Here is a 142,958-nt window from a genome sequence, read left to right as displayed (position 1 = left end):
TGTTGATCATCATCAATTAATAATCAAGTCACTATATGACTCAATGTTTATTCATTAAGAATATTAAGTCAAATGTAAGGGAAAGTTGATTTCAGATTGATTTGTCAACTTCTATGAAAATAGGTATACTGTTCAGAATGAGAATAAGCTATTTAATAATAAATGAATGAAAATGTACAAACATCTACATGTTCTTGCATGACCAAACAACAACAAATCTTCAGTTATGTCCGCGGGTTTACAAGGAGTGGGCCCAAAAGCATGAAGGCAGACACAGGATTCAAGTACAAAAATAATCTTTACTTGAAAAGCAGTTTCAGTACAAACATATGAAGAATACCAAATTCACAGGATCAGCAGATCCAGAAAAAAACATACAATACATAATCTACACTAATGCTTACCTAACAAAATACTAGAAAAATACTACTACCTGATCTTACCTTACTATATAGAAGCGGATAATGACTAACGATAACTAGATGCAATAGGAAACCGCTGGAGAGCTCGGCATAAGAGACAAGACAATCTGGCAACAGACAAGGGGAGACAGGACAATATATACAAGAGGTAAGTGGGCACAGGTGGAAACAAGCAGGGACAGGGCAGCCACTGACGATGGGGGGAAAACAACCAAGGCAGGAAGTAAAGGAACCTGGAACGAGACAAGGTGAATACAGAATAAAACAGGAAGTGGAACATAAATAACTAAACTAACAAAAAATATTTAACACAGTTGCCGATGCACAACAAGATATCACTTGTTTTTTTCCTCAAACTTGTTTTGTGCTATTTAAAAAAAGAAGGAGGAGTCAATCAAAAATGGTGCACTAAAACCAAAATCATCCAGCAGATGAGAATTGCATGAGAATATCAGGTGTATGCTGAATAGAAGCACCCATTGTCTGTATATGTACAGAATGTCAGATATGTTTATGTATGATGTGATATGTAAATGTAAAAATATTGCGTCAAGTGTTCATCACAACTTTAATTGGCCCTATCCTTCTTTTTGGGTTTCTCCCTTTCCTGTAGTAGTGTGTTATTTGTGTGCATGTAAATGGTCTGCAAAGGCTAAACTCCAAAATGTCCCCCCAGCGGGAGTTTCTCTCCCAAACCAAAAAAATAAAGACCATCTTGAACATTAAAGCATGTAAACATGTTACAGTAAAAGCATAAAATACAAATATGAACATGAAAATTAGCATAGTTTAGTGGGAATGCTGTTTACTTTTATAATTCCAGAGATACATCCCATAATACATCAAATCTTTAACATTGAAGTCAATGGAGGAAATCTTCAGACTTCAACAAATCTTCATGCGACTTCAACTGCTAACTGTTCATTCATACTTTCACTCAGAAACCTCATTCCAACTTTAAAATGTTACAAATCTTTCTGACATTATTCGTATAAAAAACTTTTTAATTTGATTCTTACTTTTAGAGATATTAACATTTGTTCAGACCTTGTTTTAGAGGTTTTATTCACATTTTAACATTAACTAGAGTTAACATTGAAATGTGCCTTCATATATTTTTTTAAAACTGCCATAATTCCCAAACCCTACATTCCTGGGACATAATTTTTCATGATAAACGTAGGAAAACATCTCCTAGCTTGAAAAATTACAAATAATTAAGCAAAAATAATTCAACAAAATGCCTCTTGAGGGCATGAAGTGACAAAAACGTTCAACATTCCTCCATTGAAGCCCATTGTAATTTCAGGCAGATATTTCCTCACGGTAGCAGGCGCACACCTTTAGTTAAACTGCCAAAAAGGCCACATTATTAACCCGAAACTACACAAAAATTACACTTCAGATACTCAACTTCCTTGACATGCTTCTCGTTTTGAAATTTTCACAGATATCTGTTACGGTTCTTCCACAAAACGTTCACATGTAAGAGGTTCATCTCTCATTCAGAACAATGGAAACCTGTGATCTCTACAGAGCTCATTATCTCAAATAGAAACACCTGTGTAATGGAACACGATGATGTCATCGCTCCAACTGACATGCAGCAGACTTCAACAGTCCAGCTGTGAAGACATCTTCGGGACAGTTTTGAGATTTCTTTAAATGCCGTTGCCATGGTAACACAATGCTCGCCTTGAAACACGGTTTTCTCATAACTTCAGTGGACATTCTCCAAACAGCCCAGAACTTCACAGGTTTGGTAACGATGCAGCCATCAACGCATCTAAGCATATTATGGGGTGTCTTCAAATGCCGTTGCCATGGCGACAGACAACTAGCCATGAAACAGGATGTGGCTGTAAGTCCAATACAATGGACACGGTCTAATCGTCCCCCAATCTTCACTTGTATATCACCGGTCCATGCCTCAACAGCTCTATACCAAATCTGAGATCTCACCATATGCCGTTTCCCTGGAAACGCAATAAAACATGATGTCGCTATAACGCCTATGCAAATGTTCAAAAAGTGCACACACTTCACAAGTGTGCTAACAGTCCAGCCTTGAAGACATCTTCGGGACAGTTTTGAGATTTCTTCAATTGCCGTTACCATGGCAACAAAATGCTCGCCTGGAAACACGGTTTTCTCATAACTTCAGTGAAAATACTCCAAACAGCCCAAGACTTCACAGGTTTGGTAACGATGCAGCCATCAATGCATCTAAGCGTATTATGGGGTGTCATCAAATGCTGTTGCCATGGTGACAGATAATTCGCCATCAACTTAGTTCAGAAGTTTGCAGTTCAACTATTCTGCTGCTTTTCCAAGCCTTTTTACTTTCTTTCATCACACATTCAAGCCCCCAGTGTTCATGTATCATTTCAATCTAAATTCTTCACTTTCTTCTTACACATTTCATTTCAATCTAAATTCTTCACTTTCTTCTTACACATTTCATTTCAATCTAAATTCTTCACTTTCTTCTTACACATTTCATTTCAATCTAAATTCTTCACTTTCTTCTTACACATTACATTTCAGCATAGCAGTTTAGGGTCAGCTTTTCAGCATAAAGCATTCCCACTAGCAATTTCTTCAGGAATTGCATTCTCTAGTTAATCATTACTCTACATAAGTTGTACTTACTTGATTTATGTCCCCTCAAGTAAGTCGTGATTCTCATTTGAAAATGATTACAGTATGTTAAACAGATATAATACCGGAGTGGATAATGGCTTGTGATTAAATCATTATGCATAACTTAATCATGTTTATTATAAAGGGTTAATTTGTCACACAGAGAATCATCAAACATAATTATATAAATATAATTTTCTTTTAGGAATATTAACAGTAACATTTTAGAGAAATGAAAGGTACCAAATTGAATACATGTTTAAAGTTCATTAACATAATTCACTCAGTTGCCTCTGGGTTTACTTTCAGCCAGAAAGAGTGAATGAGTGCATAGTCCTCATTAAAAACAGTTTTCTTTACTGCGTCAAAAGCATCATAAATCAAACTATGTAATGTTTTAATATAAGTCATGTATGGGGCTTGAGACAGCCTGAGGTAAAAGATGCTCTTATCTGTTATTCTTTTGACGAAATATTGTTGACCTTTCCAAGTGATGTCACCTTATCAGAAGCAAAGACTTGTTTGAGTTGTGAGCGCCGCCATATAACAACGAAGAAGGATCAATATTTGTTGTCCTTTACGACATTCGGTGACGGGATTCAGGATATGAGACAAGATAGATGACACTGTTGTTTGAGGGGTCTGTAGCGACACATCCTAACAAACAGTAAAAAGACACAAGGGTTGCATGTCAGTGGGGTGATGCCTGGGTCACAGTGAGTACGTTCAATACCCACTGTGCCTGATGAGAAATGTCCTCTTACTGCTGCAGTTCAATTAAAACTGAATCATGATAAATAACCTGTACATGCCTCAGCTTTAAAACAAATTGCCTTGCTGCCATGTTCTCATGTTGTGCACGCATGTTGAAAGTGTGGTGTGGCAGGATAATTGCTCGCCGAAGCGGCGGTCATGACGAGAACAATCTCATCCTCAGCAATGACTTTCATGCTGATTAAGCTCAATCATCTCCGCTTCTGTCTCATCTGTTGAACCTTCCACAAAACAGCGTGTATATGCGCCCATGTGTATGTACAGGTGTGCTTGTTGTTCCTATGAGTTCTTTTTTGATCCACAACAGCGATTTCTATATTCAAATTGCTGTCAATGTAAATGCTTCTGTTCTCATGACCTGGGGGCTGAAAATTGTATAGTTTTCTTAATGAATTCTCAAAACCGACTCATACAAGCTTCTGTTACATTATGGCATGTTTTGAATTTCAATGGAATTAATTAAAACATTCCTCTGCTGCGAGGTGTGGTATGGAGAGATGATAGAAAAACAGCAGATGGGAAATGAAAATGTTGAACAGAGGAATGATTGACATGAGCAAATTACTTGGTTTGGTGTTATTGTGTTGATATTATTTTTACTATCGAATATTGTGTTAAGAAAGACGGCTAGTGAAGGCTTGCATTTCCCTCCTTCAAAGAGAACAGTCAGCTTTAATTCTTAGAGTAATACTTTATCCAATTAGGTTTAAATTAAATGTAGGATCTTAACATCATCAGATTCCTCCCCCACAGAGAACAGAAGCTGTGCTCAGCTTGAAGTCAGTTCATCCACAGCCTTTAGAGTTGTGATGAATCACTGGCATGCCCTTTGAAAAGGCACTTAAACCTTATTTGCGATGGAGCTCTGGCTCGCTGCATGGAGGTGTGGTCGCCACACTCTCATCCACTGAAGCATAATGCCGTCTGGGTGCTATCTCAGGTCATCATTGTGTTTCACTCTATTAAATTGGCCACTGACAAGAAATGGTGAAGAGAACGTTCAAAAGATAGATAAGATTTTCAGTCTTTGACATCAAAATCATCTAAATGGAGTTTTACGAATGATAATACTTTTTAAAATGAGGAGCAGATGAGTGTTAAAAGGAAGAAGAAGGTCACTGCTCCAAGCCGAGAAAAAGTAAATCAATTAACTCAGAGAACATGGCACCCTCAGCCCTTAGACCCTCACGTCCGTCAAGGAAAGACTCCCCACGATTAACGGGGGGAAACGGATAAACCTCGGGGAGAACAACAGAGGACGGATCCCTCTCCCAGGACGGACAGAAGTGCAATAGATGTTGAGTGTAAATTAAAATATAATGTATTTATAACATAGACAGTCAAAATGCTAGAAAAGATAATGTGACTATAAGATGAAGATGGATCCAGGTGGATGTCAACGATCCTCCAGGTGCCATCAAGGAAGAAGTAAAGTGTGCGGATTTGGGACATGAGAGTATAAAGGTATACAGTGAAAGAGAGTCACTTCCTTTAATAATCAAAACTTGCCATTTCACATCGTTTTGTTTTTTTTTAATGGTAGAACTAAAACATACTGGGTTATTTAGTGGACCTCAGGAGTGCCAGAAGGCAGATGTTTTATTAACTTTGTACTGAGCCGTGCAAGCTGCTAGAATAATAAGTCCAAACACCATCACAGCCTGACAAGAATAAATATAACGTGGGATATACTTTAGTTGTACTTTTCTACTTTTCTACATTTTAAAATATATCCTTGGCCTAAATACTCAGCAAGGCTTGAGCTTTACAACAATAATAAATGTGCCATAAAATTGGAATTAAAAAAAGAAATGTAGAAAGAAGGACATTTCATATCTTTTTTAATTTGAGTCTTTCATGAAGCAAACCTTAAAGCCACGTTTTCAAATAAATCAAATCAACACTTTATGTTAAATCATCATATCCGCCAGTAGAAATACAGGTGCAGCGACACACTTCCCTCCAACGGGCTTATTTCTTCCTCCCAGCCATATTGTTTGTGTCTGAAATGTCATGGCAAACATGATAAATGTCCTCCTGAGGAAACACGTCCCTTCAGCTGAGACGAGAATCGGAGGCTCTTTGTTGTCTTCAGCCGCCTGTGTTGACATGATATTCAAAGGGGGGGGGGGGGGGGGATTAACGCCAACAGTGTTTGTCTTGATCTAATGAATTATAATTTGGCATGCTCGTATTGAACTACTAATAGTGGAATAAGTTAACCAGACTTTTTATAAAAGCTGTAAGGAACATTTGACACACTTCATCAATGCTCATGATCTTGCCTGGGTGTAAAGAGGCCACTGAGGGTAGCGTATTGACAAAGTGTGTGCATCCATGTCTCGAGGTTCTCAGTTCAGGCTTTGTATGGTTAAATGTATCTATAACATGGCTATCTGCATTACATAAATCTTCATTATCATATACAACGTGTACTGTGACACTTGGGTCAATAAGCTGAGGTTAAACCAACATCACATATCACTGAGCAGAGGTTTGCACAGATACAATCTTACTGGGCAAACGCAACCCCCATTAAAAAAATAAATCTTTTATCAGCAGAAAACCTTGTGACACTGTCTGCAAGACCCTGGAATGAAACCACAGATAAAAGAGAGAGAGAAGGACGGCAGCCCTGAGTCCAGACCAGACCCTTCAGTTAGCACTTCAGTCCCTGCAGTGACAGATCTATTCCACGCTGGCAGTGACCTTAGGAGCCTCTCTCTCTGCAGCACTCAGTTAGTGGGACTTTTATCTGAAAGAAAAGGCTTGAAGCACTTGCCAGTTATCGATGTTGCATGTGCCAAACCCCCAAGCCAGAATAAGAACATGTTGCCAGCTCAGTTGGCGCAAAAAAACTAAAACAGACTCTGCATGTTTGATGTGAAAAATAGACGTTGATTGCATAAAATAAAAATATAATCGACAAATTCTAAAGTAAGATACTTTAAGAGAGATTATAAAAACATTCATGATTACACGAGATAATACTAATAACATCACTTCTTCTATCTCAAAGTGTTTCAAGTTAATTAACCATTGTTTAAAAATGTGAAACTTAGAGGTCTCCCTGGATTTATTGTACTGCCTTATCATGTCTCTGGCAGACGCTGAGATGAAGGGCACACCATTTTCAACTCTTAAACCACGTAGACACTTGTTATGTAAACTGACAGTATATCAGTTGACAGTATATGAGTCCTAACAATTCAGTTTGTATCTGTCACGTAGATTTATCAGCATCTAATCTGGCAGTCCAGGAATAAACTGAGTAAATCCCACAGAATCTCAGGTTTTATTATTTCAGAGGATATGGGTCTGTGTAACGTGCCCTCAGAGAAGGGTCTTAACAGGGCTTATTCACAGATATAGAAATGCCTGCCACTCAAAGAAATAAATCAGGAAGAACAGAAGCCAAATGGAAAGATAAGGTCAGAGCAATAATAATTATCCATTATTTTAAAAAAGTACTCCAGACACGAATTAATCAAAAACTCATTGGAGCTTGTTTTTCTTTTGGTATATTTTTGCTTAAGAGCGCTCCCACAATATCAAGTATTTGCACGATCCCACAGACTAGCTTGGCATGACATGCATCTCATCATGGTTTTCATTATTTTTTGGGGGGAACTATACAGGCATGCAATATCAAGAGACTGAATGGCCGCCATGGCTCACAAGCTACATTCTGCAGGAATCGTTTTGACTATGATTACAGTCCAAATGGATGTGGTTTGACAGAGTGAAAACAAATTGTCAAACTGCTATCTCTGAAATGGCTTCTGATCCAGGAGCGAGCCAATCTGCTGCAGACCTTAATGGCAGACACTACAAAGGAACATCTTGATCAGTGAAGACATATCCCGCTTGGTGATAGCCGAGTCTTGGCGTGAGACAAAGTAATAATGGTGGAGCTGCTGGGCAGGTCTTTTGTGTGGTTACCGGGAAAATCACAATTTTTCATCCAGACTCAGAGAGCTAAAATGTGCCTCATATTTAATTTCAACACTGCAACTGAACAAATATTGTAGAAAACACTTGGGTGGAGCTGTGGTGGAAACAGAAACAATGTACTTCTTGCTTTTCATCTGACTGTGGCAAGCTGTGTCTGCTGCTGGCAGAAAATAAGAATGTGAAAGTTCTAAAAATAAACATGCATTTGTTTTTTAACTAACCAATCAGATTTAATGTAACACTTTTGGGATCATTCTGTACTCTTGCTTTGGAGAGATATCAATTTGAGTTGTTCACAAAGAGTTTAGTTTGAATTAGCTGCCTCGAATGGTTTTATTTACTTTAAATAATGACACAGAAGAAAGGTTTAGTATGTAATGCAAAACTATTGATGACAACCATGTGACTGTGGGCAATAGAGAGGTGAGGTCCCTCCCTTTCCGGGGGACCTCCATGGGATCTTATTTCGGAAAAATTATGTATTGAAGTCAATGGAGAGAGAAAGATTATCTTTCGATCCCGTTTGAATTGTGCCACAAATTACACATATGATGTTTGTCAATTTAAAAGATAATTTTGCAAGTCAAAAAAAAAAAAAGTGTCGTAAAAAAGTGAAGTAACACTTTTTTTTATGTGAACCGCTCAATGAACTACATCTCCCATCTCGCACCACACACCAAGACGGCCGTCACGTTGGCACCAGGGTTTCCGTTAGCCGGTAATTACCGGTTTTTAGCTGGTAAAATTTATAAAAAACCGGTAAATTCAAAACCTGACGGTCAAAATGTCTGGTAATAATTAGGGAGGCTCCGATCGATCGGCCGCCGGTCATTATCGGCCGATATTCACTCTTAATAGTTTGATCGGTGCTCTCTATAAAGGCCGATCAGGAGAGCTGGATCTGATCGATATGGACATAAACGCGAGTGAAGTTTAACCGAACGCGAGAGAGAGATCAGATCAGCTGCTGAGTCTGACCGAGACATGCAGCTCTGCATAATCACCTGAAGCCCCGCCCTCTGTTTAGCGGGCTGCAGGAGCTGCTTGAGAAACTGACGGGCTGTCAGGAGAGAGAGGGGGAAAGAGAGGCTCCGTTTCTCCCGTCTTATTATTCAAAGTTGATGTAAACTTCTGAATAATGTACGTTATCTACTACAAGTAGTTTGTTTGAATGTAATAATTATGTTGTTTGTTGTTTGTGGAATCAAGTGAAGGAGTTCAAGTATCTCGGGGTCTTGTTCTCGAGTGAGGGATCAATGGAGCGTGAGATGGGCCGGAGAATCGGAGCAGCGGGAGCGGTATTGCAGTCGCTTTACCGCACCGTTGTGACGAAAAGGGAGCTGAGCCGGAAGGCAAAGCTCTCTGTCTACCGGGCCATTTTCGTTCCTACCCTCACCTATGGTCATGAAGGATGGGTCATGACCGAAAGAACGAGATCGTGGATACAAGCGGCCGAGATGGGTTTCCTCCGCCGGGTGGCTGGTGTCTCCCTTAGAGATAAGGTGAGAAGTTCGGTCATCAGGGAGGGACTCGGAGTTGAGCCGCTCCTCCTTCGCGTCGAAAGAAGCCAGTTGAGGTGGTTCGGGCACCTAGTTAGGATGCCACCTGGGCGCCTCCCTAGGGAGGTGTTCCAGGCACGTCCAGCTGGGAAGAGACCAAGGGGTAGACCTAGGACCAGGTGGAGGGATTATATCTCTTCGCTGGCCTGGGAGCGCCTTGGGATCCCCCAGTCAGAGCTGGTTGATGTCGCCAGGGAAAAGAAAGTTTGGGGCTCTCTGCTGGAACTGCTACCCCCGCGACCCGACCACGGATAAGCGGGAGAAGATGGATGGATGGATGGTTGTTTGTGGAATCATTTATTGAAAAATGAATCTGAATTGTTTCGATCTGTTACGATTATAAACTGAAGCAATATAAAAATGAGACCCGTGAACTGAGTTTTAAACATCAGCATATCTGCTCATAGTCCGGTAATTACATGCTAACGGAAACTCTGCTACACAACTCTTATTATTATTATTGAAATATGACCGGTAAGTTTCAAATTTGTCCGGTAAAATAAATTCTGCCCGGACATTTGACCGGCGAGAAAAAATCCTAGCGGAAACCTTGGTTGGCACATCTCACTTATTTCTTTCAGAATGAAGTGGAAATCACTACAAATCTGGGCATGTTGAGAGCTGTACATACACACAAGGGGAGTTAGTCGGTTCGTAAGAGCCAGCATGCGGGACCGGGATTCTGGGATTTGTAGTCTTTCTAGTTGCGTATTTTTCATAGTCTTATATTTCAAAAGTTTTACGACAAACTGTGACTTTTTTGACATGGAAATTATTATTTAAGATTGACAAACATCATATGTGTAATTCATGGCACAATTCAAACGGGGTCGAAAGATAATCTTTCTCTCTCCATTGACTTCAATACATGATTTTTCCGAAATAAGGTCCCATGGGGCGGAAGTAGATGGGCGGGACTTCGCCTCTCTATAAAGTATGTGTCCTATTTGATGATTGCGTGGAAATGTCCGATATTCATGTCCAGCTTGTGATCCTGGAGACATCTATTGTTTCATCATCAGGTCAAAATATTATGTTCTTCCAAGTGTTTTTTTCCACCAAAATATCATGGATGTGCTGAATTACAGCCTCAAAGAGGGGCTAGCGTGACTGCAGACATGCTATCCCATAGCTAAATCCTAGTAAAAAAGGATGAAAGGGGTTCTTCTATTCTGAGGACAATGTTGGGTGTGAATCAGTTTCCTGTGAACCGGACCTCTGGGTCATCCTGGACGGAAAGCAGAGTCTGCTTTTCCATTCACTGTGACGAGCATGGGTGCAATAAACCTCTGACCTGCATGTTTACAATGCTCTGCTCTGATTTATGTATTCGAAAGCATGTCCGTACACTAATCAGTAGTGTTTTACATTGATTAGTCTTGTGTTCACCGGCAGTAGAAAAGGGATGCCGTGATAAAGTGGTAGGTCCGGAACATTAATCGCTGAAGATGGTCAGGGACACGATGATGGGACAGTGGAAAATGCAGCGAGGTCAATAAGGGAAAGTTCCTGTGACACTCGTAGAAAAACATCAAATTGGGGGAAAGAAAATAGGTTAACAGTTAATCTGGTGATTTACAAACACTCTAACAAAGTCACCAAAGGTCCACTGAATGACTTGTCACACATGTTAAACAGATGTACAAAGAAACCCACTTCCTCTCTGGGTGTTTTTATGTTTGCCTTAAAAGGGAAACACCAAGGACTCTGGTAAAACATAAACACTTTCTTGGTCAACAACACACTGCAGTACGGTGGTCGACAGGTGCAAACACATTACAACTGCACACAACGTTTACATTAGGAGAAGCTGCAGTTTCAAAAACGGTGCAAATAAAAAAGCACAAATGTGCCAAAACACATGCAAATGAAGAACCCTCTTTACCAACTTGACAACACATGTGCATTGCTTACTGAAAGCGTTGCATAAACGAAACACTGCCAACACAAATCACTGCAAGAAGCTCAAAGCAGTGATGCGCACAGCTGGGATCTGTGGGCTTGTTGACGTTGGGAATAATAAAATTGGTCAACTGTCACTGGAAACTTACCTTAAGTGTAAGATTTATTGGCTTATTTGAACAATGTGATCACATGTCCAAACTGTGTCCTGTTTGTTCCCCTGTGTGTGGAGAGGGTGTGGTTTCCCTTGCAGGCAGCAGCCTGATTGCTCTCACCTGGCCGTCCGACTCAGCTGTCCCTCATCATCTAATCAGGACACATTATCTACTCCAGTCTCCCAGCAACTCACCGCCAGATTGTTTTCTACATCAGTGGTAGTACATCCTCCTGGCTGCCCATTCAGTTATCCTGTCTGCCCATTCAGTTATCCTGTCTGCGTGTAATTGCGTACCTTTTGTAACTAGTTTCTCTTGTGTTTCCAGTGCAATCCCTCGGCCATCGTCCACCAGAGCTTCCAGCCTACCTGCCTGCTTCTTCCTGCATCATACCTGCCTGCTTTGTAATCAGTCCAGCCTCTCACTGCCTACCTCCACTCCGGACCTCCATATCACCAAACCTGCCTGAGTCTCCGAAGCAATAAACTATTTAAACATCTTCAGTCCTTGCCTGCGCCTGGGTCCTGTTTAAAACATAATCCTAACAACATGATTCCTTTCGACATTATTGCAGATCTGCTGTAATCTAGCTAGTAGCTAACCCATTAATTTAAAATATACTGACAAAACACAATTATTACGGGCTAACTGTATATCAACAGCGACAGTTGGCCAACCTTATAATCCCCAAACGTCAACAAGCTCTTCGGTCCCAGCTGTGTGGATCACTTTTTATTGTCTCCGTTTCCGGTGTTTGGAGCTTCTTGCAGCGTTTTGTGTTTCCTTTACGCAGTGCTTTTTGTAAATGATGAGCATGTTTTGTCAAGTTGGTGAATGTTTTCTAAATGCTGCGCATGTGTTGGCATGTCTTTTTTTATATTAGCATTGTTTGTGGAGCTGCAGCGCGTTTCTCCTCATGGAAGTGTTTTGTGTGTTTGCATCCGTCGGCCACCGTTCGGCAGGATTCAAAAAGTGAAGACTGTTTCAAAGTGAGACTTTGAAACAGTTTGCAAACAACTTTGTTAAATTGAAGTAATCACGATATAAAAATTCAACTTTAGACATATGGAGAGACACCTGCATATAGTGGAGGTACTTTGAAGGGTACACATTAAAACTGGTTGAAGGGAGGGAGCCTTTCAACAGTGTGAGACCTTTTCAGCTCATCCTGAATCTGTACCTCACAATTTATTTCCATCACCAACCATCCGGGAGGCAAAGTGTTCTATATAAAGTGTATTATATGATGGTGTTGTATGAGGAGGTTGATGTGTAGTCCATCTGGCTTTCATATGGAAACTGAAGTCATGCTCACATGTACATCCACTCCTATAGCAAATCATTTCCACTGACTTAACAAAGTTTTTGATGAAGCCAAAAATATAATCGGTTTGATTCAACTACAATCACTCCTTGACCTCAATTACCATATTTGACATACATTATTGATTGTGCTGCATTTGTATTTTATTTATTTATTCATGTCTTATATAGTATACAGTATTTTGGGTTCGTAAATGACCCTGGGACCGAAGAATTTCACTGGCGAGAATTACGCAGTAGCTATTGTGCATATGGCAATAATACAGTGGCTGACAGGTGCAAACGCACTGTAACCGCCCACAACATTTTCAATAGGGTTGTAACTTCAGAAACAGTGAAAATAAAATACACAAATGTGTCAAAAGACAACAATTCAAAAGACAAAACATCTTGACCAACTTGATAACATACTTCAGCACACAGCAATCTTGCACTAATGTACATTTCCCTGTGACTGTTATTTTGTATATATTGATTGTTGCGCTTTTATTTATGTCTTAATATGTGCATATGTATAAAAGTGTCTGTTGATTGTGATATACATATTTTATACATATTTTTACTTTTGTATTCTAGATTGTGGGTATTCCGATCTCTCTGTACACACAAACTGAAAGATTGACAATGAAGTTGACACTTACAAAAAAAGCCACCAATTTGACCAAGTTTGTGAATTTATAAAATATTTGCATGGGACATCAAAAAGCATTTATATTATTAAGGGGTTTTGCGAACTCATTCAATATGTATGTTCTCATTTGATGTCTTCTCTGTGATTACCTCTCTGACCACAATGACACAATCATGCCTGAAGACATGACTGGTACAACAGTCCAGTAAACATTTCTAAATGTCTCCATATAGATCTCGAGCTTCTGACAACATCCTTCACTGTATCCCAATCTGGCTCGTTTCCATATGAGCTGAACCTCATTTATATAAATACTCACATATGTACGTTGGGAATAAACACTGAGACTTTCTGTTGGTACGCCGAGCAGGTCCAATATTTACTTCAGCTAGCGTTGATGGCTTGTAGTAGGAGACAACAAAGTGAGTCAATCCCACAGAATAAGAGCAGATGGAAAGAGAAGGAGGACTGTAATTGGGTAAAAGGCCAAGTCGGAGTGCTCTGGTGTGCCATTATCAGCAAGGTGGCCCCAAACTCAGACACATCTATTTCTGTTTGCCCTTCAACTATCTTGACAAGCAAGGAAACCAACCAATGAAAATGTAGGCAGGAATTTAAAGTATGAACATTATGTAAGTACATTTTTCAATTATCATTAACCTATTCATTGTCACTTACTCATTGTAGACACACAAACAGCCTTTGTTTTAGATTTACAGGTAACATTCAAGTTTGTTGCTTTATTCAGGTATGTTCCTTTTTACCATTTTCTAAAATAAAGGTGTATTTGCTCATTTAAATACCCAAATGTATAAAGTAACATTACCTTAAAAATTATTATATAGAACCAAATTAATTCAACTTCTTTGTTTCATCCTTACCTTTGCCAGTGTTATTGTTCATGGTTCATGACAAGAAGCTACTTTATTTCTCCACAGAGAGATGGGACACAATATCTGGTTTACCTATCAGCTGAAAATGTAAATTTAAGCTGAAATTCACTTGATGACAACATCTGTTGTTCGTGTGGATGCTGGCCAAAATAAAGACAGGATAACAGGAACTTGCATTCCTACTTAATTTACATTTTCCCATGTCACAGGAAGTCCCTTCTGGCATCCATCTGTTTGATTAAAAATGGAATTGGAAATTGGAATCATGATTGATCTATGCACATGATAGAGTGTGTGTGTGTGTGTGTGTGTGTGTGTGTGTGTGTGTGTGTGTGTGTGTGTGTGTGTGTGTGTGTGTGTGTGTGTGTGTGTGTGTGTGTGTGTGTGTGTGTGTGTGTGTGTGTGTGTGTGTGTGTGTGTGTGTGTGTGTGTGTGTGTGTGTGTGTGTGTGTGTGTGTGTGTGTGTGTGTGTGTGTGTGTGTGTGTGTGTGTGTGTGTGTGTGTGTGTGTGTCTGTCTGTCTGTCTGTCTGTCTGTCTGTCTGTCTGTCTGTCTGTCTGTCTGTCTGTCTGTCTGTGTTCATTTACCGTTGTGTCTTCTCTTTGCAATGCTTAATCGATTTGAAACCAAGTCTAACGTAGCTTAAATGTAACGTTAGCTTTCTAGCTAACACAACACATGCACGTAACCTACCTTTCTCTGTGGGTTTTTTTGTAGTGACGAATGAAGTTGGATGTTGTGGTGGTCCTGTCACTGATCTTTATGCTGCAGACCCTGCATACCGCTGTTCTCTTCTTATTACCGTCATCGACAAAATAATCCTTGAATCCAAACCTCACTATTTGTGGAGTAGCAAATGCTAACCGCTGCCATGTTAACTGACACTCCTGCCTAGTGCCTCCTAGTGGGTTGCCAGGTTTGCGCGCATAGCTCTATAATCACATTTCGAAAAACTAAACGTAATATCTCAATACAAAAACAAACGCAAATATTTAATTTTAAACAGTCAAGTCCTTTCAAGTCATCTGTCTCAAGCTTAAGTCAAGTCTCAAGTCATGAATTCAAAGTCAAGTCAAGTCTTTTATCAATGTTAGTCAAGCAAGTCTCAAGTACAAACCATATGCGACTCGAGTCAAGTCATGTGACTCGAGTCCCCACATCTGGTCTGTACCTTATTATACATCCATGGTCTGTACCCATCTGTTTCCCTTGTGATTGTGAGAATGTAAACAAAGACAGGGATGTTTAGCACTGCTCCATTTAAAATCTATTTTTGAGTATCAAACATACACCCATATATATGTGTAATATGTATGTAATGAATCAACTAGAATATTCAAGTAGTCAAACAAAGCACTTAGTTGTAAGGCCTTTTTTTTTTTTAAATACATACATCTATTCAACGGTCCAGTTGTCTCCACACCAAATGAATAGAAGAGATCAGAGTGAGGCCAAGATGCTCCCCCAGAGAGTTGATGTTATGTGGATTCAAAGAAAGAACAATACTCTCCTGACGGATGACAAGTTGTGTCGTTGCCTCTGAGTTTCCCCTCTGATTGCAGGACACACATGCACACACAGGAACCATCATGCAGTCACATCTACACGTACAAATAACCCATGGCTTTAAAATGTCCTCTCAGATAATCTATCCTCATGTAAATAACTAAATATCACTGTTTGTATTGGATGTAACTCTTCAGTGCTGCATCTATATCCTTTTCAAATGTCTCACATTGACTCTTTGATGCAGGATTTTCTAGCATGGCTTGTATTTGTGAGAAATTACAATATCAGGGGACAACATGTTGTGGAAATAGTTTTCTCTCACATTTTGCATTAAAGATCAAGGTTCGGTCTTTTCTTCTTTGGATGATGCAAGACTGGCTTTGTGCATCAAACAACCTCTCAATCTTCAAACAGCCTTGACTTCTTGACTCAAAGTGGTTTCAAAGCCCTTTCCAGGGATATAATATTGCATTTCAATTTACACAGAGAACCACTTAATCATACCTCAAAGCAGATCAATAAACTATAAAAGCACAACTAACCTGACCAGCTACAGCTACTAAGAAAAGGATATTGCTTTCTTGTCTGATGTTTAAGCTGTGGCAGTGGGTCAAGTGCAATTTATTAGACACGTGAAAGTCCAGTCAATCCATTTAGATATAATTCTTGTAACAGTAAATCAGATTAAGTATTTACTGCCAACAGCCCATCTGACATTAGATAAACCTTTCAGAGAGATGGCTGAAATATATACATTTGATATACTGTGAACACAATGTACAGTTTGGCAATATTGCGTTGTTAAATTGATCTTTGTTTCCGAAGTAATTTTAACAGGCCCTGTTATATGTGGGGGTTTACATTTCCTGCCGTGTATAATATAGGTTTTTGCGCATGTAAATGGTCTGCAAAGGCTAACATATCAAAGTTCCCAAGTTAGATGCTGGTAGACAGTTAGACATGTCTTTTCCAATGTTCTCACATATGGTGTTAATGGGAACATATCGCTCTCTCTCATTCCATGGCCTGAATGCATGTACACTATAGATGAACCAAACTATGTATTTGCTTGCATAATATATGAGCAGTACTTCCACATCTGTGTCATCTCACGATGTCTGAGGAACCTGACATTCAACATTATATTCTAGTATCTATATACTTGACCTCTCACAGTATGATTTGATGAATTGTATACAGTACTTTGAATTAAGGTTCCAGTTTCAATAACACCTGTACTATTTACACCTATGTTTTAGAGGCTTGCAATTCAGAACTAATACACTTTATTGTATTGGGTTACTCTTATTCTGACTATTTGGTGATGTAGTGCAGCCACCTGGTACTTCCCTCTCCAAATATGATGACCATCAGATTGAGCATTCTTAAGTTATAGGCTATTGTGCCACTTATCCCCCACTCGGAATTTGACTGTATCAGAGAAGAGGTAGGCCTATGTCTAAAGAAATCTCATTTGCAATATAACTGTACCAGATATTTCCATACAACTACTGGTTAGTGTTCAATAGTACCCTAGACAATTCAGTAATGGTATATGTTTTAGGGATTTCTGTTTTTCTGATAAATGAGAGAAAAGTGAGTCCTATGTTCCTATCACCAAAAAGTACAATTTCCGTCTAAACTAAAGCTAAGTTTACAGGACTATAATTCAGTATTTTCTTTGGTAAATAATTGTTTGACTATTTGGTGATATATGACAGTCACCTGGTTCATACCTCAGAAAATCTGAAGAGGAAAAGAGTGATCATTCTCAAGTTATGGGCTTTTTTGTCACCTTTCCCACATTCGGCCTGGTCTAATTTGGCTCTTTTTCAGGGATTGGCGTAGTTCTAAAGAACAATAAAAAAATATATATATGTTTTTCCCCAAAATATAAATTTGACAACAATCAATTTCATTAATGGTAGACCCTAAAGATAAGAAAAATCATTGTTGTGTTTTGTTCTACCTTGGGTAGGGGTATCTCAAAATCTGAGGGCCCTTCCTGCTAGACTAAGTCAAGACCAGGTGACTTTAGACAAATTGTATTCTTCTGTGAGATTTTGCGCCTCACATTTATTGCAGTTTACCTTGGAGGGACAAACATTTCTGCACCAACTTCAACCAAAATGCTGTGTCAGGGCGTGTTCACCATCCATTGGAGTCCTTTAAAATGTCATGACAATCTGTCGAACAGTTGTTGAGATATTTCCGTCTGAACCAAGTGGAGGACCGACAGATAGAGCGACTAACAGATTGACATTTCAGACCGAGTCACAATGCAATCATTGCTACAAATATATTTCTTAATGGAGCTCTAAGTACAGTATAATATGTGGGACACTGAAATAAGTTAAGGCATGTGTTGTAATTATAACTTATGCTCTTTGCCGTCCAATTTACTGAGGGAATTGTTCATACTTTTAAAATCACCTCGACTTACTTCACCATCAGCAGCAAGACACTATTCAACTGTACGATTCAGCACTAACATCTTATTAAATCTAAAACAACACGGTATTGTAAATTACATGTTTCACATTGTAATATAAGGTGCACAATATACTCTAACATTTTATGTTTATATAAATATTTGTATCTTATCTTTTATTGTTATGTTTCATTTTATTTGATCTACTTATCTTTTTTCTTTTAAAAAATGTGAGTTTATAAACTTTTTTATTCTATCTTTTTCATTTTTATTTCATCTTACCTCATCCTTAAATGTAACCCAATTTACAAATAGTTAAATAAACTTCTACTTTTGATTCTTTCAATGAAAAAGCGTTACTGTTAGGATACAGTATTTATAAAAGGAAAAGAAGGATACAATAATACAGTTCATACATATTGTGTATTATGCATTAAAAAAAACACTCATTGAGAAAATGTATTCATGGGAGAAACCAGAACATGATACAAGGTGAAGAGAAATCTGTAAATGTAATAATTAAAGCGGATCAGACTTCCCTTCTCTTGTAAAAGCAGAACAGCCAATCAGGACAGTCGGATCTGTCCTCTGAGGAAATAGTCTCGAACATCTCTATGACTCATCGAGAAAGTCAGACCCATTGGGTTCAGCCGGGCTGTGTTTATGAAGAAATTAAAAAACTCTCCAATGATATCATTTTCTATGGGTAAAGGAGTGATTTCATATCAAAGTAATAATATTTCCTTTCTCAATAATGTGATAACAGAGATCATTTCTGCTTTTATCGTTGTTAGAATCATATCTAAGTAGGTTTGAGGTTGGGATTGCTCAACAACGAAAGGCGCTATTCTTATCTAGTTATCATAACAGACCAGATTGTGTTAGAAAGCACACATTAAAACTCTATCAGGTGTTTTTTAAGTTCCTGCTTGACGTAAGGAAAGGCAAGTTTATTTATATAGCACTTTTCAACACAAGGCAATTCAAAATGCTTTACAAAAAATGAAAGACATTAAGCATTAAAAAAGAAAAGCTAATAAAATAAACATTAAAAGGAAAAATACATGGATAAAAGTTACAGTGCAGTCTAAGATATGAATAGTTCAATTAAAAGCAGCGACAAAAAGAAAAGTCTTCAGCCTGGATTTAAAAGTAGTCAGAGTTGCAGCGGACCTGCAGGTTTCTGGGAGTTTGTTCCAGATATTTGGAGCATAATAACTGAACGCTGCTTCTCCATGTTTAGTCTCTGAAAGGAAGTGGCGTCATAAATAACAGCTTTGTGTGCTGTTCTTTTTTAGATTGTGTAAGAGAGGAGTTTATTCCATTTTTTTCCTATCTTTGAAGGTTTGAGTTTCATAATTCTTTGTGTTTCTTTATCTCTGCTGGTGATGAATGGTGGTCGTGCTGAGCACTGGTTTCTTTTCTGACCTGCAGGTTCAGCCAAGGGGCACTCGGCTGGTTGGGTAAAGGTCTTGGTTTCGGTGAAAGGTTAATAGAGTAAACATGTGTCATGCTTCAAATCACATGGACTTTTTCATTACTCCCAAGAGAACAGTCTTTCCCTACTGTACCTTTAACCAAGTGTACTGTAAGTAAGATATTGTAGGGAACACAAATCAAATATAATGTCATTAAACATTTCGCAGATATGATTTTTGCGACTGGGAGGATATAAATTAACAACAATTCCTCATTATATTGATACAAATTGTAATCATGTTGCTATATTTGTTTTTAAGTAACTTCTAGGTGACTGTTTGGCTTTAGGCATATCATGTTTTAAGAGAAAATAACCATATTCAAAGTGTTCATTTCATTTAGTTTCAAACCTTTATTTATACAGATAAATCCCATTGAGATCATTGATCTCTTTTCCAAGGGAGACCTGCTCAAGTAGTTCCACATGAAACATAAAAACATAAACAGAACAACAAAAGGACATCATACAGCATCATTTACATAATTATCCACATAAACAGGTACCAATAGCTTCCGATTCACTAGCATCCAACCGAGCTTTAAAAACATTTAGTGGCACCAGATTGTTCAGTTTCCATTTAATTTGCAGACTATTCCAAGACAGAGGAGCTGCGCATCTAAAAGCTGTCTTCCTTAAGACAGTCCTAGCAGTTGGCACATTTAATAAAACCACAGCATTCGATCTCAGGCAGTAGCCACTTACAATTCTCCGAGAGATCAGGGAGCAGATATAAGATGGGAGTTTCCCTAACATGGCTTTGTATATAAAAATGTACCAGTGACTGAGCCTCCGTACAGTTAGTGAAAGCAAACCAGCCCTTGCATACAGGGTACAGTGATGGGTTAATGCTTTACAGTTTGTCACAAATCTCAGTGCACTGTGATACGCAGCATCTAATTGACCAGGCAATTGGCAGGTGCATTCATATAGACCAGATCCCCATAGTCCAGCACAGGTAAAAAGGTCACAGTGACTAGCCTTTTCCTGGCCTCAAGCGAGAAACAGGACTTGTTCCTGTAGAAGAAACCTAGCCTAACCCTCAGTTTTTTAAGCAGGTTATTGACATGAAGTTTAAAAGAGAGACAATCATCACCCAGATACCAAGGTATTTGTAACAGGCAACAACTTCAAGTTTTGTTCCTTGCGTAGTTACAATATCTAAAACAGGCTCTGGTGTCTTTTTTGCTTTTGAAAAGAGCATTACCTTGGTTTTATCCACATTTAAAAGAAGCTTTAGTTCAGAGAGCTGAGTCTGAATAGTGTTAAAAACAGCCTGTAATTTAACACCAGCCTCTTTAATGGAGGGACCTGCACAATACATCACAGTATCATCCGCATACAAATGTAAAGTAGCTTCATCCACATTATCACCTACGCTGTTAATATATATGGAGAATAAAAGTGGTCCTAAAACAGAACCTTGTGGTACACCATTAGAAATGTTTAACCACTCAGAAGACAGTCCATCAAAATGAACACATTGGGACCTTTCAGAGAGGTAGTTCACAAACCACCCCACTGCATGGCTGGATAGGCCAATACTGAGTAGCCTCTGCTTTAAAATGCGATGATCAACGGTGTCAAACGCTTTGGAAAGGTCAATAAACAGAGCTGCACAACTCTGCTTATTATCTAAAATAGTAGTAATGTCATTTACCACTTTCATCGTGGCAGTGATGGTGCTGTGTTTCTTTCTGAATCCTGACTGATGTTTAGACAGGATATCATTTATAGATAAAAACTCCTTTACTTGTTCACTCACAAGTCGTTCGAGCACCTTAGCCAGAACTGACAATTTAGAGATTGGCCTATAGTTATTTAAAATAGTTGCCTCCCCTCCTTTCAGTAAAGGCAAGACATAAGCAGACTTCCATACTTTTGGAATTGCATTTGTGCTGAGGGAGAGGTTAAAAAGAGAAGTAAGAGGTGGAGCAATAACATCTGCAGCTATCTTTAAAAAGAAAGGTTCTAAGTTGTCCGGGCCAGCCGGTTTCCTAGGATCTAACTTGGATAATGCTTCATGAACAATACCAATAGTTAAAGGAGTAAAACCGAAAGGGTTTTCCAGACCACATTGTTCAGAGTCACGGATTGGAGCGTTCACAGAAGCAGAAGTACAGTCAGTGACAGAATCAAACATAGAGCCACAGGACACAAAATGCTTATTAAAGCAATTTAGCATAGTAGCCCTGTCTGATATAGAGCCAGATGCTGTGGTAAGGCACGGAGGTAGCTCATTTGGGATATCACCAGTGGAAATCGATGTTATGGCTTTCCAAAATTTCCTAGGATTATTCAGGTTTTCTGTGGTAACTGACAAATAGTACTTTGATTTAGCACTTTTTATTTGAGATGTGAAGCTATTTCTTAGCTTCCTAAAGTGTTGCTATTAAAAGCACAGTGTTTTCTAGACGACATCGTGAAGTATTGAGATTCAACTTAACTGTATTTGAAAGGCCTTAATTACATCAACACTCCATAAACAGGGGGTGTCCAAATGCTTTTTAACTCCTGCTGTTGCCTTTTAAGCTGTGATTTTACATTTTACATAGCAGATGAATTACATAGCTTTTGCATTATTCACCTGCATAGCTTTTCTAAACACTGCACTCTCCTTTGTAGTGTTTCAAATTCTCTCCCAAAGAAAGATGAATGTTTACCAAAGAAACTAATACCCGCACACTATGTTTGGTTTCTAAATCCGAGCCACTGTGGTCTTTCAAATCCAAACACAGAGGCTTCAAACGTAATATAGCTTCAACATTGGCTTCAAACGTAATATAGCTGCACTGAAGTTCTCAGAATGTTATCCATGTACTGTCGGTTTAGATTGCATAATCACTCTGAACTGAGTGCAGATTTTGTAGACGTCGTATTTACTGAAACACTGACTTATCACCAGCCAGAGGCTATAGGAGAACATACATAAAGTTACATAACGTATGTATTATTGGTCTCTGCGGAGGTCCTGCTAATTGTCATCTTCATTCGTAAAGTAAACAGATAATTAAATGTTTTGTTTGACATGATCTTTGTAAAGGTCCTTACACACCTAGCCGATTTCGGCCGTCGATAGATGTCTGGCCGTCGATGAGCGTCCTGTCGCCCTACTCAGATTGGTGTGTCCCGCCCCGTCGTGTCTTTTCGGCAGTGCCTTCCGCCGGCTGTCAGTGAAAGGACTTCGGCTAAAGAAATCACTCTGATTGGCTGTTCAGCTTAGCGAATCAGTGCATGAGAAGCGAAACAGAAGTGAGGGACCCAAACAAACTATTAAGAAGGCAGATCTGAGATTTCATTTAACTCCAGCTCTCGACACAGGTTCGGGAAAGCCCCATGAGCCTCTTGCTGTAGAGTGAAAATGGAACGCACACGCTATTTGTTGTTTGTTTATATCACGCAGTCTGTTCTTCTTCTCTCGGTGTATCACGCAGTCTGTCTTCTGGTTGTTGCCTCTTTTGAATGACAAATACACACTACCGCCGCCTGCTTACCTGCCACTCACGCATGCGCAGTTCGTACGTGCTACTTGGCCGTCGGCTGAAGTCTTTGCGGTGTGTTCCAGTGCGAAACATGGCCAAGACGCAGGAGACGTGAGGAGACGTGAGGAGATGTGAGGAGACGTGAGGCGACTTGAGGCGTCGTGAGGAGACGTGAGGAGACGTGAGGAGACGTGAGGCGACTTGAGGCGACGTGAGGAGACGTGAGGCGACGTGAGGAGACGTGAGGAGACGTGAGGAGACGTGAGGCGACTTGAGGCGTCGTGAGGAGACGTGAGGAGACGTGAGGAGACGTGAGGCGACTTGAGGCGACGTGAGGAGACGTGAGGCGACGTGAGGAGACGTGAGGAGACGTGAGGAGACGTGAGGAGACGTGAGGAGACGTGAGGCGACGTGAGGAGACGTGAGGAGACGTGAGGCGACGTGAGGCGACGTGAAGCGACGTGAGGAGACGTGAGGCGACGTGAGGAGACGTGAGGAGACGTGAGGCGACGTGAGGAGACGTGAGGAGACGTGAGGCGACGTGAGGAGACGTGAGGAGACGTGAGGCGACGTGAGGCGACGTGAGGCGACGTGAGGAGACGTGAGGCGACGTGAGGAGACGTGAGGAGACGTGAGGAGACGTGAGGAGACGTGAGGAGACGTGAGGCGACGTGAGGAGACGTGAGGCGACGTGAGGAGACGTGAGGCGACGTGCGGAGACGTGAGACGACGTGAGGTGACGTGAGGAGACGTGAGGTGACGTGAGGAGACGTGAGGAGACGTGAGACGACGTGCGGAGACGTGCGGAGACGTGAGACGACGTGAGGAGACGTGAGGAGACGTGAGGCGACGTGAGGAGACGTGAGGCGACGTGAGGAGACGTGAGGAGACGTGAGACGACGTGCGGAGACGTGAGACGACGTGAGGAGACGTGAGGCGACGTTCCGTCGGGACATGTTCTTTGGTGTTCTTTGGTGTCAGTTTGGTGTGTAAGGACGCAGGAGACGTGAGGCGACACAACAGTCGTGTTCTTCGGTGTCAGATTGGTGTGTAGGGGCCTTAAGATTGAGGTCACACAGGGGACAAACAGACATGTGCTTTTATTCATAATATATAGAAAAACAGGTATAACTCTGATTCAGGAGTTTGATCCTTTGAAGCTTTTTAAAAAACGTTTTCAACAATTGTTTTCAGGAGCTCCTTCTTGATGTCAGTCTTATGTCATAGAGGGAGCAGGGTAAACTGACAGGGTATTATAGCTCATGAGGTGTTGATGATGTATGCCAGACAGAAGTAAGGGAGCATGTCTACTATGAAGTTTTTTAAGAGTCGACATTCTTCTCATGCATGAGATTACATAGGGCAGAGACATAAACAACGTATAAGCCCCCAAAGACCTAATGTTTAACTTTTAGAAACTATTTGTTTCTTAACCGAGGGCCAATTGATCCTCAATGACTGAAATGTGATAATGAACAGAAATATTGAGTCTCCCACAAAGACATTTAAAAATGGAGAGAACTGAGGAGGAGTCGACAAGGAAGAAATACAAAAAAAATGGTGAATTCCTCTGTGGATTCGGGGCTTTATTCAAGCTACATATTTCAATTAAAATGTGTAATGAAGATCTTTTGAAATTCACAAAGCTTTCTTAAGAACATGTTAGAAAGACATTCTGTTTTATGAAAGAAAAAAAAAGTTCCAGAGAGTCTGAGGAGAGCTTACAGAACCTCCTGCCCGTGAGTGAAAGGGAAACATAACGGAAATAATTCAGACTGATTGCTACAGCCACTGGAGACACAACACGCACTCCCATGATTCCCGGCCCGAGACACACCGTCCGCAGTGGAGAATGGCGAACAGGGTCTTCATGTTCGGATGAACTAATGAGACATCCAAGCCTGGAGCTAATAGCACAGGGAGTCTCCGGTGAACATCTCAAAAACAGGAGATGAGGGTAAACGTGGTTCAGTCCAGCGTGAAGGGAGACATCCCCAGGACCAAACAAGAATGTAGCAGAGAGGATGGGGGGGGGGGGGGGATAAATCAGACACATAACATGAGGTGAGGCTGGTTAACTGGTCAACAGAAGCCAGAGGCATCAGAAACTTCCCTGGCTGTGGTTGTGATGGCGAGATTAGCAGAGACTCACACAGAGATAATTGAGAAAACGTCATTAAACCACTAAGCCAGTTCAACAGGCCAGCAGGAAATGTTAAGGGAGGAGGGTCCAATCTGCACCACTTACTACAAGGGCTATCGGAAATTAAAGAGAGGAGAACTGGACAGTGACTGCAATGGGAATGCAATAAAGATAACTATCCTCACTATCAGCACATGGATCAGATGAGCTTAATAGCGGCTGGATACCACAGCCATTTGGCAATCATGTGCTTTCGCAATGGAAACTGTAATAAGCAATCCACATTGTTAAATGTCACTTGGAAACTAAGGCGGTGCTAAAGATGCAAAGGCAAAACAAGTGAAAGGATTGCAACAGTGGAAAAGGACTTTCTACCAAGGGAAGCTCTGAGAGACACAGAACATTTAGACAATGCAAAAGTAGGTGATTTTAAAGGGTCCATATTATGCTTATTTTCAAGTTCATATATAACCACTTAGAGATGTCACACCCCTTAGCTTCTGAAACGACAATGTGTTACATGGTGATGTCACTATGTTTGACACTGAATGCTCATGTTGGATAGATCTGCTGAGGTTAAACGTTTCTCTGAGTTTAAGAAATGTACATGAGCATGACATTGTGACATCACAAGTCCAATGCAAGTGTGTGTTTAAATATATGCCACATTCATACACTGAGAATGTACTAATTAGTTAATTATTTTAATTACAAAATTAAGGAGAATGAGCTGATGCGATACAATGTGCTTAAAGCAGCATTTTATGTATGCCGTTATCATTTAAAGCATGGGGACTTGTGCTTCATCGATTAATCCAAATGACATGTACAAATTAAATCTATCCTGGAGATAAATGCATTAAAATATCTACCTCCAGATTTTTGCTAAAAATGATGAAAATGAATGTAAGTGAATTTTTTTGAAGGCAGAACCGAATGTTTGATTACAACCAGAAACACACTTAACTCATTATTTGATAAATATTAATGATTATGATCAGTTTGTCGCAGCCTGAAAGGTCTGTTTTACATTCGATAGTCAAAACTGAACCTACACCTACCATCATTGCACAAGTAATTGCTTAGCATGGCGAGAGCAAACAACATTCCTGTGTGTTGGTCAATATTCCTATTGCAGTAATAGCTGCTTATTTTAACAAATGATTACCCCTCTTACTTCCTTGAAAGATATAATTTATTTATCTTGTTACTTTTAATAAAAATATGCTTTCTTAACATTTTGCCCACGAGGTGAGTGGGAGGACCTGTGGTGATATGGAGGATAATACCAGGGGAAGGGCTTGGCCACCCACTGCAAAAAATATTCAGCCATCATAATTAACATTAAAAAAAACCTCAACCCAAGAAGAAAAAGAAGGAAAGAAACAAAACTGGCATTTATTTGTTCCCTGGGGAAACGTATTTTTTCTATTTAATAAGCCTATAGTGGCTATACAATTATAAGAAAGTATATCTTCATTTGCACTGGAACCATGGAATAATCTAATTATAATTACTAATAAACATACATTATGATATTACTTTATTAAATAATAATTTGTAATGTCAGTCCTTGTCCTTGTCAATGTGTGCTTGGGGAGATATCCCTACACCAAATGATTTTTTGAGGTGTGTTATTTTTTGCAGTGTGCCCACTTTACGCACACGCTTTCTGTTATTCGATTCGAGTTTAAAAAGCCCCGGCAGCAGCCACAAGTCACAGAGCAACGGATTCCTTTCTGAGAGCATTAGGTAGCTCCATATACGGGTTGGAGAGGCACCTCGCAGCCCCTCTGGCACTGAATCTGCTAGGTCGCACAGAGGGGCAGTGCCATGCACACTCCTGACTATGCTCTGCTCCTGAGCGGAGGGAACCAGTCTCTGGTCTTCGGTCCCAGTGGTGACCTAACTATGGAGACACCTGGAAACAACACCCTCCACACGAACCGATCCGATCCGTACTCGCGAAACGAGGAGGTGGCCCAGATAGAGATCATGATCCTGAGCATCACCTTCGTGGTTGCTGTGGTTGGGAATGTGAGCGTCCTGCTGGCAATGTACAACACGAAGAAGAAGATGTCGCGGATGCACCTTTTCATCAAACACCTGAGCCTGGCTGACCTGGTGGTCGCCTTCTTCCAGGTGCTGCCGCAGCTCTGCTGGGATATCACCTTCCGCTTCTACGGTCCAGACTTTCTCTGCAGGATCGTCAAGCACCTCCAGGTGATGGGGATGTTCGCCTCCACCTATATGATGGTGATGATGACCCTGGACCGTTACATTGCTATCTGCCACCCTCTGAAAACCTTGCAGCAGCCCACGCAGCGCTCCTACATCATGATCGTCTCCACGTGGATGTGCAGCCTCCTGTTCAGCACTCCGCAGTACTTCATCTTCTCCCAAAGCGGGTTCGACAGCTCGAACGTTACCGACTGCTGGGCGCACTTTATCGAGCCGTGGGGCCCCAAGGCTTACATCACCTGGATAACAGTGAGCATCTTCCTCATCCCCGTGGTGCTTCTCATGTTGTGCTACGGGTTCATCTGCCACAGCATATGGAACAATATCAAATACAAGAAAAGGAAATCGCCGGCTGGTGCTGCGAGCAAGAACGGGCTGATTGGGAAGAATTCAGTCAGCAGCGTTACAACTATTTCAAGAGCCAAGCTGAGGACTGTTAAAATGACTTTAGTGATCGTGTTGGCGTACATTGTCTGCTGGGCGCCGTTTTTCATAGTACAGATGTGGTCCGTGTGGGATGAGAACTTCCAGTATGCTGGTGAGTAATGAATACATTACATGTAGTTATGATCACTTGATTCAAAACTGTTAACAGCTTGAGGAATGTCAAACATTACAGCCCAGATAAAGAACCATGTCACTTGAAACAACAAAAAACCTCACTGTGCGTAAAACACATATCCACAGCCTTTACGCACGGATATATTTGGCATACAAAACCCAAATACGTCTAAAAAATAGTACATAATATAACTTAGTGCAGCCTGTGAGCCTTAAGGACTAATAGTTTTACTACAGATAAAGTAATGTCTTCTTAAGATTAAGATACCTCAGCCGTAACGCAGCGCAGACGCTCCTGGTGCGTTTAGGGGACTCATACCACCACGTGTAGTCTCCTATTCTGCCTGATACATATTCTTTCTTGAAACACGTTGTTAAATGTAATTGGGTCATCAAGTTACACTAGCTTGGTGCTTTTGTTTGAGCTTTTCTGGGACTGAATCCACTTGCAGCAGACAGATTAGATCACTAATATCAAGAGAATGACACCTTATCCAAAAAGTCTTTCATAATGTGTTATTGCAACAGAAACGTCACTTTCCGGGCATGTGCAACTGGTAGATGTTCTGTTACTTGATTTAAAAAATAAGTGTTTTTAGTTTACATTTGACACCCGATAAATGATCTTTCACAGCCATTTCTTTGCAGCCAGCTTGAACCAGATGTTTTGCAGATGAATCACCTCTTGCCTCTGTCCTCTCTCTGTTCTCCAGATTCTGAGAACACAGCAGTGACTCTATCTGCGCTGCTTGCCAGTCTCAACAGCTGCTGTAACCCATGGATATACATGATCTTCAGCGGTCACCTCCTCCAAGATGTTATGCACTGCTTCTCCTGCTTCCAAAGACTGAGCACTGACTTCAAGAAGGAGGACTCAGACAGCAGTATCCGCAGAACAACATTACTGACCAGGTTGAACAACCGCAGCCCCACGGGCAGTCAGAGCAACTGGAGAGAGATGGACCTTTCTCCAAAGTCCTCCATTCAGGCGGAGTAAACATGCAGCCAGGCACATCTGTTTACTGCCGTGGGAATGAACTGATATCTGGGCGTGGCATCAAGGTAAACATGAATGAAGACTTTTTAACGTTGGGCATGACTGACAGTGACTGACATTTCCCCCAAACAACAAAACCTTGAAGCAAATCAAGCTTTTTGCATCCACATTTGGAAACAGAGTCAATAAATATGTTGTCGACTGAGAATTGTGCAACATGGACTGAAAATACAGACATGTTTGTGTGCAAATATGTTCTTTTTCACAACAAATATTGGGAAAGGAGGTGAAAGTAGAAATGTATTCCTACATGTTCACGCTTGTATGCCACCACCCTTTTTTGTAAAAGCACAACAGGCTGATAATTGGGTTTTGACCTAATTCCGTTGCATTCTGTTGAATTCCTTGATGCCCCTGTTACTGTGGTGCCATGATTTCCCTTTAGATATGTTTAGGGGAAAACACATTTCCTTACTTCCCTACTCATGCTCTTAACGATGGTCGTGTTTGCAGTGCCCGTGAACACCCCTTCCTGTTTCCAGAGATAACCGTACATGGCAGCCAGGAGGTGTGCTGTGGTGGAAGCAACTCTTCCAGACCGCCTGCTTTTAAGAAACCGAGGCAGACACCTCGTCCTCTGGGCTCAGCTTTCCATTTGTGTGTTTTTTCTCAGAACCACACATTTTAGTGGCTTGTGTAAAAATAAACCTTTTCCTTTGACCTGTGACAAAAGTCTTAGGTTGCATATATAAATCAGGCGTGCATCCAACTATTTACTAATGATTTAATGTTGCCGCTTGCAGTCCTTTGTGTGTGTCTCTAAATAATGGCTTTCATATTTCAGCGCAAACAGATGGGACCCCCCTTAAAATAGCAGGACATTGGAGGGGTCAACCTACCGCCCCACAGACCCCTCCCACTGCTTTTTCAAAGTGTTGTGGAGAAAGCTTCTACACATTCCATACTCTCGACGTCAACACACTTCCTGACTTTTTTCTGACATCCTGCCCCGTTGGGAGGTCTTTTCTTGGGTTTCATTTGCACTCCAGACAAAAACAATCTTCTGCACATTAATGCATAATAATTGTCAGACCACTATGACCACATGTATGTTATAAAGACATTTCTATCTGACTGTAAAGTATATTTGTATATAAAAGGTCTGTAAATAGGAATAATATAATGTACATCTGTTCAACATGAATTATATTAGTCTGTAATGCGTGTGTACATTGAAAATAATCTAAATATACATATATGTTGAAAATATATATTGATGCACTGATGATTACTATAGGACACTGGCGTTTCCTCCCGTTATCGCAACCCCAGCACAACTACCTGCTTTGTTTATGTTTCGTGCAGTTGCTACACAACCAAAAATCTGTGGTGTTATCTTTGCTGAAAATTGAGCAATTTTAAACATATATATCTAGCCAATCAAAGCACTAAAAACCTGCCAACGCTCTTGATTTATGCCATAATTATGAACTTTCAATTGAAAATAAAGTAAGTATTAAGTAAGGAAGCGTTGTGAATGGGTTGCTTTTGGTCAACAAGCCGTCGACCCTCATTAAATGAAAATACAATGTGTGAACTTGTAAATCCGTTGAATGTAAATCGTCTTGTGCAACTTTTAAAAAACTAAACAAAGAAAGACAGATATCTAAATCAAAAGGGAGGCGTGTGGTGCAGTGGGTTGTGCGTTGGTGTTGGGGTCAGGGGGTCACAGGTTCAAACCCCACTGCAGTCAGCATGTCGTTGTGTCCCTGGGCAAGACACTTCACCCCAAATTGCTCCTGTGGGGATACACAGTATTGAGTATGTAAGTCGCTTTGGATAAAAGCGTCTAACAAGTGACATGTAATGTAATGTAAAAAACAAGGGAAAATAAAAACCAAATCTGCACTGCACCATACCCTTTTGTGAGATTTTTTTTTTTTATAAGTAGGTTTATCTTCTGCTAGACTCCATCAAAAGTGCAACATAATTTCATGTGATTATGTGAAAATATTCTCAATTCTGTTATTCCGTTATTTACTGAAAACCCCCGAATGATAGACCTCTTTATGTAATGGTGTAATGCAGTGGTATCAATTCATCCAGCAGCTCTTGTAAGCTTGTTTGCAGCATTAAATAATTCCTACAACATTTCTCACATCATAATCTATAACCAGCTTTCCACAACACTCTATTAATGTACAACGGTCTTGAGAGCTGGTGATATTGACCCGTTTCCCTCGTAGAAACTAAACCCCCCCCCTTGATCCTATATGATTAATTGTATCTCTGACCATCTGACCTCATAACATAAAGGTCTGGCAATCGTATCGCACAGTCGTATAGGAAGTCCTACAGGAAATATTGTGAGCTATTTAAATAAGGCAGAGGAAGGTACAGTAAGACTTACCATAGAGGATAGAGGTGATTATTGTACGCAATAAAAAAGAGAATAAAACAAGCACCAGGCAATCCGATTGGTATCAACAGGGATAATTCAGCCTGGATCTCTGTGGAGGGAGTAAAGCTGGAGCTCTGACAGACATATCTCAAATTCCCAGTCTCTGCCTCTCATTAGACATGCCAATCCTTAAGTAACATGCTTCTGAAGGGCTGGTCATGGTAACATGATCTGAGGTGGTCAGTCAGAGTCTAGACAGAGCAAATACTTGACAGTGCAGACCGTGATTGAGTTTCTCCAGAGAGTTTGAAAAAAAGTTAGGGCCAAAAAACAGACAGGTCTTATTATAAAGGGTCATAAAACAAGTAGCATGTTGTTGTTTGATAGATGTACTCTATAGATATGTATCTGTTGATATGCATGTATTTACGGTTTTTGTTTATTTTCTATTTGTATTTTTAACTCAATGCCTTGTCAACATGCTGCTGTAACAAAACAATTTCCAATGTTTGGATCAATAAGGAAATCTATATCTTATCAAATTTTATAAAAAGAGCAATTTTTTCTCACTTTGAAAATAGACACAAGCCTTTTATTAAAAACATTTCTGTGTCCTAGAACTCGATGACAAAATGCTACCATAGGTTAAGCTTCATTATTGCCTTCTTTTGCCTACTGTTTTTATTTTCATTTTGCCACGACAAAGGAAAATACAAAAATAGATCAATCGGCAAATCTATCCAGTCCCGTGTTCAAACAGCTTGTCGTGAGCCGCTAGTGAGATGAATTCAGGAAGACAGATGAGTCCACCGGGAGTTCTCCAAGTATCCTTGTGTCCTGTGTGTGTTATCTATGAATTCTCAGCGAAAACACACCCTGATAGAGGAAAGTGAGAGGTAACAAAAAGCAGCAGTTGTGACATGCATGTGTACATCTCGTAATAATAACTTTTAGCATTTTAATCTATATTCTCTATCGCATGAAAGCTGACTTTAGTTTGCTTTCTCAGAAAACCTCCTCTCCTTCTAAGCAGATAATACAAATTAAAAAAATATGTTTACCCAATGTTGGATGCAACATTGCTTAATGATGCTCCTCTCCACTCTACTCTTTGGACTAGAAAAACTTGTTGATTGTGGGCATTGTGTGGGAACTAATGCCAAAAAAACAGTGCTTCCTTTCTTAGTAATAAACTGCTTTACACTAATTTCCCACAGCTGGCTTCCCTCCACCTGACATGCTGGCCTCTACTCACCCAATGCAGACACTGTGTTTCACCGGCCAGCATGAACAGGCTATAACGTGTGTACAAAGTTACAAAAAATGTTGATTTTTAACAAACGGAGAGTTGCAATACTTGAAAATGTGATTTCTGTTGGTCTGTGGCGAATGAGCGAGCTAGATTTTTTGTTTATAAGTGAGCCACCAATAAGTCCTAAACACAGGAATGCCTTAAGCACTTTGATCAGACGACTTAGGAGGACACCTGCTTACGTTGCGTGCAGCCTTCCTCTTCTGCTCCATTGTTCTCTGTCCATCGTCCTTGAAATAACACGTTTCTATTTACTATTGTGTTGTATAATCACCCCCAAGAGGTCATTCATTACATGCAAACAAGCAGGTCTTAACATGCTGGGATGCACAATCTGCGACCCCCATTAAGACTTGTCAGTTATTGACCGTGTGAACAATGCAAAAAATAATGTGAACTTTACATTCTTATCCATCATGTATTGCTTGTCTTCATTTTCTGTAACGTGTTTTCTTGGTGAAATACAATGTCATCCGACTGTTTTCTTCCCAGGATCCGGCTCAATTGTTTTACCACTCGTCTTGTCAACTTCCAGTCTCAACAGTCAGCACTATTCTTGTGACAGCTCTGTCTCCATTAGTTATTGTTTCCTATCAGCAAACGCTGTTGCGTCTGTTGCTAGGGGTCGTCAAAGGGTGACCAGAGGTATTTGACACCTAATTAAGACCACTTCCGTTACGTTGGTGACAGGGTTGTTAGGGCATACAATTGACTATTCTTCTTTGCTCACATTCAAGAAACGGGAAGCAATCAATGAATCTGAAACACCAAGTAATATTGTGCTGAAAATGTGGGTATGAAGCATCTTACTGTTAATGACGGATATTGAAATAATACACACACTAAAACTACTATTCCAAAGGCCAAGGAATAACACCCACACTGTACTTCTACACTGTAGTATGTGTAAAATACTTTTTTTTAATTAATTAATTTGGTAAAAATATAGATTAAGACTGGGACCCTGACTGATGGCAAGCAATCTATACACTTTGATGTTATATAAATAAATTAAAAAAGCGTCCTATGATCACAAATAAGGTAAATAAGCTGGTAAAATCAATATCCCTTTCAAAATGCATTCCCTGTTGAAAATCAGTAGGATATAAAAGTAATTTCCTCAATGTCATCCGTACAGAGGACATACTGGGTTTGCTCAAAATGAAATATGTTGCCACCTGCTGAAAGAGAGAGGTGCAAGATAAGATGTTTGAATACATTAACGGCGCACACTGTTGAACAATCCTTCCTCATAAGTTTCGCTTGTGATAAGGTGATAAAAAGTAGTTGTTATACATATATATACATGCTATAGAAAGAGAAGGTCAAATAGTCACATGCTGTAACGTGTGTGCGTGCGTGCGTGCGTGCGTGCGTGTGTGTGTGTGTGTGTGTGCTTCCATGTTAAATGACATTTTCTCTCTCTCTGATACCATTTATATATCCCCCTATAGTGGCTTGGAATGAAAGAGAAACTAAGATGTCAATCCATTTTCTCATCCACCTATCAAACAATTGTGGCTCCTTTACAACTTCACATAGCTGTTGGCATATTCTCTACAAGCCTCTATTCTCAAAGAAGTGGAAAGGTCACAACCGAGCCCTTAATAATGAAACGTGCTTTGATGTGCCGTCGGCTCACAGGATGACAGATGATAGGCTCGCTGTGTGTAAGAGTCCGAACCAGGTCGGAATCAAAGGCAGAGGCAGCCAGGTGAGATGAGAGGCTGCTGGACACGTCATGGAATCCTTCATCCAGCCTCTGTATGTCATTAAACCTGCGTATACAAAACATACACGATAATGGGTAGCAGCCCTCCTGAGAAAATGTAAGGATGAAACAATGTATTACGTTCTGATGCTAAAATGGTTTCAAGAACCTATACCTTGTATAAATATATCAGGCCATGTACGTACTCAAGGTATATCGATTTTATTTCAGAATCAGAATCAGAAACGGGTTTATTACCAAGTAGGTTTACACGTGCAAGGAATTTGACTAGGTGTCATACATAAAAGTAAAAAAGAACATAGGTAGCAAACTATATTATGAACACGTAATAAAAATATAGTAAGATAGCAATAAAATAAAGCAGTAATTTACATTGAAATAGAATGCAATAAAATATAGAATATCAAATGAAAAATATGTGCAGTAAGCAATATTGTCACACAAAAAGGTGAAGCCTTATTATTTAAACAGGCCGGGTTTCCCTTTTCCTGTAGTGTTTGATACAGATTTGTGTGCATGTAAATGGTCTGCAGAGGCTAAAATACCAAAGTTCCCTCCAGAGGGAGCTTCTCTCCCACACCTTCACCTCCTGCCTGGAACGCTTCCCTTGGACTCCTTTATTTACTTCCATAACATACTATTTTACACTCACGCTAACTATTGGATAGCACTACGACACATTGTACGTGATTGGCTTGGGCTCTGGTTTCAGACAGAGGGTGAGAAGAGGTGCTAGAGGCAGTATGAGAAAAATAAAGAGCTTTTTGAACCTTAAATGATGTCAACTTTTCACATAGACGAAAAATACAGTTATGGTACCTGGAAACTAGCATAATATTCCTCAGTAGAATCCAGCTACTCACAACACACAGCACCACACAACACCACACACACACACACACACACACACACACACACACACACACACCACACACACACACACACACACACCACACACACACATACACACCACACACACACACACACACACACCACTGAAATAGAACTGTATTTGATGGCTTCACAGCAGGGTCTTGCCTGGAATCCAACAACAAGGTAATTGGCAGCCTGCTGGTCGATGATGAATGAAACTGTAAATATATTCCTGCTCATGCCACAGGTTCAGTGAAAACTTGACCCTCTCTTGTTATACAGACTCAATATATTATAAAAGCACAAAAAATAAGATGTGTTTTCTCTAAATGACCTTCCTGCCTGGTTAGTGCTGGAGCATCCTGTTCCAGCGTCTGACAGAAGTAACTGTTGCTTTCTGATAAATGTGCTCTCTGGGATTTTATCCAGTGTTCTCATCCGTCTGTAGACACGTTGGCAGTGACCCTGGTGATGTGGCTGAATGTCAAGACCACAGCTACATTGGGTTGTGTCCAAGGAGAAAATTGCTTTAAAAAAGCAATCCCTCCTGTACCTGTTATGCATAGATATCTACCAGTCCTAGCGCTGTGCAGTGGATTTTCTATCTTGTATGAAAACAATTGGAATAAACCTGGTTCAAAGAATCGAAATAACTTCAAAATGAGTAGCAGTTGTACATGAGTGGATAATAGCCAATTGTGTGTTGCGTTTATACAAAAGAACAATGAAAAGCTACTTCCTAACCTAACTAGTTACTAATCAAATCCTGATTTAATGTGGTCTAACCAGCTGACATGCTTCCCTTCAAGTAGCATTTATCCTTTAATTTGTAATTGTCAGATCTAAGAGCAATGTGGGCTAAGTGGAACCCTAATAAAATGCCCACACACACCCATTACAACACACGCCTATTTGTGCGCAAACCTGGAACATAGTTTGAGTATGAGCAAGCTTTAGAAAAATAAGGAAACACTGTCTGCAATTTTAGGATTAAGATCTTCACCAGCACGCATTTGCTCCAAATGACAATATCCCTGTGGTGGTGGAGGAAAAGCAGACCTCTTCCTGTTCTGAGACACACAGCTTAATCCCTTTGCACTACAGTATGCTAAAACATCACTTTAAAGCTTGACTCATTGCCATGTGATGCCATGTATCACTTTGCTACAGGTGATCTGCTTTATGCTAATGTTAAACATTCAATCAGGTGTGATGTTATCATGATAATGACCTGCAAATAACTCTTATATAATAGCTTTTTAGGTAGTATTTGTTGCACCTAACCTCACCTTGTTGCACCCCTTTACATGATGTCTGTTAGCTGATTGTTTTTTTAATGAATGTTCCGTTGGGGCCACATTGCGAAAACTCTTTGAAATCAACAACAATTCCCGACACTGATTGTTTTTGTATCCCCTGCCTTCATGCCACTGGAATGTTGCATTGATCCCAGGAACACAGTTTGATGCTAAACAATAGTTTCCCACCATGTTGTTATAAGCTTCGGCTGCATGCAAGTAATTTCCATTTAACACTCAAACAATTCCCTGTATTTGTAATTTCTGTTCATTTGGTGCTTTGATCTTTGTTCAATCGACCAACATAATGAATGAGACAAAAACGAATTATTTAAGCCGTTGTATAAAACTTTCGGTTTTGTAGTACACAGATTTTGGATATGCAATATCTCTCTTCAGTAATACAAATGATATAGTATGCATTTTATTGGTGAAGTGCCCTCTAAAAACAACAAATAAATGTGAATAACCTCAACAAGAACATACAGTATGTATCCGGTCTTTCATAACCCTTACTTCAACTTTTGAGGAGAATGGTGCTGTTTACCACAAAGTGAAGAAGGCAATAACAGAGTCAAATGGTCAAAGCACCTTAACACCCCTTGACCTTCTGCTGGGGCAGATGGGAAAGGAATCTGGAATCATTGCCACACATACATAACACACACTCACAGTTTAACACAAACACCAGCCCTGCATTTGATACTATCGACCATGACATGCTATTGCAAAGACTAGAGCACTTAGTTGGCATAAAGGGAACTGCTTTAGGCTGGTTTAGGTCCTATCTATCTGAACGCTCTCAGTTTGTACGTGTCAACGATGAATCTTCCATGCAAACCAAAGTTAGCCATGGAGTGCCACAGGGCTCAGTGCTCGGACCTATTTTGTTCACATTATATATGCTTCCGTTAGGCAATATTATAAGGAATCATTCTGTACATTTTCATTGTTATGCGGATGATACTCAACTATATGTATCAATCAAGCCTGATGAAATTAATCATCTAAATACAATTCAAGACTGCCTCAAGGACTTAAAAAACGTGGATGACTTTAAACTTTTTGATGTTAAACACGACCAAAACTGAAGTTATTGTACTGGAATCTACGAAACAAATTATCTAAAGATATACTAACTATGGATGGCATTCATTTGACCTCCAGTGAGACTGTAAGGAATCTTGGTGTTATATTTGATCAGTTATTTATCCTTTAACGCCAACAAACATAAAATCAATTTCAAGGACCACCTTCTTTCATTTACGTAACATAGCAAAAATAAGACATATCTTGCCTCAAAACGATGCAGGGAAACTAGTCCATGCATTTGTTACTTCAAGGCTGGATTATTGTAACTCTTTATTATCAGGGTCCAAGAAGTCAGTCAAGTCGCTTCAGCTGATTCAAAATGCTGCAGCTCGTGTACTAACCAGAGTTAGGAAAAGGGACCACATTACTCCTGTTCTGACTGCCTTACACTGGCTCCCTATAGAACACAGGATAGAATTTAAAATTCTTCTTCTATGCACACTCCTGACTATGCTCTGCTCCTGAGCGGAGGGAACCAGTCTCTGGTCTTCGGTCCCAGTGGTGACCTAACTATGGAGACACCTGGAAACAACACCCTCCACACGAACCGATCCGATCCGTACTCGCGAAACGAGGAGGTGGCCCAGATAGAGATCATGATCCTGAGCATCACCTTCGTGGTTGCTGTGGTTGGGAATGTGAGCGTCCTGCTGGCAATGTACAACACGAAGAAGAAGATGTCGCGGATGCACCTTTTCATCAAACACCTGAGCCTGGCTGACCTGGTGGTCGCCTTCTTCCAGGTGCTGCCGCAGCTCTGCTGGGATATCACCTTCCGCTTCTACGGTCCAGACTTTCTCTGCAGGATCGTCAAGCACCTCCAGGTGATGGGGATGTTCGCCTCCACCTATATGATGGTGATGATGACCCTGGACCGTTACATTGCTATCTGCCACCCTCTGAAAACCTTGCAGCAGCCCACGCAGCGCTCCTACATCATGATCGTCTCCACGTGGATGTGCAGCCTCCTGTTCAGCACTCCGCAGTACTTCATCTTCTCCCAAAGCGGGTTCGACAGCTCGAACGTTACCGACTGCTGGGCGCACTTTATCGAGCCGTGGGGCCCCAAGGCTTACATCACCTGGATAACAGTGAGCATCTTCCTCATCCCCGTGGTGCTTCTCATGTTGTGCTACGGGTTCATCTGCCACAGCATATGGAACAATATCAAATACAAGAAAAGGAAATCGCCGGCTGGTGCTGCGAGCAAGAACGGGCTGATTGGGAAGAATTCAGTCAGCAGCGTTACAACTATTTCAAGAGCCAAGCTGAGGACTGTTAAAATGACTTTAGTGATCGTGTTGGCGTACATTGTCTGCTGGGCGCCGTTTTTCATAGTACAGATGTGGTCCGTGTGGGATGAGAACTTCCAGTATGCTGGTGAGTAATGAATACATTACATGTAGTTATGATCACTTGATTCAAAACTGTTAACAGCTTGAGGAATGTCAAACATTACAGCCCAGATAAAGAACCATGTCACTTGAAACAACAAAAAACCTCACTGTGCGTAAAACACATATCCACAGCCTTTACGCACGGATATATTTGGCATACAAAACCCAAAATACGTCTAAAAAATAGTACATAATATAACTTAGTGCAGCCTGTGAGCCTTAAGGACTAATAGTTTTACTACAGATAAAGTAATGTCTTCTTAAGATTAAGATACCTCAGCCGTAACGCAGCGCAGACGCTCCTGGTGCGTTTAGGGGACTCATACCACCACGTGTAGTCTCCTATTCTGCCTGATACATATTCTTTCTTGAAACACGTTGTTAAATGTAATTGGGTCATCAAGTTACACTAGCTTGGTGCTTTTGTTTGAGCTTTTCTGGGACTGAATCCACTTGCAGCAGACAGATTAGATCACTAATATCAAGAGAATGACACCTTATCCAAAAAGTCTTTCATAATGTGTTATTGCAACAGAAACGTCACTTTCCGGGCATGTGCAACTGGTAGATGTTCTGTTACTTGATTTAAAAAATAAGTGTTTTTAGTTTACATTTGACACCCGATAAATGATCTTTCACAGCCATTTCTTTGCAGCCAGCTTGAACCAGATGTTTGCAGATGAATCACCTCTTGCCTCTGTCCTCTCTCTGTTCTCCAGATTCTGAGAACACAGCAGTGACTCTATCTGCGCTGCTTGCCAGTCTCAACAGCTGCTGTACCCATGGATATACATGATCTTCAGCGGTCACCTCCTCCAAGATGTTATGCACTGCTTCTCCTGCTTCCAAGACTGAGCACTGACTTCAAGAAGGAGGACTCAGACAGCAGTATCCGCAGAACAACATTACTGACCAGGTTGAACAACCGCAGCCCCACGGGCAAGTCAGAGCAACTGGAGAGAGATGGACCTTTCTCCAAAGTCCTCCATTCAGGCGGAGTAACATGCAGCCAGGCACATCTGTTTACTTGCCGTGGGAATGAACTGATATCTGGGCGTGGCATCAAGGTAAACATGAATGAAGAACTTTTTAACGTTGCGGCATGACTGACAGTGACTGGACATTTCCCCCAAACAACAAAACCTTGAAGCAAATCAAGCTTTTTGCATCCACAATTTGGAAACAGAGTCAATAAATATGTTGTCGACTGAGAATTGTGCAACATGGACTGGAACAATACAGACCATGTTTGTGTGCAAATATGTTCTTTTTCACAACAAATATGGGAAGGAGGTGAAAGTAGAAATGTATTCCTACATGTTCACGCTTGTATGCCACCACCCTTTTTTGTAAAAGCACAACAGGCTGATAATTGGTTTTGACCTAATTCCGTTGCATTCTGTTGAATTCCTTGATGCCCCTGTTACTGTGGTGCCATGATTTCCCTTTAGATATGTTTAGGGGAACACACATTTCCTTACTTCCCTACTCATGCCTCTTAACGATGGTCGTGTTTTGCAGTGCCCGTGAACACCCCTTCCTGTTTCCAGAGATAACCGTACATGGCAGCCAGGAGGTGTGCTGTGGTGGAAGCAACTCTTCCAGACTCGCCTGCTTTTAAGAAACCGAGGCAGACACCTCGTCCTCTGGGCTCAGCTTTCCATTTGTGTGTTTTTTTCTCAGAACCCACACATTTTAGTGGCTTGTGTAAAAATAAACCTTTTCCTTTGACCTGTGACAAAGTCTTAGGTTGCATATATAAATCAGGCGTGCATCCAACTATTTACTAATGATTTAATGTTGCCGCTTGCAGTCCTTTGTGTGTGTCTCTAAATAATGGCTTTCATATTTCAGCGCAAACAGATGGGACACCCCTTAAAATAGCAGGACATTGGAGGGGTCAACCTACCGCCCCACAGACCCCTCCCACTGCTTTTTCAAAGTGTTGTGGAGAAAGCTCTACCACATTCCATACTCTCGACGTCAACACACTTCCTGACTTTTTTCTGACAATCCTGCCCCCGTTGGGGAGGCTCTTTTCTTGGGTTTCATTTTGCCACTCCAGACAAAAACAATCTTCTGCACATTAATGCATAATAATTGTCAGACCACTATGACCACATGTATGTTATAAAGGACATTTCTAATCTGACTGTAAAGTATAGTTTGTATATAAAAGGTCTGTAAATAGGAATAATATAATGTACATCTGTTCAACATGAATTATATTAGTCTGTAATGCGTGTGTACATTGAAAATAATCTAAATATACATATATGTTGAAAATATATATTGATGCACTGATGATTACTATAGGACACTGGCGTTTCCTCCCTTATCGCAACCCCGCACAACTACCTGCTTTGTTTATGTTTCGTGCAGTTGCTACACAACCAAAAAATCTGTGGTGTTATCTTTGCTGAAAATTGAGCAATTTTAAACATATATTACTAGCCCATCAAAGCACTAAAAACCTGCAACGCTCTTGATTTATGCCATAATTATGAACTTTCAATTGAAAATAAAGTAAGTATTAAGTAATGAAGCGTTGTGGAATGGTGTGTGCTTTTGGTCAACAAGCCGTCGACCCTCATTAAATGAAAATACCAATGTGTGACCTTGTAATCCGTTGAATGTAAATCGTCTTGTGCAACTTTTAAAAAACTAAACAAAGAAAGACAGATATCTAAATCAAAAGGAGGCGTGTGGTGCAGTGGGTTTTGCGTTGGTGTTGGGGTCAGGGGTCACAGGTTCAAACCCCAACTGCATGTCAGTCATTGTCGTTGTGTCCCTGGGCAAGACACCTTCACCCCCAAATTGCTCCTGTGGGGATTACACAGATGGAGTATGTAAGTTCGCTTTGGATAAAGCGTCTATCTAACAAGTGACATGTAATGTAAGTTAAAACAACAAGGGAAAATAAAAACCAAAATCTGCACTGCACCATACCCTGTTGTGCGATTTTTTTTTTTTATAAGTAGGTTATCTTACTGCTAGACTCCATCAAAAAGTGCACAACATAATTTCATGTGATTATGTGAAAAATATTCTCAATTCCTGTTATTCCGTTATTTACTGAAAACCCCCGAATGAGTAGACCTCTTTAGGTAATGGTGTACATGCAGTGGGTATCAATTCATCCAGCAAGCTCTTGTAAGCTTGTCTTTGCAGCAATTAAATAATTCCTAACAACATTTCTCACATCATCAATCTATATACCAGCTTTCCACAACACTCTATTAATGTACAACGGTCTTGGAGAGCTGGTGATATTGACCCGTTTCCTTCCCTCGTAGAAATCTAAACCCCCCCCTTGATCCCTATATGATTCATTGTATCTCTGACCATCTGACCTCATAACATAAAGGTCTGGCAATCGTATCGCACAGTCGTATAGGAAGTCCTACAGGAAATATGTGAGCTATTTAAATAAGGCAGAGGGCAAGGTACCGTAAGACTTACCATAGAGGATAGAGGTGATTATTGTACGCAATAAAAAAGAGAATAAAACACAAGCACCAGGCAATCCAGATTGGTTATCACAGGGATAATTCAGCCTGGATCTCTGTGGAGGGAGTAAAGCTGGAGCTTGACGACATATCTCAAATTCCCCAGTCTCTGCCTCTCATTAGACATGCCAATCCTTAAGTAACATGCTTCTGAAGGGCTGGTCATGGTAACATGATCTGAGGTGGGTCAGTCAGAGTCTAGACAGAGCAATACTTGACAGTGCAGACCGTGATTGAGTTTCCCCTAGAGAGTTTGAAAAAAAGGTTAGGGCCAAAAAACAGACAGGTCTTATTATAAAGGGTCATAAAACAAGTAGCATGTTGTTGTTTGATAGATGTACTCTATAGATATGTATCTGTTGATATGCATGTATTTACGGTTTTTGTTTATTTCTATTTGTACTTTTTAACTCAATGCCTTGTCAACATGCTGCTGTAACAAAACAATTTCCCAAATGTTTGGATCAATAAAGGAAATCTAATCTTATCAAATTTTATAAAAGAGCAATTTTTTTCCACTTTGAAAATAGACACAAGCCTTTTATTAAAAACATTTCTGTGTCCAGAAACTCGATGACAAAATGCTACCATAGGTTAAGCTTCATTATTGCCTTCTTTTGCCTACTGTTTTTATTTTTCATTTTGCCACGACAAAGGAAAATACAAAAATAGATCAATCGGCAAATTATCCAGTCCCGTGTTCAAACAGCTTGTCGTGAGCCGCTAGTGAGATGGAATTCAGGAAGACAGATGAGTCCACCGGGAGTTTCTCCAAGTATCCTTGTGTCCTGTGTGTGTTATCTATGAAGTTCTCAGCGAAAACACACCCTGATAGAGGAAAGTGAGAGGTAACAAAAAGGCAGCAGTTGTGACATGCATGTGTACATCTCGTAATAATAACTTTTAGCATTTTAATCTATATTCTCTATCGCATGAAAGCTGACTTTAGTTTGCTTTCTCAGAAAACCTCCTCTCCTTCTAAGCAGATAATACAAATTAAAAAAATATGTTTACCCAATGTTGGATGCAACATTGCTTAATGATGCTCTCTCCACTCTACTCTTTGGACTAGAAAAACTTGTTGATTGTGCATTGTGTGGGACTAATGCCAAAAAAACATGCTTCCTTTCTTAGTAATAAACTGCTTTTCACTAATTTTCCCACAGCTGGCTTCCCTCCACCTGACATGCTGGCCTCTACTCAACCCAATGCAGACACTGTGTTTCACCGGCCAGCATGAACAGGCTATAACGTGTGTACAAAGTTACAAAAATGTTGATTTTTAACAAACGGAGAGTTGCAATACTTGAAAATGTGATTTCTGTTGGTCTGTGGCGAATGAGCGAGCTAGATTTTTTTGTTTATAAGTGAGCCACCAATAAGTCCTAAACACAGGAAATGCCTTAAGCACTTTGATCAGACGACTTAGGAGGACACCTGCTTACGTTGCGTGCAGCCTTCCTCTTCCTGCTCCATTGTTCTCTGTCCATCGTCCTTGAAAATAACACGTTTCTATTTACTATTGTGTTGTATAATCACCCCCAAGAGGTCATTCATTACATGCAAACAAGCAGGTCTTAACATGCTGGGATGCACAATCTGCGACCCCATTAAGACTTGTCAGTTATTGACCGTGTGAACAATGCAAAAATAATGTGAACTTTACATTCTTATCCATCATGTATTGCTTGTCTTCATTTTCTGTAACGTGTTTCTTGGTGAAATACAATGTCATCCGACTGTTTTTCTTCCCAGGATCCGGCTCAATTGTTTTACCACTCGTCTTGTCAACTTCCAGTCTCAACAGTCAGCACTATTCTTGTGACAGCTCTGTCTCCATTAGTTATTGTTTCCTATCAGCAAACGCTGTTGCGTCTGTTGCTGGGGTCGTCAAAGGGTGACCAGAGGTATTTGACACCTAATTAAGACCACTTCCGTTACGTTGGTGACAGGGTTGTTAGGGCATACAATTGACTATTCTTCTTTGCTCACATTCAAGAAACGGGAAGCAATCAATGAATCTGAAACACCAAGTAATATTGTGCTGAAAATGTGGGTATGAAGCATCTTACTGTTAATGACGGATATTGAAATAATACACACACTAAAACTACTATTCCAAAGGCCAAGGAATAACACCCACACTGTACTTCTACACTGTAGTATGTGTAAAATACTTTTTTTTAATTAATTAATTTGGTAAAAATATAGATTAAGACTGGGACCCTGACTGATGCAGCAATCTATACACTTTGATGTTATATAAATAAATTAAAAAGCGTCCTATGATCACAAATAAGGTAAATAAGCTGGTAAAATCAATATCCCTTTCAAAATGCATTCCCTGTTGAAAATCAGTAGGATATAAAAGTAATTTCCTCAATGTCATCCGTACAGAGGACATACTGGGTTTGCTCAAAATGAAATATGTTTGCCACCTGCTGAAAGAGAGAGGTGCAAGATAAGATGTTTGAATACATTAACGGCGCACACTGTTGAACAATCCTTCCTCATAAGTTTCGCTTGTGATAAGGTGATAAAAAGTAGTTGTTATACATATATATACATGCTATAGAAAGAGAAGGTCAAATAGTCACATGCTGTAACGTGTGTGCGTGCGTGCGTGCGTGCGTGCGTGCGTGTGTGTGTGTGTGTGTGTGCTTCCATGTTAAATGACATTTTCTCTCTCTCTGATACCATTTATATATCCCCCTATAGTGGCTTGGAATGAAAGAGAAACTAAGATGTCAATCCATTTTCTCATCCAACCTATCAAACAATTGTGGCTCCTTTACAACTTCACATAGCTGTTGGCATATTCTCTACAAGCCTCTATTCTCAAAGAAGTGGAAAGGTCACACCGAGCCCTTAATAATGAAACGTGCTTTGATGTGCCGTCGGCTCACAGGATGACAGATGATAGGCTCGCTGTGTGTAAGTCCGAACCAGGTCGGAATCAAAGGCAGAGGCAGCCAGGTGAGATGAGAGGCTGCTGGACACGTCATGGAATCCTTCATCCAGCCTCTGTATGTCATTAAACCTGCGTATACAAAACATACACGATAATGGGTAGCAGCCCTCCTGAGAAATGTAAGGATGAAACAATGTAATTACGTTCTGATGCTAAAATGGTTTCAAGAACCTATACCTTGTATAAATATATCAGGCCATGTACGTACTCAAGGTATATCGATTTTTATTTCAGAATCAGAATCAGAAACGGGTTTATTACCAAGTAGGTTTACACGTGCAAGGAATTTGACTAGGTGTCATACATAAAAGTAAAAAAGAACATAGGTAGCAAACTATATTATGAACACTGTAATAAAAATATAGTAAGATAGCAATAAAATAAAGCAGTAATTTACATTGAAATAGAATGCAATAAAATATAGAATATCAAATGAAAAATATGTGCAGTAAGCAATATTGTCACACAAAAAGGTGAAGCCTTATTATTTAAACAGGCCGGGTTTCCCTTTTCCTGTAGTGTTTGATACAGATTTGTGTGCATGTAAATGGTCTGCAGAGGCTAAAATACCAAAGTTCCCTCCAGAGGGAGCTTCTCTCCCACACCTTCACCCTCCTGCCTGGAACGCTTCCCTTGGACTCCTTTATTTACTTCCATAACATACTATTTTACACTCACGCTACTATTGGCTAGCACTACGACACATTGTACGTGATTGGCTTGGGCTCTGGTTTCAGACAGAGGGTGAGAAGAGGTGCTAGAGGCAGTATGAGAAAAATAAAGAGCTTTTTGAACATTAAATGATGTCAACTTTTCACATAGACGAAAAATACAGTTATGGTACCTGGAAACTAGCATAATATGTCCTCAGTAGAATCCAAGCTACTCACACACACACACACACACACACACACACACACACACACACACACACACACACACACACACACACACACACACACACACACACACACACACACACACACACACACACACACACACACACACACACACACACACACACACACACACACACACCACTGAAATAAACTAGTATTTGATGGCTTCACAGCAGGGTCCTTGCCTGGAATCCAACAACAAGTAAATTGGCAGCCTGCTGGTCGATGATGAATGAAACTGTAATATATATTCCTGCTCATGCCCACAGGTCAGTGAAAACTTGACCCTCTCTTGTTATCAAAACTCAATATATTATAAAAGCACAAAAATAAGATGTGTTTCTCTAAATGCCTTCCTGCCTGGTTAGTGCTGGAGCATCCTGTTCCAGCGTCTGACAGAAGTGAACTGTTGCTTTCTGATAAATGTGCTCTCTGGGATTTTATCCAGTGTTCTCATCCGTCTGTAGACACGTTGGCAGTGACCCTGGTGATGTGGCTGAATGTCAAGACCACAGCTACATTGGGTTGTGTCCAAGGAGAAAATTGCTTTAAAAAAGCAATCCCTCCTGTACCTGTTATGCATAGATATCTACCAGTCCTAGCGCTGTGCAGTGGATTTTCTATCTTGTATGAAAACAATTGGAATAAACCTGGTTCAAAGAATCGAAATAACTTCAAAATGAGTAGCAGTTGTACATGAGTGGATAATAGCCAATTGTGTGTTGCGTTTATACAAAAGAACAATGAAAAGCTACTTCCTAACCTAACTATAGTTACTAATCAAATCCTGATTTAATGTGGTCTAACCAGCTGACATGCTTCCCTTCAAGTAGCATTTATCCTTTAATTTGTAATTGTCAGATCTAAGAGCAATGTGTGGCTAAGTGGAACCCTAATAAAATGCCCACACACACCCATTACAACACGCCTATTTGTGCGCAAACCTGGAACATAGTTTGAGTATGAGCAAGCTTTAGAAAAATAAGGAAACACTGTCTGCAATTTTAGGATTAAGATCTTCACCAGCACGCATTTGCTCCAAATGACAATATCCCTGTGGTGGTGGAGGAAAAGCAGACCTCTTCCTGTTCTGAGACACACAGCTTAATCCCTTTGCACTACAGTATGCTAAAACATCACTTTAAAGCTTGACTCATTGCCATGTGATGCCATGTATCACTTTGCTACAGGTGATCTGCTTTATGCTAATGTTAAACATTCAATCAGGTGTGATGTTATCATGATAATGACCTGCAAATAACTCTTATATAATAGCTTTTTAGGTAGTATTTGTTGCACCTAACCTCACCTTGTTGCAACCCCTTTACATGATGTCTGTTAGCTGATTGTTTTTTTAATGAATGTTCCGTTGGGGCCACATTGCGAAAACTCTTTGAAATCAACAACAATTCCCGACACTGATTGTTTTTGTATCCCCTGCCTTCATGCCACTGGAATGTTGCATTGATCCCAGGAACACAGTTTGATGCTAAACAATAGTTTCCCACCATGTTGTTATAAGCTTCGGCTGCATGCAAGTAATTTCCATTTAACACTCAAACAATTCCCTGTATTTGTAATTTCTGTTCATTTGGTGCTTTGATCTTTGTTCAATCGACCAACATAATGAATGAGACAAAAACGAATTATTTAAGCCGTTGTATAAAACTTTCGGTTTTGTAGTACACAGATTTTGGATATGCAATATCTCTCTTCAGTAATACAAATGATATAGTATGCATTTTATTGGTGAAGTGCCCTCTAAAAACAACAAATAAATGTGAATAACCTCAACAAGAACATACAGTATGTATCCGGTCTTTCATAACCCTTACTTCAACTTTTGAGGAGAATGGTGCTGTTTACCACAAAGTGAAGAAGGCAATAACAGAGTCAAATGGTCAAAGCACCTTAACACCCCTTGACCTTCTGCTGGGGCAGATGGGAAAGGAATCTGGAATCATTGCCACACATACATAACACACACTCACAGTTTAACACAAACACCAGCCCTGCATTTGATACTATCGACCATGACATGCTATTGCAAAGACTAGAGCACTTAGTTGGCATAAAGGGAACTGCTTTAGGCTGGTTTAGGTCCTATCTATCTGAACGCTCTCAGTTTGTACGTGTCAACGATGAATCTTCCATGCAAACCAAAGTTAGCCATGGAGTGCCACAGGGCTCAGTGCTCGGACCTATTTTGTTCACATTATATATGCTTCCGTTAGGCAATATTATAAGGAATCATTCTGTACATTTTCATTGTTATGCGGATGATACTCAACTATATGTATCAATCAAGCCTGATGAAATTAATCATCTAAATACAATTCAAGACTGCCTCAAGGACTTAAAAAACGTGGATGACTTTAAACTTTTTGATGTTAAACACGACCAAAACTGAAGTTATTGTACTGGAATCTACGAAACAAATTATCTAAAGATATACTAACTATGGATGGCATTCATTTGACCTCCAGTGAGACTGTAAGGAATCTTGGTGTTATATTTGATCAGTTATTTATCCTTTAACGCCAACATAAAATCAATTTCAAGGACCACCTTCTTTCATTTACGTAACATAGCAAAAATAAGACATATCTTGCCTCAAAACGATGCAGGGAAACTAGTCCATGCATTTGTTACTTCAAGGCTGGATTATTGTAACTCTTTATTATCAGGGTGTACCAAGAAGTCAGTCAAGTCGCTTCAGCTGATTCAAAATGCTGCAGCTCGTGTACTAACCAGAGTTAGGAAAAGGGACCACATTACTCCTGTTCTGACTGCCTTACACTGGCTCCCTATAGAACACAGGATAGAATTTAAAATTCTTCTTCTCGCCTACAAAGCCCTTAATGGGCAGGCGCCATCTTCCTTTTTGATAAAGCTTATAGTTGGGCTGATTAGATTCAGCCCCTAGTTTTGCTGCTATAGGCTTAGTTTGTCGGAGTCCTGGATCTTGAGTCGTGGCTGTGCCTGTTGCTGTGGTCCTGGATCATAAGTCCTGGATGGATATCCTCGTGGATTCATCTTCTTATTATACATGCATAACACATGCATTTCCAAACATTTGGTCTACCTATGCTGTAAAATGTATTATCTTTTCAATTTACACACGGCATCTATTGCACGTCTGTCCGTCCTGGGAGAGGGATCCCTCCTCTGTTGCTCTCCCTGAGGTTTCTCTCATGTTCCCCTTTAAACTGTGTGTTTTCTCCGGAAGTTTTTCCTTGTACGATGTGAGGGTCTACGGACAGAGGGTGTCATATTGTCATACTGATATTCTGTACAAACTGTGAAGTCCACTGAGACAAATGTAACATTTGTGATATTGGGTTATATAAATAAACATTGATTGATTGATTGATTGATTGATTGATTGATTGATTGATTGATTGATTGATTGTTGGTGGTGGTGCGTGACCAATGCAATGTTATTCGCTCATTGAATGTGCTCAAAAACACATTATACACGTGTTGGGGGCTGTTAGCGTTGAATATCTTTGACAGGAAAGTGGTCCAATTCAGACATGCAGGAATAAGCATTGTTATGCATTATTGTACTTACTGTAAGGCAACACACACATACAAATACTGCACACAATCCAAGAAATTCAAACTAGTGGTCAAATAAGGTTCTTAGTACTCTGGTGACATCTGCTGGTCACAGAATGAAACAACATATATCATAATAATAATAATAATAATAATAATAATAATAATAATAATAAAAAATCACTGATTGCAGCAGACAGAGTGAGAGTTGTTTCATATGTTGTGAAGTCTTTGGTCAATAATAGTTTTATAGTGAAATTAGCATTATTAGTAGCAGTGATAAAACCGCTTCTTAAAAAGCACAACCTCGATCCAGAGGTTTTAGCCAACTATAGACCTATTTCTAATCTTCCGTTCCTCTCAAAAATTCTTGAGAAAGCGGTCGCAAAACAGTTGTGTGATTACTTAAAAAACAATGATTTATTTGAAGATTTTCAGTCTGGCTTTAGAACACATCATAGCACAGAGACAGCTCTGGTTAAAGTCACAAATGATATTCTAATAGCCTCAGACAAGGGACTTGTCTCTATTCTTGTTTTGCTCGATCTTAGTGCTGCATTTGATACTATCGACCATGATATCCTATTGCAAAGACTAGAGCACTTAGTTGGCATACAGGGAACTGCTTTAGGCTGGTTTAGGTCCTATCTATCTGAACGCTCTCAGTTTGTACGTGTTAACGATGAATCTTCCACGCAAACCAAAGTTAGCCATGGAGTGCCACAGGGCTCAGTGCTCGGACCTATTTTGTTCACATTATATATGCTTCCGTTAGGCAATATTATAAGGAATCATTCTGTAAACTTTCATTGTTATGCGGATGATACTCAACTATATTTATCAATCAAGCCTGATGAAATTAATCATCTAAATAAAATTCAAGACTGCCTTAAGGACTTAAAAACGTGGATGACCTTAAACTTTTTGATGTTAAACACGACCAAAACTGAAGTTATTGTACTTGGCCCGAAGAATCTACGAAACAAATTATCTAAAGACATACTAACTATGGATGGCATTAATTTGGCCTCCAGTGAGACTGTAAGGAATCTTGGTGTTATATTTGATCAGGATTTATCCTTTAACGCCCACATAAAATCAATTTCAAGGACCGCCTACTTCCATCTACGTAACATTGCAAAAATCAGGCATATCTTGCCTCAAAACGATGCAGAGAAACTAGTCCATGCATTTGTTACTTCTAGGCTGGATTATTGTAACTCTTTATTATCAGGGAGTACCAAGAAGTCAATCAAGTCGCTTCAGCTGATTCAAAATGCTGCGGCTCGTGTACTAACCAGAGTTAGGAAAAGGGACCACATTACTCCTGTTCTGGCTGCCTTACACTGGCTCCCTATAGAACACAGGATAGAATTTAAAATTCTTCTTCTCGCCTACAAAGCCCTTAATGGGCAGGCGCCATCTTACCTTAAAGAACTCATTATACCCTACTGTCCTACTAGGGCATTGCGTTCCAAGAATGCAGGGTTGTTGGTTGTTCCTAGAATCTTTAAAAGTACAATGGGAGCCAGAGCCTTTTCTTATCAAGCTCCACATTTGTGGAATCAGCTTCCAGTTTGTGTTCGGGCGGCAGACACCCTATCCGTTTTTAAGAGTGCGCTTAAGACCTTCCTTTTTGATAAAGCTTATAGTTAGGGCTGATTAGATTCAGCCCCTAGTTTTGCTGATATAGGCTTAGTTTGTCGGGGGACATCTTACTTCTTCCTTCTCTCTGTCTATACCCGTGTACACTCATGTTCCGATTAACCCAGCTTCCCCAAATGTCTTTCTTTTTGGTGTCTATATACGCTGGGATCCGGAGTCATGGATGATCCTGCGGTCCTGTGTCCTGGATCGCGAGCGCTGGATCTTGAGTCGTGGCTGTGGTCCTGGATCATAGGTCCTGGATGGATATCCTCGTGGATTCATCTTCCTATTATACACACATGCATTTCCAAACATTTGGACTACCTATGTTGCAAATGTATTATCTTTTCAATTTACACACGGCATCTATTGCACGTCTGTCCGTCCTGGGAGAGGGATCCCTCCTCTGTTGCTCTCCCTGAGGTTTCTCCCATTTTTCCCTTTAAACTGGGTTTTCTTTGGAAGTTTTTCCTTGTACGATGTGAGGGTCTAAGGACAGAGGGTGTCGTATTGTCATACTGATATTCTGTACACACTGTGAAGACCACTGAGACAAATGTAACATTTGTGATATTGGGCTATATAAATAAACATTGATTGATTGATTATTTACAGAAATTGCAACAGGTTAAAAATGATACATGATGCGAATAAGCTTTGCAATCATGCCATACAATATCAATACCACATTTTTTTAGGATGGAAAATAATCCAGAGCTCCACAGACACCGGCCTCTGCGATCACGGATACTCACACACCGGGGGCCTATACTGCGAACCTGGTTCAACCTAACCTGGATATGTTTGAGTTAGCCGGTTGGCTTAATCCAAAACATACGCGCTCTCGCTAAACTGTACTACGACGCTGGTTATCAAGTGGATCGCTCAAGCCAGCCGTGTCCTATCTAGTTAGGTGCGCGTTCACATGAAAGGGGTGGTATTTGGAGCATTCGACCAATCACAAACATGGAGAAGCGCACTGACAGCGCAGCGTCATACTTCCTGAATGAAAAGTGAACTTTAATACTAGTCAAAAATGAAGAAGTTAAACTTTAAACATCCATGACTTAAACACTTTATCCAGGATAAAAGCCACATAGCTGCACCTGCAAGGTGAATACAGCTGGAAAAAGAAAAAGTGTTTGAATGCGTACATTAACAGGTTTATGATATCACTGCCCCGTCTAAAACACGATCTGACTTCAATTACATTTGTCTCGAGTGTTTCGTCAACTTATGTGTTGCTTAAAATAATACTTCTGCATACAGTATGTGACACTGTGAGTGTTGCACGGCCAGATACGGCTCAGCTGACTCAGATAAGGAGATATCCATCCATCCATCCATCTTCTCCCGCTTATCCGTGGTCGGGTCGCGGGGGTAGCAGTTCCAGCAGAGAGCCCCAAACTTTCTTTTCCCTGGCGACATCAACCAGCTCTGACTGGGGGATCCCAAGGCGCTCCCAGGCCAGCGAAGAGATATAATCCCTCCACCTGGTCCTAGGTCTACCCCTTGGTCTCTTCCCAGCTGGACGTGCCTGGAACACCTCCCTAGGGAGGCGCCCAGGTGGCATCCTAACTAGGTGCCCGAACCACCTCAACTGGCTTCTTTCGACGCGAAGGAGGAGCGGCTCAACTCCGAGTCCCTCCCTGATGACCGAACTTCTCACCTTATCTCTAAGGGAGACACCAGCCACCCGGCGGAGGAAACCCATCTCGGCCGCTTGTATCCGCGATCTCGTTCTTTCGGTCATGACCCATCCTTCATGACCATAGGTGAGGGTAGGAACGAAAATGGCCCGGTAGACAGAGAGCTTTGCCTTCTGACTCAGCTCCCTTTTCGTCACAACGGTGCGGTAAAGCGACTGCAATACCGCTCCCGCTGCTCCGATTCTCCGGCCCATCTCACGCTCCATTGTTCCCTCACTCGAGAACAAGACCCCGAGATACTTGAACTCCTTCACTTGGGGTAAGGACTCATTCCCTACTTGGAGTGGACAGTCCATCGGTTTCCTGCTGAGAACCATGGCCTCAGATTTGGAGGTGCTGATCCTCATCCCAGCCGCTTCACACTCGGTTGCGAACCGATCCAGTGAGTGCTGAAGGTCGCAGACCGATGAAGCCATCAGAACCACATCATCTGCAAAAAGCAGTGGTGCAATCCTTACTCCACCGAACTGCAGACCCCCCCCCCCCACGACTACGCCTCGAAATCCGATCCATGTATATTACAAACAGGATTGGTGACAAAGCGCAGCCCTGGCGGAGGCCAACCCTCACCGGAAATGGGTCCGACTTACTGCCGAGGACCCGGACACAGCTCTCGCTTTGGGAGTACAGAGATTGGATGGCCCTGAGTAGAGACCCCCTCACCCCATACTCCCGCAGCACCTCCCACAGTAACTCCCTGGGAACCCGGTCATACGCCTTCTCCAAGTCTACAAAACACATGTAGACCGGATAAGCGTACTCCCAGGCCCCCTCCAGGATCCTTGCGAGAGTAAAAAGCTGATCCGTCGTTCCACGACCAGGACGGAATCCGCATTGTTCCTCCTCAATCTGAGGTTCGACAATCGGCCTGACCCTCCTTTCAAGTACCTTGGAGTAAACTTTCCCGGGGAGACTGAGTAGTGTGATGCCTCTGTAATTGGCACACACCCTCTGATCCCCCTTTTTGAAAAGGGGGACCACCACCCCGGTCTGCCACTCCTTCGGCACTGTTTCCGACTTCCACGCAACGTTGATGAGACGTGTCAACCATGACAGTCCCTCAACACCCAGAGCCTTCAGCATTTCCGGGCGGATCTCATCCACCCCCGGGGCTTTGCCACTGTGGAGTTGTTTAACGACCTCAGTGACCTCCCACCGGGAGATTGGTGTTGATCCCCCGTCATACTCCAGCTCTGCCTCTAACATAGAGGGCGGAGTTGTCGGGTTCAGGAGTTCCTCAAAGTGTTCCTTCCAACGCCCCAACACTCCATCAGTTGAGGTCAACAACGTCCCATCCTTACTGTACACAGCTTGGATGGTTCCCTGCTTCCCCCTCCTGAGGTGTCGGACAGTTTTCCAGAACAACTTTGGTGCCGCCCGAAAGTCCTTCTCCATGTCTTCTCCGAACTTCTCCCACACCCGCTGCTTTGCCTCGGCCACGGATGAGGCTGCTGCCCTTCGGGCCTGTCGGTACCTTGCAACTGCCTCAGGAGTCCCCCGGGATAACAAATCCCTGAAGGCCTCCTTCTTCAGTCGGACGGCTTCCCTGACCACCGGTGTCCACCAGGAGGTTCGAGGGTTACCGCCCCTTGAGGCACCTAGGACCTTGAGACCACAGCTCCCCACCGCGGCTTCGGCAATAGAGGCTTTGAACACCGACCACTCTGGTTCAATGTCCCCAACCTCCACAGGAATGCCCGAAAAGCTCCGCCGGAGGTGTGAGTTGAAGGCCTCCTGAACTTGGGCCTCCTCCAGACGTTCCCAGTTCACCCGAACTACACGTTTGGGCTTACCAGGTCTATCCAGAGGCTTCCCCTGCCACTCGACCCAACTCACCACCAGATGGTGATCAGTTGACAACTCCGCCCCTCTCTTTACCCGAGTGTCCAAAACATACGGCCTCAGGTCCGATGATACGATAACGAAATCGATCATGGACCTTCTGCCTAGGGTGCTCTGGTACCACGTACACTTATGAGCATCCTTATGTTCGAACATGGTGTTTGTTATGGCCAATCCATGACTAGCACAGAAGTCCAGTAACAAACCACCACTCCGGTTCAGATCAGGGGGGCCGTTCCTCCCAATCACGCCCCTCCAAGTGTCTCCATCATTGCCCACATGTGCGTTGAAGTCTCCCAGCAAGACTAAGGAGTCCCCTTCAGGAGCCCCATACAGGACTCTTTCCAGGGTCTCCAAGAAGGCCGAATACTCTGAACTGCTGTTGGGTGCATAAGCACACACAACAGTCAGAGTTTTCCCCCCCATAACCCGCAGGCGTAGGGAGGCGACCCTCTCGTCCACTGGGGTAAACTCCAACAACGAAGCACCTAACCGGGGACTTGTGAGTATCCCCACACCCGCCCGGCGCCTCACACCTTGAGCAACTCCGGAGAAGAATAGAGTCCAACCCCTATCCAGAAGTAAGGTTCCAGAGCCGACGCTGTGCGTAGAGGTGAGCCCAACCAGATCCAACTGGTACCGCTCCACCTCCCGCACAAGCTCCGGCTCCTTCCCCCCCAGAGAGGTGACGTTCCACGTCCCCAAAGCCAGCTTCTGCCGCCCGGGTCTGGTCCGTCGAGACCCTCCGCTTTCACTGCCACCCTTCTGGCAGCGCACCCGACCCCATCGATGTTTCCCGTAGGTGGTGGGCCCGCGGGACGGAGAAGCGGAGGTGTTGCCCACGTTGCCTTTTCGGGCTGGGCCCGGCCGGGCTCCGTGGCAAGCCCGGCCACCAGACGCTCGCCGACGAGTCCTCCTTCTGGGCCTGGCTCCAGAAGGGGACCCCGGGCTTCCTCCGGGCCGGGTATCCTCACTTCTTGTTGTTTCTTTCATGAGGTCTTTTGAACCAATCTTAGTCTGGCCCCTTGCCTGAGACCAATTTGCCATGGGAGACCCTACCAGGAACACAAGGTTCCAGACAACACAGCCCCCAGGTTCATCAGGGCACACAAACCTCTCTACCACGGTAAGGTGCTGGTTCTTCAGAGAGGCCAGGTTAACCGACCAGGTTAGCTGCTTAGCATATATTACCATGGAGATCTAGCCTGCTAAAAAGAGAACCAGCTTCGTAGGACCGGAAAGCCGGAGTTTTCCCTGAATTTAGCCGGCTAAGCGAAAATCCTGCTATACCCCGGGGGGTATACTGCGAAGCAGGATTTTCGCCTCCAGATTAACCTCTGTGAGTGTGTGTGTGGGCGGCCGTCTGTGTCCATCTGCGAGTCAGTCATTAGTTGAAGAGCTAGTCTGATCTCACACACACACACACACACACACACACACACACACACACACACACACACACACACACACACACACACACACACACACACACACACACACACACACACACACACACACACACACACACACACACACACACACACACACACACACACACACACACACAGATGTTTTCAGTAGTGTGTGTGCGAGGTTAGTTTGAATTTTGGTCTACACCACGGCCCCTCATATGCAGGACATCTTGGCCGAGAACCCGAACCCCTGATCCAGACTAACATGGCCTTTCAAACACAAGGTAAACACACACACACACACACACACACACACACACACACACACACACACACACACACACACACACACACACACACACACACACACACACACACACACACACACACACACACACACACACACACACACACACACACACACACACACACACACACACACAGGCATTGTTCAAGCCTTCTTGGCCCCCGTCACCGTCATCATGATCGTGTGATGAGTAACACAGAGACAGTGCTGAGGGGAGATGATGGGCAAGGAGTGGACAAAAATAGAAACAACCTAAATTAGATTTCAGTAGAGTTGCAGTAGATAGTAGTTCAAATGTATTGACCAATAGTGCAGAATTACGTAATCTGGCCAGGGGAAAGGTCCTAAAATCATGACGACGTATTGCAATTCTAAAGTCATAACAAAATCATGCTTTTTGGTATATCATTTCTATTTTACGTATTTATTACATTGTGCGTCTCTCAAAGGAGATTTCAAATTGTAAACAATTATTCGGTTTTATTTAATTGATTGCATCAGATGTTATTGTTAGCTTTACCAGTGGCATGCTTCTCCGATTCGCAATGTCTCTCAGTTTACTGAAAGCAAACTATTCAAAGCATGTGAAGACCCGATGTTTTTACTTTTGTGATAGATGAACATCTCATTTCAAATCCATTACTCTGCAGCTAATAACAGTCTTAATTGTCTGTGAGGGTTTTCTACTGGCCTCAGGGAATCAGGGATGTCAGGTGATGTCGGATGTTAGGTGCTAAGCCAAGGCCTGGCTTGCAATTGGTATTTCACTATATATCACATTTGTCGAATGGGTTGAGATCAGAGTCATATTCAGTGCTCTGTGTGTAATAGCTATGATTGATAACTATGGCTGACTAACGTAGAGCACATCCTCTCCTGCACACAGGCCTGCTGTAATTAGGTCAATAAAGCTCTTTGCTGGCAAACTCCTGAATTATTGATTAGATATAGTCTGCCAATTTGGCAACTCCACTTTGATTGGAGTTCATTTGCACTGGAGACATTCTGTATAATGAGTCAGGGCTCATGGTTTTAATGAGCATTCTTTGTAGCCTGGTTTGTGATCTTCAGAGAGTCATATTATTTTCAGTTTTAAATCAAAAACTTGAATCGTTAAATTATACTTGTAAAAACATGAAAGAGGCAGAATAGATAGAAGATAAATAGTTATCATTTTAATGACCTCTGTCTATTACGAATATTAAACATAATTATAATAATTAAAGGAATTCATTCATAATCAAAATGCTTTAAACTAATAATAATTACATGGCATTTTATAATGAATTTTAGATAAATTGTATAATACTTTCTAGTTACACTAAGATTTGTGTTGCAAGTCTATGCATTTTATGCATTATAAACGCAATGCGTTATACTGTAACATATAGTAAATTATTATAATGCAGTACATTTAATTATAAAAAGATAATTATGTATTACAATTATTGGAATAATAACACACTATAATCCTAACAAGAAATGTCAGAAAGGGACCAGCAATTATGAAGTATGATACATTTTAAGTCAGTATTACATGCTCTTCGTGTGTCATGTCTCATGATGTTATAAAGCTACAGTATATGTGTCTATATGTATAAAAAGACTGCCTTTTAAGAAAATGTTAACGCATTAGATGTATGCTTATAAAGCAAAACATGGCCAAAATAATGTCTTAAATAAATTCACATATACAGTCAATTAATGGATGTATAGACAGCTTTGCTCAACTTCTCTGATTGTCTGGTTTTGCATGACCTTAAAAAGCGTGCTTAATCGATTATCACAAAGTATATTCATGTATGGCTTTCAGACATTTCCCATGTGAAGTATTATATCAGTATACTGGTATGTGTGTAGCAGGAGGTGTGGGTAGTAAGAGCCAACATCAATTACTTAAGGCAAACAACGACTGACTGAGAATTAATAGAAGTCAAAACGACTTGAAAGAGAAGAATGACGTACATGAAAAACTTACAAATGCACATAAAAGAGATGCGATTAGTTTCTTAAAATCAGTTCTAGTTGTGATTTTGATGCTAAACAAGCAGAGTTCTCTTTGAAGGCTAATCAGACGTCTGCCAACTTCCAGTAGACTGTTGATGAAAACAGTCCCTGTCTGTCCAAAAGGCAAAACATTTCCAGAGAACCTTTGTAATGAATGGATTTGAATCAATTCCCCGATGAGTGGAACAGTGCCAATTTGCATCAGTCTTTCATCATTGTAAGTAGAGAAAAATGAAGTTGTTTTCTCAGACTTTCATTACTTTAAATAGATATATAGTTTACTTTATTAATCCCCTGAGGCATTTCAAAACATCATAACTGCAAGATTATTAAAATACACCAAATGTCTTCCCACCAAAGACTTCGCCTTTGGTTCGCTGGTCCATCGATAGAAAGAAGCCGGTGAGTCTGATGTGTGGTTTGGCTTTTATACAGTATAGACTGCGGCATTGAATAACAGATAACTTTTGTGAGGCTCACTTCTCCAAAATGCAGCACTTAGTGTGTTTGTAAATTCATGAATGTCGAGACACACATCTTAAATATCCGATTTAAACCAACTAAAGGCCTGAAAAACTGACAAAATCATTTGAAAACGAGATCAAAGAATAGACAGAAAGTGATACTCCATAAATCTTGCCAGATTACAGAAATATCTCTGGTTCTAACTGAAATGTTGTGGGTAACGTAACCTTCCTGTTTGTAATCTGGAATAAATGAATAAATTAAAGAACATTGTTTGAGGAAATAAGGCCGCCACAGTCAGTATCATCTCACGAATCTCTTCTGAATTTGTTTCCCTTTAAATGTTTTGCATTTATTTTTTGTAGACTGTCTCGGTTGTCCACTCACAGTGCACAAAGCAAATACTAAACATCAGCATTATGCATTGTATGACTTATTCAGATTCTTTTTATAAGAATTGTCCTAACACCTGATATTTAACTGATTACAAGTTTATAAAATTTGTATGCATTGCTTCTGTTTAGTGGGATCAGGAACCCCCTGCTGTAAAACACAATGGATTTACAGTCTATGGTCTGCACCCTTTGTATATAGTCTATGGTCTGTACACTGTATGCAGCACAGGTATATGGTCGGCACTCGGCATCCTTTATACAGTATGTAGTCTACAGCCTATGGTCTGCACCCTTTGCAGTCTATGGTCCACACCATTTAGTGTACAGGTCTATGGTCTGCACATTGTATGCAGGTCCGCACCATTTATATTAACTGTATACAGTCTATGTTCTGCACGTTATATATATTCTACGATCGGCACCCATACTGTATGGTAGGCTATATGGTCTGCAGTCTGCACCCTTTATATGTACAGTGTATGGTCTGCACCCTTCATATGCAGTCTGTGGTCTGCACCCTTTATACAGTCTATAGTCTGCACCTTGCCTGCAAGAGGTAATCGTCATTGCGGGATTTACCCACCTTTGACCTCCAGCATTGTCAACAGTAAGCTGCTCACTGAGATGCCACAGCGACCTCACCGAATCCACCAGCAGCAACCGGTTTGTCACATGACCAGCGTGCAGCTCTGCCTCTGCTGCGGTCTGCTGTGAGATCTTTTTTATTTCCGCGTTCACCGAGGCAGCGCCGGGCTGAATGAGTTTGTACCGCTGTGTGTCTACCTTTCACGCCGCCAAACTGCGTCGCCTTGCGGGGGGATACTCACGCAATCGCATCGCCTTGACCCACGCTGCAGCAGGACCATGCTAACGCGGGTGAAATCGGCGGTGGCCAATTTTATGGGAGGTATGATGGCTGGTGGATCCAACGGAGACCATCCCGGTGGCTCGGACCTGCCGCTGAAATACCCGTACAGCAGACCGGAGTTCCTGGGTTTGTCCCCCGACGAGATTGAGTGCTCGGCGGATCACATTGCACGACCGATCCTCATCCTGAAGGAGACCAAGAGGCTGCCGTGGGCCACCGGCTACGCAGAGTGAGTATTTAACCTGTATGCGTCCATCTTTTCTTGCACAGCAATCCTTTTGGAAGTGAGCGATGAGATCACCTGGATAAAGGCGTAAACATGAGCCCTTTTGTTGTTATTACTGCAGGATTCCACGTGTCGAATAAAATAAAATAGGCCAGGTGCAGCAGCTTGCACACAAGCATATTGCTATAGCTTACATAGCAGTGTAAACATATACAGTTTCCTATAGGACGTGACAACTAACAGATCTGGCCCGTATAGTCCTGTATTATTGTGATGGGCGTACCACATGAAAACATATGATAAGCTGTCTGTTTGCAACATCCTTGATAAAACAGGACATCTTAGTATGGTTCCATTATGAGCAATGAACTAAAACCAACAAAGGTTTTATTTTGAATAGCAACAGCATGATTTATTGGCTCTTTGTATGAGACAAGGTAGGAAAGGTCTTACAAATAGTCCACCATGTTGTACCCCTTTACCTTTTTCATTGCTTATGCAGTTCAGTTGTGTAAAAGTTTTTGAAGTTTTGCTTTTTTCAATATTTGCCTTGTCAAAATCATCCTTCTTCTACTTGACAACTGTCACCCAGAATTGCATCGGACCTACTGTAGATGATTTGTTTTATGGGAGATATCATTTTGAGCGTACCTTATCAATTTGGCATCCTGAATCATCCTGTCAAAGCGGTAATATATCTAGGTTTTATTTTGAGAAGCAATAACACGTTTTATTAGCACTTTTATAAGGCTAGGCACGGCAGTAAAGGTCTTACAAATAGTCACCAGTTTTACCACTTTACCTTTTTCATTGCTATAGTGTGTATTCAGTTCAGTGTCTAAGTAAAGCCAATAAAAACTGATCGGATCCTTTACATAACTAACATGGAACATAGTGACCTATCTACTTGTAGAAAAGCAGGTTTGAAGTTTTGCTCATTCAATATTTGCCAGACACAAGCCATCCTCCTTCTACTTGAAATCTGACACCAGAATTGCATCGGACCTACTGTAAGTTCAACTGTTTTATAATTGATATCACATCTTATGTGTGGGCGTACTTAATCTATTTGGCTCGTTGCATCCTCCTGCAAAGCTGTGCTAAAGCAGGGCTGTGTTGTATTTTAAAAGGACATATTATAAACAGCGTTTAGTGCAGCAGCCTGACTCATGAAAAGCTAAGTTGTTACTTTGCTTCAGTAACTGTGTAGTTAGTTTCTGAGAGTGCAGCTGCAGAAAAATGGCAGACGTGGGGAAATGTTATTTAACGTCAACAAACGCGAGAGGAAAGCCAGAAATGACTTGATTTGCATGCTGGTGGAAGAGCAGGGTGCAACTACGCCACCTCAGGCTAAGATAAGAGCTGTTTCAGAAAACAAAACCGTTTCACGTCATGTACTTCCACTTAACTTGGACAGGACACAATTCAAAAGTGGGATACACTCTTGTTCTCTTCACCTCTAACGCTCGAGAACACAGAGGCCACAATCACTTCCACTCACGCAGTCACTGGTTGCTTTGGAGGTCACAATTCAATCCTTCAGGCAATCCTAACGACACAGTGTGTGACACAGCAGTTTGTTGGCACGAGTTCATACATTCACAAAGAAGAGTTGGAAAGCTCCGTTACATTTCCATCAGTGTCCTCTCGGTCAGTTTCTTTGAGTTGTTTAACTGATGACGTTACACATTCAGTAAGAAACTCACCCTATCTCTTTGCATCGAATGTTTCAAGTTCATAAATCCAGTGGAGATGTCATCTTTAGCACCACACACGAGGTCAGTTTCACTCCCTCAGGCAATTGTTTTTCGTGTATACGGTGAAAACAAGACATTTAACTTGCAGATAGAGCGATTATTATTCACAACCACTATTAATTAAGGAGCTATGTTTCCTTTTCACAGATAATGGTTGGGAAAAGATTGTCAAAAATAGTGTAGGTGATGTATTTCACATGATGGTTTTGTCTGACCTTCAGTTTAAAACCCCATTGATTTGATTCAATGTTATGTAAAACACACAAAGCAGCAGCAAACCCTCACATTTCAGACACAGTTTTGCTTCATTCAATACTTTTCATTTTTTTATTTCTGTTGATCGAGTGGTTGATTATTTGAAACTAAAACAGATCTAAGTGGGCTCTCCCTCCTACAGCATGAACACATCCTTTGAAATGGTTTGATCCGCATACCCTCCTCCCGCTATTCTTCTTTATGCTAATCTGCCATGAAGAATTTGTAATCTCAAGAAAGAAAAGAAAACCCGACACACTCATGTGTTCTTAAGTAGGGTTGCATAATTTATGAGTTATTATTAGAATTATTTCTAGTTTGATATTGAAACATTGCACTCATGGTACTGACGTGTCCATGTCTTGTAATAATAACTGAAAATATATGTTATTATACAGAACAATTGCACAGCCGTGTGTGTGTGTGTGTGTGTGTGTGGTGTGTGTGTGTGTGTGTGTGTGTGGTGTGTGTGTGTGTGTGTGTGTGTGTGTGTGTGTGTGTGTGTGTGTGTGTGTGTGTGTGTGGTGTGTGTGTGTGTGTGTGTGTTGTGTGTGTGTGTGTGTGTGTGTGTGTGTGTGTGTGTGTGTGTGTGTGTGTGTGTGTGTGTGTGTGTGTGTGTGTGTGTGTGTGTGTGTGTGTGTGTGTGTGTGTGTGTGTGTGTGTGTGTGTGTGTGTGTGTGTGTGTGTGTGTGTGTGTGTGTGAGCTTGGCGGAGCCTCATGAGCCATACTGGGGATTTGTCAACAGCTGGCTGACCAGCGGGCTTTGTCGTTGTGAAATCTCACTGCCAGTGGAGAAAACCTGAGCCCAAATGAGATGAAGTGATGTCAGGGTTAACCGGGTCCTTCACCGATGGGTCTCTCCGACTGATCACACGCCGGAATAGATACTGGCAGTGCAGTTGAACACTTAATTACAGCTTATTGGGTAGCACTGTGAAGGGCTTTAATACCTGATTATCTTCAACTTTGCATCTATATATAAATCTTTTAGTTATATTTCTATTTATTATATTATAAAATGGAGCAACTGTCAAAAAACCCGATTTCCCTTCTGGAATAAAGGAACTATTTATATTCTTGTTTTGAATATTATATACAGCCTATATTTTCTTTGAAGCAAGCATTGTTCAAAAGCAATCAGATAGGGGACTGTGTGCATTCTGACAATTTTAGTAAATACTAACAATCATGTCCAGATTATATGGGACAGTTAGTTGTCCTTTTTTACCTTTCTTATATTTTTCAATATCCTTGTATTTTTGTTACCCCCATTTGCAATACCTAAAGAGGGTTTTAGTGCTAGTATCAGTAGAAATGGCTGAAAAACCAAAAGTTTGGGAACATGCAGGATGAATTCCACCTTCTTCTCTACTCTTTTCGCTTCATACCCCTTTCTTTGAGTGGGCCTCTGACTCAGGTTATTGTGTTGCACCCTGTGGAGAAAGGAAGAGCAGTTGTGGCTCTATGAGGTTGATTCTGAGGCACAGTCTCTGAGTGCGTGCACTGTCAGGTCCGGTGAGCACCATCATTTGAATGGATCAGTGGGTATTGCTCACCGCCCTCTCTTCTCCAGGCCTCCTTATTGAGACAGGCTACATTTACTGCTGCTTCTCTCTCCAGTCGCTTTCCACCCATCATGTGTTTTGTTCACATTGTTTACAATGTGTTACTTCTGTGTATGTTTATTATTGAAGTCACACTTAAATGTGGCGTTATACTGGAGTTCATTATATTGAGAGGTGTTGTGTTATTTGTTGTCCTTCCCATGTTATAGTGGTGTAGCTTATAAAGTGGCTACTGTGATCACCACCTTCAGATTAGTGTACATACAACAGTCTGTTTAATATCCATTTCCATTTCCCTCACTCCTGGTTTCTTCCTCATAGTTCTTCGGATGCACTCAAAAGTGATCTATTAAGTGAAAACATTAGGACAATAATCATTAATTACTTAGTCTTCAAAAGTATTACAAGTTGATAAATCAATTTAGCGAAAATGAAGGCTATTAAAAAGTATTAAACGGCATTTTCCAAGGTATTACATTTTGTAGCTTGTTTTCAATAAGTATATAAATGGTCCAAAGAGGTTGTATTCCACAGTCTGCCTGAATGTAGTCATGGCGTAGGTGTGTAGTGTGATTCTGTAGTTTATTGATGGCATCCCGTTGGATGTGACTTCATCTGAACAGGACGTCGCACGCTCACTGCTTGATAGCGCGAAGCTCCGTTTACGCCGGTTGTTAAACAACATCGTTATGGGGAAATGCAAGTCTGCGTCCAAATGGTTGGAAGATAAGGAGGAAGGACAATCAATACTGTATATAGTCAATGTGAGGTAAAGTGTGTCGCCAAGGTAACCGGTTAGAACTCGAAGTGGCGATGAGGTCTTAAAATGTATGGAAAGGGTCTTAAAAGGTTTTACATCTGACTTCAGGATTCCTGCGTATACCCTGAACTGTTGAATCATATTATCAATATTAGAGATTTAGTTGTGCATCTAAATAGGATTCACCTCAGCTCCCCTTCTCCTCTTCGTCTTCCCTCTTTACCCCGTCCAACATGGTTGTTGGCGTAGGAGAGTGGTGGCACTAAGAGATCAAATAATAAGTTGTGACAAAGCTTTCCCAGCCATTCACTTATTCACTTACTCTTTCTGACGCAGGACCAATATAATCCTGAAACGTCAGCCCATCAATACTTAATCAACATGCGTGTCTGTCGGCTAAACACTATAGCATCACCACTGCTCACTTTATGTTCTGTCTGCAGGTAAGCTTCACAGTGAGAGGGTATGAAGACTAGTTTGACGTTCTCAGCATTCATATCTAAGTGAAAATAAATAAAAGCTTCTGCTTAACATTGGTCATGGATTTACAATATAGCGAAGCGTTGAACATGTTTTAAACACAGAACAGCTATTAATATGCATGTCTTCATGTCCTTCTCGGTTTTAATCGTACAGTAGGTCAATCCATTTCTTTGTTCCTGGTAGTGTTTCACTCTGGAGGAGCTAAATGAAGTCAATGTTACCACTCGACTGTGGAGAGGAAGCACATGAGCAGCACTTTTTATGTACAAAGCTTCCCAGTGCTCAATCACATGATACAGCTCATGTTTGTGTGTTTCTGCTACATCAACACGCCACATCGCTTTGAGGCAGAAAAGACGTAATGCTGTTTCAGTTCAGTGCCAGTTAGCCCTAACGTGTAGTTTAATATGAGTTACCATTGAAAGAGAATGCTATAATCACATGGATCATCTTTATTGGTATCTTACATGATGTGCTGGAGGATACTGAGATGTTGCAAGAGTACACAACTAGGAAACAAGTAACTTGAAGAATACAGCAAGAAAGAAAACCGATAGAATACAAGAATAATTTTGAAGGAGGACATATTATGCTTATTTTCAGGTTCATGTTTGTATGTAGTGTCTCTACTGGGACACGTCTCCATGCTTTAATGTTCAAAAAGCTCTTTATTTTTCTCATACTTCCTGTGCTGCAGCACCTCTTTTCACCCTCTGTCTGAAACCAGAGCCCAGTCTGCTCTGATTGGTTAGCTGGCCGGCTGTGCTGTGATTGGTCAAACCCTTATAGATGGAATTCGCCCTTAGCTTATCACGGGCAATGTGTTGGAGCGCTAGACAATAGAAGCATGAGTGTAAGGCAGCAAAGGGCCTTTGCAGACCTTTTACATGCATTACAAACATCTGTCTACAAAGTAAACTACGAGAGGGAAACCCCAAAAAGCATAATAGGGCCTCTTTAAAAGTACAATGCAGTAATATTGTCTTCAAAGATAAGCTTGAGAATTTACAATAAATCCACAAAATACACATTGAAGTGCCGGAGGAGTATCAGTTACATAGGAGGTAATGCAGTGTTTCAATAGTTAACTATAATAACCTGTGTTTTGGAAACAGTGTGTCGTTGCCTTCAGGTCAGAGTTCTCTGAGAACTTGGCATCACTAATGTGTGCTTTTAGTTGTGCAAGAAGAAAGATGATCCAGAAAAAAAGCAAGAATCTAGTTTCAAAAAATGTCATCCAATTGCCAAATAATCTGTTATTTTTGCAAAGTTCTTCATGAAATGCTCATTCGGTCAAACGTGAAGGAACCGGTAACACCGTCACATCACATACATGACCTGTTGCTGACTGATGCAGTAAATGCTCAGGTCAAGTGTTACTGAAAAGAAAGAGATTCCCAGAATGCATGCACAATGTAGGTTACGACTCTGACGGAGTAATTAAGGTCGTGTCGTGGTCTCAGACGTGAAGAAATGAAACGAGGTAACTGAGTTGGACAGCCCTGCCTCTGCCTCGGGGTCTGGAAGGCTCTCGTATCAGAGATGAAGGGATCGACGGCTCATCTGTAATCTTGTGATCGACTGAGGTCAAAGGAACATGGCTCCCTGCTGTGCTTTGGTCTCAGACATGCGTGATGAAGTGCGTGGCCTCTTTTCATCATCAAGTTAGGAGAGGAACACGGTGACTACACATACACTGTATACCTGCATTACTGTTGAGCATGTTCCTGACTACAACTGATTTTAAAGTTGAATACAAAATCAAGCTATGTGCACAATTTGAGAGTTGTGGCACAAACTGAAACCAAATGCTCCCTGGAACCTTAGCAGTAATTAAAATAACACTTTGTTTTAAATGCCATGTTTTCTCTAAACTGTTGTGACTAATTAAGCAACAATTATATTAAAGTGCAGTCATCCCAATGTCCAACCATTGAGTGTAAAAGGATATTCCTGATATTAGAAATACCAGTTTGACAGATAAATGTGTGCATATAATATATTTTTCTGTGAGTTTCAACCACGTTGTTTATCAGTGGATGGAGTTCGCCCTGTCGACACTCATACAGGTTACATTCTTTTGGGGTTTGAAAACTGAGCAAACCCCAAACCGTCCAAACATGAGATGCATTTGAAAACCACAATCTGTCATGCTCCATTTAGGATGCAGGAACATCGGAGGAAAGTATGTGTTTTTGCTTTTGTGTCATTGTCTTTATCAGTGATGACGAGGTTTGTAAAGTGGTGCTGTTGATGTTTTTTAAATCGTGGTTCAATACATAAGACTCTAACATGTAAGATAGTGATGGCAATTTTCCAGACCCCAAAATAAAGTCCAATCAACACGACAAAGTAAAAGGATATTCAACGTTTATTTAAATTGTAATGACATGAGAAACCGGAACCATCTTATATTTGACATTATTTGTCGACAAATTATTGTTGATAATTGTGTTTCACCACATGATAGATGGAAAGTGAGCTTCTAGTTTCTATACTTCTATAAGCAATGTGGGTTCATTACAATAGTTGGGTAGCTGTGCTGTCAAATGAAGTGTTTACTCTGAACCTGTCGTATTGACACGACAGGGAGTGTGCTATTTTTAGTTTTCAGGGCAGGGTTGTGGTGAATAGGCCATTGTGTAAGACTTCAATTAAAATCAATCATACTGAGAAAAGGTCTGCTCAGTCCACATCCTGACGGGTTTACAACCAGCAGGATGTGGACTGAGCAGACTTAGCTGGAGACGGAGGATCTCTGCCGCTTCATGACCAATTAGGATTATTAATGTAGGATCCTCCGTAGGGAAGAAATCATGACTAACTCTCACATCAACGTGTTGCCATATAGTCTCATTTATTTTTTATTATTCAAGACATTGCTTAATGAAATGGAGACATGCTACCAGTCTCTACGTAGTATCTCTAGACCAGTGCTTCTCAAAGTGTGGTCCGCGGACCAATGGTGGTCCGTGAGCGCCCCCTAGTGGTCCGTGAGTATATTAGTAAAATTTCACATTTGAAATACATTTATTTATTTAAGTTTTCCGCACTCTCGCGGGAATATCTCCGCAATGGAGCAAGCTTAAGTTTCACTTTCGATTGCATGATATAGCCCAGATAAACCCCTTCATCACACATGTTGCCACTTGTTTGTACCATTTTCAGGCGATTTGTAAAAAAACGATGTGTTTTGGGATATTTGTAGAGTTAGGTGGTCCGCGAGTGTTTTTTTATTGGTTAAGTGGTCCTTGGTATGAAAAAGTTTGAGAAACACTGCTCTAGACAGTTGTTTGTTGAAGTAAAACAGGAAATAATTCCACAAATATACACTCCAACAGAATAATACTTTTTGTTTCTGCATGCCCCGCTTCCTCTGCTCTAATTAAAAGTTTGAATAGGGCCACTGTAGTACTATAAAGGATGGTGTGGAGATTGCCTGGAGCATTATTTAGCAACATGTGCTTGTCCACAACCACAACAGCAGCTCTCAGCAGTGAACAGCCTAGGTGTCACAGTATGCAGTATTTCTGTGCTTGTTCTGTCCTCTCATACATGTGTCGGTCTCAAACTGAGATGTTTATGCAAATGGTGTTTATTTGCATATTTTACTGTGCCGTCATCATTTATCGTAAAAAAAGAACTGCTGTTATAAATGAGAAACTTGTGTCGTCCTAAGAACAGATTAAAGGTCACAGCTCAAAGTGTTTAAAAGGACATTGAAGACCTAAAATAAACTGTATTGGTGTATCATCTAGCGAGGCACACTAACCTTTGTTAACGTTTAGAGCAGTGGCGCTCAACCTTTTTACACCGAGTACCACCTGAGGAAAGAGTTGGCTCTCCGAGTACCACCACATGACCAATGCTAAAATACAGTCTATGCAGAGTGCATGCAGGACTCGGACGCAAAATGTATTCATAATAACATCATTTGTGTGGGTAATGTCCGCAGTAATGACTCTTACATGTCTAATATGTGTAATGTGTGTAATGTGTGTAATGTGTACTTGTAAAGTGCTTTGAGCACCTGTAAAAGCGCTCTAATAAAAAATGTAATGCATTATTATTATTATTATTATTTTATTATCATTTATTGTCAGCTACATGTACAAAGGGCAGTCTCTCGCTCTTGCTCTGTCTGTCTCTCTGTCTCTCTCTGTCTCTCTCTTTCTCTCATATCACTCACTCACACACACACACACACACACACACACACACACACACACACACACACACACACACACACACACACACACACACACACACACACACACACACACACACACACACACACACACACACACACACACACACACACACACCACAAGTGAGAATATAAAGAACAAAATAATAACTTGTTCTCACACAACAAATGTCAACTGTACACACATGTTATTTCCTGGACCCATACCAAAGTGTGAATGTAGGCTTCCTGCAACAACCTACATTGTAACAGAAAATGTCCGATTGGGAAGTTCCACAATAATAATGATGAAGCCTCCAGGAGCAGATGAGCCTAGGGCTAATAGCTCATCTTCAGTCTGCTGATGTTTGCTATTGCCATTTCTGTGGTGGCAAAGTAAAAGAGAAAAGAAAAAAGACAACAATTAATACAAGTGTGTGCTTTTTCCGCTTTTGACCTCGGTCACAGCCTTCTCTCCATTCTTTGAGCACATGCCTTCTTCCTGAGTCACTCCTCTCGTCCATCACAGCGCTGTGACTGTGCATCACTTTTATGTTGTGGAGCCTGCGCTTGTGCTCGGTTGATGACTGTCCTCCTCCTAATTCACGTGTTCACTTTCGCTGGTAATATTCTTCTCGCGTCGTCATTAGCAACGCCAGAAATATATAAAAAAAATGTTTTTGTTTCTCAATCTAAAAACAACAATAGCCTATTAGAACTTATTTAAACCACAGTTTCAATTATCTCAAGCTTATTTTCATTCGTTGATAGTTTGATTTATTTTGTAATTAATGTTATTCAATCAAGCCTCAAACTGATGGCACTCGTCCCTATAGCCTGTTTTACATTGAAGTTGTCTGTTGTCTTACCACCTCGTGCAGTAATAATAATAATAATTCCTTACATTTATTATAGCGCATTATCAATGACTCAAAGCACTTTACATATACACACATTGCACATCATACATGCAATGGACAGATACTGTGGACAATACCCACAGGAGTCTCACCTTCCCTTGTTGTGTTCTGCTATCCCCTCTCTGTCTAGGGTGATCAATGCAGGAAAGAGTGCGTTGAATGAGGACCAGGCCTGCTGCGAGGTGCTGGTGGTCAAACGGAGACCCTCAGGATGCTCCACACCCAACCGGACCTCCCTGGCCCGCAGGAGGTCTTCCCTGCCAAACGGAGAGGGTCTGAGCCCCCGGGACTGCAATGTGAGTCGAACTAAAACGTCTGTTTCCAAACAACAAATATCCTCCTTTCCATCGTCTTTCACTGGGATTTTTTATTCAGCAGACACATTTTTGTTTTACTTTTATGCATGCACCACGACATCAAGTCAAATTCCTCGTACGTGTCACGTAATAAACCTGTTTCTGATTTCTGATTTTAACATAACAGGAATTCATGAGATAAAACTTGAGGGACAAATGCCAACTTTTCTGAGCCATCTTTTTGATATCTTGTTAGTACTGTACATAGACTAAGATCCTTGACGTTCAAGCATTTGTTCACCATGAAATCCAGGGTAATGGTGGCTGTAGTCCTTGCTGTTGGGACGCAGTGTTCCCTCCTCCCGTCCCATCAGCAGTTTATTGGTTGCGTACACACAGCGTCCTTTACACATCACAGCCTCGGCCTTCAGCTCTCAACAGCCAGGTGAAAGCAAGTAAAGCTTTTAAGTTAGACCAAAAAACCATATATACAAAGGTATTGTGAATCTAAACGGCACTGTTTTTGCCACACTCTATCCAGCTATGACAATGGCTACTCTGTCAATTTTCTGATACTAACCTGAAAAAGCGTAGAAATAACTGGACACTGATCTCCTGTTGTTCGATTTGTCTTCCGGGTCGACATGCACTCAGAGATTTCTGTTTTCCCTCACTGCCCTTTATCTCTAACCGGTTATACCGAGCACTTTGTCATTTCATTTTCCACAGGCAAAAGATATCTATATTAGGTAATACTGCAGATAACATGTCCCCTTAGCCCACCAGTACTTTACTTAGACCCAGCCAGAGCCTACAGCCAAACTCATGCACAGTACCTCATGACTCACTACTGCAGGAGGTACTGGACTATACAAGTCAAGCCTTTCTAGTGCTATTGCTTGCTTGCACTACTGTATATTTAGAAATAATAATATACATTAGACTTGTATAGCGCTTCTCAAGAAACTCAAAGACGCTTTGACAGAGAATAAAAAAAACAATAAAAACAAAACAAGAGATAAACAGAAAATAGGTGGGGGGGGGTGTCAGTAGTGTTGAATGCAGTGTTGAACAGCTGGGTTTGAATGTGGTGGGAGGAAGAATCTCTGATGGATTGGGGGTAGTGAGTTCCAGAGGTGGGTGCAGCAACGGAGAAGGCTCTGTCGCCCAGGACTTGAGGTTGGTCCGGGTGGGGGTTGGGGGGTGGGGGGCAGGAGGTTGGCAGGAGCAGAGCGGAGGGGAGCGTAGTGGGAGTGTGTCAGTGGAGGAGGTCAGTCAGGTAGGGATGGGGGTCAGGTTATGGAGGTCTTTGTATGTCATCAGGAGGATTTTGTACTGAATTCTCTGGGAGATTGTTTTAAATGTTGGACTTAAATGCATCAATCTGGTTCACTTTGAGGGGGAACAATAAAGAGAGAGACTACACCCACATGAAACAGAACTGTATACATTTACATCATAAAATCATAAAAACATGGCCATAACCAATAACATACCATATCCAATATGAAAACACATTGAAACTTGTTTACTTATTTGTTTTTGGTTCATTTATAGTTGTGAGTGTCTGGGCTCCTGAACCAGCCTCACCTGTCTCCCCCTTCTCTTCTTTGAGGCAGCAGCAAAGACTAGTTTTAGCTCTCAACAAGTTTTTAAAGTTTATCTTATATTTTTTCACCTAGTTAACATTTTTTTTATTATTATTCATGCATATTTTACTAATCACTCCCCCCTCAAATGGAAATATGTGTTTACATTACATGATGGTGACCAAACCGTGAGTCCCACTGAGAACTAAGTTAACTATCTAAAACACTCAGAGTCCTTTACCTCACCTGAGCTGAGGTTATCAGTCTCTCAGTCTGACAGGAGAGGACTCTCCTCCACCTTGTTGTTGAAACAGCTCCTTATATCCGTTAGCGCAGCTAGCTAGCACCAGATGCTAACAACAACAATAGCCTACACGTAACCGGTGCACGCGCTTTCTCTCTCTCGCTCGCTCGCGCCACACATACACACACACCCTCCCGAGCTTGAATGACACACAGAGACCAATCGATCGAGGGCATTAGTGTATGGTCTGTATGAAAGTGGCCATGTCGGCAGGCCACATCATGTAGACAGCCTCACCCTCTGTGAGGCAGAGTCAGACCCACATTTGCGCAGCGTTGCGTTCACAATACATACATAAAAGAATTCCTCAGGCCAGCAGGCCACTTGGCAGGCCAGTCCCGGCCTGGTGTTAAGGCCTCGTGAGATGTGTGCAATAGCAACTCTATGTCCAGACTTTCATTATGTGTGATTTATTACTTAAAAGAGAGTCAAATATGTATCCGAACAGACTGGAACAAGCATGGCCATTTGCTCCAGGAGGAGGGCTGAAGATCATAGAGTTGTTGCATTTCGTAAAGCATTCCTATTGAACTCCTACAATATTTAATCCCATTTTATTATTTCAATCGTCTTTATGCTTAAACTTTGGATAATGCGTTAGCCCGAAACACCTGGACCATGCCGTTTCTGTTGTGGCAGCTGTACTCGGGGCTAAAGTCTTTGGAACATCTTCTTGAACAAGGCTTTCTATATTTCTGGTCACTGATATTACATTACATGTATGTAAGCCGCTTTATCCAAAGCGGCTTTACATACATTCAGTACTGTGGACAATCCCCAATTTTGGGGTGAGGTGAAGTGTCTCGCCCAGGGACACAACGCCATGCTGACTGCAGTGGGGCTTGAACTTGCTATCCCTGTGTAAGGGAAACTTCTGCAGCATGGAGAGTCAGGACTCAGAGAGACACGAGGAGAGTTGGAGCTTTGAGGTCAAACCTGGTAGTTTATTACAAGTCAACGGCCGGAGAATTCACATCACAAGTCACAGCAAGGGTTCTGACTGCACGGGTGGGTGCAATGGCAATTCTGATTAACTAGTTTTACAGGAGAGTTAATGAGCATATTGGGGGGGGGGGGGCGTAAACATCTGTGGAGCTTAGAAAGCCACAGCCGTTAAACCATTTCGTGACCGAGAGTTGAACTGGTTTCAAGATAGCTGGAGCCTCCCATTCCTTAAGAGAGATTAACAGAGCCAGGGTTGGTCGTAAATGTCAACAGGCAATAAGGTTAAATATCTTAGGAGTAAGGAAGAAGTATTCCCTCACACCCTGATTCTAAGTCAGCACACTATCCATGAGCCACAGCCTCCATATCCTGTATGTGTAGTTCCCAACCTGTTTGGGTTGTGGCCTTTTACCCACCATCAATGTGTTACCCTGCCTAAGGTGTTATTTATACGGTTCATCCTTTCAAGTAAGGAACCACAGCAGTCCATCATAATGTTGTAAGGATAAATAATTACATTATAATCTTTTATCATTTTGGATGATGAGTCATTACTTTTCATTCCTTTTGATAACAAGAAATATACTCATTCAAACCACACCTTGGAGTTATCAGAAACTTGACTTGCATTCATTTAGAAATGCTAATTGAACCTTGACATATTTGATTGGCTGTTATCATCTTCTGACAGTGAGGTATATTATTTAGGAACCATGTGATGACCCTTTCTGGTGACTATAAAATGTGAAGCACGGCTAGTATTCTCAACGGACAGACATAATGATCATTCACACTCTGGATGAGGTTGCTTTATTAAACTAAAAATGAATTTCCAGTGTTGAGTTAGGGGATGAGGGTGAATGAAGGTCTTACCAAACTCCTCCACCCACTCCTCCATTGAAGTGCTCAATGTGTCACAGTCTAATGTCTGTCTGACTCTTACCTGTCTCCAGGACAGCTCTGAAGAGTTAACGCTCCACTACTGGGCGATGTTCGATGGCCACGCAGGCTCCGGGGTGGCTGTGATGGCTTCCCGCCTCCTGCATCACCACGTGGCCCTGCACCTTCAGGAGGTGTTGGAGATCATCTGCACTCCCAACCTGCTGCCCCCTACGTGCCTGGGGGAGGAGCCTATCAATCACCACCTCACCCCGACGTCCCAGCGCGCCCTCACCCGGGCCGCCTCGCTCCGCGGCGCCGCAGGGGCTCCGGGCTCGCCCAGCACCCCCCCCACACGCTTCTTTACGGAGAAGAAGGTTTCACACGAGAGCCTGGTGGCGGAGCCATCGAGAACGCTTTCAAAGACATGGTAAGAGGCGTGGTGTGAAGTAGAAGTCGCTAAGTGTTTAATCGTACGTGTTGACCTTTCAATGTGCAGTGAAAATACCACACATGGATGTTGTAGAGACTTTCCCTTGTTCCTCGTGTGCTGCTTTACAGTAGATAGTGAATTCCTATAGTTCCCAGAATAACAATGGACTTCCCCCCAAATCGTGTCAAACTCGCCGGGGAAGTAGTTACTTCACCATCGATGGTTTATATGTGTATATGAAGAGAAGTCCTGTCCCTTTTGCTAAAGCATAAATCAAAGCTTCCCATCGGCTTTGCTTGAAAACAGCTAGTAGTTGTTGCACAATGAATATAACAAGTACACCGTGTTAATCTGGTGTAGACTGTTGCAAGATTGTTGCACAGCATTCTCAACACACAAAACCAGTGAAATCACACTCTATTTCATGAGAATTTAAAACTATCCCTTGTAGACTTAATATCTCTGTTTCCATTTATTTTACTCTTTGATAAACCAAATGATATCACAACATCAATTAGACAATCCCCGCCACCAATACAAATTAAAACATAAACTAATGATAACAAAATAAAACCTAAATTTACACAGCATGCTTCCTCACAGTGTTAAAAGTGCTTTACAATAGATAAAAAAACAACTTATACATAATAAGATATCCTATAGGTGAATACATCAATTGGCATGAATTCCTAATGAGAGATTCAAAAGCGCTGATATATTGAGCAAGCCGGTGAATTGTTCCAGAGTTTTGGGGCCAGGACCTTCAAAAGCCTGAAAGTATATATCAAACAAAACATGATTGTCTAATTGTTATTACAGCAACCAACCCACATTAAAGTATGAACATGTAATACCCAAGAAATAGATTTGATGTCAGACCAGCATTGTGAAGGTATCAGTCAGATAACACACACAAGCCACCTGGCCTTGCTTTAAGTGGATTCGGAAACTTTCCTCATGCAGAGGCACAAGAGATTGATACCAGAGCCAATGAAAACAGAGCAGGGTTGAGAAAGAGTTTGAGAGATTACAAGTCACTCTCCTTCTCTTGAAATCCCTGTGGTTTCTAACATTAGTAAATCATAGATTGCTATGGGACAGTGCCTGAGAGTAAATATAAACAAGTAAACAAACTTTAATTGTTGTTTACAACCGAAGCAAAGGCAAGTTTATTTATATAGAACCTTTCAACACAAGGCAATTCAAAGTGCTTACAACAAGGAAAGACATTAAGAGACAAAACGCTCCTCTCAAATGAAAGACAAATTGTTTGTTAATATACAAATAGCCTATTCTCGCATAACCATGTGATTAAAACGAGAGTTAACTTGTTATTAGTTATACTAACTAAAGGACTGGCTTATGTAAAGCCAGTTGAGTAGCACTTGAAATGCTTGGCTCTATGAAGCCTGATGTACTTTATGATTCTGTTTTCTTCAAGGTTGTGTCTTCCTGGTCGAATGCACTTATTGTAAGTCGCTTTGGATAAAAGCGTCAGCTAAATGCAATGTAATGTAATGTAATGTAATCAAATACCTACAAACAATACAGACTTCAATCAAATATATTATAATAGCGTAATATAGACACTAATTTATCTCCCACTAATGCTTGACCCAGGTCTGCAGAGCACAACGTCTTTACACATTGTTATCGGTGAGATCATTTGGGGAGGTACAATGTTAGCTTGATAGAGGGCAGTGCAGCTCAACACAACATCCATTTCTCAGTACAGCTGGTGTTTACACATCTTCACCACTAGGTGGCAGTGTGCAATCACCTGTTCTTACCAAACGTCTTGGCCATTAAAGAGGAACATTTGTATTGGGGCACGTATGGCTTGTGTAGGTGTACTTAATGGTCGTATAAGGATCAGTTAATCAATGTCAAAAGGAGTAATCTGGTTAATGATGAGGGTTTTTTTCACCCGGTCACAAGGATTGGGTTTTGTGAAATACAGTTGCCCATTTCTTTACGTCATATGGCAGGATTTTGAAATGATGATCCAGCTTTACACTATGAAGTTGGTGCATAATCTGTCTTTAAAATGTTTCTTTGCTGCTCCACTCTCTCTATCTTTTTCGTTGTCAGAGACATGTGTGTCCACATCTCCCAGCAATCAGAAAACATCTATGTCTCACTCTGCTTCCCGTCTCACTCTCACGTGTCTCTCTGGCTTTGAGTCTGCACTCTTTACCCTCCGTGTCCTCTCTCTTTCTTAAAGGGAAATCCACAATTTCAAACATTGCAGTTGATGTCACGGTGTCCACGAAGCACTGAAGCTACACAACTCTCTACCAGTAGTCTAGAGGGTTTCTTCAGGAAGCTATGTATTAAAGCATATGCATGTAGAATGGATTTCCAGTTGATTGCATTCATAGTGCGTTACGTATTGTATTCAGAGACCAGAGATGAGAACATAAGGGTATAACCACCTGAAATAACCATATCTACTCTCCTCGTAAGTAATCATTGTTTATGTATTAGATGCAATCACATTCACATGGTACACAATGAATCTTAGAACTGTTGATAAGTTGCTACCAAAAAGTCAATGTTGTCATAATCTCCCCCCCAAAGTCCTCCAGTCTTAACAAAGTCTAATGAAGCTCATTCGTTACGATCAAAGGAAGTGTCAGCAACATTTGGGAAGGTTTGGTATGACTCTCAATCTTTGTCTCAGAGTTCACAGAGTCTCCGTATCTTATCAGAAGGATCCGCCTTTAATTCTCCTCTGACCGACTCACTGCATTCCTGTGGGAGCGGCCTGTGTGTGTGTGGTGTGTGTGTGTGTGTGTGTGTGTGTGTGTGTGGTGTGTGTGGTGTGTGTGTGTGTGTGTGTGTGTGTGTGTGTGTGTGTGTGTGTGTGTGTGTGTGTGTGGTGTGTGTGTGTGTGTGTGTGTGTGTGTGTGTGTGTGTGTGTGTGTGTGTGTGTGTGTGTGTGTGTGTGTGTGTGTGTGTGTGTGTGTGTGTTGTGTGTGTGTGTGTGTGTGTGTGTGTGTGTGTGTGTGTGTGTGTGTGTGTGAGTAGCTTGGATTCTACTGAGGACATATTATGCTAGTTTCCAGGTACCATAACTGTATTTTCCGCTCCGAGACAAAGGCTTATAAGTCAAGCTGTTGGTTACAGAAAACGAGGAGATGACATCACTAGCCTTTTTAGATCCTCTTTATTTTAAAACATGTATTTGTGGCATTGGTACGTGTATTCTCAGGTACTGAGATTTAATCACTATCTCAGTATTTTAGGACTTTCATAATGATGTGAGCATTAATTTAACATTTTGGGGAAATGTACTACTTGGCTTTTTTTGGTATTCACGAGCCACATAGTAGTGCCAGGAAAACAGCTAGCATGACTAGCCGTCAAGCTCAGTATTAACCAAGTATGACAAATCTTGTTTGTATATTCTGTATAAAAAATGTGCAGAAAAACAGGCGATGAAATACTCATGCAACTCTTTGTAAAAACGACAACTGTTCACACCATGCTGTTTGGGCATATTTTGTTATCTTAAACAGAGCCAGGCTAGGCTAACTTCCTGTCTGTGGTAACATCATTTGTCACATTCACTTTCCCATCTTACTCTTGACAAGAAAGCCAAAAAGATGACTTCTCAAAATCACAAACTATATCAAGTTGCCTTGAGACTTATTATGGGCATATTCATGAACACTAAAAAGACCCATCCTACTTCTACTTCCAGTATGCTACGCTACCGCTACCTGCTTGAGCCACAGACCTCAGTGTTATCGATCTTCTCTCGCGCAGACAGAATGTGTATTTCCCAAAATGTTAAACTTTTGTATTTGAGCATGAGATACGACTTCAGGAAATGAAGGTTTACTCAATATAATGTTTCAACATTTCTGTGTTAGTCAGGAGTCATCCAGAGTAGTTTAACCGTCCATAATCTTTCTATATGTATTGATATTTTGTATCTCAGATCTTATTCGATGCAAAGTGGGTTATCACCAGGTGTGTGACTGTTAGTGTGTTCAGCGGGTTATTAATGCTCTATATTAAAGGAGCATTGGCAGAAGAATTAGCCCGAAGGTCCTGCTTGCCTTCAAAAACAACTGATGTGCCACTAATCTAACTAATCGGTTAAAATGATTAATTCCCTTAATTACCCGTCTCACAGTCCGTCACCAGAGTTATCCATCACATCTGATGTTTCACATGTTTCTCTGCCAGCTCTGCTCTCCGTTATCTTCTCCTGGCCTAGTAGCTCCAGGCTCTCATTGATTGAACACATCAGGAAGAGGTAGTGTTTGGCCGGACCTGTAGCTCATCGGTACAACTCAACTCAACTCAGCTTTGGCCAATAAAGTCAAACCATCTTGTTCAGCGAGAAAACTTTTTTGAACTTTGCTGTGAAGATAATGGCCTTCATGACAATATGTTGAATAACATGGCTACTACTGCATCTATGAAACCTTATTATGTCAATTGTATTGAAATATGTTTTCTTAAATGGTCAAACACATAACTTAGCGGTGTTTTAGGATGTTTATAAAAGGTCATACACAAACGACATGATTGGTTGTTTGGATGAGAGTGTGTTCTCAAGGTTCTGTTATGTGCTGCTCAATCCTTTGTGGTCTGTTTTTTAAGTATACTTTGGTGTGTCACTGCTTTTAAAAATTCAATTAGGTTTAAGTGGAGTATAATTATTTAACTAAATCCAATCCATTTTATTTCTATAGCACATTTAAAACAACAGAGTTGAACAAAGTGCTAAACAAAAACAAAGCATAAATACATAAAAAACAGACGGGACATGAAACAAATGTAAAACACGAGACAATGAAACCAGATCAGAAGCCACAGGCTGAGAAACTCTCCTACATCACTTAAAAACAATACAAAACACTAGTAAGATAAAAACCCCAATTGAGAAGCACACGTGTCACCTGGCCTGTAAAAGCCAGGGAAAAGAAGTGGTTTTTTTTAACGAGATTTAAAAACAGGCAGAGTTGGAGCAAGTCTAACCTGGAGGGGCAATTTGTTCCTAATATATAATTAGGTTGCCCTTAGATTAGATTTTCCTTTTTAATTATAGGGTGATTACTTACAGACAATATATTACATTTGAAGAAGGGAAGAAAACATTTAGCCTATCTGCCTTCCGGTTATTTAGCTCAGTTGTCAGATGTTTCCTCGCGGAAGTGGAGAGGAGAAAAGTGTAGATGTTTATGCGGGCGCTTTCATTATTGAAGACTTTGCCTGCAGCAAAGCGTATTGGATACAGGGAGAATAAATATGTATGGTTCGCAATGGATTTATAATTAATTCAGGGTGAAGGACACATTTGTTCCCCCCTTCCCAACACACACACATTTCTGCAAATATTCAGAATACTCACAACCCAAAAAAACCTGCTACTTCTGTCCAAAAAGTCTTCATAAAATACAAAACACTCACATTCAAAGTCATACACATATCTGGTTTATGCACACACACATGCAACACCTTCTACACACACATGCATTCCTGTCTCCTGTCAGAGAAACGCATACACTACAAACACACACACATTCACAGTTGTAATCAGATGGAGGTCGACTCGTCGGCAGTGGAGCAGAAGGCGACATGCTTTAGTTGGTTTAGCATTCCTCTTGGGACGACATGTGAGGGAAGGCCTCGCTGCAAATGTGTTTGCCAACATCTTTCTTCCCGCTCCCTGTGTGGAAGGTGACGGAGGAAGGCGCTGGAGGGGACGTCCATTTCCTCGGGATAACTTCATACTTCTGTTTGCCATTGAAGACCTCTCAGTATAGCAACATTAAAGGGTTAAACCAAGTGTGAGCAGCTTGGTTCAAATGTATGTTGGCATTTTGATTAATTCGCTGACAGGTTAATCATTCATCTAATTAATTAACTGTTAGCATGGGATTTTTCAAATCATTTTTTTTTTGTTTAATTAGCAATAAATTAATATGAGCTAATTAACTGGTGTAATAACCAGCGGCCCCTCCTAACTTTCTTTCCTATCCTTTTGGTTTCCATTCTGGTTTTTGTATTGCTTTTGATGGATGAATTCATTACGGTGCTATAATTGATAATAGTATCATGGTGTTTTTTAAGTATTCTGGCATTATTTGAGTCAGAATGAGGTTCTTTGTGCCACAGCGTGATAGGAAAACGTTTTTGTAGTCTGTTATGATTAGAAACATAACTGCGTGGCAGAGGATGTGGTTGTGACCTCATCAGAGGATTCATTTGTATGTGTGTTTGTATTTAGGATGTGCAAATAGAGAAGGAGAAGGCCGTCTACAACATCTCAGGGGGCTGCACTGCTCTGGTGGTCGTCTATATGCTCGGGAAGCTCTACGTTGCTAACGCTGGGGACAGCAGGTGAGAGACACATGCACAAATGAAGGGGAACTTTTCTATGACACACAATGGCTTTATCTCTTTCTGTCGGTCACCTTCTCGTGCCCTGCAGCCAGGAGGAGCAACAGTGTCCCGCCTCAAATAAACCGTTTTGTTTTGTCTCCCCCTCTTCCTCAGAGCTATCATTATCCGGGCAGGGGAAGTCATCCCCATGTCAGCAGAGTTCACACCCGAGTCAGAGAGACAGCGACTGCAGTTCCTGGTAAGAAATAACCTTTTTCTGCTCCTTCCTAGTGAGCACAGCTGTCCGATATTAGCAGAGCTGACCTTCCCTGCTCTGTCTCTTCCACTGCCTGCTCTCTTTGTCTGCTTAATAGACTGTGGAATTGTTTTTCCTATGCCGTGGGTATGTCAATTTTCTTTTTCTGTTTTTTATTTTTCATATCAAGGCCTACATGCAGCCCCACTTATTAGGGAACGAGTTTACACATCTGGAGTTCCCGAGGAGAGTCCAGAAAAAGGAGGTGGGGAAGAGGATGCTGTACCGTGACTTCACCATGTCAGGATGGTGGGTCTATTGATTCTTCACTGATTTAGATTGATGCTAATGCTCAAGGCACACAGCATGTACACTGTGATGATGATCCTACATTGTTTTTTATTACCCTTTTTATTTTTTACCCAAATATTTACAACCTTTATGTAAAAAATAATTTCAGCTTCTTATCCTCATATAAACATGCAGTACATTACTTTGCAATTATCTACCTGTGGGCGATTTACTGTAATGGGCCCCTTAAGAAATTGCCAATAATAGTGATTTCTACCCCATTGAGTGTGCAGCACTCTAAAGCCGCTCAAGGCTCCACTCTGAGTAGGAGGCCAAGCAGTGGCCTTGACATTTCTGCTTCTGTGTGTGAAAGGCATTTGAGAAGGAATATGTGGGCATAGCAAGGACATCTATTATTCTTTCTGCAGAGAGAGAGAGAGAGAGAGAGAGAGAGATTAAAAAAGGTCAAAAAAGGTCAAAGACATTTAGGAAAATGTGTGAGAAGGAAGAAAAGCGAGAGAACGTGCTGTACGGACTGAGATACCGATGGAAATGTGAAGGGAGAGAAAAGATGGCGGAGGAAACGGGATCTTAGAGAAAGATTTCATGGGCAGCTCCAGGTGTCTTCGAAGTAGCAAAGTGTTATATATAACGTTTATAGTCTTATAGTAAGTTGCAAACTTTGCTACGGTTACCTGTGTCGCAACTTTGGGCAGAAAACCCCTCCTTGAGATAAAGGTCCGGTATTGATGTACTTAAGGAAAGTAAGGATTGTTGTAAAAAGTGTATTATGTACAGTTCTTAAATATCTAGACTGTATACTTCTTCTACTCCAATACATATCACAAGGAAGTTTTTTTATTTTTGAGCAGTAGATCACATTATAATAATCGAAATCTGCAAAGTAGCCGATAGAATACATGTAGTGTAATAAAAAATGCATTTGCCTCCAATATGTAGTGGATTAAAAGTATGAAGTAGTATAATCAATATACTCGAGTGAAGAACAAGTACCTCAAACCTTTACTTTTACTGTACTTAAGTAGATTATCCTTCGTTACAATCCACCACTCGGTGTTTAGTGTCCTGTAACTTTGTGTAGTCGTGTTACCACTGACAGGTCTCTCTTGAAAATTAAGGCTAAATAAAAACCACTGATTTACTGCATGAAGATTTCTCAGGGATAGTTGAAAGGTGAGTGAGGAGAGATGACACCTGCGTGCAGATGTGTTTAGCGGCGCCGCTCGGCTCAGCGGATGTAGGTCAGTCGGCCGCTGTGTTCCTAATGGGGCCCAGAACTCGTGCCCGCTGACAGCCTGTGATGTATTTTTAATCAGGTTCTACCCATAACCCAGTTCTGCTCGCTTCACCCGGACTAAGTCTGGGTCTTAAATTAGCACCCGGCGCTGCGGACTCCTCTGATGTACGCGAGTGTGACATCACCGTGTCATCTTGTATAGGTGCAGTTCAGACGCTCTATACGCGCAGAGGATCTTTTTTTAAAGCCTCTGTAGCTTTCCATGAACACTCTCCTGTCAGCGTGTGCCCACATGCTGCGTGCTGTGTGGGTGTATTCTGACATCGACATCCCTCAAAGGCATCCATGATCAAGGCCACAGTGTAATGAAGGCATACAGGCCTGCAGCCCACCTCTCCGTCTCCCTCCCTCACCTCCCCCCCCCCCCCCTCCCTCTACTCGTAGGACTGCTGCAATCTGTTATCGTTGTCCAGGATGGGCGGGCGGTTTTGTTTGTGTCCCTGTGTGATGGATGCTGAGCGGTCAGCCGTGTTCAGGTGAAGGGAAGGTTGGGAAGAGGGTGTTTGGCTGGTATAGAGATAGGGAAAGGAGGGGGGGGGGGGGGACTAATGGAAATGACTTCAAAGACAAAAATAAATACTAGCTGCAAAGATAGAAAAAGGAGAAAATAAAATGCTAGGAAGAAATGCTGGTAAAATAAAGTAGGCAATAACCGCAGATGTTTAGGCCACATAGAAGGGCACTGATAAACGGCCATGAAAGGCCCTCCAGCTGTCTCTTTGCTGCCCACTAAGGTGTCTGCTCTCCCCCTGATCCTATCGATTATGAATGTTAGAGGAGGGAGGCTAACCCACACCTACATCACTCATCCACTTTCACTCCCTCTCCTTCCCCTCCCTCTCTCCTTCCCTTCTCTTTGTCCATTACGCCTTCGTAGCGTTATGACTGATCGCTTACATTTAGAGAGGGTCACTGCCATTAACTCTGGCCTTGCTTTGCTCCTGAACGCACCGCTCCATCTAGGGAACAAGCCTGATCAAGGTTGGCCAAAAAGTTAGTTTGAACCCCCGACTGCCAATTTGTCTGACTCGTCCGGTGCTGACACAGGCTCGCCACAATGTCACCTCGAAGTCTGGACAGGCGTGTGTGTGTGCTTATGTGTGTGTTAGATGTATATATTAAAGTGTGTGCCGATTAGGATGCCGAGCACACACTGTCTGCCATTGATTCCCTGTCATCTCACTTTGCACCGGGAGGAGATAACATCACTCCTCACCTGCAGAGAGGATGATACCCTTCCTCCCCTCCCCCCTCTCTCTCTCTCTCTGCCGGTCACACTGCAACGTATCAGGCCGCCAAACAGCCCTTACATGTGAAAGCGCTCAGTGTTGTGGGCAAACAGAGCGGCCCTTGAGCGACTCTCCTCGCTGTGTTTTGGGCTACGTGTCCGAGAGCGGGAAGCAGGTATCATAACAGGATGAATGTGTATCTCTCGCTTTCTGTCACACACTGCGTATCTCCAGTCTGACAGGATGGCTTCGCCGCAGACAAAAGTCTCCAGAAGGGGACGGTCCCCGCCTGTGGGCTCTTGGGATTTCTTCCCAGACATCTTTGAAATAAGGACATGAAGAGTGTCTCTGTGCACCACTTCTTCAAGGTGAAACACCCAAAGAGAGAAGTCTGTACCGATATGGCAAAAGGGTTTCCCCTTCTGAACATAAGGGTAGGTTTAATTAGTGTGCATCATCAAGCTGCTGTTTTAGAGGGTTTTCCACACCATGAATATTGCAAACATCAGTGAGGAAACTGTTGGTCGGGTGTTGCAGCTCGCCGCTCTGAAGATTCTGCAGACTGTATTTCTCTGTTTGTGGCCCGCGTCCGCTGTGATAGTCCTCGCTCTGCACACGGTTAAAAAAGTGCTGAGTGCAGCAGTACAGCGCTCGCCTAAGGTGGAAACATATGGTCTCTGAGTGGAACCAGCAGTAATGTAAAAGCCATCCTGGGCCCTGCTAATCTGCTTCACAGCAGCCGAAATGCATCGGATGAGGTGTGTGGGGCAGACCTGGCTCACATGATATCTGCAAATAACATTTGAACACTAGAAAAAAAACTTTTGAGACCACAGATAGCTTTTATTTCTATTTCTTACCCCCAACATCTTCAATTCAAACGATTGTTGTCACAGTTTCGAAAAATGTTTGACCTTCTTCATTCCTATCCCTCCAGTCTAAAGGTTGAAATAAAGAATAACCTGCATTTCTAAATGTTATCCGATCCAGATAAGGTTGCCAGATTTTTTTTATTGTAGCACCTGGTTTGAATGGAAAAACGTTGTCATGGCAGCTCTTCTGGAAATTAGCTCAAATGTGTAAGGTTTCTGGTGCTGGAGAGTGACACAGCTGTTCCACCTAAATCAAACTGTATACCAGCCATGAGATACAATGCAAGGTTTCCCCACTGCTAGTTTCCAAGCTGGAGGTGAATAGTGTATCTCCAGACATGGCATGACAACATGACGTATTATACATTATTTTTCCTCGTACTGCACCTCTGTCTGGTCCCAGTCTGAAGACGGTAAATTATTCATTTGTGGAGGAAGTTTAAACATTGCTCTGAGAGCAGGGGAATGTAAACGTGGACTCTCTTGCATCATTCAGCCTCCTTTCCTTCAGCCTTTCAGATACAAACATGCACATAGACACAACTGCAGCAGACAGTCATCGAAAACCAACCAAGAAAGTCTCATACATACATAGACGTCTCTATCTTTGTCGCTAGGGAGACTTTTAAGGAAGGGAAAAAGGGGTGAAATATGCCAAGGCTGTGTCGTTCTCTGTGTGATGTCTGGACTTCTTCCCTCGTCGTCTCTCTCTTCCCTCTTCCTCTTCGTGGCAGTCGGCTTGGCAGCAGGGCCTGCGGGGGGCGTGGGAGCGATGTATCTCCAGGGCACGTGTACGCTGCCTGCTATAAAGCAAAAACCCATTAAAGTGTCCTCTCTCCTCTGCGCAGGGCGTACAAAACCATCGAGGACGATGACCTCAAGTTTCCCCTGATCTACGGCGAAGGAAAGAAGGTAAGAAGTGCTGCGCGGCCGCTCGCTGACAGAGTTACTCCCACGGCCTTGTGAAGCCTGGGCTGTAATCAAAGCTCACCAGGGCACCATTAGTCAGCCCCCCCCCCCCCCCCCCCTGTCACTGTGTGGAGGAGACAGCCAGTGGAAGGCATTCCTGGCCTCTTTTTCCACGACTAATCACAACGTGTATAACAGAAAATATCTCCGCTTTAATGGACTCTATGTCAGATTGGAGTCAACGATGGGTGCCACTTATGAGATGTGTTAAAAGAAAGATGTAAAGTGTCCAAAAGGTGACATATGTAAAGTAAGGGTGTTCTTGTTTCAATAATGACCACCTCGCTGCACATTACCCCCTTATTACACGGCCACAAACTAAATACACTAACGACTTCAATGACTTGAAATTATTTTATTGACTTGAAAATTATCGTTTTGCTTCCACTAAGAAAAACTTAGCGGAAGCAAAACGATCATTTTCAAGTCTAACGTTAAACGTTCCACGGCGCACCAACGGCAGGAACTGTGGCAACAACAACAACAAGTCTTTTTGCAGTTTGTTTTACAATAACAAGTCCTTAAACAATGCCAGAGCCCCAACCGTGTGCCCGTTAGTGTTTACTTCCTGCCTGTCTTCTTCTGTTGTTTTATATGACGTCCAACGCTCTGTCTTTTAACCTCTTTCCTTTTCTCCCATGATCGCCCTTAGCAACGGCGATGTTATGCTTAGCAGCGGTGTGTTATCGAGTATTAATAACCGCTGAAATGTCCCAATTGACCAATCAGAATCGAGTATTCAACTAAGCCGTGTAATAATGGAATATAACATTGCAAAAGCCCTGACATGCAGGAAACTCTCGTCAGTGGTTTGACACGTGCCGTAAGAAAAGAGAAAAGGTCAGATTCTCCGCACACCGTCATGACATTTCCCTCAGTGATGCTGTACATGTGCCGCATCGTGTCCTTGGTGCATTGAGAAGGTCAGAGAGGAGACACGATAGATCTGAATATGTTCTCACTGTGGCGTCCTCAGTATTCTAGTTAATGCAGCCCGAGAGTGAGTTTGTGTTTGACGGATGGCTGGGGCAGATGTCACCTCGCCGTGCTCTCCGCCTGCAGCCGCTGCTCGGGTTCACCGCGGCACACGTCGCGTCCTCTCCCTTTGAAGTGAGGCGCGGAGATGGATGGCTAGATAGAGCAAGGGGGCTTTGTGCGAGGGGAGAGGAGCGTCGGAGCACTTCAAAGAGCCGGCGCGCAGCCTGCTGGGCCCCAACGCTCAACAATTAATCCCAGGATGTTTCCCCTTCTCCGCCGGAGGAGCTTTGAAGCGCTCTCCCTTCTTTCCACCTCTCTGTCTGCTTAGCTCTCCGTCTCTCTGCTGCATACTGATCCACTCTCACTACAACCAGGCCTCACCCTCGTACCCCTCTCCCCGGCCCTGTGTGCCCCCCCCTGTCTCATCGGCTGTACAGAAGATTCAATTAGCCCAGTTTCACAGACCTGTTCCAGCAGGTTTAGAGACGGTGGTACCATCCTGCGCTGACTGTAGGAACCAAGAGGAGTTTAGCACAGCTTACAAATGAGTTTAATGGTGTCTGAGGCCAGACTGAGGCTCATCTTTCTTGAACATCTGCATTAAAAAAATAAAAATAAAAAAAATGTCTTTGGCAAGTGAAATGTGATTATGATTATAAGCATCAATATAAATGATGCTTATCATAAATAAACCAGAATGTCCCTTTCAGAATATATTGTTGCTTGTTTTGACTGACATTGAGGTCCTCTTAACATGCCTCTTCTCTCTTGCAGGCTCGTGTGTTGGCGACCATCGGCGTCACCAGAGGTCTCGGGGACCACAATCTGAAAGTGCACGACTCTAACATCTACATCAAGCCCTTCCTGTCCTGCTGCCCAGAGGTAGGCTCCATGTGTAATGCTGTCCTTCATGATGTCACCTCTCACGGTGGGCACGGACAAAGGGGAATCGCTCTTTTGAAATGATCCTTTCCACGTCAAAAAGAGTGTAACCACTTAAATGTTTCATGAGAGCGAGTGAGTTTAAACAAACAAATCCTCAAACGGTCACTTCAATTAGTGATTTCCTACATTTCGACTATTTGGATTGAACACAAGAGACTTTATGCTTACAGAAATATAAACAAACAAAGGAACAACAAAACACATCCTCGTATTTGATTAATAAATGTTTGCCTTCTCTTCTCTGAATTTGCTCATTCCGATTATTTAATGTACATTTTTTTAGACGAAACTACTATTTTAAATCTAAATCGAGCATTTCTGCTACTAAAATCAACCAATCACATCATTGGCATCTTAGGTCCGCAACACTGAATAACGGAAATGCCCTTAACATCACCAGTAGCAGTATGCTTAGAGTACGGTGGATCTTTCTCTTTGTTTCACCTCATTACCTCGGCGTCCTGAACAAACGAGAGCGCAGAGGTAGCGCAGTAAAATGCCTTCAGCCATTACCAGTCTGCACACCGTGGTCAGCGGCACATTAAGATTCCCCCCAGGCCGTCGCTCTCAAACGTCTCCTTTCCTTCCCAGTGTGTACCGCACATGATTGCAGTAGTCAGCACCTGGATGCTGTTGATCTTTAATTCATTGCCCTTTGAGTTCAGTCATAGTTCAGCCTCCTTTTTGATGTGTTTCCTTGTAGTCACTATTGTTCACTCTCAGATAGCCTGACACACATTCATAGTATATGTAAGAAGTGTCAAACCTGGTTAAAGAAAGATGCTGTGACACTCGGAGTCACCAGACCAACATGAGTTCAAATATGGCATTCAGCGGTCACAAATCAGACGCTGTGGTGGTCATCCCCCCTCCTCCAGGAATAATTTATTGCTTTTGGAATAAATTCTACGAAACTGCCTCAGTCCTTTTCGCTCCAAGAAAGCTGGGCTTAAATCACAAGGTTAACCACAACACAAAGAGGCTCATGATCCACGCTGAAGTAGTCCTCCTTCCTTTACAAGCGCTTTCCTTGAGCAGTAGCCTCTGTAGTATGTTGCTGTCTGTTGTGAAAAGGCCCGTGGTATCCTCCGTGGCAGCCAATGAATTACTTTGAGCAAACAAAACAAGGCAGTTTTTTTTATTTTGCCAAGGCCAAGGCCATTGGGTATTATTTTGCTTGCTATTTATGAAAGTATTTTTCATCGGGCAGAGTTGTGCCACAGTTAGATATCTCTTTGGAAGTCATCAAAGGTTAAGGCTTTCTAAAACATAAAAAACACATTTTTTTAACATTTATTCCCTACGTTTTTAAGTATCTGTATTTTTCAAGTCAATAAAAAAGGGTATTTAGAAAATGCTTAAGTAACATATCCTTCTACATTTTGCTCAATTCAGTGTTCACTTATACTATTTATTTCTGTAAAATTAGCTTTGTCTCTTTGTGAAATTCACTTGGCAGTGTCTTGGCCAAGTCCCACTTTGATTGAAGCATAAGTAGTGTATCATTTCCTAGATTTGTTTATACAAACAAACAATATACTTTACATTTGACTTTAAAGATTAGTTTATGGTACTTTTTGGATGCCACAAAAGTTGCCCTTGTGAACTGTGGGAAAATGAAACTTAAATGGCTCAGCTACCATCAAGAGTAATTACAAAGTTATATTTTGCATTTGGCCGGAACCTTCAAGATGCCTAGTCGGGGAAATCGAGAATCACACGTCTCCAAACTGTTGGCAGAGTTGCTGCAAATGACCATCAACATAAATTCCAATATAACAAATGGAATCGGCTAAATTGATGGTTGCTTTTCCCCGTGGTAAAGAAATGCACTTTGATTGGATTGCAATTAGAACATTTGGGCCAAACACCTGACGGGACTACAAGGTTAGCACTTGGACTCACCACCTTAGAATAATGCATTATTCCAATTCTACCAAACCATGTGACTGGTTCCTGCCGCAGGTTCAAATGACTCCTAGAAATGATGCCCCTCTCAACCCTTGCCCGGTCTTTCCCCCTCCGCCTCCAGGTCAAAGTGTACCCTCTGGTGGAGTGCGAGCACGGGGCTGATGACGTTCTGGTGCTGGGAACCGACGGTCTGTGGGACGTCCTCTCTAACCAGGAAGCGTCCGAAGCCATCACCTGTTTCCTGGCAAACTGCGACCCCGACGACCAGCACAGGCACGTTTTACTCCTCACACAGCTGCAGTCGGGGGCGGGCTGAACTTCCCCTCACCCCGGCCTTATTTGTAGAGGATGACCGCTGTTATCTTGTTGTAATTATGCAAATTTCCAAACATTTAGATAACTGCGATGTCAAGGAAGAGCTCGTAAGAATGCTAACAAGGCGCTCTGCCTCCTCATTGAGCTTAGTTTCCAAAGTTAACCACAATATTTGTAGATGTTTTCCCTCATCTGTCTTCAGGCAGATGTACTTACTTAGTAAAATACTGCACTAGGATACGCCGTAATCATTTATCACATTTGTTATGTCAGGTACACAATGGCAGCTCAGGACCTCGTGATGAGAGCACGAGGGGTGCTGAAGGATCGAGGCTGGAGGATATCCAACGACAGATTGGGCTCTGGAGACGACATCACTGCCTACATCATTCCCCTCATGTACGGCAACAAGCAGAACTAGCTCAGCTACCAAGCCTTTGACTTCCGCAGATCCCCTCGTCCCCTGTGCTCTTTTTAAGTGCTTTAGTGTGGAATCCTCTGCTGAGGGATCCAAGATGTCTCTGGTCACAAATGGGATGTTTTTTGTTTCGGTACCCCCTTGATAATCCTCAATCAGGATGATCTCTTTTTGTCTGGTCCTTTTTATAGAAAAAGAAACATGAAAAGCAGTGGAAGAGCTTTTTTTTTTCCTTTCAAATCTCGAAGAAGCCATCATAAACTTTGTAGTGGGGGAAGCCTAAGGTTGGGAGCATTAGACTCATGGACAGACGTGGTGATGTGCATCTCAGGATTGCAGTTACTAACTAATGCACAATATTTATAAATGTGAAAATGTAAATAATCCTAGGCGTAAAACATTCGGTAAGTTTAGTTGAGCACTTGTACAGTGTGAAAGAAACTAACCTGGAGACTGATGTCCTGCATATATGAATCATAAGTCCTCTGTTCCAGCTTTTTAATTAGCTACCTTCAATCATCTGATATTCTTAGTCTGGAAAACGTGCAAATCTTCTCCGGACAGTATTCTGCACCTTCAATAACTTACTTATAATGAAGGAATATTGATTCCGTTAAATGAAGGAATATAAATATGAAGGCAGGACCAGTTCCCTAGTACTCCCTAGGATACTAATTATAGTATTAAATCAAACCCAGATTTAAGAAGTCTTTCTGTTCCATGCATTCTACCTCATCATTTATTTCCTCTTATTGTATATTCTGCTAACTCATACGCTACATCAGGTGCATCGTCGGCTGCGTCCTGTGCCATTATTCGAGTTACATTGTTGTCTTTAGAGAATCTCTCAAGAAAGTAAAAACGCCTCACAGGGAACTGTGTGATAGGTAAAGTGTTGTACAAGATATATATTTTTCATATTAGGCTCAAAAACCCTTTGTCATGCACTCATGTTTACCCTTTTCTCAGTATCCGTTGGATGTATTGTTCCTGATGAGAAAAACCCAACTTTATGAATAGCAGGTGCCTATAATAGAGACAATTGTTTTTAATGTGTCACTCGAAAGGAAGTATAAGACTATCACTGCAGACAATTCATTAGACCGCAATTACCCTATGTGTCTACAATCAATATTGGTGGCTGAATCCGTGGCGTTCCATATGTTGGTTTAATTGTGGTGTTCAGCTTGTCAACATGTTGTAACGTAAAGGCTGTACGAGTGGCTGAAGCTGGTGAACAATGGAACAGAGTAATTTAATCTAAATGTAAAAATGTAAATAACGTTTCAAGTGTATACTTTTCTTGTTTCTTTTACTGTTAGTAATGTACATCTTACTGAACACTTTGTGTACTGTTTTGGAAACCAAGGAACAGTGACGACAAATTATGCTCTTTTTTTCTGCTCTATTAAAAAAATTAACCTTTTTTTCTTTACGCTGTGTTATTAATAAGCAGATTGTGTACTTACTGTAAATACTCAGATACAAATACAATATGTGGATAATCCTGTGATGCTCTGAGTGAGCACACTACGTCTGTGTATGCAAACAGACTTATAGTATTTAAAAAGCATTAATGGATTTCATTTTTGTTAATCCTAAAACCAGAGCCATGACCTTCCTGTACTGTGTTTAGCTGCTACTTATGTGTTGTAAGTGTGTATGTAAGTCTTAAAATAAGTTCTGTAGAAATATCTTGGCTTGAATCGGGCCGAACTCCCTTACACTTCAGTAACTTTAGAATAAGACCATCACCTCTTCTGACAAACTGCGTCCCAAAGCAATACGATGAAGGGTATCGGTTCACAGAAGAGCCTGACAGAAGATGTGGTGGTGGTGGTGGCTGCTGCGAGGGCGTAATTTGACACTGAAGCACACACTCACTTACTCGACTTTGCGTCCCCATTTCAACTGGTCTTACCCTTCGGTGTCTCACTTGAATAAGTAAAAGCGGGAGTGACAGGAATCACTTCTTCCTTTTTTTGTGCAATTCTTAAGTGCTGTGATACCAAATACCTGACATACCTGAGAGATGTAGATCAAATCACAGGATAACGCTTTCAAGGTTCATGAGATGACGGAGATATCGTTTGAAAAATGCATTCCAAAGTCATGCAACCTGATTGTATGACATTATGGACCCCCTAGTCTATGGTTTGGTGGGAATGAGCATGTCTTATGTGCTCTATTGTACATTAGCACATGGAGCTAGTTTTCCTTGTGAAAGCCAGTATTAGGGACTTTTTCGGGTGCCACGTCTTCAAGATGCTCATAATGCTCATTTTCAGGTTCAAATTTGTATTTTGAGCATGTCTCCATGCTTTAATGTTCAAAAAACTCTTTATTTTTCACATACTTCCTGTGCTGCAGCAAATATTTTCACCCTCTGTCTGAAACCAGAGCCCAGTCTGCTCTGATTGGTCGGCCGGCAGGTTGTGTTGTGATTGGTCAACTGCTAAGAGACATCCCGCCCCTTAGCATCACATGTGTTGGAGCACTAGCGTAGAGGATTTTAGCCTTTGCAGACCATTAAGAAACTACTGGAAAGACAAAACAAAAATATATGGCTTCTTTAAAGCCAGCATCTTTTACACTGGAATTATTTATAAATACAATTTTAGCTACTACCACAGATTTGGGATGAAATCGTATTGTTACAATCGGCAGACTGTTATGTGCCCAACGCTATCAGATTCTTATAAAATGTAGAATCTAAATGTACGCCTAAATACAATGGCAATAGCAAGCTGAAATAGGCCTTTCTTTAACCTGTCATTGTAAGAAAGGCACAGGTGTCGTTAATAACATGGCTCTTTCATCGTCATGTATCCCAGTAAGCAGTAAGCAGTGAGCAGTGAGACAATACCAGAAGATAACGCAGCTAAAAAATATTTCAATAACACATGTTCCTCCCTGGGATATATCAAAATGTTTTCTGTGAGAAAAAAAGAAGCCTCATATTGAATATCTTTTTCTTTTGTCCCTTGAAAAGCATTTTGTAACTCAAGGCATATAAAACAAAGAATCATGACAAATGAAGCATCAGTGAGAACCTTTAAAGCAGTCTGCACATCTGACTTGTATCGGGGAGCTTAATCCGTGAGCATGTTTGCACCAATTAGGAGGCACTGCTGCAAGTACAACTTAATATGAGCAGGTCATTCGAACTGAATTTCATTGTATTTTTTTACCTGATATCTTTTTTTATTATCTTTTTCTTTACCTAAAGTGATTGTTTCTATTGTCTAAAATAAAGCTTAAAGTAAACAAGGCACAAAAGATGGGAAGTAAAGGCTCTGAGTGTTAGCAGGGATCCAGGGAAGGTTTATGGACCACCCATGTCTTCAACAATGATAAACAATCACTTGTACTTGATTCATGCTACCCACATGCAAAGATCAGGGTATGATTTCCTCACACACATACCTCTATGAATGCCTACACACACACTCAAGACGATAATAAAGTGCTGTCGTGGGAGTCTCACAGTCCGGGTCCTCTGCAGGTGCTGAGGGCCATCTGGTCCCCACAGGCCAGCGCCGCACCCTCCTCCTCTCAGGCCAGCTCTGATCTGGCACTCCACTCCTACTCCTGTGTGCGGTCCAGATTGTATGACGGCAATGATGACACAGTCATTCCTGTGGGCGGCTGGTTTTTCCAAGGTTACAGCTCTCCCACCCCACCGTGGACAGATCTGAGGGGCCTGCAGCGAGATACTCATCTCTCGTGCTGAAAAGGTGACATGCTGCCGGGGCCGCAGCCTCTGACTGACTGCTTTCAGAGGAGGACACATGCAAAATATACTATTCTTTTAACCTTTTATCACTTTGTCAGTATGTATTCCTTATGTCCAACTAACAGTTAACCTGACTTACCTAAAGCTATACAGTGTAATGTATAATACAACACATCACATTTGGTATGTTGAAACCATGAAATGTGTTTGCTTCAAAGAGGACTGAAAGGAGCGCTGTGTAGGATAAAGGGAGATCAATCACATTTGATTTATTTAGCCCAATATCACACGTGTGTCTAAGGGGGATTTACAGTTTGTACACCATACGACCCACTCTGTTCTTAAAGATCTATTGGCTGAAATAAAACGATATAGATTGCTACATTTGTATTAGTGTGTATAGTCACATTAATGTTTGTCGCCTAAGAAGGGGGGTAAGCCCTCTTCAAAAGATTCACTCATGTTTCTACAGCACTGACTAACCAGAGAAGGCCTTTCACTTTTTTACATTAACTGAAGGCCGCCATAGATTCTCGACATGCCTGGAACGGTAGTTGTGAGCGGAGTGGTATTCAGTAAATTAAATTCCAATCTCACTTTTCAATGCCACAACATCCTACACACTGCTTCTTAAAACGATGAATCAATGTTTAAAACATTGGCCAAATAAATTCCTGTTGCTTATCAAAACGAATGCCAGAAATTGTGAAAAACAATCATCAAAATTCTCAGAGCCCACGGTGACGACTTCTGGTTGCTAGTTTACCCAACCAAAAGCCTAAAAACCAAAGGATAAATGTTAATGTTGGAGTAATTAATCAACAGTAATTGATTGGCAATTGTTATCAACTGACTCATCGTTATTTTTCACAAAGGAAATGTTGGAAATGTGGTGATATGTTTTATTGTGAGAATGCGTTGGTTTATTTGGTCATAAATTGTAGTTACTTAAATATTCTGTATTTTTGATTGATGGTGGGTCAAACAATGCATTTAAAGACTGAATCCCTTTGTGTCATTAAGGCTTTTATTATGGTAAATTCCCACTCTTCTTATGTTTTAATCTATTCAGTAATTTGAGGGTATTTACATTATGATAAACAGACATCACACCACAAAGAAAATAATTGTTTTATAAACCTTTATTTGACAAACGAAAAACAAAGCACTTTTGCTTTTGACCTTTTGCTTGGAAAATGACCCTTACTGACAAATTGTTTTCAATATTTTCTGACAATCAACTCTGCACTAATTCAAACATGTTGCACTACAGAGGCGGCACGTGTGAAGGTATTTGGAGAACACACATAAGGGTCAACTGTCCTGTCAGGATGGGTGCGGCTGCTTCAGCGGTGCAGCTGTGATACCCGTCTGAGCGGGCATTTCCCACCGGGGGCTCAAATTAACTTGCTTTAGGGCTTCGGCTGCCTGAAGTATGATTTATCTGCAGGCCGGCTCAAATGAGAGCTTTGACACGAGATGGATGAGAACAGCGCTGCCTCTGAGCTGCTCACTGTTCCATATGGCTCTCCTCACAGTCAGGATATGATAAATGATGTTTGGTTTTACCCTGGAGGCCAGATCACTTGTATTTCTAACATTAGACAGACTCTTATGTAAATATATGTACTGCAGACCTGTAGGACTGCTGCTCAACAGGCACCGTTTTTCAACCTAGGTGTCTCTCGGAGTCGGGAACAGCATTTATAGTTTGATATCAGCGCAGATGCTACTGGGCAAAGCCGTGCCCCATGATGATGAACATAAACTGCCTAACACACTATCAAGTGTGAACTCATACATATTTCATGGGAGTCTTCTCGGAAGGTCAAACGCGGGATTCAATCTTCTGTCAGTCATTGAGACAGAGAGGGGCGGGCTCTCATCTGGGCTGTGGGGAGTCTGAACTCAAAGACTGCGGCCCCTGCACGGTTTCATCGACCCTGGCCCCTGCAGGCAATCAAAGCTCATTACCCACTCTGCTCCCCACCCCCATCACGAGACCCCTGACTGCCCATACTAATGTGATACCGCGAGCCAGATGCTGTTGGGCAGCAGAGGGAGGATTTCAAAAGGTTAACCCTCAACGCATGACCCACATCAGGCTGCACTCCCAGACCTCTGTGAGGACACCACTGCCTGTGGTGTCCGTCTGTGGTGCACACCCATGGAGTTCAAATGCTAAACCTCATCATCCAGATTTAGCATACTAATCAGATTATTACCAACAGCACAGCACAGATGTATGTCTCTGAGCTCATCCCCGCATATAAGAGGTGATTAGGTGCAACACTCTCTGCTCCAGTGTGTGCTGGTATGCAGCATTATCAACAAAGGAGAGCCATACAGCCAGTATACCATAGCAGATGTATTGCAGGATACCTCTGTGGGCAGCAGGAGCCACGTCACTCCTCTCCTTTTAGCAACAGCACTGTTGACCTACATGCTTTCTACACAGCCAACTCCGCCTGAGGTGCTGACAAACTATGCAAATCCATGATATCGACTTCTTCATGCATTTTTAAAATGTGCATACACATTATGGAAACTTGCATTTCGGATTCCCAGCTAATACATGCAAGATTCGCCCTCCTGCCTGCAAAAAAGCACCGATTCAAGTCAAAATTATGTAAAATTAAAACTGCATACAAAGTGTTTTTATTCTCCACAATCGTGCACTATTTTATTGGATGAAACATGAAACAGCAAACGGGTTCAGATCAAAAAGGAGTAACATTACAGCTGAATATTGAACATGGTGCGACACTAGCGTTGTGAATTACCTGTTTAAACCGAATAACAGCGTTGTGAGCGGGGCTTTCTTTTTTCCTCGGCCGAAGTGGAGGCACCAGCACTAGCAAGGCAGTAGATTGCGCAGTCATCTCCATAGCGGGCAGTGTCACAACCCAACCAACAGCACAAACTACTACCTCAGCCAGTGCATGGTGAAAGAGCGAGGCGAAGACGACGATGTTAGAAGAAAAAGACGGAAGAAATGTCGAAAGAAATGCACCGTCTGGACCGAACAGCGACATTCCCATGCAGACTGTCCGTCCTCTCTTCTTCTGTGCAGACTTGAAATAAAAGGGAAAACCCGCCCAAGCAGACCTGCTCCCTCCGCGCTCTTCCTCCTCCCACTCTTCCTCCTCCTCTTCATTGCAAACCACAAAACGGTCCCTTCCCCTCATATGACCCAGTAGATAATCCGAAACTCGGACCCGGGGATCTTCATGGGACATTGTAGCCGAGGGGTCCCTAAAGCATGGGAAGGCTATCTATGTCTGCACGAGCACAACGTTTAAAGTGGAGCCGTTTTCTATTCCTGCGCTTCAGTCAGCTATAACCCCACCTACTGTTCAGTACAAGGAGATATACTTCCACACATGTTCAAAAAATTATCTTTTAAATGTCCCTCAACTTCAAATGTGGATACAATAACACCAGGAAACTACAATAAATGTGTGTTAAACTTCTGTAACACAAAGGCTTAATTACAATCTGCAATATGAATGGTGTTGTGGTATTTTGGGAGTTATATAGGTCTGTTCATAAAGTAACCAACAGTCACCAACTATATAGATGGCAGTATTGCTAAAGTATGACTAAGCACAACTCAAAAGTGTGGAGAAAATAACAATATAATAATTGTATGGTGAAATATTTAGATGATGAATCTTATTAAATCCTGTGTGAGCTGGCTTGTTTCTTAGTTGGAAACGGACTAATTCACGTTCGGCACTCAACGATTTGATGTCATTGTAGTCACAATGACATCATTGGTTTTGAAGCCTCATGTTGGGCATTTTAGCCGACACCATCTTGTTTTTTGGAACAAGCATTGACACAAGAGGGTGTAGCAGAGTACCAGTGTTGAGCAACACATTTCAAGATGTTAAAATGTTCCTTTTATGATCTAAAAACAAACGGTGAAAGTTACATTTGTAGGACTAAAACTCGAGAGCACCTAGAATGGCCTTTGTAGAAACCTGTCAATCACAAATTAACCATTAACCTACCTACTTATAAGATTTCCTAAATAAACATTATGCTGTATTGAAGAAGACTTTAATCTAGCAGGTCATTAGCTCATTTGAAAGTGGAGCCATTATTAATCCATTACAAAAAAAAGGGAATTTATATGCCTGAATATTTATGTTTTCCAAGATGGTGCGTTAATGAACTTAACATGCATTGTAACGGAGCACACTCGGAGCACAGAGCTGATCGTAGAATCGTCCCATTTATTTTATACAGACAGGTACATCCCTTCTCAGATGGCTGGCTATAGATGACATGGAATGTTTCAGTAAGATTTGTTTTCTTGCATAAAATCCTTACTGTTGAAAATGTTGGAAAAGTTTAAGTGTTCATTTTTAAGATCAAGAAAGCCCCAGATGTTGCATTTTTTTGTTAATTACATCATCAACACTATCACCACACACTGTACATCGATTCCGCCTCATCAGGAGAATAAAACAAACAGGCAACACTGCAATCTTTTCAAATCTCTGGAGTTAACTCAAGAGTGCAGTCAGTCTGTATGAGCATGAAGGGGCAGATGAGTAATCGGCTCACAGGAGAAGCATACGATGAAGCGCATGAAGGTCGGGGGGCGTGGCCTCACTGGATCTCTCTTCGTGTCACTGTCGATGGGGCTCACGTTGAGTTCATGTCCGTGCACTTGTGAAGCACGTGGGTGGAGAAGACACATTCGAGATTTCTTTGTTATAAAAAAACAAATGTGAGTGAGCCTGGTCAGGACTCTCCGTTCTGGACTCTGGACACAGGTGGCTGCATGAAGTCTTTAAAGGGCCCCAGGGCCTCCTTCAGGGCCGAGCTCACCTCAGTCGAGGAGCATGTTATGCACTCCACAAGTGTCGGGTACAGGGCGATCACTTGAGCCCATGTGTTGCCATCCACTGTAGACAGTAAACAAGAGGGAAGAAAATACAACGGGGGGAGGGGGGGGGGGGGGGAGAGGAGAATATGAATTGTGATGGAAGGCAATCAAAGAAATCATTTCCCACAGGCGTACGGAAATGAGTTTTGCTCTGAATAAAGGGCGATGTCGTGCAAACATCTTGAAGGGCACTTCAACAACGTCATTTTCAAATGCCTCACTTCAGAACGATTGCGGTTAAAATAATGATTTCTAGTAATTGACCTTGCTGGAGACGTAAACAGCTCCACCCAGATTGCAGATAAAACTCATTTGAAAAATGGTCCCAACCGTACTCCGACACATTTAGCTGAAGTGAAGAGATGATGTTTGTATCATCGCGTCGCCTCTTCCAAAGGTCCATTTAATCCATTTCAAAGGTTTGATACTCACCATTCTCTGGCTGTGTCTTTTTAAGCGAGTCCATCAAAGTGCTGATGGCTTTCAACACAAAGATAATCTCCGTCACTTGTTGCCTAAAAAGAGACACACCAGAGACCTTGATTAGCTGCACCTGGACAAAACACCTGAAGATGTTACCGTTAGAAGATGTTTGTGTTGCTCAAAAGATATAAGCGAACAAAGGAGATGAGGATTTAAGGCATCTGACCACTGACTATGTTCAGAAAGAAATAAAGCATGCGTTAGGCACTTTTATTGAACGACGTATTTTAGTTTCTCAAAATGTTTGTGTCTGAATTTAAATAACCTTGCAATTGCTCTTCATGTGTATTTTCTAATTATCCTATTTTTCTCAACCCCCCCCCTCTCCCTCTTTAGTCATTTTCTGTACTAATGGGGCAATTTCCCCACGGGCATGATTTAACTTCCATCATGTCTTGAAGAAGAAAAAAAAATGCAGTATGATACATGAGACCGAACCCTTTAATGTGCTGCCAGTTTGTAAAAGTGGATAAGTGCAGTGGTTTTGTGTCGTTTCCTTTCTTGCGAAATGTCTCCGGCTTAATGATGACACTAACGATACGTTGGTGGGGAAATCAGTTAAAAATATGATTTTTGCAAAAGCAGGTGCAAGATTCATATTACGAGGTGTATGGTTGGGTGTACCTGGGCAGGGGGCAGCGTCCGCTCAACCGCTCGTCCTCTACGTAGCGTTGCAGAACATCCTGGGACCGCTTGAGGAGCACAGACAGCGCCATGCGAGAGATGTAGCCCTCCTGCGGAGTGGACACCTTGTTGCTGAAGGAAAACTGCAGCAGCGTCTCGAAACACACCTTGGAAAACTCCTCCCTCATCCTCACATCGATCTCGGCCTCTGTCACGAGAAAACACTTTACATATGAGACGTTGTGCTGAGGCTGCTCCCCAGAGGGATTTACAATGAGGGCAGACACAGGGCTCGCACAACACTGAAGAGTTTGACAGCAGCCATTGTTAGAGCTGAGCCACAGGGAGGGACAAGGACGTGATAGTTTCAGCGTGACTCCGGCGCGCGGCCACCCTGTGACGTCTTACCTGTAAACGAGGGCGACTGCGAGTGAATGGAGCCTTTATTGAGCATGGCCATTATCTGGCCGACAAAGTCTTTGGGGATGAAGTTGGCAAACGGTAAAATCTCGGTGCTGATCAGCTGGACCACCTCAAATAAAAAAGACACAACGATGATGTGGGTCACCTTCAGAATCCAGATCAGAAACAGGTTTATGGGCAAGTAGGTTTACACATACGAGGAATTTGCCCTGCTGTATTATGTTATTATAACAGTAAAATATAGCAATATTTACATGGAAAATAGATGAAATATAGATATACCCGTACAAATAAAGTACAACACAATTAAATATGTGCAGTATTGGTATGTTTCACATTTCGGAGGGTCGTGCAGGTCTGACCGTATGAAGTGGTATATATATATATATATATAATAAAGAGACACTGATATACTGGATGCTAGGAAAGTATTTACCTCTACATCAATGGCTTCATTCTTCTGAAACTCTTGGATAGAAACGTTATCTGGGGGTGTGCTACAAATGGAAAAAAACAAGGAAATAATGAGTGTGGTACCTTAAAGGTGCGTATTCAACCTTATATTGCCTGCATCTGTACCTTTTGGTAAAAAGAAAGTCTTCAAAGGCATTGGCCAGCTCCGGCCACATGGTGTCGAACTTTCCAGACGAGGCGTGCTGCCGCGCCACCGGCAGCCCGACGGAGAGCACCTTGAGCAGAGATGAAACGGCCAGCTTCCAGGTGCTCTCTGATGGACAGGCGTACTTCAAACCCAAGGGCATTCTTAAAGTCTTGAATGTGAAAGGGGAAACAAAGGAGATGACGGCAATTACATAACATCTCGAGACTGAAACAGAGAATGACTTCAAGGTCAAATATATAAAACGAAATGCAGCTGAAGACCTTTCACCTCCTTCTCTTTTAAAACTGAAATGTGCAGAAACTTTTGTTTATAGAGCTAACGTCAAAGTCAGGACATTCTCTTCACGAGCAGTATTCATTAGACAGAACGAAAAAAAATGTTTGACAACGTCCTCTTCTGAGAGAACAGCTGGGCTCCCTTAGGTTGGGATTTTGCAAGCATTGCCTTCTTGTTTTGGAGACGAAAAAGGATGCGAGCCAGATTTGGATTTGCCTTTGGGGAACCTTTAGAGCTTTGGTTTTAGATTGCGTTCAAACACAGGTGTTAGAAACGAGACGGTCAACTTTGAGAACAATTAAGGATGTCCATGACTTGCACCCAGGACATATTTCAGACTTGTGCCGCAACTTCACTTTACACTTACGTAATATTTCAACCTTAAGATCAATACTATCAAGTCAGAGAGGCAAGTGAAGTGACAGATTCCTTTTAGACAGCAAACAGAATTAACTACTGATTTCAAAATATACTAAACGTTATGCACACAAGTTATCTGCATTACATTTTACTTTAGACAAACATCGCTTTGGAAATTAAATCACCAGATCCAGTCAGTCAATTCACCACTACCACGGTTTGCATGTTTGCCGTTAGACGAAATGGCATGACACAAAACATAATGAATAGACTATTCAATCGCATCGCTGTCTATAATCAAGCTGAACTGAATGGGATACTTCCTCAACCTGTAGGTCTGTCACTATGAGCAACGAGATACATGCAGTCATTTGATCCATTGTTTATATAAACTAGTGTTTACAGTGCAGCACAAAATAACACTGGGTTTAAAGAATTGGCGGTTTGCCTTAGTCAGCATGTGTAAAACACCTGTTTGACGTCATTGAGGGTATGCCGGAAGCTCAACTTGCCTAAAGGTTTCTGAGGAGTGCAGCAGCAATGTTCTACCGTGTGTCATTCTGGGTCAATAAACGATATAATAAAACACCCAACAGGCTGAACAGGCGTCAACAACAACAACAACTTCTGCTCAATGGGCTGCCAGCAGGAACAGTTGAGAAAGAAAACCTAAGAAGTCACGGTTAATTTGGCAAGTGCTCAAAAAAACAACACAGCTAGCCTAATTTTGACATTTGACACTCGACAATAGACGATGCATGTAAATTAACTTCAACAGACGCTTTAAAATTGACAAAAAGTGTGAGATTGTACATCCCAACTTGTTGTTTTGTTGCTTTTGGTACCATTTGTCAGAATGATAGTCTTGGGAAAACATTTCCAAAACGCACGACGACCCTCTCTTTGTGATAATACCTTGATGATGTTCTGCAGAACCTTCTCGTTGATGACGGCTTTGTGGCACGCTGTTTTATGGTACAGGTCCACCACCACCTCCAAGGAGCGCTCAGCAAAGGGCACGTAGTTTAAGGCAACCCATTCTGCCTGCGGGGCAAGAGCATTGAAGAGACACGGGATGTTAAGTCGGACTCCTCTGAAAACCTTTGTACTTATCACCAGAACCACAATGAAAGCCGTTTTTAAAAAGGCACACTTTGTATATGAGTAACACAGAATTAGATTTTCAGGTTTTTTTGTTTAGTTTTTTAGGCTTACCCAAGCTGACACGTTACAGTCAAACAAATGACTTAATGCTACAAAGTGTGTCTTTAAGAAATATTAACAGAACCACACATGTGCGTATGAACACCAAAAAACACAAAATCAACTGAAAATGGAGCTGCACAGGGGCTGTGCACACAGACACATAACCACCAGTTAGTGGCAGGCAGAGGGGGGGGAGCATGGAGTGAGGAGACGCAGGTGAGACGTGAGAGCCGACCATGCGGTGAGATATCTCATCTACCGCAGAGGGAGGCTCGCCACCTTTCAGCACAGCTTAGTAAAACTATAGAGGGGAGGGGGGGGGGCTGAAGGAGATGATGACGGAACTCACCGGTGCAAAGAGCTGGATCTAAAATGGTTATCCAGGTAGAAACAGAATGAGAGAAAATCGCAATTAAACTGGTGTTTGGGTCGTAACCAATTTGCAGAGGCTTGTTGTCCGAAGGAGATTCTAGAACCAGGACTGGATGAGGGGAACATTCCCATATGGTGTCCGACAGGTGCCAACGCGCTACAACGCTCAAAACACTTCCATTAGGAGACAACGCACTGCAAGTTTAAAAAAATGTAAATATAAAAATGCTAATCTCAACACATTGAAATGAATTCATATATTTCCCAAATTGACAACGCATGCACAGCGTTGACTAAAGGCGCTGCACTAACGTGATGCAGTAAATCCAAAACACAACCGAGCTCAAGAGACAACGGAAAAGGGGACCAACAGTTTAAAATCCCCGAGCTTCAACATCGTTTTCCAAACGCTGCGCATGTGTCGTCAAGTTGGTGAAGATGCTCCTCCATTTGCATTGGCACTTTTGTGTTTTTAGATTTGCATAGTTTCTGATGCGGCCAGGCGTTTCTCTTAATGGAAATGCTTTGGGCGGTGGTAGCGCGTTTGCACGGTCGGCCACCGTACTCTTAGCACCTAAAGCCAACGAGGCATTAAAGAGCACCCTAAGCCTTTGCTTGGCTGGGTGGAAATGTTGTTTGACGCTCTCAATTAAACAACTTAAACAGATTCTGAAGTCTGGACCCCACGTGCAGGACTAAGACTCAGGATGTCAGACACGAAAATGTGTGGCGCTAACATTTCTCTGTACCAGACTGCAACTCTCAGCGTTTCCCTGAACACATAGCACCTGCTGGAGTAAGATATCAGTGTTGTGAAAAGACTCCTCTGATCTTAAGAAGAAAGGAGAATTGTTTGTAGTCTTTTTTCTTTGATATACTTTATTAATCCCCGTGGGGAAATGGTTTCTCTGCATTTGACCCGTCCTGTGTTAGGAGCAGTGGGCTGCCATTTTGAACGGCGCCCGGGAGCAGTGTGGGGAACGGTGCCTTGCTCACGGACACCTCAGTAGCACTTGGTCTTGCCGGGACTTGAACTGGTGACCTTCCAGTTGCCAAGCCAAGTCCCGATGGACTTCGCCACCACCGCCCGCCTTGCTTAAGATCACTGGCAAACAACTGTGTTCTTTAAATGACTTTGAACTGTGTGTTGAACTTAAAAGCAGTGGGAGATGTCTCTGGTGTGCTGCCAGCAGGACGTAGCACGAGGAAGGGAAGATGAGGAAGAAATGGATCGGGGCCACTAATGGGGGTCCTGAGGAACCTGTCAATCTCCCTGAGGGCCGTGATAGGGGCTTCATAAGGACAAGACTAAAGGGAGAGGGAGAAGGGGTGCTTCATGAACATCAAAGAAGAGGGATGATCTTGTAGAGGATGGCTGGAGAGAGAAGCTCAACGAGTAACAGAGAACACCATCCAACATTTTAATGAAACAAACTGTAAAAAGGACATAAATCGCAAATGATAACCAGGCAGTTAAACGGCCGACTCCGTTTCCTCGTACCTGGTTGTATTTGGCATTGGCCACGTGTTTGGTTTCCATCCTGCCGTACTGAGGAGGCTTGCAGGAGAACTCCACGAAGAGTAGCAGCTGTTCGAAGATGGCCGGGTACATGACCTGCAGGTTCTCCGGTCCCACACAGATGGCCTGCAGCAGGGAGGGAAGGGAGGAACAAACACTGCTGACATCCACCACGGGACTGCGTATTGCATCATTTCGCACACTGACACATTGTTTCCTGGACTGAGTTGACACTGAATGGGAAGAAATAACTTTGGCTCGACAGGGAAGGTTAGGGTCTGCTTTTAACAGAGACATGGTACTCATTTAGAGTCAGTGCTTCTATTTAAAAAGGTACAAGAAAAAGCTTTGTTCCGATTACATTCAGTAAATCAGTCCAATAAAAACAATGCTCACATTTTGTGGGTCCTATTTCTCAAATGGAAGGATTTGCTTTGCTTTCACATAACTGTTGGTGAAGTACAACCAACAACTTAAAGACATCACCTTGGACTCTGATAAATTGTGACTTAAGGATAATCGATGATTAAAATAGTAATCAGTGGCAGCCCTTTAGAAGTTATTTGTAGCATTGAGATATATAGGTTACAAAGATCACAATAGAGCATTAAGGCTGCTCCTAACCCGCAATAGGAAATGTTTTCTTGCTATAATTTATCTCCTTGGCTCCGTCTTTTAAGATCATTTTTTATTCTAAGTCTAAAGTCAAGAGACGGACAGGAGGATGAATTCAACGAAGGTCTCCTGCTGGATACAAACTGGAGAGACCTCATCATCTATGACAGGGGTGTCAAACTCAATTTCATCGCCGGCCACATCAGCATTATGGTTGCACTCAAAGGGCCGGTTGTAACTTTAAGACTATATAAAAATACATATATAAATATATCATATATATAAAATAATGTATTATATTACATCATTGCCTCTGCATTGGATTATCATCGGATAGGGTAATAACTTCATAATTAACTACGTCTGAAAGCAGAAGTCGAGGGCAAGTCTCTTCAGTGCGTATGTCCCAAAATGATTTAAAAAGAAAAGCCAAATTCTGGAGAAAAAATAAATAGAAGTGACATTTTGAAATAAAAATCTAATTCTGAGAAAAAGGAATTCTATGAAAAAATGCATATTTTGAAGAAAAAAAGGCAAATTCTGAGAAAAAAGTCATATTTGAGATGCATTGTGGGACATGTAGTTTATGGGCAACGTGCTTCTGTAACATGTAACCTTATAATAAACATATTATATTCTTTGCAAGCTCTTGTGGGGCCACATAACATGAAGTCGCGGGCCGAATGTGGCCCCCGGGCCTTGAGTTTGACACCCCTGATCTATGACAACACATGTATGCTTTGCCCACCTTCTGCAAGACATCCAGCGCGGTGAGCACGGCCTCCTGCAGGCTGGTGAGCACCGCCTCAGTGTAGGAGGGCAGGATGAAGGGCGAGGCGTCGCTGCTGATGGGCACGGACACGGCCCCGTGGAGGATGACCCCCAGCTTCTTCAGGTCCTCCATACTGAAGTTGGATTTGATGTGCTGGTAGAGCGCCGGGAAAATCTGGATCAACGCCGTGAGGAAGGGCTGGCTGGGGATGAAGGAGAACTTCTCCGTGGGGCCGCTGGGGGGCCGCGTGCTGTCCGTTCCTGTTCGATACCACGTGTTCCACGCCGACCACCACAACGCAGAGTCCTCTAAGGCGGACTCCTCTCCGGGGGGAGGGGCCTGCAGCTCGGCGCCGTTGTACCGCGTCAGCCGCTCGACCAGAGAGTCCGAGCGCACCAGGGGTCTGCCGGGGCCGTACGCCGAGAGGGGGTCGATGAGCACAGGGGGGACGCCGATAGCAGTGAACGCGTCCCCTGCTTTGTCCCAGTCTCTCACAGGCGTGACGATCTGGAGGATCTCCTGAAAGCTCTTGAGGGCCGCCAGGGACACCTCGTTGTTTTTGCTGAGCGCCGCCGACTGGATGTGGTTCAGCAGCACCTCCCAGGCCTCGAAGAAATCCCCTGCAGATACACAGCACGATGATGGAGGGGTGTGAGACTGACACTCAGCGGCATTACTGGCAGTTCATATTTGCTAATTCATATTATATTTTCACTTACTTTATAATGCTGCTACTTCTGTTCTTATTTTTAATCCCATGCATGTGTATTTACTATTTATTAGATTTGTTTATTCACATATGCTTGCCTCTTTTTTTCTACTCATTTTATTAGCTTTTCATCTGCACTGCGCTCTGTCCTTTTCATTATGTTAATGGTGTGATGAATAAAGGATTTCTGATTCATGTTGTGCACAAATAGCACTTTGATCAGTGAGATTTTAATGTGTGCTAATAAAGCAGGAAAAACAGCCTGAACTTTTGCTTCGCCTGACAGACATATGAATACATTTTAATACGTAATTGCTATTGTTTACAGTTCTGCGGTGGCAAACTGCAGAAGTGTGTCCACCTTATGCACAGCAACGTCACATAAAGGGCTCGAGTACCACATCAGATGAAGCCTGGCTCACCTAGCTGCTGGAGGAGGTACCGCCTGGTGTTGAAGATGCGTGCCACCCCGGCTAGTGTCAGCACCCACGTCTCCGCCCACTGCTTTTCAGCGGTGTCCCGTGAGTGGTGTATGAGGATGTTCCCGCCGCCAGACTCGATCTTCTCCTTGTCGGCCGTGGTGGAGGACGTCCTCACGCGGCCTAGCAGGTGGAACAGTACCTGGTGGTGACACGAAGAGAGTTCAACCGTCAGCAAGAGCTTAGAAGACAGCCTTTTGAGGTATTGTAAGTACAAATGATAGATCTGAGAAAAGGGGAAGTTTCTGTCAACCCCTATTATTCTTGAAGCAATTTTTTGAAGCAGCCACATAGTAAATTACAACTCCTGCCATTGGGCCAAATATACTTTTTCCTTTTGACTTACTTAGGAAAGAGCCGTCTGATCAGAGTTTAATATTTTTTGAGGTTAATGAAGTACCCGGTCCGAACACTTGAAAAGCACATAATCATTAAGATATTAAAGTTGTAAATTCCACTTGTATTCAAATCCAGAGTTATTTTCCCTCCTCTGTGGCGTGGTGCAGGAACTAAACCTGGACATTATCTAGGCTTTTAGCACTTCTGACTTCCCTCGTCCCGATGTCAATGGCCTTTTGGTTAGACTCCCAAATGGAGGTCTGTACTTAATACAAGTTCAAGAGATTTTTACAATTTCAGTCAGTAAACACTCACTGGCGTTTAAAGCTCTTTAAATCGGGGTTGCTGATAAAGACGATCCAGGACAGATCAAAGTAATGTTGTACTCAAAAGTCAAGACATTTTGGTTGCATGAACCACCAAGCAACTCTCACAGGAAAGAACAGAGCCCCTCCTCTGACTCTTTTTATACATCTTTGATTTAACATTATTCAATACGATTAAATATCATTTACAACTCCTTGGGTGTTACCTTCCAGACCACAATGTGCCATGTGGGCTGCTGCAGCAGGGTCCCGTGGGCAGCTATGGTGGAGAACAGTGTCTGCCCAGCGCTTTTACGCACAGCGGGCCGAGGGTCCACACACATCTCGCCCAGCTTGGCGTACAGACAAAGCCACAGGCAGTCGAAGGGGGGGGCGGGGTGGAAAGGCCTGTTCAGGGTCTCTCCCTTCTCCTTGGCCTGCTTCTGCAGAGCCTCCTCCTCCCTCTCCAGGTCCTGTGTGATGGCCTCGCCTCTTTGGAAGAAGTAGTCTGAAATGTTCCACTGTGGGTGAAAATGGGAAGTGGGGTTAAGGAGTGCGGGCATTCATTGGAGAGGAAGGTCGGTAAAACGCTGCTGGCAGTTTTGCTATCGTATTACCATTAAGTAATCTCGCAGGAACAGCCACACTCCAAGATAAATAATTGGACAAACCACAGATCAATATTGGGTTTTGCATGTCCTGAATACTGTAGAGAGAATCTATAAAATGTCTGCCGAGTGCTTCAGTGCTGTTGAGTTAGATCAAATAATGCAAAACAAGGAATTATCAACTTTAATACTATTGGAAAAGAGGACCCAACCTTTCACAAACAAGTCACAAATACACTGTAGTAATAAATAAGGCAGACATTTTGTTTTACTATTTATTCAACCATATTCTTGTTAGCGTAGCCTTACTACAAATTATAGTAACACACAGTTACACTTGATTGACACCTATCACATTTAAATTGAAACAAAATCTAAATGCATGCTTTCTCCTTGAGCCAGACATATTGATTATAATAATCTGCAGCAAACAAATCTATTATTGATATATAAATATTTTGGCATCCGGCTGAAATACAAATTCCATACCAAATCGTGTGAGCTAACTGCAACAGTAAATGAGCTCCTCATACAGAACAGGAACCAGCTTGTATGTGATTAGTAGAAAGGGGATGCTCATCAGTTCTGGACTATCGCCATGTGATTGATAAACATGATGCTTCCATACAACCTTAGACTTGCTCCATCTCTGACTATGACCTTGTTACCCGTCTAATCGTTTTTGTTTGGTCTTCTCTTGCAGAGAGGCAGGAGAAATATTGATATGTTCTTATTTACAAAGTCGTTACTGGGTATCCGCCATATATCACAATAATACTGGACCCTATCTAACCCACTCAAGTGATTGGTGTATGATTACAAATCGGTCTTTCCTTTAGTTTATATAGCATCATCTGACCTATAGCCTCGAGATGAGTTGACCATATGTTTTACTGAGCATCTTAGCAGTGAGTCTGAGTGTGAGTCTGAGTGTGAGTCTGAGTGTGAGTCTGAGTGTGAGTCTGAGTGTGAGTCTGAGTGTGAGTCTGAGTGTGAGTCTGAGTGTGAGTCTGAGTGTGAGTCTGAGTGTGAGTCTGAGTGTGAGTGTGAGTGTGAGTGTGAGTGTGAGTCTGAGTCTGAGTGTGAGTCTGAGTGTGAGTCTGAGTGTGAGTCTGAGTGTGAGTCTGAGTGTGAGTCTGAGTGTGAGTCTGAGTGTGAGTCTGAGTGTGAGTCTGAGCAAAACACTCAAATAAAAACGTCTACAAGACAAGGTATCTCACCAGCAGGCCAATGGAGGTGAGGCTGATGTTGAGCTCCTGGTTCTGGAGGCCGAAGCTGCCGGCTACATCCACTACGATCTGGAGGCACGTGCAAGGCATTGTGGGTAGGAAGTCTGTCACCACCAACTGCAGGCACTGGAAAGCCGTGCGGATTAAGGACTCGCTGAAGGGAAGAGAGAAACAAGGCACGCTTCGGTTGAGGTCAAATTCATGGATTATTCGCAACAGATATTTAGGCCGATTCCCTAGATGTGTCCATCTCTTCCTCCTCCTCTGTTCTCTTACCCTTGATCATTGCGGATGGCCCCGATGACTCCCAGGACGAGGGGCCAGCCGGGCCCCAGGCCGTCTCCCTGGCTCTGCAGGATCTGCAGGACACTCTCCAGCTGTTTCTGCCGGATGTCTGCATGCAGCACGTTGGACAACTCCTTCAGGGGGTTCAGCAACAGGAGCTGCAGGCGCTGGGGAGAGAGAGAGGGGGATGTTCAAAGATTTACCAGAGATAAAAGAGTCATCTCAAACATTTGATTTAATACAGTTTTGGGGAGACATACAAAGGTTTAAACGGAATAATGAGAGATTGCTCAATGCTGTTGACTGCAAGTTAAGTGTTGATCACTTTTTTGGCAACAGTTCTTTTTTTAAGTCATTTTTTAAGTCATTTCAGATATCTGTGCTTTTGCAGACGGTTGTTAAATGTGAGTTATAACCGTCTTTTTTGTATTTGTTCTAACGCAATGGATTAGTTGCATAACCCCAGTCCTCTGAGTGGCAGGGAAGACACACAGACAAGCTAAAAGCTAAATAAATCAAAGCGTATGGAAAAATATAATGAAAGCAGAAGCTTGAAAGTGAAGCAAACCAATCGATTTTAATATAAAAGTAGTCATTACAGGCATTTTGGTACCAATATATAAAATACATTTTATAAGAGTTAATATACTCAAGGAAAGCCGTCTGGAAACTTAAAGATGGGTATTCAAATATCTTACAACTTTTTTGGGGTGTTTGGTTAAAATAAATATTTAACATTAAAAAGGTCCCATGTCATGCTTTTCCGGTTCTTACCCGTCCCCTTGTGCTATGAAGCTTGTTATGCATGTAAACGGTCTGCAAAGTCACCCTGTAGCGAGTACAACTCTAACACAGAAAAGACCGGTCTGTGCTGCCCCAGAACGCCTCGCTGGGGATTTCTCTTTTTCCATTGTTTGCCTCCTGGTTACAGTGACGTGCCCATGCCCACATGGACGTGAGGCTGTGAGTCGGTGTGTCAGCACACCGCCAGGCTGCGGGTGTGTGTGTGTGTGTGTGTGTGTGTGTGTGTGTGTGTGTGTGTGTGTGTGTGTGTGTGTGTGTGTGTGTGTGTGTGTGTGTGTGTGTGTGTGTGTGTGGGTTTCGCAGACGGCCACTGGGCTCACAGGGGGGGGGGGGGGGGGCAGGAGCTCCAACAAGCCGTTTGGACAGAGAGTGAATACACATACTATACAGAGATACTGTTTGAGAAACCAATGTGAGTTTGGAACATTGCACAATATACATTTATTTTAGTAGACCTCAACAATGGAATTATGATCAGTAGAAATGGCCATGACATGGGACCTTTAAAATGAATTTCCACTGCAGGATTTAGACAATGAGTCCGACTCAAATGTCTCTCTTTCTACCTGTTTTTGAATAGATGCATTATTTAACATTAGTGGAGTCGTGGGCATACTGCACGAAAGGCATTGAAGAAGTGATTGTATTGTGCATTTCCCACACTGCAGTCATTACTGGTATGGCTCTGTGCCGTTTCCATTAACCTCCACACAGTTCTCCTGCCCCCTTTCAGATAAGCTCTGCGCCGTTGCCTTTATCTGTCTGAGTAGGTGAAGGTCACAGTCTGCGTTTGTGAGTGACAAGAGAGAGTAACGTTGCCAAATGCTTAAAGTGTGGGAAACAGAAATGTCACTCTCTTATCTATCCTGACAAACTGTGACAGTGGAGGACATTTCTCAAATGTCAGCATTTGAGTGAAACCCAGAGAAAATCCACCCATCTTATAAAATACTCTGTTCATATTATGGATAAGGGCTAAGAGCAGAGAGGTGCCCTGCAAGAGGTTTGGTTCAGTTTGTCCTCGACGTTGATACATATAACTTCAACTTCAAGTTGTTGTCTGCATGTTTGTGCTCTGCTGATGTGTGCGGAGGAAATTCCTAAGAGAAACTGATAAATAACTTGTGTACAAAGTTTGTCTTTTGTTATATTTAATAAAGTACCGTGCTTTTCGGACTATAAAGCGCACCTGCATACCCGCAGCAGCTAAATTGTCCGTCTGTCTTGCTCTCGTTCTGTCTCTCGGTTCCACTTACTTTGGCGCGCTACCTGTCTCACTCTTTTCCGGCCTCCAGCTTTTCCTGCTGGAGCCTGCCGCTTAAAGGTGGCGGGCGCGGACCGGTCATAGAGCCCATAGAGTTAAAGGTGGTTAATTTTACCTGTAAAATCCATAGATTTAGGAGGTTCCCTAGTGGCCGTTAGCTGTACAAAAAAAATGGGGGGAAAAGTCGCGGCTTATAGTCTGAAAAGTACGGTAATAAAGGAAGTCAATATCCAAGTGAAATCGATCCCAAATGTAGGAACAGAGCTACTTCCTCCTCAGAGGATAGAGAAATGCTGCACCCAGAACACAGCTTACAGTCCCACGATAGAGTAATGAGAATAGCCAACTGGTCCCACCCTTAAATTCCCTCAGGCATCATCTAAACATCCCCACCATTAAACCCCTCGTCCTTAACCATTTTCACATCCCCCTTTTACCCTTCCTTTTGCCCTCCTGCAATGTCAATCCTCCACATACAGTATGTCTCTGTTAAACGCATACAAGACTACAAATACAATCCAACGGTGTAAAAGGCAATCAGAGTACAAGACTATATGTTTTAAATGATTATATGATCATTTGACACGACAATGTGTAATGTACCTGATTTTGGGCGAGGGGAGGGTCGTGTTTGTAGGCCAGGCCAGCCTTGATGAGCGCTGTCAACGCCTCGGCCCCCCACTCTCTCATCCTGGAGTTTGTGTGCTGGCAGACCTGCAGGACACAACACAAAGACACACAAATGCAGACGCATGCGCACAATGATAGATTTGATGCAGAGAACAGTGTTTTCCCCAGCAGTGGGTTGGTGTGAAACAATTGGGTGGCATACTGTACAGCGGGGTCTGTGTGGGAAAGACTGGGATCCCCGGTGATCACAAGATATGTGACACATATATATATAGATACACATGAAGAGGCCAGACTCAGTAGAGAAAGGTACACAAATGTAATATAACAAATATTTTCTTTTTAAGATTTTAAGTTCATCTGTGATCCAAATGAATCATCTTTGGTGTATGGGAGGTTTACCTTTACACAGGGTTCATACACCAATGACTTCTCAATGACCTTTACCTAATTTTCCATGACCAAAAACATTACTCTCTCTCAGCGGTACCACTGAAAATGGTTTATTTTAACATGGAACAGGAAAATAAGGTCTGCATATGAAACATGTCGTGCCGATCTAGAACAAATCAAATAGGCTTACTAGCTTCTACGCGCTAAGGCAACTCAAATCTCTCACCAGCTAAATACCTCGACGGTTAAATGCCATTTTACGTTTAATTACTATACGATACAGTATGTATTATCATTACTATTTTGGCGATTAGATAAAATATAAATTATATTTGATGCAACTTTAGTTACATTTCCATGACTTTTCCAAAACGTTGGGAAAAATATTGTTTTCCAAAACCTTTCCAGGGCCTGGAATTAGCATTTTGAATTTCCATGACTTTCCCAGGTTTTCAATGACCCTAAGAAGAACCCTGTTTATAGCATCAGACTCACACTTCCTAAGAGGACAACATCTCTGTGTTGCTAAGGGGAACAAAGACAGACTGCTAAGTACCGGTTCCCCTGCAGAATCTAGATGGTCCATGTGTATCTATGATTGCATTTTAATCTTAATTATACTGTACTTCTGTTAATCAAGACACAATAAACCTGATATCATTTTCACATTTAAATTCAAATATAGAAGCTGCATTTGAATTTGAAGTCTGCAAAGAAAGATAGGCATCTGAGCAGTAGGAACATACTGGCAGGTGCTGCGTCAGATTCTGATTCGGTGACAAATCAGAGCTTCACGTTGGAAATTGCGCACAAGAATGCAAGGTCAAACACGGGAAGCGGAGCAAATGGACCGTGGACACATGTCGACTTTAACGTGTGGAAGCCAGACTGAGAGGAAGAGAGGAGATATCGGGGGAAAGGAGATCGGAAAGCCAAAGATTATAGAGGAGGGAATCTCAGCTTACCTTCTGCAAAACAGACAGGAGTGCACAAAAGAGAGGGGAGATAGACAGAGTAAATGTGAAACCTCTCAACACCTTTCCACACATAACAATGAGATTCCACAGATATGAAGACGTGTGCCAATACCCACGGTGAGTAGGGAGAAGTCAACTCAAGTTTAATCCACTTCTATGAATAACACTTTACAAACAACACGGTTGACTCCATATGTTTTAAATCCAAATTTGTGTCCAATATATTCTTACATTAAAAAAGCACTTTAGATAATAAGAAGTTGATTTTAAAGCATTCTGTATTCATGTTGCTTCATCAGGGGAAATATGCATGGGGCTCTCTTTCCCTCCTTTCTTAGATATTCCCGTGCCACAAACAAAAAGCCATGTCCCACGTACCGTCATACACTCAAATATGCTGCGAATAATATTGCTTTATTATCTGAATTACCAAAATCAGAGATATGCTCGAACAAAAATGAGCTCAACTTGGTACTGCCTTAAAACAGTGTCGACGCAAAGAGGAAAAAGCATCATTTTGCAAACACTGGACATTATTCAGCCCATCGCTCGGATCTGATCAAACTCTGGAAGACCTTTTATAAACTTTCAGCCCCTCTATAGCTCATTAAACTAGTTTTCTCCTCCGTGACTGTACCCCACCACACGTGTGCCCCAGACTCCATGGAAAAACGTTCATTATGAGAGCTTTGGTCCTGGGTAAGTGACCAACCGGGTAGAAGGGGGCAATTTTGACATTCTTTTAGGTTTTAGCGTCCATTTTTATTATAGAGTTTTGTTCCGAATTACAGTGACATCATCACCACTGGAAAAAGTGACTGTTACCAAATGTACACAAACTGCTTACTGGACAAATTCCTTCTGCGCTTATTTGACCAATGGAAATGAAGTCGGATCAAAATGTAACCGGTCAAATAAACACGGCTATTTCTGTATGAGGTCTGTTGACATCATTTCAACAGATTTATGAAACTAGGTCTTGACGGGGTTTTAATACACTGTTGACATTGGCTCTGCACATTATGGGATGTAGCTGTAAATAGATGTTACCTCCAACAGGTGGCCGGTGAGGGGTCTCCATAGGATCTCTATACGATCCATGTTGACCAGGCCGGTCTCCAGCAGCTTGGCCACAGCAAACAGAGAGGGCTCCTGGAGCAAAGAAAATAGAAGCCATTTATAAAGACTTCTCACATTATACCCTGAGCGTACTGATCAAAGGCATAGGGACGGATACCTATGATAGAGAGGGAAGACAACATCCATTTCTTGTACAATTGTATGAAGTGTTATTCTTAGCCTCCAGTTGATATTTTAACCAAAACAAAAAAATGACATATCCAAAACATCCACCAACCAAGTTATAGAGCAATACATTATAGAAATATTGACCTTGTTGTTTCCAGAAGCCATTTCCATCGCCTCCAGTGAGAGGGAACACAGCGCGTTGATGAGGTGATGAAGGGACACATCATCCAGGTACCTAATCACATCATAAAAACACAACATGCTTTTTAATTGTGCATATTTTGTTTCATTTCATAGACACAAAAAAACATATTTATGTTCTTTTGGTTATTATCCATATTGACCGTTAGCAGCAAATATAGGATAAGCAATTTGAGTTTATATAATTCTATTCCATATAACTTTACTCACTGAGAGCTCTCAAACAGTCTGGACAGGATGTTGGCGATGAAGGGCAGGTCTGTCATCACAGCTGTGGTTAGCACCTTACACACACACACACACACACACACACACACACACACTTAGATCCCAACCTTTAACAACGAGGTGGAAAACAAACAGTGTCATGCAGACCAAAGACACACTCCCTAAACAACTCACTGTGCTGGGTCCCTCCACAGCTCGGCCAGGCTTCAGGACCCCGCCCGGCCCCGGCTTCAGACCCAGGATCCACACTAAGTGCTGGGAGAGAAGTGAGAAGGTGAATTAGAGTTGAAAAGAGGACAAACTACACTTGCATTCACAGACAAGGTCATCAAATGTACACTGACATACTTGAAGACAAATGTAAGTTATTCAATTAAACTCTACATCATCTCCCGTTACTAAAAAAGCACAAAAAAAAGGACATATTTTATAGTTAGGTCTATAAGATGTATTCTTAGCAGGTCATGTGCTTTCTAATATGAAGAGCAAGCAAACATTTATGCATGTTCAAATGTAAATATGCTTTCATAGAGAAGTGGGGGAATTGTAAATTCACCTATGTGTGTGAGAGGGAGGGAGAGAACGTGGACCGTCTTGTCTGATTAGGTGTGTGTGTGTGTGTGTGTGTGTGTGTGTGTGTGTGTGTGTGTGTGTGTGTGTGTGTGTGTGTGTGTGTGTGTGTGTGTGTGTGTGTGTGTGTGTGTGTGTGTGTGTGTGTGTGTGTGTGTGTGTGGTGTGTGTGTGTGTGTGTGTGTGTGTGTGTGTGTGTGTGTGTGTGTGTGTGTGTGTGTGTGTGTGTGTGTGTGTGTGTGTGTGTGTGTGTGGTTGGTTAGGTGTTAACGTGTGGTAGAAGTACCTGCAGTGTAGCCAGCACCAGCTGCCAGGAGGTGCCCAGCACGGCCCCGTGGCAGTGGGCCAGGTTCAGCAGGGTCCGCATGCACTGCAGGTTCTTTGAAGTGAGCTGACAGAGGGACAGACAGTCATATCATAGCAGATTGTAATACGCGTCATCATGGCGTCGGCTTAATCACACTAAGAGAAATAGCAGAAGAAACTCAAACGTGAGGTATTACTAAAACTCAAATCTGTAAGTACCATAAAAGAAACGCAGCCATCCGACTATGGTAACAAAAAAAAGTGGGACGCGTACACAGTAATGTAAGAGCTTTGACCATAAATACAATAAAAAAACCTCCTAGTTTTATTATTACTATGGGGATATCTCTAATTACAGCATAGTGGTTCCAGGTTAGGGTCAAGGTTACTGCTCATGAATGTTCAAATGTTATTGCCCTCAAGGGAAATTTGATGCACATACTTGCCTGACCTGCCTATGTTCTTAACAGCTGTCCCTTACCTGAACTATTAACACTTTAATGTGGCCGTGCTACACACCAGACGTTGTATAGAATATATAATGCATACTAATAACCTGATTTGATGTGATTGGTTTGCTTTGTTTTTGCAGCGGTTCATGTTTTCTGAAAAAGTGTTAATTTGTCTGGTTATATAAAATGGTCGCAAGCTTTGTTTTGGGAAAACTGCTAAATTAATTCAATTATAATAATACTTAGTGTAACCATAGCCTCTTCGTAATTGTGTTTGTCCTTACCACCACAGTGCCCTGGGGCTGGGAGGCGAGGGGCTGCCCGACAGCCACCACCTGCTGATGAGATTCACTGGAGGGACTGATGATCTGCACAGTCTGGCCCAGGATGGAGTACGCTGTGGAGAAGACACGCAGACATGTGGAGGTCTTACCGTGAGAGTCAGTAATGCACACACACATGTTTTGTAACAAGCTCACGACATGCAAGAAAAGCTTTCCTAATTAACTCCAAAGCATCGTTATTGGAGATCCAATTTTCCGGCTTTATCTCTACAAGCTAATATGCAAATACCGTCTGAGTGTCTGAGCGGTTGGTGTGAGAGCAGCTGTGTGAGTGTACGCCTACATTCCCCAGACACGTTACTAATTAGAGCCCGCAGTTAAAAAAGTTATGGATTAATGCAATAAGAGCGGGGCAACAGGGACCGGCAGACTGCCATCATTTCACATGTTAAGCTCAGTTTAGCAGCACGCACGGCGCACCATATGGGAGATGAGAAAAGCTCATTAGAGTAACCAACACACATGACCAGAGGACATCCTCAGGGTCGGAAAGGGGACTTTAGCATGTGGGTGGTACAATTAAGCAAATCAGGAATACAAAACGTGCATACCAGCCCCAAATGGTTTGCAGTGTTATCAAGGTAATTCAGGTGTGTTTGTGTACGGGCAATTAGCAGTGAAAGCCAGGGTCTACTTGGTGTTCTATGTAGTTTTGGATGGTTTCATAAGTAAAGATAGTTACATTTGCCGGTGAGGCTGGCGGCGTTGCTGTTCAGGACAGTCAGGGTGTAGTGTGGCGGCAGAGAGGCCTTGCAGATGGCGGTGATGAAGGCGTCGCGGGGCGTCACCAGGCCCAGGCGCCCACACAGCGAGGCCACCGTCAGCTCTGCCTTCAGGATGTTCTCTGTGGCCGTCTCATCAGTGCTGACGGGAGGGGACAGGACGGGACAGGAGGGGACAGGAAGGGACAGGAGGGGACAGAGATGCAGACAAAGTGAAAAATGTGTGCTGTTAATAGCTGTTCTGTTATTTGTTTGCATGTAATGGATACAATTCCATCAAGGGCAGAGGTTGCGCTAGACTTTTTCGCTGCCCGGACAGGATCGTAACATTTCCGTCAAAATCCAGAATTACCCGTCGGCCTTTACACGACTGGGGGGGGGGGGGGGGGGGGAGCATGCTCGTTAACTGTCAACGGGGGGCGGAAAATATTCGGTTAACGCGACCTCTGGTCAAGGGTTGCAATGATTGAATTTCTTATAAGAGGACGATACCTCTGGAGAATAGAAGCAGTACTGTAAGTGTGTGATGCAGTAAGACTAAAGCATGCTTGGCTTGAAGAGTACTTTGCATTCAAGTTGCTTGTAAAAATGTGAGTATCTGACTAAAACAACTACGGAACAGCCTATAAGACTGTTGCCTCTGAATTGCATTGCTAAAATGCTCAATGTGTCCATGTTTGCTTTAAACTAAGCACACAAATGAATGGTTTCTTTTTTCGTACCATTTGGGTTTTCCTCAGGGACATTTCATTATTTCCCTTTGGTTCCCAAGTGGACATACACTTTGACTTTAATAAAGCAGCTTGGTCAGAAACAGAGAGTAGGGAGTTCAGTTACCTGGCGTCGAGCAGCAGAGACAGAGCAGCGAGGAGACCGCACCAGCAGGCGCTGACCATCTCCTCCCACACCTGATGGGCTCCTGCGACAAAAACACAAAGCATGTGTGAGTCTAACACATGTATTCCTAAAATATGTAATACGACTTCAAAAATGTTTGGTTATCTTTTAAAATGATGTTATGGTTGATTGTATTGTGAACTGTATTTGAACTTCTTCTATGACTTTTCTGGTATTATGTTGTTGTTTTCGCCTCTGAATGTGACTTTGATGAGTCCTACCTTGAGACGAAATATCATTGTTTTGTTACTGAGCTTCTTTATTATGGAGTTTGTAGTTATTTTTAAATGTCAGATGTTGATCAGGGGCGATGTGATTGGATAAATCCAATCATACATTTCTTCCTCTATTTTCTACCCGCCTGCTTCAACTAAATCGGTTTTCTTGTAGCTTGTCTGTATGAATTGACTGTTTTAATATTGAATAACTTCAACAAAATATATAGAATCCAGAACTCATTTCACTCCATTATCACCCGGGAAAAGAAACAGGCCTCCATTTTGATCTCTTATTGGAAAAGAAGACATACTGGCCACCAGGGGTCATGGAAGTGCCTCCACCCACAATCCCCTTGGGTTTGGCCATGACGCAGTAAAACATTCTCACCGGGTTGCGGCTGCCACTGCTGACCAGGATGAGTTTCCCTGAACTCAGCAGCGGCCCCCTCCTCCGCGGCCAGCTCCCTCTCGATCATGGAGGTGATGCCCCTCACCAGGTCCAGCAGGGCGCTGAAGGCCACCGACATGGCGTAGCCCTCGGGGATCGACGGGGGCTCCACCTTGTCCAGCATCTCCAGACTAGACGATGGAAGAAAGGGACGGAGCAAATGAGATAAAGACCGTATCCTGAACTCAATACTGCCTGTGAATAAATAAAAGTCTTTCCGTAAATGTTTGCATGTTCAAGCAGGGTAGGGCATATTTGAATATATTGCATCTTGTACTTAGAGGCAGTGCGAGGTGACTCAATAATATAATGTGCATATTGTTTTATATAAAGTTTAACAATACACAGGAAGCAAGAATGTACATAAAAGTATACATTTTTCTTTGAGGGTCATATCATGGCATGACGCCTGCCTATACACACACATTACTTTTAACATCAGTTATCCTGAGTATTCAGACTTCTTATTACCATGCACCTTACATCCCAAAACTGCACATATTTTATTTTATTTTCAGAATACTTAATATAATACTGTGCTTAGTCTATTTCTTGGGCCTTTTCTTACAATGTATCTTCTCCAACTGTGTTTATTTATGCAAAATACACCCCAAAGCAAATTCCTACTTGACAATAAACATGTTTCTGATTCTTCTGTTCTGAATCTTCTGTGCATAAGCCCAAACAAATCTTACAAAACGGTGTGTGCCTTACTCTCCTTCATACTAAGAAACAGCCTGAAAAAACCACCAGCAAGAATCCCAATTACAGCAAATAGACACCATTTTAGACTCTCTTTGCGACAGGAAGGCCTCTGGCTAACGCAACACCCGGTATTATCCTACAAACACCGATGGCGCACAACAAAAGCCTTTAAACTCCTCAAGCAGGTTTAGGCCTTTGATCTCTGCCCTACACTGATCCCCTGTTGTTTAACACTGAATCGTTTATCACCGCTTGCAGGATACAGCTAATTTAATAGAGATGCTACAGGCTTTAAGCAGAACCAGGAGAGTTTCACCACGCTTGTTCTCTGCAAGGAATTACATTTGTGTACATGTGAATGGAAAGAGATAAAGGGAGTCAGAAAGGTGAACTTCTTGAGTCTTTGCAGAAACAGTACTTACTAGGTGGCTTTGGCGCTGCCCTGGACGCTAACAGTCATGAGTGGGATCCAGGTGCCGCGGTATTCAAAGGCAGCCTGCGTGGTCTGGTTGCTGTTGATCCCTCCTAGCCCCAGACCCCCCTGTGATGAACCCTGGGCCCCCGAACCTGAGCCCCCTCGAGAGAAAGACAACATGGAATAAAGGAAAAGAGATAGAAAAATACGAGGACACTTGCTACCAAATATCTATGACATTCCCACGATAACTTGTACATCATATGTATTGATTTAAATGTTACTTTCTGAAGTTATTTGTTTAAGAATGCATGTACAATGCCTCTTAATCTGACTTACAGGTCTATTTGAAACATCTACAGACCTTAATCGACACAAAGAAAAGTTGTGTATTGTCTTCTCTATGTCTCCAGGCTCAAGGAACCACATTTGCTGAATAAAATACTTTGCAACACACTGTACCACAATCTTCCAGAGCTCAAAATGAGGGTTTAGTTCAGTGTACTGACCAGCAGGTGCGCTAAGAGCAGCATTGTTGCCCAGGTTGGGGAGGATGAAGAGGGACTGGATGAAGGATCCTAGAGCGTTGACGATGTCTCTGAAAACCTTCGTGGAGTGCTGCTTCATGTCGTATGACTGGCAGAACGAACTGTAATGACACAGAGCACAACATGAGTGATGGGATAAAGAAAATGGCCATTTGGGTGCAGATGGTGTATTATTATACTGTCATCGACTCTGCTCTATTTTTTCAGACTTTGCTCAACTTTGGTGACTTTTGTACATCTTTTATTCATGAATATGTGTCCCCGGTGTGTCAGGGAACTCACCAAGTGTCAGAAAACACAACCCTCTCTCTTTTCCTCGATACCCAAATCTCTAAAAACGGGGCTGCAACGGATCTGATACAGACTGATACAGATTTGAAAATTATCTGACGTCAGGAACGAGGAGCTCCGCCTATATGGGCAACTCTCCACCTATCAGGAGGAGACAGCCACGGCCATTGCCGTTCGAAAGCGCTGGAGAAGCGGTAGTACATATGCCAGGCCTGTAGGTGGCGCTGTAGTCTGTCACAAAAGCAGCGAAGAAGACTTCTCAGATTCAGCCCTTGCAAAAGCAGGGCTAAAAAAGAGCAAATGGAGCGAAATGAGGCATGGCTAATTTTGGTTTGGTATTTTGAAAAAAAAACTTCGCAGACATGTTTTATATAGGTATGGCCCTACAATATATTATTAAAATATAGCATGATAGGTCCACTTTAAAGTAAATTGTGCACATTGTACAATTCATATGGATGTAACAGTGTATATATTACAATATATGCAGTGGTGTTTAAGTAATAATACTAAGATGTTAACACAGGTGGCACGAGTCACTGACCAACATTAATTCCAAGAATCATGCTGATGGAAAATCGATTTTTCGATGTATTTAATATTTTGTTGAAAGCAAAGGTATTACAAGAAGAGGATGCATACATAATGATGTATTATGTTATTTGGATGGTAGTGGAGAGTGTGTTCCACAGTGGGGTTTGTTTTGTCCGTGCTCTATAGTTGTATCAGGGGGTAGATGAATCAGCAATTATAGAAACATTGAGCTATTATGAGCAGATACATCACTGCAGTTATCTACCAACTAAACTAAAGGAGATATAACCCATTCTCAAGCAGTCTGAGGCACAAAGTAACTCCAGTCGTTTTTCACACCATGCAGCTGTGGAATATGAGTTCAAGAAACACTTCAAAGTTATGAAACTCATTAATTAAAATGTGCTGTTGTTTTAGTGGAGCTTTAGTACAGCTTACCGTAGTAGATGTGGCTGAACACAGAGCCGATGGACTGACTCTACAGCCACCGCCCTCAGCCACTGTGGCTTCTCCCCATCCAGAAACTTCACCAGCAGAGACAAGAAGATCTCACACTCTGTCACCTATATAAAACACACACACACCATTAGATTGGGACAGATGTTTGGCCAGCTTTGTCCTGTAACTGGAATCTGGCTAAATCCCATAATCCCTTTAGGCTTTGATGAAGCTATTTTGTAGCTCTCCTGACAGACGGGGAAAAACTAATTTCCATTTCAAATGATATAATATCACTAATTAAAAACAGCTGCATTGGTTAATTGCTCGGATGGAGCTAAGCTCATTAAAGTGCCTAAAGCAGACTTAAAACAAAACTAATACTACGCTAATCCAATGCTAATCAGACCAGATCAATTAGCAGTTCTCTAAAGCATCCGTCAGACAGCAGTTCTGGCTGGTGGACCATCACTGCAGACCCCTCCCTTACCAGTAAGCTGTAGAAGTGCTTGATGAGGACCGAGACCACGCGCAGCAGCCTCATGCAGATGGGGAAATAAGGTTTCTCCACAGGAGCCGGTGAGGCGGAGCTGCTGCCCTGCCGGAACTTGATGTTGGGGGAGAAGAGCTTGATGACGAGGGGACACACTCGCTCCTTCAGGAGGAAGCTGAACTCCTGGTGCTGGGGAGGAAACGGAGAGAGAAAGAGAAGGATATTACCACACACTACTACCCAAAACATAAGGCATGTTGGGATCAGGTGAAGCGTAGAAACATTAAGGATCACTACTGTTAAGGAGAGTTGGCTTCACTGCATTAAGATGCATCTTTGATGTTAAGATACAATAATAAACACAGGTGGAAAAACTAAACAGGAATCCAGTGATGTTAATAGAAATGTATCTGTGACGCATCGAAATCCAAAAGGACACTGACACTAAATGACGTTGCAGCAACATACTTGTTCAATTGTATTGTATCACCAGACCATCAAAAGACAGTGCTTTACTACTTTACTGATGCTTGTGATAAAATATCTTACTCAATACATTTTGGTTGATATCACATTTGATTTGTGAAAAGTTAAAACAAATTATCTGGAGATACATTTTTCAGATCATAAGAATATCCGCCAAATTATAACCAGAAAACATCAAACACAAGATTAACACCACAATTTGCATAAAAGAAAACTATGTTAGGGATGGGATCAAATCCATTTCTCTGGGACCCTACATATAAAACGTATCAACATAACTTCAATTATAAATATGAACCTAAATCACAATGTACCTGTAGGAATACCCCGGGGAAATCATTAAGAACAGACTCCAGCAGCTCCAGGCCGAAGGTCCGGGTCATCTCTGTCATCCCCACCAGCCAGTAGGGGGCGTCGGCATTCACCAGCTGACACAAGTCCTGCAGGGAGAACAGGAGGGTTAAACAATGGAGTTTTATTATATGCTACACACATCACAGAGGATGAAACAGTGCTGTCACTGAGCTCTGCTGAAAGGATGATCACACACACACACACGTGCATCGTGGGTGAGGACGACAAGGGACCTTTGAATCCCTTTTAAATGCAAGATTCCCTTCATTGCAAAGATGAAAGGAATTAACAATTTGTATATTTCTTTAAAACTTAACGTCAAAAGCTTCAATGAATTATTTAGAGTTTTGAGAACGACTTTGATTTATGGTCTCGTCCACACTAGCTAAGATCATAAGCATGTTTCTAAACCAACTTGGTAGAAAGGTTTCCTCCCTTGAAGAGCACACAGAGCTGTGTAGAAGGGTGGCGCCCCCTGGTGGACGTACCTGGAACAGCATGTATGCATCCTTAGCACTAGGCCTCAGCGTGCTCACAGAGCGCCGGTTGGTGTTTCCCTGGACAGGAGGAGGATGCTCTACAATCCCTGTGGAGGAGTGACAAGTTATATATCAGTTGTTAAGCTTCTTTTGGCAGAAAAACTGTCAAATTAAAGAATCAGCAAGAAAAGTGTGAGCTCACAAAAACAATGTCTTGCCAAATTTGAGAACACGTGAAAAGAACATCTCATATCTTGAACCTTCTGGGCTTTTCTTCAGTTCGATGTTCATGTCTTATTTTCTAGTTGTTTTTCTTTAACTATTGCTTTTGCTTGTTTGTGAAGTTTTGTGATAACAGTTATTCTTTGTCGTATATGTACTTGTATGGTTTGTTTGATGTTTTTTTATGTTAACATACAGTAGGGTTTAATTCCTTTAAAAAAAAATTCTATTGTTCGCATTTTTTTATCTTATCATTACAACAATAAGAAAATTACAATACACTAAGACTGGATGTTACAATGAATCAATCACTGATTAATAAGCTTTGACCCTGACCTTCCATCAATCATATATATATAACCTGGATACCAATCGGCGCTCCCTACGCAGACACATTGTCTTCTCTGTCAAAATGGTGCATCCCATCAACATTTCTACTTCCTTCCTACTACGTGAACTCTTAATGTTCCAACAGTAGGAAGCAGCGCCCTCTCACCTTGGTAGCGCTCGTCCTCAGCCACCATCCTCTCAAAGACCACGGTGACCACCTGCCTGACGGTGGCGGCCGCCGTGTTGTTGGTGATGTTGTCCTTGGTGAAGTGAAGACGGAAACACAGCACAATGGCCTGGAGAGGGACAAAACACACACACACACACACACACACACACATTATGCAGCATGTGAATACAAATACATGGTATGAAGTAAATAGAATTGCTGCTACAGGTGTGGTCCATCAACACAATATATTTAAGCCATTACAGGTTACAAAGATTGATCTGGTTTCTTTATTCAGTAGGTGAGACTTAAGAGTTGGAAATATGTTGGTATGCTGTGAAATTGAACAAAAGTAGTGTTAAAATATAATTTGGCAATGTTCTACGATGATGCTGCCAGATCTGGTGCAAGGACACCATCAATATATTTGTTTATAGGTATATGATAAAACATTACAGCTACAGTTCAATAATAGATGGAAGATGACTCACTACACTTGGCTATAAGGATAAAGTCCACACTACAAGGAAGTATGTATATACTAAAAGCTGGTGCAATAAAGGAGTGTGTTGTTGTTGTACCTTAGAAAGTACTTCATCGTGTACCACTGTGTTGGTGGTGAGCAGCACCAGGACCGTCTGCAGGAGTTTCAGCTCCTCCAGACCGTTCTCCATCAGCTGCCACAACATGTTGATGATGTTCCCCGCAGCGGCCTGACACACACACACACAACTGTTAACAATCTCAGCATATCATTGATCATCCACCAGTATGCACACACAGGTATTAGCAGCTCAATTTACAAGTATCAGAGTACAGCTACATTGTGACAGAAAAGGTCAAAAGATGGCCTGAGGTCAGACCACACACACACACACACACACACACACACACACACACACACCAACACACACACACACACACACACACACACACACACACACACACACACACACACACACACACACACACACACACACACACACACACACACACACACACACACACACACACACACACACACCACACACACACACACACACACACACACACACACACACACACACACACACACACACACACACACACACACACACACACACACACACACACACACAGCCGGTACTGCCTGCTCGAGGGTCATAACATCATGGAGTTAAAAGCACCAAATGAAGCTGCCAGTCGACATCATGTCACTTGAGGCTCACAGCAAGAGACACCGCATGTCCTTTCGTGGGTCAAGCTGTCCAAAATACAACGATTGTTCGTGCTAACCCTCTGAGCTCGAGCCACAGGGGGACTCGACATTTCAAAAAATGAAAAGAAAAAACATCTCATTAAGATTTATTTTGCTTTCACTGATTCAACTATTATTTAGTAGGTTCTTAAATGAATCATAAGGTCTATAACATATTACAAAAGTGCTTATGTTTCACCAGAAGTCACAAATATAGCTTGACCGACAATCAGACATCTTCGTACATTTGAGAGGCTGCTAAATGTTTAGCTTGATTACTGACCTAAAACATTTATCAATATGTTGTCTTCTTATATGCTGTACAATACTCCGCTATACATCCAACGCCAAATTCAAGATACTGCAGGAAGTAAAAGGACATGTTCTCTGTGGTCAAAGAGTTTTTGATACGTTGTAAATCCCAATCATTCCTGTTGTGATTTCAGTCCAGTGATTAGTTTGGGATTGGCCTCATTGTTGACTATTATTTAATGTCATATAATTATCCAACAACAACAACAACAACAACCTTGTTTACGGACACATTTTTCGAAGTAGATGTGGTTTACGAGCCTACAATTATCATGAGCAGTCTTTTCATTGCAGAGGTTGATAGCCAGATGTGGGAATGGTGACGGTCTTGCTCCTGGGTGTCTCACCACCAGAGCCCTACAAAGGCAATGAGGCCATTCAGTGTGTGCACTTTCCTTTCACAAATGTCAGGAAACATTTGAACGGATCCCTCTCCTTCCCAGAGGAAACTAAATGACACGGACTATCAGCACTTCCTCTCTGCATGACACACTCCTTAAGAATCAATACTGAGGAGGTACACTTTAGTCTTGTGAGGCCCTCGGGTGGCTTTGAAAGCTGCAGTTCAGAGCTGCTGATGAGTGCTTCTGGCAGGGGAACACTAGAGGAGTTACATTGTTCAATGGATCAGAAAATGTGTGTGTGTGTGAGGAATATGTGATGTGTGTGTCCTTAGGTGTTTGCAAGGCGCACCATCGTGATACTAGCCAATCGTAGAGGGACTCAGGCAGAGGGTTGCACAAAAAGGTCATACACAAAGATCAAATGCTATCTTTGAGGCCTTGGTGAACTTGAGACATTTGAGACGACACATCTGCCTCACACACTCCTGTTGGGATGCCCTCGAACAACTTCTAATATGCAGCTAGCCATTTGAAGATGTTTCAGTAGGATCTGAGACTTCGGGCTTTTTTTCCAAAAACAATATATATGTTATAGTTTGTTGTTTAATCGTAGATCAAAAATAAATGGGTAACGACTTGACCAAAGCCACACCAAATGCCCTTTAATATCACGTTTATTTTACGAGAGCAGCATAGAGAACCTAGAGTCTCCGACCAAAAGTAGAAGCTTTGAAAACCTACATTACCTAATTAAATAAACGACTCGCAGCTAAGTTTAGAAAGCATGAGATGGCTCCATACGCTTTTTCTAACAGTTGTTTTTACGCTGTATTAACAGAGCAGTTGTGCATCAATTCCAGGGAGCCGTGGCGCTGTAAAAAGCACGACCAATCATCTGAGCCGGCCCGGCTAAAGTAACTGGACGGCCTACCTGCCTGTCAGCCTTCCATCTGTGCACACACTTATCTCGTGCCCTCATTGGTTCGTGTGTGTTGGAGGAGGGGCTCTGTCAGGAAGTCTGAAGGAAGGGGCAGATTTCTTTCGGCTGCGTACTTTCAAATTCTAGCGCACTCGAGCTGGTTTCTCCATTCTTACCTACCCCACCTTTAACCTTGATTCATTGTGGAAAAACAAGCGTTTCAATGATAAAGGGAACTTCAGATATGTCCTTTTTGATCGTATTATTTAGACGTTTGTTTTCTTACGGAGGAAAACAAGGTCATGAGTATTGATTCGGCACTCTAGTGGGTGGTATTCACCTCGTGTCCTTCTCTGAAGTAGAGCGGCAAAAGCTGATGAATCCAGATGAGAGCAATGGGTTCTCATTGATTGTACTTTTTAAAACCACCTTAATAATCAGGAAGACCGAGGAAATTAGGAGAAGTTGTGGGAAATCTGGCACAGCTTAATATCAACGAGGTGTTTTTATGATTAGATTCTGGCTGTAGCTTTAATTTAGAGCCTAGACAAAGAATCATAAACCTTATTGATCAGATGAAAGGCGAAGAAAACTATGTAACACAAGATAACGGTATTCTCATTACAGTTATACTTCATTTCACTGGACTTTAACAATACCATGGATGTAGAAACATTTTCTAAATTGTTTTTTACACTTCCTTATTTAGTCCATTAGTATTTCCTCAAATTGCCTGTCTTACATCTTCTCCATGTTGTGTGTGTGCACATGTGCTGAGTTTTAACCCCCCGGCTGGCTCAAGGCTCACCTCAGACACCACCTCGTGGGACATGAGTCTCTGGATGGCAGCCAGACACAGCTGCGTGATCTTGGGCTCTTTGGTGCCGCAGCCCATCAGGAAGGGCTGCACCACCTCGGAGCTGTTCTCCTTCAGAGCTGCAGGACAAGGACGCAGATAAAAAAGGGAAATGTCAGGGTCAATTCTCCTCGGGGGGAAATGAAGAGTTATTCAGTGACATCAATGATTTCCAATGCTTTGATTGAACATCAAATACAAACCTTCCAGCGTCAATCGTTGAATGTTGTTTCAGACAAATGAACGCTTGTTAAAATAATCTGAAATCCTTGATCTATTAGATTTGACATAAGTATAAAATACTGTTACTGCATTGGAAGGGATGGTCAATGGTGAAAACTACACAATAAGACAAAAAGAAACTCTGTGCAACTTAATAATACCTTTCATATATTTAAAAACTGTTAATGCAATTTGTTTTAACCATCAGGCTATGGAATTTTAAATATTTTGTAAACAACAACGTGTTTAAAATGAAATTAAAGTGTGACCTTGAGAGTGAATCAGTACTTTGCACAACCTGTATCATTGTCCCCTATGTGTAGTCCCCCCCCCCCCATGAATAACAGGTTTCACCGCTCAGTCTTCTTGCCACACATCCTTAGGCTTTTCAAACTAATGCATTCAGGAAACAGATGTATACGAGCCCTCTTGTGCAGTTTGCAGCGAGGCAGCCGGAGTCAGACGGAGTCAGACGGAGTCAGACGGTCAACAATGGAACTCGAAAAATGCCGACTATGTGTCAACTCTGCAAATGTTAATAAAAGCCGGACGCTGTTGATCAAGACAGCGTAGACACCATTTTCTATTCAAGTATTCACCCAGCCACATCAAAGTACTCTGTAGTTCATTCAGAAGATTTAGCATACCTTTTTATTTACAGCAATTTACTGACAAAGCTTTTTATATTAATATGCAGGTCTCCTTCATCTTGCAGTTCATTGGGTGAGAAACATATACGGGTCCCACTTTACAACAAGACTACCCGTATAAAGGGTTTACGAATAGTTGGTAATTCATTTATTAATTAGGTTGTGAACAATTTATAAATCATTAATAAGCTTTTATAAGACATGAGATAAACAGAGAGCCAAATAGAGAGCCCACATGTATCTGTACTGCTAAGTCTTATTAAATGGTAGTCACTCATTAATGAAAGGGAATGTGTTTCACACTTTACAATAAGGCTCCCTTTTGGCAACTATAAATGTTACTAACTCGTAAATAAATGGTCATAAAGAGATGCCAAGAAACATCAAGATGGATGGGGGGGGAATCAACTCGGTGAACAACAGATACCAAGGATGTTCGCTGATGAAGAAGACAAAGTAAGCTAGATAGCCAATATAAGGCTTAGTCCTCTTGCCAAATAGTGAGCCTGTGTTGATGTATGAAAACTGTTAGAACTGGTTTATAAATGTTCTTAATGATTAATAAAGTGTTTACAACCTAATTCATAACCTAATTTATAAACCCTTTATAAGGGTAGTCTTATTGTAAAGTGGTACCCAAATATGACTTATTTTTGGAGGAATTAGATATCATGTGCCTACAGTACACAACTCATGATTGCCACAAGCTGACTTCATAAATAAAACTAAAATAAATCATAATATAATGGATAATTCCCTTCTCTGTGTCCCTGAAGTGTCATGTGAAAATGAAAACATGTACTCACTTGTGTTTCTTCATTATATGGGACGGTGCCCATTAGTAAAGATGTATACTTTGATACATGTGATGTAAATAAATCAGTCAAGGGAATCAATAATAATCTCATTAACAAGATCTAATCTAATCTAAAGAGGACATGTTCAGGTTTATATTTGTGTTGGTGGACCAGAAACTCCCTCTGAAGGAAACTTTGGTATTTAGCATTTGCCGACATTTAAATGCACAAAAACCGACATAGCTCACTAAAGGGAAGGGTACACCCCCAAAAGAAGTTTTCATCAATATATTTTATATTTCATGTTGTTGCATCGACTCAGTTGTCTTGTGTCTTATCCGTCAGAGAGAAGCCATTAGTTATTTTATTGTTATTGTCATACATTTGACCTCCTTGTGTCTATTAACCTGATACAATGTTATATTTTGCTGCATGTACCTGTAAAGTTCTTAACAAATAATCTTGAGGGGAATTTCTTGTTGTGTATTTTTAACTTGTGATGTGTCATTTTGTGTTGTAAGAAAAAGTGCTGTATACATAAAGCTTTATTATTATTATTTAAAAGTGTAATGACAAAGCGTCATGTTGATATCTCACTCTTGTCACTTGCTCACCTCCCAGTATTTCTGTATTCCTGGCTGCGATGGTCTTAACCTTCACGATGCCAGACTCTGCAGCCTAAGGGGGGGGGGGAGAGAGAGAGTAGACATTTAGGTTAACATTCAAAGTAACGTGTATCAAAGCTGCTGATGGTGCAGCAGCAGTGGTGGTGGAAACTACATCCTGTCATGAATGGCCACAGGGGAGAAGCAGGAAGGCCTCGCTGCAGTTCGACAGAATGAGGTGAATGTGGTCAAAAACAGGCTTCCACTTGATGTGCTAGGAGAGAGTGATTTCCCTGGTGAGGTGTCTGGCAGGGGTGAAACGGTGAAGGGGGAAGGGGGGATGTCACGAGAGAGAAAGGGCAGGAAGAGGGGACGACAGACTGAATGTGAGTCAGACTGTGTGACATGAACAGACACTGAGCATTTACCTAAATGTAACTGCAAAGCTGTCAAGATCTTCCCTCAAACCACGGCTCCTCCTCCTCCTCCTCCTCCTCATCACTTCTCCCTGTCACCCTTTCACAATTGTCTTCTCCTGTTCTCTGACATTTGATGTGATTATTATAAGACAGAACCACTTTATACAGCAAAGTACCCGATTATGACGGACATGTTACGATCCTGTCCGTCAAAATGACTGACAACGAAAAAGTCCAAAGCCACCACTGCTTGGCAGAAAGAAACGATGTGATATTTGGGCCCATTTTCGCTCCAATGAGGCGGAGAAAAAAAGCGAATGCATTGTTTCATGAGAAGGGAAGCAATGCGGCCAAAACACAGAAAACACCACAAACCAGATACTCTCTGCAAAGCTGCTTAATCATTCAACCTGTGTTTTTCATCAAATAAGGACAAGATATAATCCTATTTATTTATATATACTAAAATGACAAATTATTGGTTTTGGCTAGACTGAAATGTTCTATATAATCTGATGACTAAAGAAGACTCAACAGTTTTCTTTGACTAAAATAAGACTAAAATGCTCAGACTTTTAATCGAATAAAACTTGACTAACTAAAAACAGGATGAAGGTGACTAAATATGACTTAAACTAAAAAGGAAATTTAACACAGGACTAAGACTAAAACTAAATAAAAAAATAGCTGACGAAATGAACACTACTCCACACGCGGCGACCTATCAGTCCCATTCAGGAAGAGTACTTTTGGTCAGTCATCATTGGTCACAGCAATACAAAACCGGAACTCTCTACCCACTCAAATCAAAGACATACACACACATCCCACCTTCACAGCTCACTTAAAAACATGGTTCACTGAGAACTACACCTGCACACACTAGTCTGTGTTGAGTATGGCGTGAGTGTTACATGTTGTGATCATGGATGTTGCCCCTCGTTCCTGTGATGTGCTATATGTGACATGTACTGTATATAGTAACGTGTTGTTTATTGTTCTCTTTTATCCTCACACCGGTATCTACTCGTCTTTCCTCCTTTTTATTTTATTTTATATATTTTCTTATAACTAATGCTGTTGATATATTGTAATTTTAAGGGTGTTTATTACCATCTGTCCGGGGACAACGGCTGGAAATTAGCCATGTCGGCTAAAGCTGCTCCATTTACTGTTTTTGTGACAGTTCATCGATGGGGACTGTCCACGACACTATAAATAAATAAACTAAACTAATTAGTTTTTACAGCCAGTCAATCTTTTGGATACTGTGTTACAATATCTCATCATCCTATAATCTATGCAGCCACAAAGATACAGTACGAGGCCACGTTTAAATATGAAATCTTATCCACGTACAGTAACCTCTAAGTTATCATCTCAAGATCCAAAATAGTGTCAAATGTCTTATTAGATTGGTGAGAAAAGCAGCCAGCCGTTCTATTGACACATTCTCCGTGTATTTAACGTAATGATAAGCAAGTCGTACCACTTTAACCATCAACAGGATTGCGGACTCAAGGTCGAGCCACTGTGAAGTCAACAATTCATAACCTGCTGAACAGTCCGTTACCAAGCAACCGCTAGTGAGTGGGCCGTGACTTAACTCAAGAAGTTAATCTTCAGAAAAATGCTAGTCTCCCTCTTCTCCTTTGTTGCTCAAACAGACGATTTGAGTCCCAAATAATTACAACCATGCTGCGGCTACTTTTGCTTTCCCAGAGGCTGAGGGGAAATATACTGTAGCTCTGAGGGATACATGAAAAGTGCCAGGACTGTGAAGTCTGGGCTAGTGGTGAGGTTTTTTTAAAGAATTAACAACTGAGATGATATTTCCAGCTTTAAAATAAAAGCCTGAGCAATATTTTCTCTGACTTTGCATTAGTCATTCGAATTTAGACCCATGTTACAACATCTAATACCAAACATCTGCTGTTATTGTCTTATAATTTACAGCTTTAATCAGAATATTATCACTATAAATAATATGATTTTAGATTAAACTGTTGGTTTGATGTTAAAAAAGTTATTTAAGTCATCGATTTAAGCTATGATAATCATTTGTACATACCAAACAATGTCTTAGAAAATTAATAGGGATTTCTTGACATTGAAAATGATTTTTAAAAACACCCCATGTTCTTGTGTGCTTATTGTTGTTGTTTTGTTACAGTAAGAAAAAGAAAAAGACCATTCTGTAAAACTATTTAACTATGTATGTACACTGAAGTTGTGGTTATTAATAGCTATTTAATCATCAACTCGGAAGTAGACTGGTCAAGATGTCATTTGGATGGAACAAGTCTGTTGGTACGTGGTCATTTACTTTTCATAAACAAATGTTCAAGTTTAAATGTTTTTAGTTGCAAACATTTGTTCAGGAACTCTGATGTATTTACCTGTGAACCTGTGATTGCCTGTGAACTCCTTTATGCCACAACAGACAGTATCTGCTCTTTGTGCTACAGCTATCAATCTAGTCACTGAGATATTCAGCAGCTTGTGGCCCAGGGCAGTGACAGATATGAGCGTGTTTTCTCCAATTCGCCGAGTTATAAATAGTCCCCTATCAAAGGGCCCCACTTTGCCAAGCTGGCCATGTATGTTTGGAAACGAGGCAACATTGCTGGGACGATAAAATGAAGGGAGTATGTTTAGAAATAAGTGTCTGAGGATGAAATGATAATTGAGGATCTTAGGTGCTGTTTACACGAGAACGCAAACGGGTTGTATCCGCTACTTTTCTCTTTCGTAAAGCCCGTTCGTTCACACGAAGCCGTAACGGAAACGGACCCCGCGGAACGCTCTGGGGGGCAAACGGCTCCGTGTGTACGTCCTATACGATCATTTCCAGATAACGATGAAGCAATAGCCCTGCCTCCCCCCACCTCTGCTGCTCACTGCAGTAGCACTAGCAGCAGCTACTGTCTGTAGCTGCTGCTAGTGCTGCTGATGTTAGTGCAAAATCTACAGCTCCTCTACCACAACCATCAGCAACAAGTGGACATGGAGAATTACATGAAGTACATGTTGCTACATCCACCGCGGGGCATAAGCAGAAGGGCAACCATGGCAACCATGCTCGGGGGTCTTCTTCACTGCTTTTGGTGTATTTTGTGGCGGAAGTACCGCGCCACTTACAGGCCCAGCATATGTACTACAGCGTCTCCAGCGGATCGAGCGGTCTCGTGTGAACAGAATACTTTTTTGATATCGTATTCGGTTCGTATGCATTTGCGTGTAAATGGGGTCTTAGACAGGTGGTTTCACAGGAGGACGATGACAAGACAGAAGATCTTGATTGAGCTCATCTGTCCACTGAACAACTCCTCAGAAAGATGCTGCTGTTGTGGTGTCTGTGAGTCAGCCCAATGGAGCCAGTAAACCAATAAATGGCTCCAATTAGAAGCAGATTGTGTGGGTTTCCTTTGTTCAGCCTCGAGTGGACCCATATGCTCCATCTGGAACCCAATCACAACAAATCCCTGCGTGTGAAACCACATGTTGTTGTATGCACAACCTTGTCAAACTTCAAATAAATAGTTAGTTTTGATATTGGCACTTTGTGATGGAATCAAAGATAAGTCCCTCAGAGAACGGGCGGTTTCATCTTTCTGTTAACTGTCCGTATTACACAGTCATCGCCATGGGGAGAGACATCGAGCTGGTTTGATGATGGCATTATAACAGAAAGCAGAACATATTAAATTATGGAGAAGTTATTCCATCAATCTTTCTGAAATGTCCTGTTTTGTATAAATAGGTTTCTAATTGTCTATCAGAGGCATTTCAAACATTTGGTTCTTGAATCTGGAACCACAAACTGCTGCTTCATTGGCATCAAGATTTAAAATTGTATTTGCCACTGTCTACTCATCTACGTCATCTGATCTCTCAATTCACTTTGTCCATTTGAAAAAGGATCAGCCCCAGTCCAGCACAATGCATATTACATTTGAGAAGCTAATGACACAGTAGTAAATGTTGTATGACATTGTTATCATAGGTGATCTTATCTTGCCATGTAATGATGTTTATGTAACACAATCAATATTTGTCATGCAAATATTTTAGAACTGTACTATTTAGCATTTTTATCCTTATCAATACTAATACGCAACTGCATTCATTGTAATTAACACATGTTTACATATGTAATGCCGTTATGTATGCTATATAACGCACAATGTCTTATATTTATATACCAAAACCAATATTCTATTTAATTGCATCTGTTTTAGTAGTAATCAGCAGCGAACCGCTTCAACACGTGTATTTCGGTGTATTCACGGCATTCATTTTGTTATTCTACAGTATTGTTGTTTTATAGTTATTTGTTAATGTAACCCAATTTGTGTTCTTTGAAATTGAAGTAATATCTACATATAAAGACGGAGAAAGTAAACGATAACGTTTATGGTTAAGTGTTAGCACCCCCCGAAGAGGCACAAGCTCTTACGTTGATAATGGAGATTTCAATAAATTCAATTAGAAAAAAAAAACGGGGAAAAAAAACGAAAAAACAAACAAAACGAATATCCGAATAACGAAATTGAAACCCGAATAGTACTCCAACTAACGAATATTCGGGTACAGCCCTAGTCGGTATTGCATATCACTTAACTGTATATACTATCCTGCACAGACTTGATGTTCAAAGCTGACCCCAGTAGAAAGGGACTTTGCAGCAGACCACATCAGAAAGTGCTCATTTCTTTTCCAGAGCCTTTTGAATGTGGAGATCCTCAAAGCAGAACTGACCCCACGTCTCCAGCCAGCTCATATCTTTGTAAGGCAACATTTGTGAAGCTCGTGACAGATTTCCTTCCTTGGAAACACTCTGCAAGTCTTGAAACTCAGCAGTTTTTTGGAACCGACTTAGCATATTATAAGAAGGGCTTATTCAGTCAGAGTTTCAGTGCAATAGTGTCAAATAGTGACTTAATCCTCACTCCCTGTCACTTCGTATGTTGTCTCTGTACTGCCTGCATGAACTGTCTGGCACATGACTTGTGCTCAGTGAGCAAAGGTTGCCAATAATGCTCATTAATTCTGCAGGTTTCCCCAAGACAAGCCGTCACATTTCACTGTGAGCCACATGCGTCTGACAGCACCCGACTCACACTCAGCGAGAGGAGAGCTGGCTGTCGGATGCTTGGTTGTTTGCACCTCGACGAAAGCAATCAGAACACAACAAACAGCAATTCCTTGGTGGGTTTCACTGACTGCTTCTCAATGAAAGAAAGTCTTAAAGTGTGAGATGCTACAATGTAGAAAAATGTATGGGGACTCTTCTTGACTCCTCTTAACCCAGATAAAGCCCCGGCTGTGGCGCGATGTCTCTGAGGGACATGGCATGGGAAATAGGGGGAGGAACTGGAATGAAGAAGGCCTGGGAAATGAGGACAGAGATTTCTCATTTCCAAACAAACATGACAAGAATTAATTTAGAATGTCAAAGCAGCGAAATTAATGAAAAGTGGTAAGAGCTGAAAATGTGAAATGAAATACAAATATTTAAAATAATAAGATTACATGTGTGTGCTATAACAGGCACACGAACGATTAGCTTGTTTGTGGAACACCCGAGCAAATAAAACCATGACGGCTTTAAATTGGAAAAGGTTGTTTCAATCACAACTCTCTGAAGCAGTGAGCTCAGGGTGAGAACATCAAAGCTGCTCCCTGAGGGGAAGATGTTGATGGTAGCCATGAGTGGTGATAAATCAATATTAAAGGAGATGCTTCATAAAGCCCCTCTGGGCAAGGGCCAGCCAGCAGCTGAGAGACCAGATGTGTGCAGTGACAAAAGCACCTCGATAAACTGTGTCTCTTTCTTATTGTAATCTTTAAACAAGGTGATACTTGAAGGGAAACAAACTAAACAAGTGGAGCTTGATATGTTGACCCGTTGAGCTGGCTAGCAAACATTTCCATGGCCTCAAAGCCCCCTACAGCGCAGCATTTCTTCGTAAGATCTGTGTGAGCAGACCACTGTTGCGTAACATGAAAGCTAACAGGGAGTTCACTATACCTGGGAGTTACAGGGAAATAAGGTGAAGACGTGGTGAGATGGTGTGAGTTGAATCAACATAGGCAAACACAGTGTGTGCATATCAATGACAAGCAATTGATAGAAAAGATAGGATTTTCTCATTGCATTTACATTTTAATCAAGGGGCATCTTGCACACTTGTATAACGTATGCTTTTTATATACAGTATATTCAACAGGTAGATCTGTTACATTCAATTATATTTTATATATTTAAAAGTTGTGTATTCTAAAGATATTCTCTAGCTATTTATTGTTCTTCTCTTGAAATGTATTTACTGTTTATTGAATTATATTTGTAACTCATGTGCGATGCCTTACAAAAGGAGCAACAAAATATATCTAATAGCATCTCTGTGTCCACACTCTTATATTATTTCTTACAGGTATTTAATACCTGTTGTGTTGATTTTATTATCTTTGCTTTTTAAATGCTTGTTTTTAAAATGCCTTTTTATAATGTGCTTCACCTGTATATATTGTTCTTAAATGTCTTTTATTTTATTTTGTAAAGCACTTTGGGTTGCCCTGTGCGGAAAGGTGCTCTATACATAAACTTGCCTTATAAAATGCTACGTGGAGTGAATGGATGTTTTGTTTATCCAGTATTGTATGACACATGCCTCTGAATTATTTGTTGATCTTTTAGTCATTTTGTTAAAGGTGAAAAAAGCATTCAATAACAGATGTAAGTTAACGTTGCCCTGTGCACCACTGAAGGCCAGGGTTGTGTTGTGTAAGGCAAGTTGAAGTCATGAACGGTTGACTGTTGTCGAATCTGACAGTAAACTGTAGAAAGCCTCACATTGCACCTCCTTGTACTATTCGGTTCTTAAACTAAGCCATGATGTCACAGTGCTACACAAGGAAGCCAGTCAGCACAGCAGCCGTAAACAGTAACTCAATCCAAGGAATATAAAAAACTAAACGCAGCTTGAAATCGCCTTTGGCTGTGTCAATACTGGCCGGCTTGTTGTGAAGCCAATTTAAGATATGAGATCTTAGACTGACTATTTACGCCTAACAGCAGTCTCCAGTGACACATTTCAAAAACAAAAAAACAATTTACTGAAAATATAAAACCTACTGTGTGTCTACTGCAGTGCTGTCTTAGTATTCAAATAAAACCAGGTGGTCCTGACTTGGGGTATTTATCTGGCAAAGCTAAATGTTTTGGTTTTAGTCTGAGGGTATACATTCCTGTTTGTGAGCATAAACTTTCAGGGTAATGTGCACTTGACTTAACTGCTAAAGTCATCCCTTTACAACAGGTTTGCATGGAAATGTGTAAGGTGGTCAAAACATTGGAATATGAGTAGCATATGGTATTTAGGATAATTGAAAGACCCTGATGCCAATGCGTGGAAATATATGTGTGTATTATTTTACACTTTAACAAGATAATATATGGTGGATATAATCTGTAATAACTGAACAGTAATGTGCCTACTGCAATATAGGAGAATGACAAACGTAACTATCTTTTACCACCATTTTATTTATATTCTGTTTCTTTTTGTCCTATGTTATTGTTTAGTTGTTTGAACATAATATTCATGTTGCATTGTTGAAGGAGCCTGGGATAATACATTGCCATAACTACACTGTTGCTAACTGTATAACAAACCTTTAATCTTGAATCTATAACTCCTAAAAGTGAAGATATTCAACAACCTTCACGGTAGGAATAATTCATATTAGGCCTAACGAAAATAAGTGAAACGTGTCAACTTAAACACCTGTATGTCCCTTTAATTGTACGCCTGGTTGACAGGAAGGCCCAGCAGCTGACTCTTTTAATTTCCCCACCACAGTATGAGGATAACCCAGTGTCCACGTCCTGAAGAGGCCCAGTGTTTGGTGGGGAAACGTGCTCAAACATGCATTATAACAAACACAAAATCATATACACACACGAGACATGCTGCTAAACAGTAAGGTAGCGGCCCAGTGAAGCTAACTAGCCTCACCTCTTTGACTGGAGGGAATTTCTTCTTGCACTCCATGGACAGAGAGCGCAGGTCCGTCTGCATGTTCTCCAGCAATTTCTTCACCGCTTCGGGGCTGCTGGTCGACATCTTTGACGGCGTCTTCGACAAATATAATCAGGAAACTTCAAAGGGTAATGAATGCAGGAGAGCAGTCGCCCCCCTACCCATCCACAGCGGGAGTATAATCCGTCGCTACTTTATTCTGCTGCCTTGGAAAATAAAATAAAGACCATTGACTTAGTATCCTCAGCTTTACGCGCCTGTGCGCACGAGAGCAGCGATGACACCGGCATATGTTCCTGCTCTTCAAAGCCCGGTGACATTAGGTTCGGTACGTAGCATTGTCTTCCTCTTTATCTCCGTTTAAGGATGCTCATTAATCGAGGATATTGGGCGAATTGAGCAGTCTGCCATCAGCGGCCGACAGCTCCACTTTCCTTCCCACAATGCCCCGGTGGACAGTGACACGTCACTTGGACTTCCGTAAACAGTGAGCGATTCAGAATAATGGCGACAGCGACCCCTGCTGGGGAACCATGATACAGACAGACAAGCCACGTCTGGGCACTTTTACACATTATTTAGCAAGCAATTTAGACATAAATCCAAATATCTAAAGGTTAAGCACCCCTCCTCTGGATGGAAGAACGAACAATAGTTTGATTAATATTGATTAGTGCACAATAGAAATAAAATAATTGAGAGAAGAAAAAGAGATATGTTATCTATCAAAACCCAGTTAGATTAATATTCATTGGATTGCACACTTTGTTTGTTGTGGATATGTAGCAAATTAACATTTTAAATAGTACTTAATGACTGCGGTTTGGCAGCTGAATTAAAAGGTAATCAGGTCAGTGACAAACTACCAGCTGAAACCCATGAAGGTCATTTAGGAAGAAGGTACCAGGCCTTTATAAGTTTCGGATAGAAGGAGGTTCAACCTTACCAAACGCAAGATGTCTGATGCCATTTCGTGCATTACTGCAGTAGGCCTACATAATGCAGGAGCAGTCCAGAGCATTCCAGGTGCCGTCGGGCACGCTTACAACAGGCTATTTGTTTAATAGAGGTAAGCATCACACTAGTCTGGTGCAGTATGAATGGTTTCACCAACAACAGCAATTTAATGTAAGATCAATTAATTGTTGGAGTTAAAGCTATAGGTGCGGAAGCTAACGGGTATCTTTATTTTGCAGATAGATGTCGATCCCATCCAAACCATTTTAAACCCTCATGTGCTAGTCCTTGCTCTTTTCTTTGATGGCCAGAAGGACCTCATGCAGGACTACAGACTGGGGCGCCAGTCACTGCAGGCCCTGCTGAGGATCTTGCCATCAAAGAACACACAAGGCTGGTCACGTGAGGTCCATATTTTAATTATCATTTATTGGTTGGCACACGGCTTGTCGTACAGTGTGGTGTCCCGGGCCTTTGATGTCCCCAAGTCTACCGTCTGCAGACTGGTGCACACTGGGAAAAGATTGCAGCCCTTCGCCAGGAGGCCATCATCACTCTAAAGAACCACTGCAAGGGAGGGTGCAGAGCCGCTTCAACCAGCATCATGCCAGGGCTCGCTCCACCATAGAGTGGGCCTTTGTCATGATGAAAACTAGGTGGAGATCGCTGTTCTTCAAGGCTCTGGAGGTCCACCACACCTTTGTCCCCTCACTCATCACCGCCTGTGTAGTCCTGCACAATATCTGCCTCACAGCGGGGGACATCCTGGAGCCTGCAGAGGATGTTGGGGACATTGGTGCGGCTCCACCACATCCAGTGAGGGGGGAACGAGGCGGACATGGCCAGCGAGACCGACTGGCAGGGCTGCTCTCAGCTCCATGTGTGCACCCAGTTGAACTTCAAGACCATGATTGTTTGTTGGACTTGAGGACACGAAGGCCTTGGGCACCACACTGTGTGAAAAGCTGTGTGCCTTCATTCTCGCTTTATTGTGTTGTGACATGTTTAACAAATAAATGAAAACTGGTTTGACAAACAAAGTGTAGCGCAGTGGATAGAGCCACACGCCAGGTTGGGTTCAGGGGGTCACAGGTTCAAACCCCACTGCAGTCAGCATGTCGTTGTGTCCCTGGGCAAGACACGTCACCCCAAATTGCTCCTGTGGGGATTGCCCACAGTATTGAGTATGGAAGTCGCTTTGGATAAAAGCGTCTAACAAGTGACATGTAATGTAATGTAAAAAATTGAACAATAAAAATGTTGCAAAAACTTAGAAACAAAATAATTTATTTATAAATTGCTCAAATAAATCTAACAGCTTTGTGCTG

The 142,958-nt window shown here is 41.9% G+C and overlaps 3 protein-coding genes and 1 pseudogene across 6 annotated transcripts; 3 read left to right on the top strand and 1 right to left on the bottom strand.

Annotated features, from left to right (window-relative positions):
* Positions 1-27,038: 27,038 nt before the first annotated feature.
* On the top strand, positions 27,039-31,988 carry LOC117448271 (arg8-vasotocin receptor-like). 2 transcript variants are annotated; one of them, XR_004552319.2, is made up of 3 exons: positions 27,039-28,076; positions 28,813-29,161; positions 29,941-31,988. XR_004552319.2 is itself a non-coding variant. In XM_034085482.2 (2 exons), the coding sequence occupies exons 1-2, from the start codon at positions 27,131-27,133 to the stop codon at positions 29,094-29,096; spliced, it is 1,230 nt and encodes a 409-aa protein (XP_033941373.1). In that variant the 5' UTR covers positions 27,039-27,130; the 3' UTR covers positions 29,097-31,988. The 2 variants fall into 2 exon arrangements, 1 of the variants encoding a protein (XP_033941373.1); XM_034085482.2 differs by having other exon boundaries at positions 28,813-31,988.
* A 6,250-nt stretch (positions 31,989-38,238) lies between these two features.
* LOC117448272 (arg8-vasotocin receptor-like) lies at positions 38,239-40,203 on the top strand (annotated as a pseudogene).
* Positions 40,204-60,517: 20,314 nt separating this feature from the next.
* Positions 60,518-92,662, top strand: ppm1h (protein phosphatase, Mg2+/Mn2+ dependent, 1H). The gene is given in 11 exon segments (XM_034085432.2): positions 60,518-61,022; positions 71,077-71,242; positions 75,034-75,355; positions 75,358-75,389; positions 81,640-81,752; positions 81,909-81,993; positions 82,181-82,299; positions 86,549-86,612; positions 88,422-88,529; positions 90,625-90,776; positions 91,092-92,662. Coding segments are annotated over 11 exon segments (1,542 nt in total). The 5' UTR covers positions 60,518-60,789; the 3' UTR covers positions 91,240-92,662.
* Positions 92,663-99,193: 6,531 nt separating this feature from the next.
* mon2 (MON2 homolog, regulator of endosome-to-Golgi trafficking) lies at positions 99,194-141,119 on the bottom strand. 3 transcript variants are annotated; one of them, XM_034086059.2, is made up of 35 exons: positions 140,650-141,119; positions 132,216-132,279; positions 129,885-130,012; positions 126,846-126,977; positions 126,262-126,391; positions 125,553-125,650; positions 125,025-125,150; positions 124,222-124,413; positions 123,732-123,856; positions 122,430-122,569; positions 121,928-122,081; positions 120,741-120,931; positions 120,075-120,156; positions 119,198-119,379; positions 118,456-118,568; positions 117,700-117,804; positions 117,018-117,098; positions 116,826-116,899; positions 116,559-116,649; positions 116,217-116,318; positions 113,770-113,880; positions 111,090-111,265; positions 110,805-110,967; positions 109,204-109,497; positions 108,276-108,474; positions 107,121-107,764; positions 105,740-105,883; positions 104,216-104,233; positions 103,576-103,704; positions 101,982-102,172; positions 101,839-101,899; positions 101,388-101,511; positions 100,980-101,187; positions 100,305-100,387; positions 99,194-99,891 (listed from the first exon to the last, which is right to left on the bottom strand). In XM_034086059.2, the coding sequence occupies exons 1-35, from the start codon at positions 140,755-140,757 to the stop codon at positions 99,728-99,730; spliced, it is 5,127 nt and encodes a 1,708-aa protein (XP_033941950.1). In that variant the 5' UTR covers positions 140,758-141,119; the 3' UTR covers positions 99,194-99,727. The 3 variants fall into 3 exon arrangements, with proteins under 3 accessions (XP_033941950.1, XP_071059671.1, XP_033941953.1); XM_071203570.1 differs by having other exon boundaries at positions 121,928-122,072; XM_034086062.2 differs by lacking the exon at positions 104,216-104,233.
* Positions 141,120-142,958: the final 1,839 nt, after the last annotated feature.

The sequence above is a fragment of the Pseudochaenichthys georgianus genome, chromosome 6 (genome assembly GCF_902827115.2).
Source record: "Pseudochaenichthys georgianus chromosome 6, fPseGeo1.2, whole genome shotgun sequence".
Lineage (NCBI taxonomy): Eukaryota > Metazoa > Chordata > Actinopteri > Perciformes > Channichthyidae > Pseudochaenichthys > Pseudochaenichthys georgianus.
Note: the sequence above shows the minus strand (reverse complement) of the source record. Positions and strands in the feature narration are given on the sequence as shown.

Coding starts and splice junctions, on each gene's coding strand:
- mon2 (XM_034086059.2), bottom strand. CDS start 140,757: ATGTCGACCAGCAGCCCCGAAGCGGTGAAGAAATTGCTGGAGAACATG. Junction 126,392..126,845: donor ACGATGAAGTACTTTCTAAG/GTACAACAACAA, acceptor GTCCCTCTCCAG/GCCATTGTGCTGTGTTTCCG. Junction 113,881..116,216: donor TCACCGGCCACCTGTTGGAG/GTAACATCTATT, acceptor TGTGTCCTGCAG/GTCTGCCAGCACACAAACTC.
- LOC117448271 (XM_034085482.2), top strand. CDS start 27,131: ATGCACACTCCTGACTATGCTCTGCTCCTGAGCGGAGGGAACCAGTCT. Junction 28,077..28,812: donor TGAGAACTTCCAGTATGCTG/GTGAGTAATGAA, acceptor TCTGTTCTCCAG/ATTCTGAGAACACAGCAGTG.